This window comes from Xiphias gladius, chromosome 24 (genome assembly GCF_016859285.1).
Source record: "Xiphias gladius isolate SHS-SW01 ecotype Sanya breed wild chromosome 24, ASM1685928v1, whole genome shotgun sequence".
NCBI classification, from domain to species: domain Eukaryota; kingdom Metazoa; phylum Chordata; class Actinopteri; order Istiophoriformes; family Xiphiidae; genus Xiphias; species Xiphias gladius.
This window is the reverse complement of record NC_053423.1, coordinates 5,437,309-5,581,487: the sequence shown is the minus strand read 5'-3', so window position 1 is coordinate 5,581,487 and position 144,179 is coordinate 5,437,309. Positions and strand designations below refer to the sequence as shown.

The 144,179-nt window shown below is 39.3% G+C and overlaps 2 protein-coding genes across 2 annotated transcripts; one reads left to right on the top strand and one right to left on the bottom strand.

Moving 5' to 3' along the window:
* Nucleotides 1–58,662: 58,662 nt before the first annotated feature.
* On the bottom strand, nucleotides 58,663–100,828 carry fam135b (family with sequence similarity 135 member B). Its single transcript, XM_040121011.1, has 19 exons — nucleotides 100,752–100,828; nucleotides 95,899–95,978; nucleotides 86,650–86,789; nucleotides 82,276–82,346; nucleotides 81,316–81,489; nucleotides 79,724–79,850; nucleotides 76,162–76,321; nucleotides 75,084–75,133; nucleotides 74,307–74,462; nucleotides 71,966–72,039; nucleotides 71,726–71,880; nucleotides 69,644–71,615; nucleotides 67,950–68,116; nucleotides 67,609–67,700; nucleotides 67,387–67,484; nucleotides 66,300–66,451; nucleotides 65,946–66,056; nucleotides 65,309–65,422; nucleotides 58,663–62,599 (listed from the first exon to the last, which is right to left on the bottom strand). Exons 1-19 carry the CDS (start codon nucleotides 100,826–100,828, stop codon nucleotides 62,394–62,396), a joined length of 4,176 nt encoding a protein of 1,391 aa, XP_039976945.1. The 3' UTR covers nucleotides 58,663–62,393.
* Nucleotides 100,829–117,106: 16,278 nt separating this feature from the next.
* Nucleotides 117,107–141,118, top strand: LOC120786772 (collagen alpha-3(IX) chain). Its single transcript, XM_040122412.1, has 37 exons — nucleotides 117,107–117,170; nucleotides 118,739–118,810; nucleotides 119,370–119,499; nucleotides 122,661–123,057; nucleotides 123,451–123,531; nucleotides 125,661–125,678; nucleotides 126,117–126,206; nucleotides 126,336–126,371; nucleotides 127,657–127,728; nucleotides 128,119–128,163; nucleotides 128,259–128,294; nucleotides 128,413–128,436; nucleotides 128,540–128,593; nucleotides 130,145–130,216; nucleotides 130,870–130,908; nucleotides 131,098–131,154; nucleotides 133,166–133,219; nucleotides 133,454–133,507; nucleotides 133,671–133,724; nucleotides 133,885–133,938; nucleotides 134,066–134,119; nucleotides 134,217–134,270; nucleotides 134,365–134,418; nucleotides 135,319–135,372; nucleotides 137,013–137,057; nucleotides 137,218–137,271; nucleotides 137,383–137,436; nucleotides 137,624–137,677; nucleotides 137,876–137,947; nucleotides 138,042–138,077; nucleotides 138,178–138,222; nucleotides 138,327–138,359; nucleotides 138,638–138,784; nucleotides 139,391–139,445; nucleotides 139,575–139,769; nucleotides 140,338–140,424; nucleotides 140,916–141,118. The coding sequence occupies exons 1-37, from the start codon at nucleotides 117,107–117,109 to the stop codon at nucleotides 141,116–141,118; spliced, it is 2,799 nt and encodes a 932-aa protein (XP_039978346.1).
* The last annotated feature ends 3,061 nt before the right edge of the window (nucleotides 141,119–144,179 follow it).

The window sequence follows — 144,179 nt, the reverse complement described above, 5'->3', positions numbered from 1 at the left end:
ACTACTGGCATTGCGAGAAGTTTTGCTAATTTTTGATAGAACTCCTAATTCATAAAATTTAAATAAGAGTACTTCTTCAGATTTCTGCTCATCCCTGGTCATGACTAATGAAGGGGTTTTCAGATTTTACCCTATACTGTAAATGGTTATATATTATGGCACTTTAAAGCTCACAGAATGTAAAGCCCTCACCTGCACCTTTAGCCTCAGACAAGAATTCACAAATAGACACTTCACACCTCAGCCTGCTCAAAATGTCAACGTCTGACAACTTTAAGCAGCTTTCAGTATATTTTTTCTGAACTGAGCCGACACCTGTCGTCTTGATTAAAGAACTAAATCAGCCTCTCATATTCTAAAAATATGCCGAATAAACGTAACTGCTGCCTCCCAAGATCTATAATTAATGTGGTCACATCCAGTGTGGGAAGAAGAAATTTGATGTTCCCCTCTCCTCCCTCTCACCGGCACCCTCCTCAGCAACCCAATAATCCCTGAGAGAACAAAGCGAGCTGTGAAAGCATAAATATAACGATAGTATCAAAACTTTGAAATCTCTGCCATTACTGTTCTGACAGCTGCCTGCATTAATTAGCCATCAAAGGTCTCCCTCTTCCACCAACAGCTAACACCAGTTCAGTATTATCGCTGCTGTCACAGAGAGCTTGCATGTCTGCGTTTGTGTCTCTTTACCGTGGGCAAAATGTAGGTAAAGTGAAAAAAAAAATTCAATTAAAACATCAACAACAATTTTTTTTCAACTTTGATTTGACTGTACATCTAAAATCAAATGTAGGCTAAAGCCTTTGGACAAGCGAGTGGTATGACATGAACAAAGAGAGGATGATAAACTGAATGAAATTATTACAGGTTTATTGGGCTTTTGTTGCAATGATATGTGTAACCATTTTCTTTGTCATGGATTATTAAACTGCAAATGTGAATCACTGTCAGTCCAAACAAGACTAAAGCGTATTATTTGTTTGGAGTGACTTTATCAGTGTCTCCCGTTATGACAGGTGGACCATATCCCTTACATTTGTCACTGATGATAAATATGGCCCATTTAATTCCGGGTATCCCAAGGAAACTGAAAAGGAAGACAAACGACACCAGAGCTCTTTCACTCTGAGCCTGAAATCATCTTGTTTGATGGGGTACAGGTGGTGATTTACCTAACTCGATTTGCTCATTAAGACCTTCCGAGGGCCTCGTCGCCATCCAACTCGGGGGCCACGGGGGACAAAAAAATGGGTCGTAAATCAGCGGCGACTCAAATCCTTGGCTTCCTTAACCCACCACATCACCTTCCAAAACCTCTTATCTTAAGAACTGTCACTTTCTATTAGTACAGCCTGCAGACAATCTGATCAATTATGGAAATAGTGAATAATAGATTAAATTAAGTATGAATTTCTCCTAAGTACGTCACATTGACAGAGAGGTTCCTTAGTAATTCCTGTAGTCTGGTTTGCTACTATCAACAGCTAATAAAAGCATTAGATAGCAACCTTTGATTTCTCCTGGGTGATGCAATACAACTGTCAGAAGTCATACAATGAATTTCAAGTGCTTTCTAAGTCTCACACAGAATGTTATTGCCTTTCGTTTAAAGCTAATGCACTCTATTCAGCTTGTTTGTTGCTGTCTGACCATGCACCAGGTCTCTCTTTCATGTCAGGCTGCAGACAACAGTCAGTGCAATTAACAGACGGCTGAGTTAATATCCCCCTTGGCCCTCTATTATTCTCATACATGTCCTCCCAGGCTTCATGCTTTTGCACTTAGCACATTACAATGTGTTGACAAATCAACTTTTGAGAGCTTAATGGCACACAACAAGATAATGTCACACAACAATAATGTCAGGCACACTGAAAAATAGAAGTTCCAGGAAGGGTTCCTGGCTACATGGTGTAGAAGGCAGAATACAATATGATCCAGTAGTGAGGAAACTGGATACAATTTCAGGTGGTGATGATCAAGGTTAATTTCTATGGTTGTGTTATGCATATAACAATACAATTTACCCAGCCCGGGACACCAACAATTAACATAACCATATCCCGACTGCAGCACATACATCTCAAATGATACAACACAAAGTGAACACAGAGATTAAAGCAGCTATAATAAATATTTTTTTATAATATCAATGAAGTAAATGACTGTGTAATGTAAAAGGGATCGCTCATAGTGACAAACCCACAGAAAATGAAAACCCAACTCTACAGTTCCCCTCAGCTCAGCATGAGCTTTATAGTGTCTCTCAGCTCGTTGTTTTGGTTTTCTCCAAAAATTACTGTTTTGTTTCACTCTGATTGCTCTCACAGCGTTTTTGGCCTCAACAAGCGGCTGTAAAGTTAGCTGCTAGCTGATGTACACAGCGCTGCATAATTTTTTGGTTGAAATATCAATACGTGAACATAATAAGCATAAAGAATATTTCCATCACATTTTCCACATTGTTTTTGAGGTTTTGACACGCACTCTTCTAATGCTCTCTCTTCTTCTACAATAGTTTAATAGCACCACCAGCTGTTTATACCAATGCACCAACTCCTTATACTTAAATGATCATAGTGGATGGAAATAAACATCAGTTTGCATTTTCTTTTGCTGTTATTCGGTATATTCGGTTTAAATTGTGCAAAATTTAGATGGAAACCCGGCTAAAGGCAAAATTCCCAGCAGAAGGTGAAGTTACTGCTGAGTCACTGCCTTTGGTAAATAAAAACACAACGGATCAACTACAACAAATACACACTCCTATGGTCCCTCTGTGGACATAATAATTTTACTTTTTGCACCTTTAAATATCGAATACATTCTTGGAGATGTATCTGTAACGTTGTTTTAATGCTTGGTACTGAATGGTGTGCATGCATCAGTGAGAAATAGCTTCCAATCTTCCCTTAAGATACAATGGTGAAATGGGACTGTAAAATACGGTATTTTTGTTTTTTCCCATGGAATTACAATGTTATTGGCATATCATTTACAAATCCACAGCTAGAACAAATATAATAAAAGATCAAGGATAAATATATGACCTGTATATTCCTTTCCAGTTAGAAAAATGTTTTTGTTTATAGATACAGTATCTAGAGAATTAAGAGCTTGAATATTAGTTCGTCAACTGGCAGGCTGAAGTAAAAGAAATGTGTGTTCTGGTTATCAACTAGTAAGAAAAGGAAGAGGCACCTTTTCTTATTAAAATCTAAAGTAAACAAAGACCAAACAACATTCACCAACAAAATCCTAAGACACCCTGAACTACCATCAAATACGTTAATCCATTTTTATTTTCTTTGGCACGTACCCCTGTATCCATCAATCCTCCACCAGCTCCTGTAAAGGTGCAGGGATGAACTGCTTTACTCAGAGTGTGGATTCTGACAGCAGGAGAGAGCGTATGAGAAAATAAAAGCCATCACATCCCGATGTAAGATGACATGGTGCTCATTTGCTTCAGAGGTGAGAAATACTCAGGGCCATGGTGCTGAATGACCTTGGCAGTTGTGTCCCCGGGGAGAAGTGAATTAATAGCTGACCTTTAAATTATATCCCCTACTTCTCTCTCTTTGTTTTTCCAGGCAAGTATTCACTTTTACATATAGTAGTCTAATGTAAAGGGAAGATTTACACATTCAAATGGGCTTTCAAAGATGATCCATTCACTGCCAAGACATAATTTTTTCTTGCCTATTAGAGGTGTAAGGCAAAGCGATTATCAGTGTCTGTTTATGTCACAACGACATCTGTATTTGGATTCATTCTGGAACTCTTCTGGAGGTTGTTGAAAAAATATAGATTTTCTGTTTTCTAATGCCATTTACACTCTGTATAGTTATATGTTAACTTGCCAACAAAACATACCAAAATGTATTAATCTACATTAATCAAATAATCAAACATGATTTGTATTTTAACCCTACCTTCAAAAAGAGAAAAAGGTAAGTCAAATCTGAGTGTGAATAGAGGCTGTATAACTGTTAATAACCCCTGGGTGGAAATGAAATGAGGAAATAGTGCAAAGGTTTTTTTCCAGTGGTGGAAAAATACAAGTCAGAATAGTTGAAAGGGCCAAATTGCATGATTTTTTCTTGCAAAATTGGACGGTATGTATATAATGGGAGGAGGCCCAGATGAATGTAAAGTTGGTCTGAAATGTCTTCAGTAAAAAAAAAAAAGGAGCTATGGATAAAAAAAGAGTCATAATAGCTCATTGGGTCATACTGCATAATAAAAAAGAGGGTTTTTATGTGATCGGAGAAGGTCCACATGAAAATAGAATTGCTTTTAAATGTAAATGGAAAAATAAGACTTCTTGCATGGTGTTTATTAGCGTGCTAACATTTACTAGTTAGCTCTAAATACAAAATACAGTTAAGGCTGAGTTTTGCAAGTAGTATTGCTGCTAGCATGGCTAAAAATGAGAAAAAGCTAATTTCAGTTTATCTATTGTCAATTTATGAGGGTGTCAGGTTGAAATACTGGATCTTGAGTTAAAAATAACACTTCAAATAAAAAAACAATAATATTTAATATATAAAATAATTCAAGTTGAATTCTGATCTGCCAAACAAATCCAGTGAAGCTGATGAAATGTTTTCTTGTTTGGAACCTGAATGTCAGAATATTAAATTAAAAACTACAGTTACTACACCTCCATGACTAGTCTACAATCTTTTTGTTTTCTTTAAAAAAATCTGTATCATAAATCTGAATTCAGTCTGAATCGGATGATTGGAAGCCAACACCTGAAATTGGATTATAAGGAGCATCTTTTCTTGTATGTTTCTAAACGGATTTATGGATGTTTATCTCCGATGCATAACCCCCGTAAAGAGTGAATTACACAGATTGTAACGGTGTGTATGATATCTGCATGATGAGTTTTTGTGTCACATAATATAGGGAATTGTGTCAAAAACTAGATGCTGTTTGTATCCATTCAGAGTTCATTAACTTCTTATATCCAAATAATGTATTCATATTTGTTTACATCCCTACTACCTATGTACATTAACAGTTAAAAGCTACAAAGCCCCAGTGATTAATCTTTTTTCTCCCTTCCTGCTTGGAGTTTGGATCCTGACCAACTCTGGACCATAATGCTTCTGCCACTCACAATGCTGATTCAATTTACTCTCATTTCCCGGTGTCTGGATATCAAGGGCATAAAAAGGATCAGATCAGTCCAGTGGCATGTGTCTCAGAGCATTACAGAAGCACAGTTAACCAGCACAATATCAACTGGGAGTAAAGGACAGACCGAAACCGACGCTGTTAAAATGACATGACATTGTAATGCATGGCAAGGAGTGACATTTATGTATGTGCAATATCATGTCAAAGGTGATGAAAATCTTCCTTTGAAACACGTTTTCGAGCAGGAATGTCAGGATGTCTTGGCATTCACTGACCTCTCAAGTCTTCCTCAGCGCTCCCTGAGACAAAATTTAACATCACACCATGTCTACCAGTCAGCCGTTAAATATTCAACCATACAGTATTTCTATTACTGTCAATATTTTATTGATGTCTGGTGTGGTTAAAGGTGTGGCGCCGTTGATCTTAAAAAGGGGCACCCAGTGACACTCGGGTGAAACTGAGTTCACCGGCAGGGACAAATGGCAGTTTGTCCTCAAAATACATCCATTATTCAGCTGCTTCTAAGTCATACAGACATAGGCCTACCTTATTTCAAGAGATGTTTTTTTTTTTTTTTTCATTCCCACAGTTTGGGGTGATTCAACTTCTTTGTTTTCCACTCCACCTCTTTTGCCCTGATGGTATTTTTCTCTGCAGAAATCCATATCCACTTAGCTAAAGATGTTTCATAGGAAATACTTTGCCCTTTAAAAGTGCAGTAGTGGATGAGGGTTGTACTCCAATATGCTTACCCTCCTCTCCACTTTTCACATACCACAGGAACATTTGCATAACATTTCTGTAGCTGGCGTGGGGCTCTGATGAGTTGGAGGTCCTGCTCGGTGAAGAATATGGCAAGTGAAGTGTGAAATAAAGCAGCTGATGAGACCTTGTTCTCTTGCAGCGGTGGAGAAGGCGGCTGGAGATGGTGAACAAGGGGCACGGAGATCTTGCGATAAAATGAGCAAATATCCAGGCTTGAATTTCTGTCTTTAAAACTTAAAAAACAATATATTTCCCTGACTTTTAAAACACATTCCTCAGAAGATAGAAGTACATCATAGAAAAATATCAGGAATGTGCTGTGACCTATGGGGATAACAGCAAACAACAACTGGGAGGATTAAATTTAACAGGTGCTCACATTTTCACTATATGGAGTCTTTGTAATGAATGTAATTAATCAGTTTGCACATTTTGCATAAACATTAGCAGAGACAATGCTAGAAAAATAGTGGCAAGACTATTTTTATCCAACTATGAAATGAGTCATGAGGGAAACGTTGAAATATTAGTGTGGTTACATTGTGTAGTATCGTCGGCATGAGTCACACTTGAAGATCATATCTTAGTAAGTGATTAATCATATCAGCAACTACCTTCTAAACCCTTCAACTCCACTATACCTCTATAGAGCCCTGAAAAGGACAAAGTTTAGTTTATCATATGAGTCAAAGAAAATCTGTATTTCCTACAAAATTGGCTCAAATTACATGTAATAATAAGGAAGAGAGGTAGTGAGAATGAAAGGAAACTAAAAGTCTTACAGTGACTCAGGAGTCACTGTGTGATTAGACCACATGCGTACACCATAAATGAAAATTATGATCCCCTGTCACTTGTTCTTTGAGTCGAGAGGAAAAGGGCAGAGATTTTCCAACAATGCATAAGTGCAAGGGCCTTTCGGAAAGGCGCAGCGCTCTGTAATTAGAGAGCCATTGGTATCAATCACCCTGCAGTGCCAGGCTAATTTTTTTCATCATCAATTACCTTGAACATTTTGGACGCTGATCAGATGAGACACGTCTTAAACCCACTGCCGTGCTGTCATTTACACTAATGGAATTTTAAATCTTCCCTCACAGTGGAGTTCCACTTAAGTGCAGGTCCCAATTATTGGGGGGGTAATTTAGCTAATCTCCTTGAGAAGTGACAATAGGCTGCAATCTATATCAAAATATGTACGCTGCTTAGGAGCGAACAGTTTCCTTCCATTCTGACACACAAGGTTGCCACTTTAGAGCCCGACACAGACCACAAAAGGACAGCTTACCACTACCTGGGAGAAGATCAAATCAAATATATTTTCTGTTGCAGTGTCTTTGTGGTTGTTTTGGTTTGGTTAAGGAGCAAATAATATGAACACAGGTTTATATTCAATCACTACATGTCATGTGAAAGGAAAGATACTGGCAATCATGACACTGATTGCCGGGCCTTAGAACGCCCAGTAACAACTGGCCATAACATTTGGTAGGACATTTTATGGTCTCAAGGAGATTATTTCTAATCATTTAGGTGAGTCTCTGACCTTTCCTCTAGTGCCATCATCAAAATGTCCCCTTGTCCAAAACACTTGACCGTGACAAGGCACTGTATCCTAAACACGGTGGCTGGATTTTCATGAAATGTGCTCAATTATCACGGTCACAAAAATGAATCCTATTAATCCGATGTGTCCATCGGCGACCCTGTAAACTTTCCCTAGTGCTATCATCAGGTCAAAATCTTCCCCTGGACACAAAATGTACCATAAAGGCAGATTGCCATAAAACTACTGCACAAAGGGATAAATCCTTTCCATTCCAGTAACAGTGCGCTACCCTCAGGAAAATTTTTACTCACACTGCTGCCATGCTAATGCTGCACGCAGCGCAAGTCATTTTCCACACAACAGGAGAGTACAAGAAAGTTGGTTACCCTAGTGAGAAGTTGGAGGTGTGCAGACTGTAAAATAAAACTTGAAAACTAAAAGGTGAAAACTAGAACTGACTGTTCCATTACTCCCTTGCAAAAGGTTAAGAATGATCCACTGAGGGATCGGAAAAAAAAAAGGAAAAAAGAAATGCCCTCAGTGACTGAAGTTTTTAACTAATTAATGCTAGCTCTGAGCTGGGGTCACTTTAAGCCACACAGTAGCTGGCCAAAGAACATTAATGTTAGCCTCAACGTACTGTTCATCGTGCACACTGAGATTTGAAACAACTACATCTACATCTATGACTTTTGAGCTGCAAGGTGTGCATGTTGTCGATGACCTTTTCTGCTTCGAAACTGTATGTGATCTTGAATTAGCCCACAGTTCAAGAAAAATAAAATCATCAGCAACTAGTTCCTTCTGTTATCTACCTTTGTATTGACTTCAGTGTTGTACCATGTCATAAACACTGCAGCCTTTAAGGGCTGCTAGTAAGGATTTAGATCCTTAGTCTTGTTAAATTACATTTTATATCAGTGATATAAATGAATTACAACTTTTCGCATTGAAATTTTATAGGCTTCTCAGTTTAGTAGCTATTATAGTCTTTATTACTCAACATGACAAGCTACTGTAGAGCTTCCCTCTATGAATAGAAGCCATATCATCTCTCATCTCTATTTCTGTTCACCTCTTAAATTTAGCATTGGGCTCTTTTGATATGAATGTGTGGGTGAATCTGTTTTCTGTTGGATTTTGAGATTTGTAATCAATAACCTCAGATAATGTATTGAATTATGTTCTCAGCTTTTTCGAATGCTGAGCCTTAATGAGTTATTGCAGACTCATTTTGTTGCCCCGTGCCGTGTTATAATCCGCTTAAAGAGTTTAAACGTTGCCTGAAGTAGATGCAGGTTATTAGTAAAAATCCTTAAGAGTGACCTTGCAGGTACACAGACAAAGCCAAGGCTGGAAACAACTGGTCTGAATTGTGTGTGGAGGAGGCCACCGATAGAAAGGAAATATGTGTTTGTCTGTCATGTCGTTTGGGGAATCATCAGCTGTTTTTACACGCTCTGAGTAACTTAACAACCGGGTTCGCCCCAGTTAAGGTCTTACTCAGGTTAAACTGTTTATGTGAACTTTTGATACCCTGTTACTGAGTGTCTCTATTGCCATGAATAAACAGGTGAACACAATATTCCCATCTTATTGTCTGACTGAATGATATCTGACTCTTTATACAAGAGATCCTCACTAATGGGGGTTTCTTAGCATGACAGTGTAGCCTCAGTTTGTCTGCCTGGGTTTGTGCAGAAAGCAGAATTAAATGGATGTTTATATATATCCTAAAAAAATATTTATGTAGACAAAATAATGTCACCACAAGTTCCGTATAGTAGCTGTTTCGGAGCTTTCTCTCGTATCACATGAACTTGGGTAAAAGGCTATTCTCAGTGTTAAGAATTAACTTTTGAAGCTCAACTCGTCAGCCAACATGGATGAGAAATCTTAAAACTGCTCAGGAATAATGGAAATTTGACAACTCCATGCACTGGTAAAGATCATGTGATATGATATATGACTGTTATTTTAGGCCAAGAATGATATACAGTATAAATGCAGTCTCCCCAAGACCCAGTGTGTAGTAACACAGTTAATCTATTCGAACAGGAATTTACATAATACCATGGCTGAATTTGAACACATTCTCATTTTGTTAAAGAACCTATTATGTTTTTAAATGTTTTATTATCATTTAAACTAGATTACTTTTCAAATCGGAAATAAAGGTTACAGAAGCAGCTGAAAATTGCTTGACACAAAGGTGATTTAAAAAGGTGATGAAATGGTCCTCCACTGAGAGATTTCGAAACAATGTGGATGAAACAGTGGCTGAAGAGACAGTAGTCAGCTGGATGAGATACAGTAAACATTCTGGGTTCATTCACAGGGTAGAATGGTGATTGAGCGCTGGGTGGGGGAGGGTGAAAGCGGTGGGGATGGGGTGGGGGAAGTTGGGTCTGTCCCTGGGGTTCCTGCTGGGATAATCCAGCCTCGATAACAGGAATGAAATTTATTCTAATCTCTTCCTTATCTGCAATTACTCCATTTGGATATATGCATGACACATCTTCTCTTTTATGCACACGAGGTCCCATTCACAAAGTCAACATGAACATGTTTTAAATTGTTAATTAAAAACACACATGTGAGCAAACACACCAGCGCTAGACAATACTTGTACTTAGAAAATTGTCTTTCACCGTTTACCCTTCATGGAGCAGAATTGCACCTGATTCTCACTGTTTGTTTGTTTTTAGCTTTGGAGGAGACTTATTTATGTATTTAAAAACTGATTGAAAGCTACAACAGTTTTTACAGGATTTATTCTGCTTCAAGTAGGCAGTGATTCATGGAAGTGGGACAATGTCTGTCTCTCTCTGAGATACTCATACAGAGTGAGAGATCGAAATAAAAACGTCCCCCGTAAAGACTGCTTTTTGTATCTGTGAAAGGTGGATTATTGAATTACTGGACCTATCTCTGCAACACTCCTCCTTTGCAGCTCAAATGTATCTGTGTCATTTAGTGGATCCTTGGGCTATAAATTAAATGTTGCTGAAATGGCACTCACATCTGAGGGAGGTATTTCTCCAGCTGGGACAAGCAGAGTACGGAGAAAAATATCTCGTCAGTATCAGCAGAGCAGCGATCAGTGCTGGGATATCTCACACAGGTGGATTCCAGTGAGAGCAGAATCAGTGAAGAAACTCACTCCAAATGTGCTAAGGTATTATTACAGTGTCCGCTATCATAATCTCCATTATTCCATTAATGGAGACTTGGGTGGACTTCTGATTAAAATGTCAGTGCCACGAAGGCAAAACCTTGCCATGACCTCCCTGAATTTGAATTAATGAGACATTTAGACTGTGGTTTTCTTTCTCCCCTGCCCCAAGGGCTACGTGATTATCCTAAGCTGTGGAGTACATCTATGTCTATTAATTTTCATCTGACACTAAGTAGGCAGGCACATATTCAGCAGACATGCAGGTCGCACGTAGTGGAGCTTTCAACCCGCGCAGTCAGTTTGGTAAAGCTCAGGAGCTCCCGAACCGATGGCCACTTTGACATTTCTGCCCTCTGAGTACTGTAGCTTGTAGCTGAATAATTAAGAAAATGTTTCGTCACCTTTTGAGGATTGTGTTGTTTTCGAGGATTGTCATATGCTTCTTACTTATGTTCAAAAAACTGTAATAAATTAATGATATGAAAAATAAACTTCAAAGATGCTCCATACTGTACACCAAAGAAAAACTTTTTCACATACATAGGCCGATGCAGCACTAAAGGAATTCAGTGTGGAGGTGAAATCGAGGCCTTGTTGTGAATCCACATTAATTCCATTATAAGGCCCACCGCACGTCTGTCTCCTCCCTGGCACTTACCAAAATCACAAATCACCTGGAACAAACCCACCAAAAGAAATGTATCACAAGATGACATCATAAATCTCTTTCTTGGAAGGAATGACATCATTAACTCCTCCATTTGTCTTCCTGCTCTGCTCCTCCTGCATAATAAGACGGCAATACAGCCCTGAATTCAGGCTGTAATCAGTGTACAGTGCCGCTTAAAATTCCTTAAGCGTCTATGTGGTTCTGTAGCAAAATGCAGTTGTAAATATTTGTAAGTTATTAATGAAGGGGTTTTCGACTCTAACATAACGTCTGCAGCTGTAAATGTTTCCGGATGAGGATAAATAACGGCCACTGGTGAGAAACACAGTTGTGAGATGACCAGTGGAGAGTTGGGCAGGTGCTTTGTACTCACCATCTTTATAGCTCACAACACCTATCACTGTTTCGAAGAAAGACTCACTGACTATATTACAACAGCCAAGACTCACTACTATGATCAACGCAATGTAACCAAAAAGAAAGGAAAAAACTTTCATCTTAAATCTAAATCTAAAAACCTTAAACACTTGCTTTTTCTCTTAATTTTTCCTATTATAACTTGTAAAATATATGAACTCATACACTGACTTTTAAAAGCAAAATCTCCCTGAAACCCAAAGTATAAATTCAGTTTGGAATTCAAGTTGCTCTTTAAGCTGATAATACTGATTGCATTTATTATTGACATTCATGTCCATCTGGCGATGAATAGATGAATGGATGAATGGATGAATGGATGAATGAATGGGGATCCCACTTTGGCTCTTGCACCATTATGAGGTTGGGATGCAGTTTTGAGTGAAACGTTTTGACAGCTAGTGGATAGATTGCTGTGTTTCATCTAACACCGCCATCATCATTTTCCTTCAATATTTGCTGTGTGTTGCAACTAAAGCATGATATTTTTAGGGTTGGGAAAAAATTTTGATCATGGTTAAAGATTGAAACGGTCACATAAAACTTGACCACAATCTTTCCCTTAGCCAAAGTGTTTTTCATAGCCCAAATCTAACCACACAAGGGGTTCAGGACCACCATCCAGCCCACCTCCTTACAACTTCAGTGTGATTAAAGAACATTTGCACATAACAGCTGAAAAAAACATTGCTGGTTGACAGCAATTGTGTTTCCTCAGAAATGAATTACGAACAACATTTTTTTACTTTACACTGTATGATCATTTTTAGGAGATGTGGCTCAGACACCCAGAGGCCAATCTGATTTTTGCTGCAAACACATTTAATGTATCCAGTTTTACTCTCAGATCTCTGATGCTTTTCAATACTTAAGTCACTTTCTGAACTTCTTTTGCATTTCAGTCATATTCATTTTAAAACTTGTTCCTATGCCACAAAAGGTAATAGGATAAGATTTTTTTTTCTTTTGAATATCTATCCACCTCACTCCACTGCTCACATACTGTATCTTAGATTAGTATGACAAATTTTTCAAAGCCATTAAACTTATCTATGATGTAAAGCAGAGCAGTAAAACATGAGCATTATTGTCAATTAGATAAAAGGGCTACCATAAATCAGATCAGAAGTGAGCAATACCACAATGTAATTGCAAAGCTTCTCTCGCTGTATTTTGTGCAAAAGTAGATTCCTATATCATGCAGAAGGCAGCACTTCATTTATTTGTGATAGAGCTACAACAGTGCTGTGTGTTTGTGCTGACTTTGCTCGCACCTACCAAATCCCATGACATCTAAAACAATGACAACAAAACTATCTGTGTGTGCGAGTTTTTATTCTAAATTGATCTGGATTTGAGTGCCAACTAACTGTATGAAATGTAAGTGTGAGCTTGTGTGCTTGGTTTTTCAAGGTACCAGTGCATCTTTTTAGCTCTTATCCTCTTGTTAATTTCTTATCCATACCCAGGTACAACACTAAGTTCAATGATTTTAATTTGAACTATAAAGGAAAAAGAAATATTAAGAGGTAAAAAATCCATACAAGCAATGTAACTTTCTCCCGTTCAATCAAAAAAATACCTTTGAAACAGCAAAGTTATTCAATCCCAGCCCCTTTGTCTATTGATTTCCCTGTGGATGCCAACACAGTTAATTTAATACAGTTCGTTTTCTGAAGTGAGAGTCAAAGGAAGAGAGATAAAGAGCAGGAAAGAAATGGAGGGAGGGAGTAGGAGAGGTAAACACAAGCTAAAGTAATACTGAAGTTGGTTGCCATTGGTTTTCCAGTAACAAACTGAACCTTTGTTGGCAGTCGTTGTTAGTTTGATATAATACAGACTTCCTTTCAAACACATTGTTATTTTGCAGAGGCTGTGGCAAAGCCCTCAAATGTCACAGACAACATATTTGTTTTCCACCAAAAATATCCGATTTTGCAGTACAATATCCACTTGTAGTGACTCCAGCATTACTGCACCTTTTTATGGTTATGTTTAGACTCTCACAGGGCTCTTAAGGTTAAGGTTCAGGAAAGATCTGCTTTAATAGAGAAAAAGTTCACAGTGACTTCAGAAACAACATGTTCATTTATATTTAACCAAAACCACAATCTTTCCCCAACCTTAAATCAAAGTGCTTTTGTTGCCTAAACCACAGACAGGTCTGTGGATGGAAACCCCGGTCTCCGGTCTGACAGGCATGTGCTTTGTACCCCCACGAAACAAATGATTGGAGCATGAAATCAGAGAGGATCCCGAGGAAGGAGCAGCTCGATCTACTGACCTGACTGTCTGGCTCACAATCGGAGTGTGAAGAACTAGGTGGCAACAAATCCCTATTGAGTTGATGAAGAAAATTCAATCAGTCTTACATTGATTTATTCACTTCAGTCCTTACTAGCATTCTTTGTATGCAAGATACGTTGTATTTCTACCATAAAATGAAAGGAATGGGCAATATTTGAATGTGATCCAAATTTTAATGCATATATACTGTCAATGAGGCATTAAAGTTGAACTAGTCAATGTTTTTATATTAATAGTGTGTCAAATGACTAGGTGTAATTTGAAAGGGATCACTCACTTTGATGAACCCTCCCATTTCCATTTCCAACCCCCATTTCCAGACACAGCAGGCAGCTGAAAATAGAGTTAATATTGGACGCACATTCTTCTGGTCATGGTAAAAATAGGGTATATAACGCTAATATTTGTCTTTTATATGGCCAAGTACATAGGCGGTAACCTCTGAGCACATCTATTCTGTAATGTGTTAGTATGGCTGGTATATACCTGCTAGATTTTAGAAAGCAGTCGCTGTCCAAAGTCAAAACCCACTGCTAAAGTCTTTATACAAGCTTCAATCTATATTTTATGAAATATAATGATTTGGTGGGGTTTGAGCTGCAAAGTGTCAATAAATCGAGTGCAATCTCAATTTGCCTGAAAAATATTAAATGAGAAAAATAATTATGTGCATTATTATGCATTATTTTTAACCATTCTGTTCTGATTTGGTGAGTTTGGTTGGCAAACGTTTGGAGAATATGTACCTCTGTCTTCATATGTAACTGAAGTTGGAAAGGAGGAAACAAACATCCATACAGAGAGCAGACAACCAATCCGAGCGCTAAATAGAGCTGTGACAAATAGTTCTCACAATCCTGTCAGTGAGGAAAACATTGGGCCAGAGTATCTGAAACTGAATGAACCCGCTGGGCCCTGCATGACAAATCGTCTCAGACTGGCTATCTGTCTGCCCTGCCCACAAACTTTCAGCTGTCAAATAATGTGGAGTCAGAGCTCAGAGATTATGGAATAAATACCATATTTCTGCTTTTTCTTTTTTTCCCCCCTTCCCCTGTTTCCTTATAGGGAGTTTTTTTTTGCACAAGCAGGCAAGCTGAAGCAAATATTATTATTAACAGCGATGGAAAAGCACATGGTATTATTTGTACAAAAGAACTGCGGAACTGAAAACATGAAAATGACCTTTTACTCTTCTAGAACTTGTATTTCACCTGGTAAATTGAGAATTTTAATTTATAGAGGTAAAGGAATCTGATTTGCCAGAGAACTGGTCACAAAAACTGCAATTTTGTCAGAACTCAGAAAAACAGTGTTTATCTTAAAAAAGTGAGTGTGTGTCTGTGTGTGTGTGTGTGTGTGTCTGTGTGTGTATAATTATCAAGAATCTATGTACATTTGATAACAAATAATGTTTGGTGTTTTGGCTATTATTTTTGTCAATCTTACATATATATATATATATATATATATATATATATATATATATATATATATATATATATATATATATATATATACACATTTATATATGTTCAAATATATATGTATAAAAATATACACACATATATATGTAAATATGTGAATATTTATATGTGTGTGTATGTGTGTGTGTGTGTGTGTGTGTATATATATATATATATATATATATATACCATTCAGCTGATCACATAAAGGTGTTCAACAGATCTGAACAATAAACCATCCAATACCAGTCCCTCCACTCTGTACTGCGAGCTACAGCCAGTTTAATTTCTGCTCAGAGCAATGCATCTCACTTTAAACAAATAGTCACCTTATTGAAGCAGAATTATGCAAAAACCATTCAATTTTTTCACAGTAAAATGTGGGTATTTTACATTGCTGCTGTTTAACTGGAAATGCCAAGAAAATTAAGTGCATGCAATTTTTTGGAGACCAGAAAAAACCTGACTGTGCTTAGACACCTAAGTCTTTTACATTCAATTACATCAGTGCCAGAGAGACTGTCCTCCTGTAAAAAAATGACCCCATAGGTCATCTGTGAAAGCAGCTTATTACGATCCATAGTTACGTTTTATTGCTAAGGGTCCTCTAGTGGCAATAGTAGGAGGAAGCTAGTTGACGTTAAGTTACGTAGTACAGCACATAGAGGAACAAAGTCATTGTTAGGAGAAAGTGGGGGTTGGGGTGGATGGATGGCTCAAAAAAAGAGTCAAATTCAGTCTTTTCAAATTACCAACAGTACATTGAGGTGGGGAAATAAGAGCCCCATAACATCAAATGAAAGGATGATATTTAAAGGCAATAAGAACATGTTTGAATACATGGCACACAAGCATGCAAAACATACAGAATTAATTAAGGGTCAGTCCACCCAAATCACAGAAAAAGATACTTTTTAGTCACCTCCCATGATTTCTAGCAACGTAGGTAATTTTGGTAGCATTAGGCCAGGTATTGAGATATAAGGCTGAGATTTCTGCTGACACCCCAATACAGTGGTGGTGAATGAATTGGTGAATAATTTTGTAAGCCAAAATGTAATGGAGACACAACAACAAATTCAAGTAATCAACATCCTGAACTGAAGTATACTGTATGTGCACTATTAAACCGAAAACTGTCATTCTGCTGCAATACGGAATAAGCGTATTCCGGACAGACTGGTTTGTGGATTTAGCAGCGACAATATCAAACGTGTCCTGCAAGGAGTCTGATCTAAATCAGGGAAAGTCATACACATCTGCCAAATACTGTAGGTGAAATCACCGAACAACACAAAAATGTTTTCTCCGTACTTAAATATGTAACAAAGTTAAAGGTAAAACGCATGGTCTAACAAGAGCAACAATCACCATCAGCAGTGATGCAAGCTACAACACAAGATGCATCCCATTACCAGAACCAGGAACAGAACCCTGTAGGACTCCTGTGTTACTCTCTAAGAAAGATGATTTCTCAGTGTCAATAATCACACAATGTTCACAGTTAGAAAGGTAGTAATAGAACCACTGGAAAGTTTATAAATTAGAGTAGCATTTTTCAGTGTGTTGATGTCCTTGTTCGGTGATGAGGTTGTGGCTGTATATGCTATAAAATTATTCTGATCACCTTGTCTTTGGTAGCAATCCATAAGAAGTCATTTCACATGATCCGAGCATGTTTGCAGTGTACACTGTTGAGGCTACGGAAAGACTTCAGACTTTTTTTTTTACAAAGGAAGGTAAAGCACTCTGACACTTTTTTCCTGCACTGAAAGACAGAAAGAGGAACGAAATGAGTTTGAGGTGATGGCTGTCCAGCAGATGCCTGGAGGAAGTCTGCAAACACACAGCAGCGGATACCACTCAAAATCACTTAGATGCATCATTCAAAAAGGCCGGCCAACATGTGCCTGCAGCATCCCAGATGTGGTGAGACCATTCTTTGGTTTCCCTGATGACCTGACTGTTGAGAACAACAGTATACTAAAAGGGAACAGAGCATTTATACCTAAATCACTGCACTCAAAGTACTTGACAGTACTATACAAAGGGAACAGAGGAGTGGAAGCAACAATGGAAGGGCAGGAGAAAGTCTTCTGGCCATCAATAAGTGATGAAATTCTGCAGTTTGTAACAGCCAGAAGCTCCATCAACCAAAACAACCACTCAAAGTTAATCTTCTTCTTGATTCATACTTCTCAGCCCTAAAATTTGTGTTTTCAAAACAGCCTTCAATACATGAAACAATATAGGACCCTCCTCAAAGAGGTCCTTTACACAAAGGTTGTGGACTTTGTTGAACCAACATGTTTGAGCATGGTGCCTTCACCAACATGTTTGTGAAGTTTTGTGTTTACACTACAACATGGCAGACTCCTTGAAAGCTATCCAGTGAAGACTAGACGGCCATCCACTAAGGACCTCCAACACAGAAGCTTCAAATTAAAAGTATATAGACAAATACTGTAGAATTAATATATGCAACCAACAACATATGGTCACGGTAGATAGTCCATTTTACAGTCAGCCATAAACTGTTGACATTTCCTAAACAAATTTATATCACACTCCTGCTCCCTGTCTGACCTTAACGGTAATGAGAAGTCTAACAAATGTTTTTTTTTCTTGTAAAATTGCAACTGTATTCTCAAAATTACATCTTTGTTGTGATATTATTCTTTCAGTATTATGACTTTATTTTTGCAAAATCACAAATTTTATTCTCATGACATTATAATGTTTTTTTACAAACACCTTTATTTTAAATATCTTTTAAATCTTGTAAAATTACAATTTTGACTTTTGTCTTGATTTAAGAATTTGCATCTCATAACAATATGATGTTTTCCTCAAAATACCCAGACATTAATATTGTAAAACTACCACATTACTCTTGTGACATTATTTAATATTATTATTTAATAATTATTTTTTTAAATACATTTTTATAATTAGTAGTTTTTCTTGATATTACAGTTTTATTCTCATGATGTTATTATGTTTTTTTACAATGATGATATGATATTATGACTTCATTCTCGTAATGGTACAACTTTTTCATGTTATAACATACATTTTCCAAAATTGGAGCTTAATTCTCATTCTCATATATGGAATTTACTATTGAAAAGTAAATTTTCTTCCACCAAAAGTGACCCTAATACTCGTAACAGTTAGTTTCTTAAGCTTTAGGAAATCTCTTTGAGATCAAGTTTTCATTAGAGAGAGACAAAAAAGCTCTGTTTGTTACGAGAATCCAATTTGAACCTTTAATCCTTGAGCAAGATGTTCACACGCTGTACAAGGCGGTTGGGTCATCAGCATTAAAATGGACATTACAGTGCCAAGTTGGAGAATTAATATTATTTATGTACAGAGTAAGTAACAGTGGGCTTAATATTGATCCCTGAGGAACACCTTTATCAGCCATTTTGGGACCTCATTTAAATCTGATGTGTTGTAGTTTTAGAATGAAGAATAGAAGAATAGAAATTTAGTTCATGGATCGGTGTGATTTAAGTTCAAACGCAGATTGAAATTAGTTACAGTTACTCATGTTTTGAAAGATTAGTATGAATATTGAGGTTGTGAAAATACAGAATTTGTTCCTTTATATTTCCCATTGATGAGTTCAAATGAAGGGCTGTATTGATCATAATATTATACTGTATGTTCCATATTTGTGATTTTTTGTTCTTGCGATTTTTGAATCGACTAAGAGTAATGATATTTTGTTAATAATATTTTTGAAAAAAAGAATGATAATGTTTTTTTTAAATATGGTCCCTACAGTCATTTATCTTTCACATGACCGATCAATGCACAGTATTTAAGGAAATTATTATTATGTGAGGAATGGTTTCATTGTTGCCTCAGAAAAACATGATCTAATCATATAGTTACTTTGGATGACATTACATTGGCCTCCAGTTCTACTGCAAGGAACCTTTTTGTCATTTCTGAGCAATACATGTCCTTTGCCTCAAACTTAAAACAAGTCTTTAGGACAGCCTTCTTCCACCTTCACAATACTGAGAAAATTAGAAACATCCTGTCTCAAAAGGCTGCCCACTTCTGTCAGGGTATCAGCTGTTCCTCTCCCACGCCTAGTTTTTCTGTTGTTTTTGCCCCTCCCTTGTATTCTTGTTTGTCCCCAGTTTGTCCCTCTCTTTCTTACTGTGTGTGTGTTTGTCTGGGTGTGGCGATCCTTTCCCTCCTGCTGCCAATTCATCTGCGCACCTCGGATCCATCCAATAATCAGCTCTTGCAGTATATATACCCTGGCTCTACACTCCAGTCTTCGCAAGATTGGTCAGTTTGCCAACCTGATACTAACTAGAGGTCTTCACAGGTCCAAAATTTTGGTTCCAACCCAAAAATACCTGGAAATGTACTACACGAAACCAAACCAGACCAATCTATTACTAGAAAGCTGGGACCCAGAGCCATGCAGAACTGAGAAATGCCAGACCAGAACCCGGACCAGACTCATCTATTATTTGAAAGCTGGTCCCGGAGCCATGCAGAACTGAGAAATGTCGGACCTGAACCCAGCTGGGAGTCACAAACCCGATCAGCACCGATTTCAAAGCTGATTGCTATTAACAAGTTATTGTTAATTTTTTTTAATGTTAATTTGCCAAGAAAGTCCATCCAGATCCAGATCCAGATTCTCTTTTATTCCCTACTGCCAACTGAAACAGCATGGCTAATCCACTCGTTATTTCATATTTAAGTCTACTTGCTGTCATGGTGATGGATGACAAATGTGACTAATTTAGAATCAGCTTTGCTGCATCTAGCAGAATAAAGATAACTTTGATGGTTTGCCCTTTTGAACTATAATAACAATTTATCATTCGTTGCCACGGCTGCTCTCTGACCCTTCACCTCCTGAGCAAGGGCATTCCGTCAGGGGTACACACTCAGGTCATCTGATACCACCTCGTTGCCACATATGCACTCCCATCATGATCAGCGCTGTCTGATCATGGCCGGGTCTGCTCAGATCCACTCAGGTATTACATGCAATGTTAAACAGACCTGGGACCTGCAGCAATAGAACGGGACCTGACCTAGACCTGTTTGACCGTAGGAAATGTGGATCCAAACCCGTATAGATCCCAGGTCAGGTCTCACATCCTTGGGTTCAGGTGGACCTGTGAAGACCTCTAATGCTAACAATATCAATCCAGTTCTAGTTTGTACTTCTCTCATGTTGCCTGAACTTTCTTTGTTTGAACTTTGTTAAACTTTATTTATGTGTTTACCTGTGCCTCAGGTTAATTATACTCTGCTGTTCTTGTTATGCCTGCCTCACCCAGCAACTGGACAGTCTGCCTTCCCCGATGTTCCTGGTCAGCCTGCCTTCCAGCCAACATCCCAGCTCTCACTACCTGCCCTGCCTACCCTGCTACCAACTCTGGCCCAGCTTCCCCAGACCTCACCAAACCAACTCCTCAATGGATCTGCTTTGGAACTGGAACTGAGTACTGCGTTTGGGTCTGAATTTAACCAAACAACTTCATGGACTACTGTAAGTCCTTGTTATCAGGATGTCCCAATAACTCTGTGAAAAGCCCCCAGTTGATCCAAAATGTTGCAGTGCGAGTACTGACAGGAACTAGAAAAAGAGATCACATTTCTCCCATATGAGCTTCTCTGCATTGGCTCCCTGTAAAATCCATAATAGGATTCAAAATCCTTCTCCTTACGTACAAAGCCCTTAATGGTCAGGCACCGCCATATCTTAAGGAGCTCATAGTACCCTATTAGCCGACTAGGATACTGCGCTCCAGAACGCAGGCTTATATGTGGTTCCTAGAGTTTTCATGAGAAGAATGGGAGGCAGAGCCTTCAGCTTTTAGGCTCCTTTCCTGTGGAACCAGCTCCCATTTTGGGTTTGAAAGGCAGACACGTTCGCCACATTCAAGATTAGGTTTAAATCTTTCCTCTTTGATAAAGCATTAGTTAGGGCCGGCTCGAGTGAGCCCTGAACCATCCCTTAGTTATGCTGCTACAGGTCGAGGCTGCTGGGGGAACTCCCATGATGCACTGAGCACTTTTTCTTTCTCTCTCTCTCTCTCTCTTTTTCTGTCTCTCTCCCAATGCATTTATATCACACTACTGCATGTCAATAACCTTGTGTCTTCTCTCTCCCAGAGTTTGTGCTTTTCCTCTCTGCCCTCTCTCTACTTGTCCTCATTCTTCAAGTATCTCTGACTCTGGACCTGCAAGATCTGGATCTGCCACTAATCATCATAATTATTTACGTAACATTATTACACCTATAAGTATCACTATTATTATTATCATTATGACAACCAGTCTAACACTGCTTGAATACAACAGTACATTCAGGTGTTCCTCGTCTCTCTCTCTTCTCTCTTCCCCTCTCCCCCCTCTTTCTCCTCTCTCTCCCATTGCTCTCCTCTCAACCCAATCGATTAAGGCAGACGGACGCCCACCCTGAGTCCAGTTCTGTTGGAGGTTTTTTACTTTGAAAAGGGAGTTTTTCCTCTCCACTGTCACCAAGTCCTTGCTCATGGTGGGAACTGTTGGGTTTCTCTCTGTAATATTTATTTTACTCTGTAAAGTGCCTTGAGATAATGTATGTTGCGCTATATAAATAAAATTGAATTGAATTGAATTGAATTGAATTGAATATGAGTTCTCTTACAGCCATACCCAGAGGGTATAGCTTTTCTGTATATTGTAATGTTTTTAAAAAAAAAAAAAAACTTGTCTTGTCTATGTACACATTTGAGCTTATGAGATTCTCCCTCTAGTCCAGGAAGCAGAGCAATTGTTGAGTTACTTGAATAAAAATTGAACAAACTGTCCTAAATTGCAGAGAGATGGGGAATTTAACTGAAGGTCACATTTGCATACAATTTCCCTCTATTGACTTGTAACCTGAACAACGGTGGCCCGGAGAGGTGAGTATTCCCACTGACAGTGGCAACATGCTTGAGTGCCGGCGAGGAAGCCCTGGGCTGTGTAAAGACTCCAGTGAAAGTGTTTGTCACACATGCTGAAGCTCATTTTTCCCAGACAATGAGCTTTCCCTCTTCTTCAGAGCGCCGCAGGCACGCACATCAACACTGACAAAAAGTGCCTTTGGTGCAGGAATGTCATGCAAATTGTCTTTTCAGTGAGTGCAGAATAGCTGCTCAGGTAAAGTTTAAAAAGGAGCACAAATGCAAGCACATTTCCAGCATGTCTATACAGATGAAAATTGGGGCATTGATGGCCAGTGCCCTCCATCTTCTCTTAAGACAATTAGAACCCTGAAGTGAAACTCCTTAAGTGTCTTGACTTTTGAATAGTATGCCAAAATGGTTTAAATTTTCTAAAATTCTCTTTAATGCCCTGGGTGTTGATTTTTTTCCTTCACCCTAAAATGTATTTTTGGCTTTTTGCCCCACACAAGCAACATGTGACCGGCTCCCATTAATTTAATAATAAACTTCACCCATGGTGCTTATCATTGGGTCATGCCCCACTATAAATACAGTTTTCTCTATTCATGCACGCAGTGACTCCCAGTGGGGTTGAAGAGTAAGTTATTAATTTGATTGGCTTTCCCCTCCGGCAGTAAAGCCTCAGACTTGGTGATTTTTTTCATTGTGCTGAGCTGATGGGAACTGCTACTGTGCTCCTGATGAAATTAAATACAATCCCACCTCCAACAAACACCTTGTCTGCCATGTGTTTGATTTTTTTCTTCTTATGATGAAACTGAACACTGTAAAATTAACACTGTAATTTTTACAGTAACCAAATGCTTTAATTGCTTTAAATGAAGTTAAACGCTAGCATTTTATTTTACCCCTTATAAACAGTACCCAAAAAATCAGTAATAAACACCCTATATCATACTATAGTGTTGTTGTAAGTAGATATAATGACGATTTTAAAAGTTTATTAATGTATTTGTTCATAACTATAACTCATGCTATGAAGCAATCATAAATGCATAAATAGTTGATAACAGTGCTTGATAACAGAGTATAAAATAGCTGCAATCCCACAGTATATAATCATATACTGTATTTCAGGAGTTTTAAATACATAATTTAAGCGGTATTAAACATGGCTGATTAAACACATGATTTTTACATGTGTATAAATAGTTAACAAATGAGTTATAACACACTGTCTAATTGCTATCAGCTAATGTATAATGCTAATGTTATATCTTATAATTGCTTAAAAATGTTAAATCCATATCATATTTCAATTGATGATACTTTATTATTAAACATGTGTTAATGACTCGCAGCCACCACATCCAATGTGTGGCTTTAGCAACACTTGTGAATCCAATCTAGGATTTTTTTTTCCTCCTTCATTTTTGTACTTCATCTCTGCTTGAGGCTCGAGGCTTGAGGTTGCATTAGCAGCTACTAGCACAACACAACCGAATTTCCAACTGAACTGTCGGCGGTCCGATTGTATTGTGAGTAATGTAACTGCACATTTCTGGCTGCTGCGGCTTCACATTCAAATCATTTTACTGGTTAAATCGAATGGTTAATAAGTATGTTTGTGGATCATTAATAAGTTTTGCTTGGTGAATATGATAATATGATGAAAACACAGGAAATATTTCCATTATAATGCACAGAGCTTTGTATAAGAAGCACATTCATGTTAACAACTATGTTGACTCAACATTAATAAGTATTTATTAGTACATCAGATTTACTGAGTTATCTGGATAAATTGGCCATGTTATCCCAAGAACAAGAAATGGAATTATGTTCAAGTTTTGCAGAAGTTTCAGGCTTTATTCAGTAAACCTGCTTCTTGGAATAAGCCCCAGTTCTAAACATTACACGGTTATGCTCAGCAGAAAACACACACTGACTTTGATGTATAAATAATCAATGTCCAACATCACACTCCTGGAAAGTAATTTATATTCCTAGTGATTCCTTGAAGAACCTCTAAAAACAGAAAAATGAATGGATGGGTGGATACACATGCTTGATTAGGGTTTGAATTGTTCATTTTCATGAATATGTAATCGAAAGATATTATAAAATCTTACTGCAGCTCTGTAGTGTGTGATATGGTTATGCACATGCTCTAATCCTTTGTAGGTTGGGGTTTAGAATAGTTTATTATGAATCACAATTAAAAGATATTGATATATTGGCTGATAACAATTTAATAATGTATCACAAAGCATTTTTAACAGTTTTTATACATGTAAATCAGGTTAACAACTATTTATAGATAAAATAACTCAAGACACATGATTATATGATCACAGTTTTGATATCAAGCATTCATTTACTGTTTATACATCTGTTATGGATACTTTTTAGGAGAAATGATTGTTATTATTAGGATATAATAATGACTTAAAATGTCCTCATATCTTCTCACAACAGCAGTACAGAATGTTATAATTATTAATTAACTGTTTATGTTACTGCTTATAAATGCTTAATAATAAAGTGTTAGAGGTTAAACTAATAATTTTCATTAGGATTTAAGATTTGTCCCATTATAATTTGTCCTTTCTCATCCTGATGGCCAGTTTGCTTAACCCACAAAAATCACTGAGTTACTGCAAAGAGCTGCTTCATGTAACCTGACACCTTCAATGTTAACCTGAGGAGAGAGACACCTAAATCTTTGCATATCCCATTAATCTTGTTATAGTCACATCCTCTTTCTTACTGTTAAATATGCATTAAAAAAGAATGGAGTCATTGAGTATATTTGGCATATAAAAGATACGGGCTCATCATTAAAAATCCATGTAAGCCCTTTAAAACTGAAGAGAGGTGATTTCATGCTTGGCTGCATCATTTCGTAGATGCGACACTCCACCCCAACGACCGCCACCACAATACAAAACACACACACACGCACACAGAAGAACACACACAGCATCAGACGGTGACGTCCTTGGCTCTGCCTCCCCCGTGCAAGGCTTGGCGGGATGGATGTGGTGTCTGAACTAATGGAGCAGGGAGAACACAGGCTAGCTGTGAATAGAAGGAGGTGGAGGAGAGATCAGGGTGCTCTTGAAGCACCTCTTTGCATTTGCACAACAGCAGGTTACTGACTTCAGGTTTTTTTGGAGAGCAGAGTAATTGCCGAGAACTGCCTACCGTTTGGGCCGCAATTTAAAGGTCCCTTCCTTTTGTTTACATCCGACTTCACACTCATTCATCAGCCCGTTGCTGAAAACATGCTGCTAAATCAGACTAGTGCGCTAATGATACGAATGTGCCAAAAAGTCCCCTAAAGAACATCTGCGGTTCCATAACCATAAAAACATTTTGCCTCTGATTAATGTGGTATTCTTAGGCTCATGGCTCTCCTTAGCAGACCACCAGACGAGATGTTCAATCAACTATGCATGACTTGACCTTAATGGATTTTTCACTAGGAGGCTTGGGTTGGTTATTAGGGAATCAGCTCATGTGGAACAACCTTGTCCCCTTGGGAGGGGAATTACACCAGTTCAGAGGAAACCCACATTATAGCATGAGGAGAATAGAGGAAAGCACCATTTCCTCCTGGCTTGCATATATCTCTCAGTTTAAAATGTGCCAACTGTGTGATCTCAAAAGAAAATTTTCCATCTGCTGCTTGATTATGAATTCCCTGTCCTTTCTCTTTACACTACAGTTAGTGCTGCCAGCCCTCTGACTGTGGCACTCTTCATTTGTCCTTTGTGTTTAATGTCGTCTTACTTGCACACGCTTGGCACATCTTTTACTAGACACCAGACAATAAAATCCTCGCCTCATCAAATGTAATTATACAGATGTGCTAATGATTGGCTGCAATTTACCCACATGTTTACGAATGGATGTTTATTAGACCTTGTGCATTTTTAAAGCATTTTTAAAGAAATTAAATGGCTGTATTGTGTGTCTGGTTAAAACGATGACCGTCATTACGGTGCCAACCAGAAGCCTTGATCATCTAGCTCTGTTTACCCCATTCCAATTCGTACACATCAGTAAATAAACAAACAAAATGGCCTGGTGTTGAATTAATTTTCTCCTCCAGCTGTGTACTCTAATTGGGATAATAAGCTGAAAGGTTATCAACACTCCATGAGGCATTATTCAAGCACCTAGCTCAGTCTCTTCCTACAGCAGCGTTAGAGTCATCTGTGCTACAGAGTGAAATAACACATCTTCATCTGTGTGTAACTATATCTAATACAATACGACTCTACAATGAATTTTAAACAGGAGGTCAACTGCACTGATTTGAAAAGTATGAATTAAAATCAATTAAAATGCATCCACTTGTTTCTTTTTATTTAAAACTGATTCCACAGCTAAGAAGTATTTTAGAAGCCCTGGTTTTGACTGAAAATTGATGTGAGCTGTCAATTCCACAGTTGGAAAAAGCAGAAAAAAATATCCCCTTAAAACATGAATCAAAAATAAAGGAATCAAAAATAGATGACACTCAAGTAGTGCTTGGGTGTGAAGTTTACAAGTCAAGCTTTTCACATTTTCCTTCTGTAGAACAATTGCATCAGAAGAATCAAAATAAATGAAAGGAAACTGTTCTTTGACGAAAAAAACCTTAGCCAAAGGTATGCTCACTATTTTTTCCTGCGTCGCATGGTCCTCAGCAGATGGAGTTCAACCAAACGCTTTCTTTTAAATGAATCTTTCATCAGTGTTAACAGTGTAAACTTCATCCGATGTGGATTAACCACATCTAATGCTTAAGGCCATTATATGTGGTTTACAGCAGCAAAAACAAAAGCTTTGGGTTGGCCATAACATAAGATTTGATAACACATTGAATCTTTACTGAAACATTTGAAATGAATGGGGTACTCTGGCGATTTAATATTACACTAATAAATGTTGGAGGGCTTGTAAATAACTGATTAAAAAAAATAACGGTTTAAATTGAAGCAGCAGAGGCTGAGATTTCTTCACTTTTACACCCTAGAGTGAGTTATGCCCCCAAGAACCCTGAATCCTCCATTTCCCATAATGCAATATTGATAACAGCATCTGTCATTAGACCATTCCTGCCTGATAACCCTTTTTTAAACTTCACACCTTCGGTTTGTAACACTGTTTGCTATACTGGACTATACCAAAAAACTTGACAGGAACTGACTGGACTTAAATTTTAGTTGAAACTGTCTGTACAAAAATTGTATTGATAAGTGACTATTAAGTGGATGGGCACTTGATTTCTCAAGGTCATTAACATTCTTTTTTTTTTAGTGCAGGATAGCTGCATGTCATGTGACCTATTCATTTAAAAAAAATACAGTACACTTCTTTTCATTATATGTCATGACATTACATTTGTGAAACTCAGACATCAGTTGATGAATTGATTGAACCATTCTGAGGGGCTGCTACACCAGCCTCATCACTGCTCTCTTTGTGACCATCATCAACGGATAAGTAGTGTTTATAGGTTGAGCTTTTCCTGCTGAGCCAAGTCCAGGTTCACAGGAAAAAACATATTGCTAATGGGAGCATTGCAAGCCATCTAATTAGACCACGAGCTAAAGTAGCACACCAGATTTAATCAAATCAAAACTCTGTAGCCATTCTAGCTAAGGCTGTGAGGCTGTAATGCGCAGTACACACTACAAAACAAAGTCACTGCAGGGTAAGATTTTCAGAGTTCTCAGTTTTCATCTGTCTAATCTTTATTTTTTCAGACTCAGCTATACTTTGACTTTAATGGGGCTGCCCCTTTTGCACAATGCTGGGATTCAGTTCAGCCAGCACTGTGTTCACTCTGTCTTGTGAATAACTATTGACATCGCATCTGTTTGATGAAGCGATACTGGTATGATAATAGACCACCCAGAATGAGGTACATCACTTATGAAAGACTCTAAGCTCAGTTGCATTACATGATACAGATCAGAGGCATGCCATCCCCCTACCGCTATATTTATGCACAACAATGGTGCCAATGCATTTAAAGCAGCCACATTATTACAACTGACAGTAGAGCCATCTCTTCATCACTTATTCAGTGTGAGACAAATTTCCAAGACTTCCGCCAGATTGTTGTAAATTTTATGCAAAATGGAAAAGAGATTCAGTCCAGCCAAGCTCAAATTGATATGTCCAGGTCACGGGTTGGATAGTTATTTGAAAGCCTTGAAATAAAGTATGGGGTATTAGTCTTATTGTCTGACAAAAGTGACAAAGAAAAATATATGTTTCCCAGAGATATTTTTCAAGAAGGAGGACAAAACACCCTATCCAGCTTTTATGGAACACTTTATTCCACTTTAACATCACCCACACTTTCGTAGGTTGCCTGAAAAGTGGCCATTAGCACAGCTTTCAGAGAAAGGGACCTCTTGTATAAGGAGCACCACTTGATACAAAGAGCTTTCCTCCTCTGATTTTTCTGTCTAAATGCAGTGCTTCAGCCCCAAAACAAACATATCATGCAGGGTGAAATTAGAATGTGTCCAGATAAGAGATCTCAGCTTGTTTGTAATGCATTAACACCGCATGCATCAAGTTTATTCACTCTACTTGCCTTCAACAGCCTATTAAAATGAAATGGGACTTGCTCACACAATTTGGTGCTTCATTATTAGTACAAAAACGTGACACTGAGTCCTGCTGTGCCACATCTTGTAGATACCATATGACTGTGATTTGTTCTTTCTCTCATGTTTTTACTTTACTTGATGGGTTGTTTTTCGAGTCCCTTTATGTCAGCACCCTTTGGTTAAAAGCCCATGATGAATAAGTTGGACTTGACCTGACTGAACTACTGTTTCACAGTGTCATCTGACTGACATCCAAGGCTGTGAACTAAAATGCACTAAAGTAATATAATTGCTTTTCTCAATATAGTTTGTTGTACCATTTTAAATGGTGAAATTTTAATCCAAATATTCAACATCACACCAAGACTTGTCTCCTTAATTTATACTAATTCCATTTGTTATAGAGCAAGGCCATAGGTTAGAAATGGCAATTTCCAGCATACCAAGGTTTGAGTATTTAAACAATTTACACTGTTCATGCTGTGAAATAGCTCCCCTTGTCTTCCCGAGTTAAAGCTGATTGATTCTCATTTTACACCATAAGAAAAGTTAAAACTGTCAGTTTTGGAGCTCAAACAAAGATGGTAATATGTTGTGATTTACTAAGTAATAAAACAACCTGTGAGCACCAAACTCTATGTTGGGAAAATACCTGTGAATATAAAAAGTCTTTATAACCTGAAAAAAGTGTTAGCCAGCAGAAAATGAACAGTAAAAGTCCTGGTCATTCTCTGCATAGACAGTGTTATTGCTTGGATGGGCGTGAAACTCTCCTGGTTGAACTATCAGTATAAAAGATGAATGACTGTGTTGGAACAACAACTCCCATGGTGCTTTTTTGATAAGAAACATTTAATCACCAACATAAAATTCTGTTTCTTGCACTGCTAATAGTGAGCTGAAGCTGTATTAACCTTTGGACTCAGGGTCAATTTTAGATAAATTTATACTATTGATTATAACAGTGACCTTATCTATTTATCTTTCGGCCACTAGAGGCAGCATTGAGAGCTCTACTATGGAGTACCGCTCCAGTCAGTGAGTGAGCCATTAGCAACTGACATGGTTCTGTATTGCCTTTAAAGGTACCCAGTGGAGATTTATTACCAGAGGCACTATAAGGCTGTGTTTTTAGGAGTAAGTCCCCATCGTTTGTATTGTAGGAGCATACAAGGACAAACAAGGACACATATGCAAAAACGCAAGCATGCAGCTGATGTGACAGGCATCCTTCAATCGGTTTTATGCTATTCCACTGATTGACAGTTGGTGGCAGTAACATGCAAAGAAATATAGTAATGTTCCAATGAAGTCGGTGGAGAAGAAGCCTCTGCTAAGCGAGCAAACCTGGATGTAAACACTGAACAATATATATATTTTTTTTAAATCTGTTTGCAAAAATTGTAAAAAGAAGGAAACACACTCAAAATGTTTTTTAAGCATCAAGGATACACACAGTGTGTTTTGGTGAGGAGGAATGGATGTAAATAGACACTTTGTTTATGCGAAAACTTCACCGGACACCGTTATTAATATTTCCTACCAATCTGGTGATTTTGTATTTTCAACATTCTTCCCGTAACAATTTTTAGTAGTGAATCTATGGCCGAAATGTCCACGTTCAGGGAGATACATTTTATGCAGTCCTGGAATAGAACTACACATCACTGTATTGGAAGTACAGACTTTTCATTTTGGATTTTCCGTATTGGCCCGACTATAAGACGACCCCTTTTCCAACATCTATTTTTGAGATAAAGACTTTTTGAGGATAGGACACACTTTTACATTCATCCTCTTTGGGGAAGTGTCCCTGAGATCCCATTAATCCAAAGAGAAGAGTCCTCACCATTGGAGCCTTTTCTCCCAAGTAGTTGAAACATTATATATGGTAATACGTAAAACCCACATTTGTGTAGCTTCTCTAACAGTCACAGACTCACACTCTCTCCTGTCAGACTGTTGAATCGGTACAAATTATTTTCTCTGACAAAGGGCATTTTTCACAGTCTTTCTGAGCTCATTATCTGTGAGAGACGTAATTCTTGGCTGTTGGACAGATTTTCTCCTGGTTCATCTCTGTGGTAAAGACGTCAGGAGACGCTAAGAACTTATTTTTACTCATCAATTTTATTTTCCTCTGTGACAGCAAAACACGTTACCCAAGCCTTCATAATCTCCTGCAGGTTAAACTGGGCCAACCAAACACCTCCAGTGCTGACTAAGTCTGAAAGACTCAGAATACAAGGACTTGAAAACACTCGCTAGCCTAGCAACAATAAGGCTAAAGACAATCCATAATTCAACACTACATTGGTATTCTCTCCATTCAAAAAAGAATATCTGATGTTGTCAGCATGTAATTGTCTAGTCCTCAAGAACAAGATGACCCCCATTTTTTCAAACCTAAATTCCAGAAAAAAATGGTCTTAAACTCAGCCCATTTTAGACTGGCTAATGCTACTTTTCTTTAATGTATCAATACCATTAGCCAGAAGGAGGTGCAGGTCCACATGCCACAAATTTCCATAGTTTTGGTTCATGGCCATATGGATCCAGACGTGGATCTTCTCTGCTTGGAACCACAGAGGTTTATATTGATGTAGTGACTGCAAAGATGCGGTACCCTTTGCTTTGATTTATTAGATGCTGTTCAATGTAACCACTTTTGAAAGGTACATATTGGTCACAGCCCGCTATCGATTTTTCTACAGTTAAATGGATGGCTTTGTTTAGCAGTGAAAAAGTGAGCAATTTTACCCGCACTAGCGAGCTGTTTAATAGTCCCAAATCTATATTTCATTAAAATGATGACACATTGCACCCCTAGCCCTCTCCTAACTCCTGTTCTATTGATCTCCAACAGTTTGGGCCTTGTAGAGGCTAATAAATTGTCCTGGCATCAATTGCACTCTCCTCCTTTGTACATGTAATGAACAGGAATTACACACTGACATGAGGGAATTTGAGGTCACCATGCTAAGAATCTTTATGCTTCAAAATGTGTTATAGCACAGTTTTGTCCTCATGATTGCCATGCACAGCAGATGGACAGTGAATACCGTCTAAGAATGGTCTCATGTGATATACTCTATGTTCTCTGACAGAAGAGGAGAAACGGGTGAATCCATCTCACTTAGCTGCTCATAGTTGCTCAATTTTTTTGTGGATAACAGCAGGGAGAGCCACAATCAATTGTTTTTCTCTGTTTTTCTCTACTCACCCAAACCCTGGTTACATGCGCCTTCAGCGATCACAGGGAAAATCCCTGCTTTACGGGCTCGCAATATGTCATCATTCATGAAAGGATGTCCTCTACTGTCCCTAAACGCCACGCAGTGTTTAGCCGTAAAAGACAGCGCTGGGTTTTCCTGCATCTCCTTTCTTTCATTTTATTTTCACACAATTAAACCCGCGTAAAGGGCCAGAGCAGTTCAAAATGGGATGAGAGAACATTTCAGTAATGGAAACCTGTTGTGTTTATGATGAATATTGGCCAATCTGTCTGTCTCTGGAGGGTAAACATGTTTGACATTTGGTGTTGACCTTATTCCTTCCATTAGTCTGCTTGTTTTCCTGACAGAGATGGATAAGGGTGCTTTTCTCATTTCATCATATAGAATGATGCTGGTTAACAAGGTGTCCTTTTTAAGTCAAAACATATTCACATTTAAATGTTTCACTGGGACTGTCACATTTGAAGTGAGCTCATAATTAACACAAGCTGCTCTGACTGCTGGTGTACTGAAACAAGGAGGCCATAAGAAAATCATGTTAACTTCTATTTTTATTTTTGTGTCAGTGTACAATAATTTTAAGTAATATTATGTGCAATTTTTAAATAAGTAAATTTCTATTTATACTCACTATTATCCATTAACATAATAATGATTCAGTGTATAATAACTTAATAATAGCTTTTGCTATATTAAGGTTGGCTTTCATATAGAAAAATCCTCATATGCACAGGAAATAAATAAAAAGCCAGTTGAGAAGAAGTTACCATGGCTGAACAGTAAAAGAAAAGAGTGCTGCTACCGACACAAAGTCAAACAGTAAATCAAAGAGACATCACAATACTGAACACACTGCTTGACTGACAAGTGACCTCTGGGATGTGCGGTGCAGAAACGCCACAGCAAGATGCTAATCAGGATTAGCACCTGGGATCTGTGGCATGCGGTGGCAGACTGTGATAAAAGAATAAACGTGGATATATCACCCAGAGTGACCTAGATACACTCCACCCATCTTCGCAGCTCACAATATGGACTTAATTTGGAACAAAGTATCATAAAAGCTTATTATGATTATAAATTTTCATATATCAATAAAAAATAGAATACATTCAGGCAATTAAGTCATTTCTGACAATGCCTGAATTTTCAGTTAACACTCGACACAAACGGTCAGTCATTCTCATTTAAACATATGAAAGGTGGATTGTACCAAAATAAAGTTTGCAGGGAGGACTCAGGAAATGTGATTCATTTATGACCTTCCCTGCACACACCCAATTAACCGGTCAAATCCAGAATAAATTATCACCTATCAAAGAGAATGCGATTTATTTTTTTCTACTCTACTGTGTTTGTGTTGTTGGACTCCCTAGTGGATCATGGGTCAACCAGTAAACCAGTAAATCTTCAAATGCTCCATGTGGCTGCAGATTCATAGTCTTGTTAAATATTGGGCAACAGCAAACCCAGCAAATACACTGATCAGCCACAACATCAACATGGGTAAGTGGTTTTAGTTCAGGTTTTATTCTCGCCCTCTGTTTCTCTATCTCTCTCTTGCTCGATGTGTCAGACATTTAATTATTCCTCTGCCTCATTTAACGAGAACTGTATCTGTGTTAAAAGTAGTTTATTTGCCATGATGGAGGTGAGACTCAGTGAATTAGAAATATGGATCCGCGCCATGGAAAATACCTTTTTAGCTGTGGCAGCTAGCCAGGCCCCAGTAGCCCAGTACCCCAGTTGGCCGACCAAGTGTAGCTCCTGTTAGCCGTCCCCCGGCAGGTCCCAAGCAGCCGGGAAGCCAGGCTGGCTGGGTGACAGTATGTAGGAGGCATAACCCTAAACAGAAGCCCCCAGTTCACAACCAACCAGTTCACATATCTAATTCTCCCCACTCAGCAACACACCCTCTGATCAAACTCTGGTAACGGGCAACTCTATTTTGAGAAATGTGACATTTGCGACTCCAGCAAACCATATTTATTAATTTTTTACATCATTTTAAATATAGTAAGATTGTTAGTCAATTTGGAGGTAATGACACCTGATTACAGCAAAATTAATGTGGAATCAATGTCGAACTCCATAGTTTTCTCTGGACCCCTATATATAGGCAATTTAAACTCCTTCTGGAGAAGACCTGGTCTGATTAGGAGAGACGGCATTCATCGAACTTTGGATGGTGAGGCTGTCATCTATAAAAATATGAACGGGTTTATTAGAAAGCCAAAGCTGTGATATCCCAGAGTTGATCCAAGAGGCAGAGTTGCTGTCCTACACGCTTCTCTGCAGTTTCCTTAGAGCTGTCCCCCTCCCAAAACTCCCTAAATCCCATACAGACTGTGTCTAAACCCTGACCACCTAAATAAAATCAAAAATCAACAAAAGATGAGTAATTCATAAAAAAAGTAATATAAATTAATACAAGTACTATAACAGAACCAAAAAAAGGAAAATTTAAAGGTGCCCTATTATTAGATCGCTGTTATCTAAATCCCTGTTAGTCAAATATTTGATAACTGATCATCACATTGATTTATTATGTATTACTGAAATTTGGTTGCAGCAAGTGGAATAGCTTAATCTAAATGAATCAGCAGCCCCTACTCAAACTAATTCTCACATTCCTCAAAGCACAGGCCAAGGAAGAGGGGTTGCAGCGATTTTCCCCTCCAGCTTATTAATCAACCCTAGACCTAAACTTAGTTATAACTCATTTGAAAGCATTGCTTTTAGTCTTTCTCACCCAAGCTGGCTACTCATTACTGTATCTTGTCCACCTGCCCCTTACTCAGAATTTCTATCTGAATTCTTAGACTTTTTATCTGAGTTAGTTCCTAGTAAAGACAAAGTAATTATAGTGGGTCATTTAAACATTCACGTAGATGTTAACAGCGACAGCCTTAGTTGTGCATTTAATTCACTACTAGACTCAGTTTAATTTTTTTCAAAATTGAAATGAAACCACTCACACCCTTGATCTTGTTCTGACATTTGGCATAGAAATTCAATTTTTGTAATGTTTGAGTTCACATTAATGGACTGCATAGCATTTGGGAAAAAAATTCCTTTTCAGTATGTGTCTATCTGATAATGCTGTAACCACCTTTAAGGAAAGAATTCCATTGTTATGTGAAATGTGTCAATACAATGGATATACGTTATATATATGTTTGTGATCCTGGCTAATCCGTTGTTTACCTGGTCCCTTCACGTCCAGCGCTCCCTTACTTCCTGGTTTGCCTGCTACACCCAGTACCTCGTTTGTTTCCCCTGTCTGCTGAAGATCTCAACCTCCACCTTCTCCACTCCCTCGTTTACTCTGGCTCAGCTACCTGTACCATTGCCCGCCCTGCTCCACCAAAAAAGATCAGCTTCACTAACAAAAAAGCTGCAGCCTCATTGCGTACGATACTCGACACAGTTGCCCCTCTGAAAAAGAAGGTAGTGAATCAGACAAGGCTCGCTTCATGTTACATTTCACAAATATGTGCTTTAAAGCAGGCGTTGTGAAAGCTGGAAAGGAAGTGGCGTTCCATCAATTTAGAAGAATTTCGCCTACCCTGGAAAGATAGTCTAATAACATAAAAAAGCCCTCTGTAATGTCAAAACCACCTATTATTCATCATTAATGGAAGAAAATAAGAACAACCCCAGGTTTCTTGAGCCATGTATTCCTTTAACTCTCAGTAGTAATGACTTCATGTGCTTCTTTACATAAAAAGTTCTAACTACTGGAGAAAAAATTCGTCACCTCCTTTCCACAACTGGCACAGATGTATTGTCCAGTACATTAACCTTAGAATCAACTGTAACGCCTGATTTATATTTAGACTGCTTCTCTCCTACAGATCTCTCTGAGCTTCATTCTTCATCTAAACCATCAACTTGTCTTTTAAACCCTATTCCAACACAGCTGTTCATGGATGCTTTACCCTTATTTAGCACATCATATTAGGTCTGATAAATTTATCTTTATGAACAGGCCGTCTCCTGCAGGCTTTTAGGGTTGAGTAATTACATTTTTCTGGGAGATTGACAAGTGCTCTCTGCTCCTTCTCATTTCTCTTACTCTTCATTTTTCTAAATCCCTTGATTTATTTGTTACTCATCTTCTGCTACTCTTTGTGTGCTAGATTCATATTATTTTGAGTTGTTACTTATATCCCCACATTTTTTTGTTAGATAATAGCCTGTTGCTGCCCTGTTAGCCTAGCCTAGATGTTTGCTGCCCTGTTAGCCTAGCCTAGCTTATCAATTTAGCCTCTCATTCCTTACAACTAATGTTACCTCAATTACGCTGTTGGCTTGTGTTAGCTGTTTCACTCTTGTAGACACGGTGTCTCCGTGTCCATCAGCTAAAAAAGCTCCTTTATCCTAAAGTTACTTTTGATATTATGGGCGCTCCGGATAGCATTAGCAGCAGGCCCGACATTTAGCAGTAGCACAACCTCTTGAGTAGATAGTGAGGAGTTAATCCCTGTTACCTGGAATGGAAAGGCTTGTGAGAGCAAGCACCCAGTTTTGTGGTCTGGTCTGCAGTCACCTCTCCCGACTGCAAACTGGTTCTTGACCCTTGCCAGTCCTGTTGGTAGTCTTGTTGGCCTGCATGTGCCCTCTGCTTCCTCTGACAGGGTTAAACAATGCACGTTAGTTATAGGGGACTCCGTCACCCGCAATGTTGGATTAGCATCAACAGCCAATGTTTACTGCCCACCCAGGGACAGAGCTTCTGACATTGAGGATAATCTTAGGGTGCTGAAATCACAGAGGAAGAAACAGGGAACCTAGGCATGCTCAACCGGTGCGCTAGTTATAGCAACATAGTTGTCCATCTTGGCAACAATGACGTCCGTAGGAAGCAGTCAGAGATCACAAATGATAGCCTAGCCAGGACATTTGAGTTTGCCAGAAAGTAATGATGAGCTTTACAGTAGGCTTACTTCCCTGAGCCACTGGCTGGCTCGTCACTTTAGTGAGCAGGAATTTGGTTTTATGGATGACTGGACATCTTTCTGGGGGCACCCTGACCAGCTGAAAGTAGATGGCTCAATATAGTATAGTATAGTGTAGTTTATCTAAATATAACGACAGGTGTTTACATCAGGTTTGACATTAAGGATTTAGTGCTTGGCAGGTTGCAGGTGTTTAGAGAGCCTGCTAGGTTTGTAGGAAGTGTGGTTTTTGGGGTCCACTACTTTACAAAATAAATCCATCCAGGAAAATCCTCAGAGTGTAGACTATCTGACTGCCAGATTTACAACACTGAAACTGTCTCCCTCCTAGTTTCCTAAATGTGTAAATCACCATGAACTAATCACCAATCCCATCACTGGTGGCGGAGAAGTGTCCCACAAAGCATCTGATAAAATTATTCAAAACAGAATTTCCAAGGTAATCACAATTATATCTCCACATCGCCATGTGCACAGGTCACCAAAAACTCAAAATACAACATGTCTTATCCCCTATAAATCCTCCATTTACCAGTTGCTTTACAGCTCGATCTATTACTGACAACTCCGGGCCTCAAACAAGACCCTCAAATTTGGTTTTATAAATATCAGATCCCTATCTAAATCTTTACTGATAAATGACTTGATTTTTCAGCATAATCTGGATATGATTGGTCTATGTGAAACATGGTTCAAACCTAATATTTTCACATGCACATGTTGCTCAGGCTACTAAACAAGGCAGGGTTGTGGTATTAATCTGTAAGTATATTTTCAGGTTAACCCCTCAATTTTGATGTCATATTTAACTCTTTTGAGGCTATAGTATTAAAAGCATCTCCATCAGTCATGAATTGCCCTCTCCAGGACAACAGACTTCGACATTCCACCTTGTCGTACTCTATAGATCACCTGGCCCTCATTCACAATTTTTTAGAAGAATTTGGACAATTTATCTCAGGTCTTGATACATACACTGACAAGATTTTAATTATTGTTGACCTCAACATTCACCTGAATAAGGCCTGTGACCCTCTAAAGCCTTTCTGACACTTGTAGTTAATCGTACTCAAAAGCAGCCGTCTCTTAGCTACTCGCCGTTTACTGCTCATGCTTTTCTCCATTTTTTCTGTGGTAAAATATCTGGGATTAGATACAAAGAATGCTGTGGTGAAAATTTTAATTAAATCCAGAAAACTTAACTACATTACACAAATTTTAGCTTCCTTTCAATGGCTCCCTATCCATCTCAGATCGGACTTTAAGGTGCTTTTGATGACATACAAAATTCTAAATGGGCTTGCCCCCTCATACCTGTCTGATCTCTTCAAACCTTATATTCCATCCCGTCCTCTGCGTTCTCAGAATACACGGCTTTTGTCTGTCCCCAGAGTTAAAAAGAAGTCTGCTGGCTATATGGCCTTTTCCTGTTGTTCCCCCCTCTGCTGGAATAACCTCCCTACTGAGATCAGACCGTCTGACTCCGTTGAGGCCTTCAAATCTAAACTTAGAACTTAAACTAATGCCTTGACTTAAAAACTTTCAATTAGCCTTATTCCTTTATTATTTCAGGCTTTGTACCTGTTACCATTCTACCACCAGCGGATTGCTTTCAGTCTCAAATGAATCAGTTAAACCCAATTTATACAGTATAGGCTATGTTTTCCTGCCGACAAGATTAGCGTAAACTTTCTGAAAACAACTGCATCATTGTAACTCTGTTTGTTTGCTCCCTCAAGCACATGAGCATTCAGGCTGTGTGCCTCTCTCTCTCTCTCTCTTCTCCCTTTCTCTCTCTCCCTCTCTTTGTTCTTCCTGTCTTCTTTTTTCATCTCTCTCTCTCTCCCGCAGTTTATGCTTTCTGGTCTCTCTCCTCTCTCCTCCTGTTGCTCTCTGCAGGTATTTCTGCCTCCGGAGCTGTAGAGTCTGGATCTGTGTTTACAAACACCTGCTTCTAAGATTATTATTATTGTTGTTATTATTACCATTATTTCTATAATTATGATGATTATGATAATAATAATAATAATAATCATAATAATAATAATAATAATAATTGCTTTACATCTCAATGTGAAAGTGGCATCGTGCTATCTTCTGTTTCCCTCTGTTCTCTCTCTCCCCCTTGCTCTCTCTCTCTTTCTCTCTCAACCCAATCGGTCGAGGCAGATGGCCGCCCACCCTGAGCCTGGTGCTGCCCGAGGCTTCTGCCTCTTAGAAGGAGGTTTTTCCTCACCACTGTTGCCAGGTGCTTGCTCACGTTGAGAATTGTTGGGTCTGTAAATATCATTATGTATATTATAAATATTATATTAATATAATATAGAGTACGATCTAGACCTGCTAGATGAAAAGTGCCCTGAGATAACTTCTGTGGTGATTTGGCGCTATATGAATAAAATTGACTTGACTTGACTTAAAAACCTCTACTTAAAAAGCCCAGTCTTGATCCAGATGTTTTAGCCAACTATAGACCTATATCCAATAGGGCTGTCACTTTTTATTCAAAATTTGAACATTTATTCAGAAATGGGGGTGGAAAGTTAATATTTGAACTGTAATGACCTGACCTTCTATAAGCGCAACAGACCGTTTGTAGTAGTTTGCCTTGCGATAGGAGGCTCTAAAACCTCACTATAAGCTTGACCTTTTGACCTCGCTATCAGCCCTATTGACCTATCAGTAAACTAAGCTAGTATTGTAATGTTGTTTGCTACGAAAATGGAGGACTCAGGAGATACAGGGTGCAATAGATACCGGCAACTCTCAAAGCTAGCTCGTAAATACCTGTGTGTAACAGGAACCTCTGTGTGATCTGAATGGGTGTTCTTGTTGGCAGGGAATACTGTAAATCAAAAGAGAGCCACACTTGACCTCAATCAAGTTGAGAGACTTGTGTTTCTGGCTACTAATAATAGAATTTAAGTCGGGCTGTTGGGCTTGTCTATCAGTTCCATGTTTTACCTTGCTACATTTTTACTAAAAAGCTATCGGAATTCTCTTCTGTAGTCTGTGATTTGACATCTTCTGTTCAGGATGACTTTTTCATCCTAGTTCTACTATGTTCGTTATGTTGTGTTCTATGATATTAATACTGTAGCACTTTGAGACTTTGAGTTTCACTATGAAAAATTAACGAAAATAATGTTGTTTTGTGGTATGTATGGTGTGTGTGTGTGTGTGTGTGTGTGTGTGTGTGTGTGTGTGTGTGTGTGTGTGTGTGTGTGTGTGTGTGTGTGTGTGTGTGTGTGTGTGTGTGTGTGTGATTTGGCCGAGACACATATGTTATAAGGATCTGGGACCCAGGGTAATAGAATGGGACCCGACCTAGACCTGTTTGACCATAGGAAATGTGGATCCAAGCCTGTATGGGTCCCACATCGGGTCTCGAGTCCTAGGGTTCGGGTGGACCCATGAAGACCACTAATGCTAACAATATCAATCCAGTTCTAGTTTGTACTTCTCTCATGTTGCCTGAACTTTCTTTGTTTGAACTTTGTTAAACTTTATTTAAGTGTTTACCTGTGCCTCAGGTTAATTATACTCTGCTGTTCTTGTTATGCCTGCCTCACCCAGCAACTGGACAGTCTGCCTTCCCCGATGTTCCTGGTCAGCCTGCCTTCCAGCCAACATCCCAGCTCTCACTACCTGCCCTGCCTACCCTGCTACCAACTCTGGCCCAGCTTCCCCAGACCTCACCAAACCAACTCCTCAATGGATCTGCTTTGGAACTGGAACTGAGTACTGCGTTTGGGTCTGAATTTAACCAAACAACTTCATGGACTACTGTAAGTCCTTGTTATCAGGATGTCCCAATAACTCTGTGAAAAGCATCCAGTTGATCCAAAATGTTGCAGTGCGAGCAGTGACAGGAACTAGAAAAAGAGATCACATTTCTCCCATATGAGCTTCTCTGCATTGGCTCCCTGTAAAATCCATAATAGGATTCAAAATCCTTCTCCTTACGTACAAAGCCCTTAATGGTCAGGCACCACCATATCTTAAGGAGCTCATAGTACCCTATTAGCCCACTAGGACACTGCGCTCCAAGACGCAGGCTTATTTGTGGTTCCTAGAGTTTTCATGAGAAGAATGGGAGGCAGAGCCTTCAGCTTTTAGGCTCCTTTCCTGTGGAACCAGCTCCCAGTTTGGGTTTGAAAGGCAGACACCTTCGCCACATTCAAGATTAGGTTTAAATCTTTCCTCTTTGATAAAGCTTTAGTTAGGGCCGGCTCGAGTGAGCCCTGAACCATCCCTTAGTTATGCTGCTACATATAAACACAGAAAGGTTTCGGAACTAAAGTTCATATCAAGGGGAGCATTCTGTTTCTGTTTCTGAGATTATTCTGTCTGATGAAGTGTAGTTTGATGCTCTACAACCAACACTAATTAAATCATTTACTGACAAAATATTTTTAGTAGGACCAGTGGTATAAAGAACCCTGATCCCAGAATCATGGAGATGGTTACTTTCACATTGTTTTTGCCAAGGTTAACACTCATGAGTCTGTGGTACTTTCCCAGAATTGTGAGGCTTTCGGAATCATAAACATCTTTCTTTTGTCAGTTGACAGACTCTGGGCCCTGTGAGAACACATTACAAGTCCTGCGCTAGCACCTGAACCCTGGCTTTGATTACACAAAAGAGCAGGTGTGAATTAAGCGGGTGCAACAGGATAGCTTCCTGTGAATAAATGCATTTTGATTATGAGCAAACATTGCCCTCCTTTGGCCCTCATTATGCAAATGAGAAATTGTATTTTAGGGGAAGGGAAGCAAAGGGATGGAAGGCGAGAGTGATTTGTTTGTAAGAGGATTTTGTGCAGCCTGGCAGTCATATGCTGTTGATTAACGGACTAATGGACAGACAGCAGAGTGGGGTGCAGTAATTTCATACCAATCACTATTCATTACTTAATGAGAGATGATGACTCGGGGCACTCTCCGGCTCAAACGGCAGCAAAAGGCAAAGTGGATGAATCGTGATAAAAAAATCACATCATTATTTACCTCTTTAAATTCACCGGGCCCAAGGAACATAATTAAGAGGCACACAGGAAAAAGATGGGAGCAGTTTTTTCACAGAAAGACAATCATTTATCATGACCTAATAGGATTTTTGTTTACTGCTCAGTCTTTACCTGTTGAACCAAACTATAATCAAATCAAATAAACATCCACACTGTATTTCTCTTTTGTAATGCAGCTCTGTAATGCACGGCTTCCCATTGACTTTGCAGATAAATGAAACAGAAGGATTCATCTTATTTAATGATTTACTTAATTACATTTAAAATAAAATAAAATCCAAATGATTAGAATTTTATTTTAATGACATGTTATTTCTGTAGTTGATAATGAAGTTGTCATCTCAAAGCAGTAATGCAAGGAAAGATATTAATTTTAGCCACCGAAATGGCCAGTTTTGTCTTCGGTATGTAGATTGATAAATGGAGCGGAGCTAACCTTTAGGTCACACTGTGGTATATTAGTATAATGAAAACATTCTTTGTCATGCAGTGGTAGTTGACAAAGTTACGTATATACAGAACATTTCAAAACGTAAATTATAGACTGGCCGTATCTTTTCTATTTCCTCTTTTGCTCCAGCCCATGGTGCCAGATGCCTAAGGGTCAAGAAGCCCGAAAGTCCACTGCATATTATTTGATATGAGGTAATAGATGAATTGTGAATATGCACTTCTAAATTACAATACCATCTAAAATCAAAAACGGGACTTAAACTGGGTCCTACATTATTTCTCCGTCTTGATCCCCTCTCTTGTTTTGGGCCCCTGTAAGGTTTTACATATTACTACTGTAACATGATTATTTATTTTGCAGCTCAAAACAACACATATGAGCATCTGGCGCCCTGATAAGCAGTGCGACTTGATGCTGCCTTCCAAAACCTTCACAAAATAACTGATAGAAAAATGATTCATATGACCATTTACAGTTTTTTTTTTGTAGCTCTGACCATCATTTCTATCTGATCTGATCATGGGCGCAGGACGTAGGGGTGCTGAGGGGGCTGCAGAACCCCTGCAAGCAGCCAATATAAAAACGGTGATGTGTGAATAAAAACCTTTAAACTTATATAAAGTTTTCCCCTTTCTTGCTACAATATGGACTCTATGTGTAGTGTACCAGCATTTGTGGCAGGAAAGAGGACTTTCTTTGGCTTTCATCTGTTAATATAATATGTATTAGAACAATATTATATTTCTTGTGAGGCAGACTCAGAGCAGGTCAGCAGGTCAGGGAGACAGAAACACGTGGAAGAGCAAGAGATATGGACAAAAGTCTTTGGTCACGAAGCTTTACAATTCTCAGTTTTATTAGTGTGAAGTGAAGTTTATGAACTAGACTGCAGACTGGTGTAGCACGTCATACGACTGTATATTGGTGTTTAAGTTTCCTGTCTGTGAGACATTCCGAAATTGTGCTTAATTGTTGTAGATGACTATTAGATATAAATTTAAAATGTGAAAATGACGCCCAAGTTGTAATAAACGAGCAACTAAAACTACTTGGTTACGGCTAGAAAGAGACTGTATTCATTTTAAAACAAAGAAACTTGTTCACCCGGCAAGAGGATATAAAAAGAGGTACTGCACACTTCAACAAATTTTTTGAGCTGTAAACTAAATGATGGTACTGTGATGATACACATTAATGCTGGTGTTAATGTTGACATTCCTTCTTGAGCATTTCATGGGTTGAAAACGAGCCCACCTCCCCCAGCGTCCGCCCTTGAGCGAGAATCTTTGAATCCGTGCTCATTTTCAAATATATACTGATCAAGACTCGTCATTCAAAGGAGTTAATGTTTTTTTTAACCCTCGACTTAGTATTTTTCAGTTTTGGAGCAATGGTTCGGACTTGAAAGAGTGCTATTCCAACTACATGCTCGACTCCGAGAGCTTCGGCTTGGGGCATTACTGGGGCTGAAACCAACACCTTGAGTTGATACAGCTTGGGACCACCATGGTCCTCCACAAAACAAATGTCCGCTTCAGGGGATTCTGTTGGGGGAAAGGTCTTCCACCTCCAAAGAGCGCTTTGTGGTATAGGTGCCTTGTGGGTCTGTGTCGCTCTCCATTATCCTGTGGCCTGGGGATGTCACTGAACAACTCCTGCCTTGCAAATCCTGCGCAACCCCCTTTTTAATGAGATATGTGGTGGATTTTATGGGTTTTGAAGCAGCTTTTATTTCTTTTCTGCAAGTTTTCAATATTTTTTTTTTTTTTGGAGAGCTGTGTGTTACTTTAGGAACTAAGGTGCCCAGATGAACAGCTGAAGTACATATGGTCCAATAATCTAATCCATATGGTTGAAGTTATTCCTCATGTAAACATCCAATTAAATATGCTCTCTCATTCTCCTTGCAGTGTTGATCTATCATTACTGAACAGGTGCTGTAGGAATAGAGAACTGTGTAAATTTTGGAGCTTGCCGAATCTCTCCTCTCCCTTGACAGGTAGTGTGCATGTGTGTGTGCGTGCGCGCGCTTGTGTGTACAGAAAAGGAGAAAGAAAGAGAGGGAAGTAAGTGATATTTCAGGTCACTTACTCCAATGTGTAATATTCCCCTGTGGGAGGCAGAAGGTACGCTGACACTGGATTGATTTTGGTCATCGCAGTAGATCACATTGCAGCCTCGGTAAATCTGAATTATGTTGCCACATTATCAGCCTCAGAAGACTTCCAGCCGTGTGGCCACGGGCTCTGCACTGTTCAGAGGTCTTACAGTAACGATGATCCTGCTTTCACAACTGTATCCTTAGGTCTAGCAGCATCAGTAATGCTATGGATTACAGCCCGCAAATTACTTTGTAATTATTTAGTACGTATAAAGGTATCAATAAAATACTTCCTCTGTACCTAGACTGACATAAATATCTACGTATAAAGCTTACAGTATAAAGAATAGCAAAGCAGTTATTCATCCCTCAAAAAAAAGGTCACTTTTCTCTGGTTCTGCCCAATTTTTCCAGCTGAGGTGTTGGCCAGTTCTTTTTAGAGGTAGTACATGACCATCAGGACAAAGCACTGAAGATCTGAGATAAGGCTCCAGTTTATTACAGTTTAAGTACAGGGCATACAAGCTGTAAAATAAAGCAGCCCCGGTTGTTCACTGTCACACCAAAGTGAGTAGAATGTGCAGCTTTTGTTTGTCTAGTTGAAGATCTGTCACGCTGATACGAAGATGGAAGCCTACAGGTAAAACCGAACACGTTAGCCAGTTGGCAACTTTTGTCGGTTGCCCAGTTTAGCAATAAAGTCTTTCTTCACTTCATTAGCTTAAACTCACAGGCTATTCACTAACAAAAACATAATGTTCACCTCAAAGTTCAGTTCAGGGGACTTCAGTGGCCTCCCCAGTCACCAGATCTGAACCGGTAGAACACCTTCGGGATCTGGTAGAACGGGAGGTTTTGAATGTGCAGCCGACAAATCTGCAGATGATGTGATGCAATCATGTCAACGTGGACCAGAATCTCAAAGGAAGGTTTCCAACCTCTTGTAGAATTCATGCCACGAAGAACCGAGGCTGTTTTGAAAGCAAAGGGAGGAACTACCCATTATTAGCATGGTGTTTCTAGTAAAATGCTTGTTATGAATCATAATGCAAACATAACTTCTAGTTAATCTGAATTTGAACACCAAACTGAAGGATCCCTTAAAACGTTTATAATGTCTTGTTGTTATACTATATCAAATGTTTCCCAAAAATTCCTGGGTCTGACTTCCAGCAGCTCTGTTTAGGCTGAATGTCAGAAATATTAGATAATGAAGAGGAAACACACACCTCAGTGCCATCGTAATTATTGAAATGTGTCCATTCTACCTTTTTTTCTACACAAAAAAAACCCCCTATAAAACAGCATCGTCAAACCCACGGCCGGCATCTCTAAGATAACATCGTAACAGCTCACACAGCCCACAGGGGTCAGCCTGCAGTAAATATGCCAGCAGATTACCTCGCCAGCGGTCGTGCTAGCTTGGCTAACCTTGATGGCCAGGCGACTCTCGCCTTGCAGTTCGTTGCAGCCTGGGGAGTCTCCGTAGTTAGCAGCTATATCCAACAATAGTTACCCCGTGCAAGCTCTTCCTGTCATTTACCCAACACTCTTTGTCCCCTTTCAGGTGTGTTCACAATGGAAGTCAATGCATCATATTTTACATTACAAAGAAATTACAAAGTAATACTAATTATTTAATCATAAACAGGGACTTAAAATCTTTGTTCTTCCTCCCCACTTTCTACGATCAGTATTTTTTTTTCATACGAATGAACCTAATATTTATATTATAATACAATATGTAAAACATTTTTGTGAACTCTATCCCAGGATCCTGTAATTCAATACTTGTGCAGATAATACTTGATGGCAAACAAAAGAACCACGCAGAAAACATGGCATCATGTTTAATACTGTTTGAGTGTTGCTCTTAATATTACTGCTCTGTATTAACTGGCAGCAGCAGCTAGCAGCCTGGATGTGCTCAGCCATCTTCACCGAAGTCCAGCTCTGCAGCAGCACAGGCTTCTGACATTCTCCCACTGTTCGATAATGAAAAATGCATCACCATTGATCTCCTCTCTGTTACAAATGTTGTGCAACGTCGATTCTCCTGGACAAACCGTCCTCTTATATTTCTGTTATTCAACCTTTATCCTACCTGATCACCATTAAAATATAATCCTGACAGTTAGATACCTCAACATCAAAGCCGCCAGTGTCGCTTCGACCCAAATGAGATGAGGCCTCCTTTCAATTAAAACCGACTCCTGACTGATCTTTGTTGGGCTTCCTGTATTCATGAGTTCCCTGTAACCCTTTCATCACCTGCTCCTCATTAATTCACCTCACAGCATTTTCACCGTACTCCTAATTCCCCTGCTCTCCTGTTTACTGACTCTGCGTTACCTCACGTCAACGGCACCGTAGGTTTGAAATGATAACGAAATGGAGAGTGGTCATAACCGTTGTCCCCTCCTCATGCAAGAGCACGTAATGTGGGCTCAGCCTCATACAATATGCACAACAAAACCAGTTGCATCAGCAATTCCAGCAGGTTGCTTTGCTCTGCAGTGGGTTAGCATGCAGGTACAGTGAAGCCGACACAGCTTTCCGCTGACAATATTTTTTCCTTCCTTCCAAATAAAGTGGTCTATCCCTCTCTCGCTGCTAGAATCCCTGCTTGGTGACTGAGCGCACTGAAGCTTCATGTTTAAAAATCATCAGCTTCTGAGCCAGTATCTCCATTTGATTCCTCTTGCAAGCATTTCTGCCAACAATGTAAACTGTTTCATCTCAACTTCATACAACTACCAAAGATGACAATTAAAAGTAACCCCTGGTAAAATCTTTTGTCTCAACTAGAATCCACATCTGCTGATGATTTAATGGCTCAGTAACTTTAAAAATTAGCTCAGAATCATATTACTTTTTATTAATAGACTGCTCCCTCCCTCAGTCTGGAGAGAGAAAAGTATATCTCTGTAAAATGAAAAGGATGAATAGCCAACTTCTCAATTCAGTTCTGAAATGTAATCAAATTGCCAATTAACTGTATTAGAGGATGACCTTCGTCTACTAATCTGCTAATTAACTTTGAATTAGACTTTGATGCTAATTCTTTACCTGCATATGTACAGCAAAATATTCACAGATTATGGGGGGGGGGGCAATAAATAAAGATGAGCAAATTTGTGTACCGTGACTTATTATGAGGTCCTGCAGACATGACTACCCCGGCACAGCAACAGAAACAGGGAGCTATTACGCCAATCCTCCCCCATCTGTCCCTCCATCCATCTCAATCCTTCCCTCACTTATTGCTGTCGAAGCCTCCGCGTCAAAAAGGAGGTGGAAAAAAAAGCATTTAGGAAAAACTGAAGAAATGGTAAGTCAAGAGGACCATGAAGTTTGTGAACCTGCACTATGCAGTATTTTATGCATTAATACAGATCTAATCAGCCTAAATCACAAAGACTGAGAAGAGAAACCCATCCAGAGCCCCATTTACAGTATATATATATATATATATATTTAAAAACATTAAAACCAGTTAGTGGTTTTAATGTTTTGGCTGAATGGTCAAAACATTAAAACCAAAAGGATGACGCCACTACAAATCTGTCCGGTTAGTATGAAGTTAGAGCCAGAAAAAGGTCATCCTAGCATAAAGGAACCCTTAAAGTGTTAAAATTATTTGGCCAACCAGTATATACTGTATGTTCCCCTGTTTGTCGTTTTTTTTGCAATGTTTTGCCTTCAGCGCAATTTGGTTGACTTCTCTTTAAGGCCCCGTTTAGTTCATATTTACTTTTGATATGTATTTTCTAATCTTTCAGTTAAAGAAAACCTACCTTTTTTGAAATCTAAAACCTTCATCCTTGTGTTTACATCCACACTGACTGAGATGTCGAGTATAGTTTCTTCTCTAATTCCCAGGCAGTGTCAAATCAAAATTCAGCGAAAGATCTATATCTAGATCTATTGTCTCTTTCAACCCTTTGTCATCCTCTATGTATGAAATATAAAATATTAAGAAAACAAGATGAGCCAGAATCTTGTTTTGATGTGCTTTGAAGTTCAAACTTCTCACTCGTCTCTCTCTCTGCTTTCTCTGCATGAATGACTCTCCTGAAGGGTGTAATACAGATGACTTGCTTATATTGTTATGTAATTATCAGTTCCTCATCTTAAATCTACACTTCAGGCTTGACTTTCCCCCGTATCGCTTCACCAGTGTCTAAAGCCTAAGGCCGGCCTACAAAGCTCAGGCTGTCCAGCACTGCTGCAGCTGCATGCAAGGTGAGTTAAAGGAGTTTACACCTTTGCAGCTTCTGTATTACCAGAGAAGATACAGGTTTAGACTGCAACAAGAAAAACACAAGCTAGCAAGGATGCAGCTGGAGGACAAATGTTGGGTGAGAAAAGCATCTGATTCTGCCCCGGAGGAGTTGTGTGATGTTCAGAGGGGGATCATAGCAGTGCCTGACATCTAAAGACGGCGTTGTCGATTCAACAGTCCTCGCACTGCTCCAGATCAGGAGACAGATCCTGATGTGGGGGAAAAAAATGAATGCGTATGAATACATGTGGCTGTGATGTTGGATTTGGATGCATTTCAGAAACGCACACCATATGCACTTGTCACTGAGTGGATAATCCCCAGATATGCGGGATCAAGGTTAATCTGTCGTTAAAAATGAAATGGATTCAGAACATATCAAGACACAATATCTCTGGCTCAGCATGTTGTGGTTTTGCCAATGCAGCAAATTTAGTTGGAGGGTGAAAGTCATGATGACTTACTTGAGAGTCCAGGCGTAAAGCCCATATGGATATCTTTTCCCGCACAGTATATCCTCTTTCACCTTTCTTTCACAGCATTTCTTTTTGCATGTTAGAGTGGACCTATGTAAGGATCATCTATCATTACATGGGATTACCATTTCTTTGCATGCTGGGATCTTTTAGGATTACAGGGAGATTACTTCATATTTCTAAAAACCCCTGTGCCAGATCTGCCTTTATCTTTTCCATCTGGCAGTTTTTGGTAAGATGCTGGATGTTCACCATACTGAATGCTTCTCGGAGAATTAATTTCCAAATTCTCTGCATTAGTAAAACTTTTGATTTATGTGCATGTCTCTTCATTCCAGTGATTTCAGAGAACCTCCAGCTACTTTCCAGAGACCAAAGGAATATTATATGTTTTAGTCTTTACATTTTTTATACCAATTAATGAAACAAGCTTTAAAATTCCCCCAACACTCATTGTGCTGCTTGCTCCATGTCCCTACGGCTTTGAAGGAGATACAGTAACTGTGCCGTTTAGGATAAAACATATATCTCACAATGAAGCGAGATGGGTAAATGTGAAGGTCTTGTTCTGATGATATTATCAACATAGAATTGGTATTATCAGAATTTGGTGACAAATCTTGGCAGGACTAGAGTCAGAGGAAAACAAGTAGCCTGGCTCTGTACAAAGTGAGAAAAAAAAAAAACACCAACACAACCTGGCAACCAACAATGCTGGCAATTTTCAACCAGGGTGTTAGTCTCTTAACTGTTGCCATTTTGATTTGCGGTCATGCTAAATTTTGAAAAAAAACTACAACTTTTCCAAATGTGAACATTCTCACATTACTGTTCATATACATATTTTAAAACGTCGCCACATGTTCATTAGTGAGCTTCAGAGGTGTTGGTAGGCAATGTTTTTTCCCTTTGTACATAGCCCAGCTAGCTGTTCCCCACTGCCTCCAGTCTTTATGCTAAGCTAAGCTAAAAAATACCCTGAGCTGGAGTCTGGAGGTATTCAGACTGATAACCTGTTGTTTGTTAGGAAATTGTAAATCCTGTAACTGCATATAGTATTACATAGTATTAAACATCTCCTCTTCCTCTCTCTTCCTCTTAGCATCTCCCTCTCCCTCTCCCTTTCTTCACAGTCATCCACATGACACAGTGTCTGGTTTCAGGATTCCCTGACCTCTACAGTTACAGCCCACCCCAGCTGAGAAATGATAAGGATGTGACTGGTGAAGTGTATTCACCAGCAGTGCCACAAAATTGCTGGATATTGTCAACTTTTAGAAGTTGACTCGCTATTTTCCAGCACCAGAAAAAATTGGTCACCTTGAGGAAAGCTGAAATAAAAAGTCACTAAAACAGTCTCTTGCTGGCTTTCTTTAGGGCCAGATGAATGGATTTGATGTGCTTTAGCCTTTTATTCTTACTTTTGATAATCACAGGTTTTTCCCCTGTTCTCTAACCGCTTACTGGAGAGATGGGGAGGCAGCTTGACACTCTATTGCCAGTACGGATGCTACAGTAAATGTTAAATGTCTCTGGATCAATATTGTTACCCATAGCTCTGCACTGTACCGAGTCTCTCACATTGCTCTGCTCATTACAGATGTATCTGACCTATAGGCTGACATCACTGGCAGCAGATGGACATACCTATAAGCCTGCTTTCACAGTACACACACACACACACGCACGTTACTCTGCAGCTAATCAGTCCAGCTCAAAAAAACTGCTCCATCTACATAAAAAGAATGTAATAAGACAATCTATCAACATTTAAAGGGCAAAGAGTGATTTTTTGTGTCTCATATTACTGACAAAATGGCTTTGATGTTGAACCTTTTAATAACTGGAGCCTGTCACCTAACAGACAGGAGCAGAGAGTAGCAACACCATCTGCTGGAGAGATTCATTATAACAGAAAATAGCCTTGGCAAGTGAAGAAATAGTAGAAATAATGGGAATTGGGAGAATATTTATGTCTGAACATATTTGTTTTAATACATTAACTTACATATATGAAAGATGTCACAATCTGTTGCTGAGTCACATAGAATTTAAATTGAGTGATTCTTGTTTCAATGAGGAAAAACTACAGTAAATGACTTTTCTTGAAATTACAGAAATGTCTCTGGCAATCAGAGCCACTAATGAAATTTTGCTCCTCTGTGAAAACAGCACTGATATTTCCTGATGGGGACGAGACACTAATTGTGGAGGAGATGTGGGCTTCTGTCTGAAAACGAAACTTTCATTTTAAGGAGATAAGTGTGCTCGACTCCACAAAAGGCTGGAGGTGAGCTGCATGCAAATGACAGCTGAAGTAAGGACAAGCAGTGTTTCAAAATTCTGTGAGCAGCAGGATACATTTCTCTCAGAACAGGAAGTATGAGATAACAGCATTTTTATACAAAATTAGAGGGCTGGAGAAAACGTTGCTTCTAACCATGAGCGTTGACTTTTTTATTTGAGGGCAATTACGCTAAGTTTACATAGGAGGCTCAATCAAAAGTTCAGAGACTGCACCTATAACGAGCAAAAACAGTACCTGATTTAAATTTAGCCGCCGTACCCTTCAAAGCAGTCACCTTGTGCAGCGATACACTGCTCCCTGTGCTCCTGCCACACTTGGAATGCTCCCTGGAAGTCCAGTTCTGTAAGCGTGTCAAGCACCATCTGTCACCTGCGCTGGATCTCCTCCACTTTGTCAAAAAGGCGACCCCTCAGCTTGACTTTCATTTTGAGGGAGAGGTAGGAGTCATGGGGAGCCAAATGCAGCAAGTAGGGCGGGTGGGGAGCAAAGATTGTGTTGGTGCGGCCAAAAAAAAACCTGCGCATTGCCAACTTGCTGTAAGTGGGTGTGCTGTAATGATGGAGAACCCAATTGCCAACGCGCCACAGATCAGGTCTCTTGCGCCAAATGTTCACCCTCAGACGCCTAAGAATGCTGCATTATGACTCGGTGTTGACAGTCTGACCCTGGTGGACAAATTCACAGTGCACAACCCCTCAAATGCTGAGGGAAACAACAAGCATGCTCTCGGTCATGCTAATGACCTGAGGTGCCTTCTTCGGTCTTGGAGACTGCGGGTTCTTCCAACGTAAAGACTGCTGTTTGGTTTCTGGGTCGTAACGGTAGACTCAACTCTCGTCAGCCGTGATGATCCTTGACATGAGGGTTGCGTCATCCTGGGCCTGATCACGGAGATCCGCGCAGACTTCGACATGGTGCTACTTCTGCTCAGGAGTCAGGAGCCTGAACTGTTCTAAATGACACGTTGACAATGTCAGCAGTTTCCTAGATGGTGATCCAACAATCCTGACGCACTATTTGTTCAATTTCCTGGACATTTTCGGGAGTTGTGCTCATGGAGGGTTGCCCTGACCTCTTTTTGTCACCCAGTGATGTTCTGCCCCTCCTCACCCAGCTCATTTCTTCATTGCTGTTGGCTTTTTAAGCATTTTAAGGGCCCTAAGTTTGACGCAAAATTTGATGTTTGCTCTCTGCTCAAGTTTGAGGTCCATGGTGAAACTGCAACTGCACTACTGCAAATGGTCACAAAAACACGTTTAGCACAGGTCCCGCTGTGGATTGCATGACTTAATACTGACTAATGAAAGTTATTGCTTGCACCTATTGCATGCGCATTACTATGCCACGCACTGTTCGTTCGCAACAGGAACAGTCTCTGAACTTTTTGATTGCACCTCATAGAGATCAGTTAAAAAAGCCACGGAGAGTGCTCAGTCTGTCAAAACAGCCTTATAAAATATTCTGTGGCTCCTAAGGAGCTTTGTCAATTGTGAGAAAAATAACCTCTGATGATGTAATCATGTTAATCTTAGCTGTGTTTTGTTTTTGTTTCGGAGATTTTTGTGACAATGGTTCTATTTTTTAAAGAACACCTCCAGTACCTGGGGGTTTGAAAGACGTGGGCATTGAATATGCAGGGAGGGTATAAGGAAAAGATGATGTCAAGTTACATTAGCTGCATTGAGTGATTTTGGAGCTTGACCCATACTAGGGAATAAAAGTCAGGGTATCTAAGGCTGTGCTTCTACAATTTTGATCATTTATTTGATTAGTCTCCCTTAGGTCCCACAACTTTAATTAAGTATAATACCTAACTGCTGGACTAAATGTTTACAAGACTTACTATCTGAATAACCAACTTAAACTTAAACATTGCAAGTTCTTGGACAGTTCAGTGACTGTATTGTGGTCATAGCCAAAACTGAAAGGTGTGGGGACTAAAGGTTCCATACCAAAATGTAGGCCCAGTTTGTGCATCTCCTGATTACCATTACATTCGGGTCACAGAATTAGGCATCCAGCCCTCTGAAAAATAAACACCCAGCCATCTTTAAAAAACCCAGACAGCCATTTAACATCACTTACCATTGTTCCTGAAGGTACAGTATATCAAGCATCCTAGCAGACTGTTCTAACCATCTGGATGAAAAAATATTGTCTCCTGCACAATAAAAAAGATTTTTTAAATATATTTTATTGTATTTATTTTCTACTTTCTATCCAGGTAGAAATATGTCCTTGCTGCTTTTGTAAAACACCGGGAAAACACTAACAAATTATTTGGTTTAAAAAATATAATAAAATATATTATAAAATATTGGGATGTTACATCAATATATATCAATATAACCGATAATTTCTAGTCATGTTAGCAGCATGGATTTAGAGAAATGTAATGTCAGTCCAACTATTCATGTTCCCCAGACGATGAATCCTACTGACTCTGGTGATCCTCTGCTTTTCATCTAGTGCCACCATCAGGCCAAAATTCCAATTCATCTAATACTTTGGTTTATAACTAAAATCGGCAAAACTAATGTTACTGGATAGATTGGCATGAAATTTAGCATGACATTTATGGTCCGCAGATCACGAATTCTACTGACTTTAGTGATCTCTTAACTTTTCATCTAGCGCCATCATCAGGTATAAATTTCAATTTGCCCAATACAACTTCAACGTCACAAAATTTGGAAAATTGGTATGCACGCAGGCACTAACACACCGATCAAAGGCATTCACAATTACTTGTGGAATTATTGTCATTCCCATCAGCCTCAGCTGTACTTTGTATATAGTGCTAATTAGCAAATGTTAGCATGATAACATGCCATACCAATTTAAACCTGCTTAGCATCAGCATGTTAGCATTGTTAATGTGAGCATGTTAGCAAGCCCTCATTAGTATTTAGCTCTAACTACTCCTGTGCCCACACACAAATATGTCATTTCCTGCTACCATCTTAGAAAACTGATTAAAAATCATTTTTATTGTGTAGCACACAGAATGTCTTTCATGTTAACGGTAGAATAACGGCCAAAAAAACATTATCAAAGCCAAATTGGTGGAGTTTTGGGCAAAAAGTGTCCAACTCTCAGTCTACTGACATTATCAAAACCAAAATTTCTGTCATTAGCATCTTTGCAGTATTAGGTTTTTAGTTTGAAAATACACTCTTTGAAATATACTATGATATCCCAAGACAAGACAGCAGGACAGAGTCTAGAAAGCCAAAAATCTGTTACTGGTATTGATTTACCACCTTGTTAGGCCTCATTATGGTCACTTTGTGTTGTGGAGCGCTACACTACACTTGTTTTTGAAAGCATGTACTTTGTGCCAGGGTGTTATTGCTCTCAGTTGGAACATGCTTTCAAAGAAAAATTCTCCAAACAAACCACATGAACATGATTGTGCAGAAAGATGCCCAACAATTCGGTTTCCCCTGTAGCAAGTTGTACACTTCCAGACTTTAAGAAAACATTAAAAATAGACAGACATCACTCTAGGAAGTCCTGAAAGTCCAGTTCTGCCGCATTTGTTCTGCCTGAGGTTCCAGATATTTGGGTGTGAAATCCTCATCAGTTTCATGGGAGATAATGAGACCATGTGAGATCTTATTACCTTCCAACACTGACAGTTTCATGCAGCAATAATTACTCCCACTGGCGGCCTGCTTACAGACGAAGCCTGCCCAAAGTATCACTCTGGGACTAATGGTTTCCCTACCTCACAAGGCAAACAATGGAATGAACACCGCTTCAATCAACTGTGAGTGATGGATTTAATGACAATATTCATTTTTCCTCCACTTTATGACCGAGTAGGAGCGACACATGCGGAATAAGATAGGTCTCAGAGGGGATGTGTTTGTGCGAGAGCTGAGTTGTAAACAAGAGCATGCCTTTCATTTACTGGGATTTCATTGCATTTGATGATAACTGAATGTGACCAACCAACTGCTGTTAACTTGCAGCAAATAAATTGCATTACTATGTGTGAGCTTGGCTCCCTCATCAGTTTTCGGTGACGCAGAGATGTCTTTAGGGTCAGGGTGGAAAAATGAGCTCTATTGATTTCAGGGAGGGAAGAAAGAGGGGGGAAAAGGCAAGTAGAGGGACCCCAAGTAGCCTCAGTTGGATCATGAGTTCAACATGCATTGACAAATGGACAGTGGAATGAGAGAGAACACCCTGAAATCAAATTGAGTATGGATTGTTGTGGCCTGGATTTATAGCTCTGGGGTATCTCGAACCTGGAAGTCATAAATTCATGCAGTTGGAATGGGGCATCAATGGGGGATTGCTGCTATGATTCGTTTACAGCGCGTGTCACCGACGGACAGTACAAATGGCGAGTCATTGTTGTCCCACAACAGGACTCGTTAATAGAATATACACAGACAGAAGTTAAAGGCTGTGACAAATCTGCCTCCGTGGACCGAGGCAGGAAACATTCACGTATCAACACAGAACACAAGCACCCCTCAGGGACCCTGACAGGGTGACAGCCAGGGTGAGACCAGTATATTGGTCTGCGGGTAGAGTATGTTGGTCTTTATTGGTCTTTTAGGAAAAATCAGGTAACAGTCTCATATGATGGAGCCGATAAAGTTTGAGTAATTACATACAGTGTCTGGTGCAGAACTGATTAATCCAATACACTGGCTCTTTGTAAAAGATATTAGATCAAAGCATACGACAGAAAATGTACGTTTTTATTTTTCTGGTTTTGATTCAGTTATTTTAATGGATAAGAATGGTGATATTCTATATTTCCCCTTATTGTCAAGATATCCAATGAAAAGACAAAACCAACATTTATTCAATGAATGAATGAAAACATGTCACACTGTTGCACTGACTGACATGGTGCTTGATTGAGTTTGACATGAGCACTGTAGTTTATTTTGAGTTGATTCCACATACAGTGTCCCGCAGCAATATGTAATATTCAAATGTTCACCAGGAGATCCTCACTAGAGCGCTCAATGTGTATTAATCATATCTTAAAATAGTCCCACTATTTCATTCTGCACTATTTCCTCTTATCTGAATAACATTTGCTCAAACATACAGTGCTCAGCTGTTTTAGGAAACTACTGAGCCTTTTTAGAAAATTAAAGTATATATTTATGTGTGTTTTCAAAGATTTACGTCTTCAATAAGAACTAATGGGCTTGGGCGCATTAGCCACAGACAGTTTCGGTCTTTATAAAATAAAATCGCCATCCTTCTCGTTTAAATGTGTTTTTTTTAATCAGAAACTTTTCTACACTGACAGAAAAACTTGGAATAACTTGAATATTTCAACCCAACCACATTTTCCATTTGTTCTGTATAACACAAAATATGTATGTGTCTTCATATGTCAGTATATGCCTTTAAAATGTCCATCATTCTACTTCTTTTTCCAGCTGAGTTTTGTAGTAGTGTCTGGCCATAAACCCTTATTGAATGTGATAAAATCATAACTGCTGTTCAGTGCTGAAGCACTGGTTGCTCAGACAAGCTGTTAACGAATGATTTGGTATCACCAAATTATCTGGGAAGAAGTGAATGCACCTTAATGGTCTATTGTATTTCAAAACCGCGTGTGGACAAAGTTGAACTATAGGGTAGCTCTGTAATATTTAATGGATATTTAAATCTAAAACACTGGGTAATAAGGTCACTTTTCAGTTGTGACATCCCTCCTGCTGTGTGTGGTAGGCTGTCCTTGTCAGGCTAAGGAGATAATTGGCCGACAGTGGAGTGGAGGGTTGGGAGCTGATCTAGTTCATAAGACTACTTGAGAACTTGGTATATGTTGGTTATGTCTCCGAAACTATCTAACATTTAAAGTGGCACAAGACATAATACTCGTGGTTTCAGAGGTTGAGAGTCTGAGTGACTATATAAGTGCAACTATAAATAGCCATTGACAATTACCAATAACCTCTCTAGCTGTATACTGTTAAAGTAAAATATTAAAGGAGCACTCCACTGATTTTACACAGTTCAGTTTACTTCCAGAGGAGTACTACTCAACCTGTGCAAGCAGGTGTCTAATGTCCTCTGTAGCTCTGGAGGGAGCTTTCTAAAGTTTGAAAAAAATAACCCTGATGATGTAATAAGGGTTAGGACTGTATCTGTAAATGTCTTAACAGAAAGCCTGCATTACTAACTGGAGGTGTGGGGGGTTGAAAGAAGTGGGCATTTATGAGGGCGGTTCTAATGGAAGACGCTGCTGAGTTGCAATGTGGGAAATGCAGGGTTCAGTTTTTGGAGCTACTACTGCAAGAGACAAACATTTTGACCAATCTTAAAAGTGGCAATTGGCACCCCCCCCCAACGCTTTCCGCTTTCCTCAGAGGCTAGCCACTAGCAACAACACAAGACACAAAACGATCAACACTGGGTCTGAAGAGGTTAAACTAGATTGAAATTGGAGAGGGAAATGTCATAATTAATAGGCATACTTGGCAAATATTACAAAATAAAAACAAGTTGAAAAAACTGAATTTTCCTTTAAGCATAATTTGAAGTTGACAGGTGCTGAAAGCAAGCTTAGCAAACACAAACAGGAAACAAAAAAAAATATGCAAAAGGAACATTTTTATTGTAACATCATATCTGTTATAATAATGCTATGCTATATATGTATATACATGTGTGTGATATATATATATATATATATATATACACATATATATATACATATATATTTGTATTTATATTTTTACATAGAACACAAGCTACTAAGGAGTAAATACAGTACAGTCAGCAACATAGAAAAATATTACAGTAGTATTGGCACAGATGAAGTAGTATTTACTCTACTTTACATGTTATACATTCAGCAAAAGAACTGTAGAATGAAATAAATACAGGTTCTTCACAGTGAAGTCAAACATTTTTTACATTCAGTTCAAACACATGAAGGATGCTCCAGTGGCGAGCAGAAAATAACACATCTCCTTTCATACACATCTTACACACCATCCTCCACCAACCACACACACACACACACACACACACACACACACACCACAAATGAACATGACTCTCAGTAAAGGGCAATCAAATACGAAAAGGTTCAAGTCAGCTAGTTTTGAAGGTTGACAGCACTTGCAAAGATCTAATGGATTTATGGATCACGTCGGAATTCACTCTCAGTTATGACAGCAGCATTAATGTACAATTAACACTGTCAGAGACATATTTAGTCGTAAAAAGCAAAAAAAACCAACCAATTTACGTGAATGGAGTTGAGCATAATTTAAATACAATTTATTCTCATCTAATACCGCATCTTCAAGTGCAACCTTTTAACAATCATCCATCTCATTAAACAATTTCCTAACCTGTATTTGCCCTTGAAGGGAACGATCTCAATACACTTTTTCCATCCATCGATTCCAACTGACCCCTTTGGGTAAACACACATTGCCTTAAACGCGCATTCGGAGGAAAAGCAAACAAACCAAAGCCTCATCCATATACAGTATGTGTGTGTGTTTGTGTGTGTTGAGGTGGGGGGGGGTTGAGAAATGATGCATGATGCATGGCAGCTCCTACAGACTGCTAACGCAGCCTTACTCAGTGGCTTTTTGAGAGCGATCTCTGTCTCCTAAAGGGGCCCATTTGATTTGAGTCAATCACGGTGACACTCCGCTTACCGTGCAGGGCCAACAACAGCCTCCGCACAGAAAAGAGCACTTTGTGATGTCATCGGTTGTTCTGCGAGACAGCACACTTTGAAGACGATACAATGCTTGAATGGCTGAGACAGACAGCCAAGGTCAACTCTTTCAACAAATGCGCGACACAACCTTCAGATGTAAAGAAGCAGCGCATGTATAAACAAGAAAACACAAGAACAAACAGCTGTTTGGAGTTTGTAAAGCTAGTGGAGGTTGATTCAAGGTTTTCAATAAAGTGCACTTGCCATCAAACCAGTGCAAAGGTTAAATATAGCTCTCTCTATGTACATAACTACATATGCAGCAGATGCACAGCCACTGCTGGATATCAGACATTTATGATAACAGTTCTCTGTTGCCAGAATGTAAACATCAATTGATGGACAGCACAGTGATGAGAAAATGGTCCTCACCGGTATGCTGGAAAACTACACCTTCCCTGTCACGCTTGAATGTGACAGCAAAGGCTGTAAAAAATGAAAATAATTTACACAACAGATGTCTGGTTTAGCTGATGAGATGATCAAAATATGGCATCATACATGAGACAGAGTCTGCTACGACGGTGCTTCCCTGCTATCATCATGCATCATATTGAACTACGTTTGTAAAAAATGACACTGTGTGAGGGTGAATCTTGGCAGTGGGTCCATATCATGCAAAATAATCCAGTTTTCTAGAAGGCGTTGACACCCTGATGCATGCCATTTAAAAAATAAGAAATTTCAAAGTGCCTTATAAAATCCATCCTTGTGTAGAGGATTTTAATCTACAATTTAAAACGGTTCATTAAGAAATTGATGGTCATTAGACCATGAGATTGCAATATATAGTCATGGACAATGTGTTTCTTTTTCACATTATATGTACAGTATAATTGCTGTTGATTACATGAGTAAGCCTGTTTTCTGCCTCCCTGCCTCCCCGTCACATGATTCAAGGACCAAAATGGGAATAAGTCATGTATCTTCATTGGGTTATCCTGGTAGTTATCATGCTGTAGATTTACTTCAATACTGTTAGGTAGTTTATCAAAAGTACTGACCATTAGCTCAATCCCTCCCCCTGTGTAAGGAATTAATTCAACTTTATGTTTACCTGCTCTAACATGAGCTGCATTCGCTACCATGTCTACCTACAGTGGCTTACTACCTTGCTAGCTCACTGCCTACAGTAATAACTGAGCATTACTTCCGAGAGCAAGGAACAATTCATTAACTAACTAGGTTACATTATTTTTGCGGGTTAAGTGTAACCCAGCGTAACCTGGGATGGCGTTACATTTGCCAAAAACATCAGTTGGCTCTTATCCTAAAAGCTTTTCTTTTGTAACGTTTAAGTGTAAATATACTGCTCGAAAATATGAGCCTGTATTTATGCTAAGCAATGGAAACTGGGCTATTATAGAACATATAACAGTCTGAACAGTCTGATCTTATTTTTTTCCATAATGTAATTTAGTCAGCCGCAGTCAGCGGTTTCAACCAACTACCGTAGCTAACATTAGCTTAATTAGCTATCTAGCTAGTTTTCACACCTTTTTTTGTTCCTTTGATGTGCGGGTACTATTTAAATTACATCACCTCATTGCTCCCTCTACCTCTGACATGGTTTAATGCAAACTGGAGAATTAGCCACCAACTGTTTATCTCAATGCCATCATCTCCTAATACTGGCATAACAGTAGCAGATGGAAATGTGTATTAATTTGCATTTTCTTTTGCTGATTATCTGGAATTTCATTTAAAATATGCGCTAAATTTGAATGGAAACTTGGCTACTGTAAACTGTATTTGTGCCACGCAAGTCTGCAAAGCCTGACAGGTGTAGCAATGGAGGGTGGGGCTTGGGGAATGACAACTTCATAAATTTAGTCAATCAACCTTTTCAATCAATCAGTTTAAACAATCAATTAAAAATTGAAATCTTACATAGCAGGTAGATTCATTTGGCATCAAAGATACTGTGCTGTAGCCTCATGATTAGCTAATCAGGGTCAGTGAGTTGAGTTACTGAGGTGCAGTTCAAAATTAATAATTTGATAAAGTAAATCTATGAAGAATCTGACTGTTTAAATATCCACTATACGGAATTATAGGCTACATATTGTAACACTTCCACCTGCATTGTATTATAAACACTTTGATTTTCATTCGATAGATTTGGTGATATAACACAAAAAAGATCACATTTAAATGGAACACTTACACTGTAGATACATAAGAAGATAAAAAATAAATAATTTTGAACAATATACTCATTTCTGTATAAAGGAAAATCTACATGTATGTTTGTACAACAAAATACGTCATGTACAATCAAGGGGATAAATGCTGCGCATCTGTTGCCTCGTTTCTAAGCATAGAGTAAGACTATCATTGGTGTAACTCTTAAAGAAGAATTCAGTCAACCGATGATACTAAAGGCTCTAAACCAACTCTGAAGGGAAAGTAGTTAAATGCTTTAGACCACAACTAGCATCTGTTAGTGTTCTGGCTTAGAGGTTATTCATAAGGCCAACAAAACATCAACAGTCAGTCCTGTGATAGATGTCAGATGTCTTGTTTTGCATGGCTACGCGTCAAACTCAGACGCCTGAGTTAGCAATTTAAACAGTCACAATACACTGATCTTTTTTAACAGCTGCTAACAATCCTAACCAATTGGATATACAGGTCTTTCCTCTTGGATACCAGGGATTATACACACTACATACCGTATATTGTACAACATGAAAGTTAGGACCTTTTCCTCCAAATCAGCTCTGCCAGCCACCCAAATGTTCTGTCCTGTCAGCCTGTAGCACCTTTATTTGAAGTAGTTAAGCCCTGCCACTAAGAAGAACTTCTCCAGGAAAAGCTCAGAGTCCAAGACAGCGATGTGGGCGGCACGGCCAATCAAAGTGTTGGCTGTGTTGGGCAGAGCATGGAACACATTCTGACGGATCAGCCGGCACTCTTTAGTCTCGACAAGGGGCTGCAGGAGGTTGTTGATCATCTCAGTGTACACGGGACCTTCAGAGCAAAAATGAGGAAAGTTAGAGTGAGTCCCAGTATGTACATTATACATAATTCGTATTCAAATGTAGAGAAAGGTTAATATATCAGATATATGATGCTAAATTGGGCTTTTATTATTTTTAGCTATTTTTTTGCATCAGGTTAAGCGCGACAGCAAATTTGTTCCCATTTTTTTCTACTTCACACGACTGACCACACAAACTGTTAGTACTTAAAGGAATACTTTGACATTTTGGGAAATGTCAGTGTCTGACGTGACATTTCTTCTCCAGGGGCCCACTTGGTCACAAGTTTTACTGGGCCCTAGTATATTTTCAATGGCCCAGCATCCAAAAAAATGAAAAAAACTCTTTTTTCCCCCACAATTTAATAATTATAGGGGCCCTTATGGTAAAAAGACATTTCAATTATTCCCTTACACCAAAAGATATTAGTTAAATACTTACATGGTCAAAGAGTACAGTACAGTATATTCTAGGGATGCCATTGTTATTATTATTTTTATTATTGTTGTTTTTATCTGTCCTTGTCGGAGACGAACGACAGCTTGAATAGCGAGGCAGTCCGCACATGGGGGAAGGATGTGTACAGTGAATCGAACGCACCCTTCCAGGCAACACTGTGCGCTTAGGTAGTAGCTAACAACACATCGACCGACGCAAGTCACGGCCCATGGAACTCGCTTGTTTAGACTGCTGTCTGTGTGGTTGGAATAAAACAACAACAACAGCACAACAACAACAACAACAACAGCAGCCCAGCACTAGACATTGGACAGTCAGCTACAGCAAAGGTTGACGTTAGCTAGCGTTAGCGTCGGTGTTGGCTAAATACAGTCACGGAGCAGAGAGCAGCTGAAACAGAAAAGTCATGACCACACTGGAACCCGTGATAAGCAATTTATAGGCAGCCTGTCTATTGTGTTGACCTAAAATGAACGGATATGTTTTTTTTTCTTGCTGAAAACAAATCTTATAGTGGGTTATTGTAAAAAAAAAACAACAAAAACAGCTGAGCGCCAAAGGGGAACACTGGCTACGAGGAGAAAGGGCACGGGTGTAATCATGTCAGTCTTGTCAGATTTTTATATGAACGGTAGTGCCGGCGTCTGAATTTTAAACAGCCGAACACCCCTTGCTAGCATACCCGCGAGCGAGAGAACTCTAGAGGATGGAGCGTGGACAGTTGTCCAGGTGTACCACGAGCGACGAGGGGATGACACCACAGCCACGACCAAGCGTCCGGCCCCTTTCACTCTCTACCGTCTCGTTTCATCCGCCAAGATATCTTCACCAGCGTGCGCACACGTGTACTGTACTACATACACAAACTGTGTAAAAAAACAAATAATAATAATTAATTTAAAAAAGTGTATACGGACACGTATACTGCATGTGCAGCCTGTTTGCTGACGCACGGGGCAGGTTAGGACTTCTTCATTGGAAAACGCCGACGCCATCTGGCGTCCGCTCGCCCGTCCACGTCGCGCCCCGCCGGGAGTCGTGAGAGAGGTTGCCGTCCCGTAGCGGTCTCCCTCGCGGCTAGCTGCATCGCCGCCTCCAGACAAGAAAAACTGTGGTCCAGCAACATGGCCGCCCAGAAAAGCTCAACGTATGGGCCGTACACTTCGTTTTCTTGCGAGAGATTAAACAAACGGGATATGATGTTTCAGTTCGGAAAGTTGAGCGCCGCTGGTAGGTCGATTTTTTTCCGACAGAGTCAGGCTAGCTGGTACCCCCGGTTTCTAGGCTTAATGCTAGGCAAAGATAAGCTGCTGGCTGTAGCTTCATATTTACCGTACAGGCATGAGAGTGGTATCAATTATCGAAACTAACTCTGCCAGAAAGCGTCTTCCCCAAAAAGCCAAACCATTCATTTTACACAGTCCATTAATTAATTGAATTCAGCTTCAAGGACGCGATGAAGACATAGTCACATATGCCCCTAATTGGCGACTGTTCTTCACCTTTTACAAGCAAGCTGCTTTACTGACCTACTAACTGTGATCAGTGCTCGCCTTACAGATTCGTCACCATTTTTCTCACTCAAAAATGAGAGGAAAAAGAGATGCACAGATGCATGTCACAGATGGATGACTTGGTGTATGTTCTCATCACTTAACCGGCGAGTGGATCGAGAGAACAGCCTCCAAAAAAATGCCCAGTCCAGCCAAAGGGACACCGTCATTTGCTCGGGTGTCAGTGCTGAGTTCCAGTGTCCAATGATGTGCTTTGCCAAGAACAAATTGTAGTGAAAACACTAACCGTTATATTTAAAACACAATATTGTCAAAGTGTGAGAAAATTGTGTAAGTGTTCCTCCAGGTACTGACCTTATTAAGGGGATTGAGTATTGTCCAGACTATACTAATCCATTTTAATTACTGTTTCTTAGTCACTGCCCTTACAAAATTGTGACAACACAACTTGATAAACCTTGGAAACAACCTAATTAAAAAAAATTTTAGAAGTCCAAACATAATGTTGATGTACCTACCTTTAGTGTAGATAAGAAAAGTGATGTGTAGCTACAGTCTCATATTACACTTAAAGCAAGCATATGTAACTTTTGTTGAATAATGGCCTCAGTAATGGCATAGGTATTGGGAGAGAAAAAATGGGATTGTCATTCTAAAATATTGAAAGATACTGTAAATATTGAAACTACAGGTGAGAGTATTAATACAGAGTATGCACTCCTGACCTGTGGTTCTGTCCTTGAGAGCAGTTTTGCACATCTCTATTCTCGCGGAGTGGAAAGGAACATAACGGTCCTGTGGAGATGCCACCAACACCACGTTCTTGAAGAACTGGAGCCCTAAAAGGACACAAAGCAAACGAGAAAATCATATTGCAGAGCGTGTGAGTGTGTGTGTGTGTGTGCGAAAGCGGGGAAGACGGAGGAAAGGAGTGAATTGGCTGTAAAAGGCAAAGTACAGTCACAAAGTACAATGACAGGCTTGATATGATAAAACTGATTTTTCTCTAGTCTCCTGTCAGTGTGCTTTTAAGAGTGCACTGGTGGGTTTCCAATGACAGGTTTTGGATCATTTTGTCAGCCTGCCACAGCTCTGGAGGGGGAAAAAAACGTTTTAAGCCTTATCTTCCTCAAGCCTGTTTGACAAACGACTGCTTTGTTCCACTCACACAGTGGGGAGGCCTCTCATAGGCCCCTCGCAGCTCGTTGGCAGGGGTTTGAGTGTTAGCGAGCTGACATACACAGAAATTTGACAAAAAAGACAGGATGACAACATTTTTATGAATATTTGAATAGACTGTCTGTAAAATGAGGCAGTCAATATACTGGCTCTTTGTCAGATTTGGCTACTTTCATAATGTACCTGGTTTCTGACTCAGAAGATAGAGGAATGTTTTCCGTGGATCAACATGATCTCTGAAGGTGAGCTGCAGCAAGGATCCTGATTTCTTCAGCTTCTGCATTAACCACAGACCTAAGCAACACACAACCACCCACCCACCCACACACACACACACACACACACACACACACAAACACACTATCAGGACTTGCTTTTTAAGCACCCAATATAGACACTGAGCAGTATGGATGGTATTCTTAGATAAAAGTGTAAGGAGCTGAGGAGCACAAAACACTGAAATGCAGCGCTGTACAACACTGTAAATAAAGTACATCTGCAGTGTGCATTCTACCCAGAGCTGAGCAGCGTTCTCACCTGTGCTGACCAGTGTGCTGTTGTTGTAGAGCGTTCCCAAGTGTGGGCCTGACAGCGAGAGGAAAGTGTGCAGTTTGGGCAAATAACAGCGGAAGCGAGGCCTCGTCAGCACAGAGCGGATGATGATGTTCCCCAGAGAGTGGCCGATGAAGCTGTTGGCCGAAGACAAGCAACTTTCAGAGAGATAAACTTGTAACTTGAGTGGGTGGCTGGAAAAACAGTTCCTCCAACGCTGCTGACCTCTGACGCTGTGCAATATCTTATTATAGACTCTTTTGTAAGTGGGAACTGGTTTCAGCGGATGCTATTTGGAGATGTTAGCTAAGACACAGGTAATTACAGAAAATTCATTAACTTGCTAATTGTTAAAACATTCTCCAAGGCAATGACAACTTAATGATGCTAACATAGAGGACATACCATATGAATTAATAGTGTCTCCCCAGCAGTGGGAAATATTAGATTCATGAAGCTATGTCTGTCACTTAGTTTAATTACTGTACTGCTACAGATCTACCCAAAATCCCTCATCGCCATGTCTGCTCCTTCTCCTCTGTCTCCTACCAAACTAAATATAGAGGTAATGTGGAGAGAGCCAGATGCTGCTGTGGCAGTCCATTGCGTTTGTCATTGATACATACTCTCTAGAGAATATGCCACAATAAAGAAAGTTAACAAATTTGTGTAAAAACTCTTACAAAAAATAAATTGGCACAATGAGGGCAATTAAGCGGGAAGACGAATAGCTTAATTTGATGGGAACGAGGCAACACAGTGCTGCGGAAAGGAGCATAGTCAATCAAGTGAAAATCAGAAACTTATTGGCACTGTATGATAAGACCTTTTCATCAATTTTGTGCCACTTATCCATGTTGAGTTTGTACACTATATATTATCTTGAAACAGTTAAGACGATCATGCTGAGCACATGTATCAATGTACAGACTCTGCTGCCATCTACTGACCAAAGTAAATATCGCTTAAGTTTATGTTTGTCCCTGCTCAGACTTTGCTTCAAATAATCAGTCAAAAGGAGAGTTGTCAGTAATGTGTATGTTGCGCGATATTTAAAAGTTGAGCAACCAACCTTATCCTGCCTATGGTGAGATTGTACAGCTGGATATGCTGAATGATCTCATCCAGCAACCTGTCCGTCATGGTGTCGAAATCTGCAAATGTATCAGTCTGCAGGGAAACAGCAAAACAAAAGCACAGCCGTCAGCGCTTTACAAATTGCCTTACAGCACTTACACAGAATGTAACTGTACATGTATCAATTTGCTCCCGTCGCAGGCATCTACAAATGTACCTGGTTCCTCTCAGACATGAGGAAGTCGAGCCTGGATCCTGGCAGCCCTAACTCAATAAAAGTCTTCACCAGCCGAAGGTCTGCACTGTTTCCTGGAAGCAAAGAGGAAATTATACACACAATTTCTGGCTCAGCTCTTATGAGAATGCCCATTAATCATTTAAGAGACACCTGGAATATGTTTTTAAAAAATAGTTTTCAAAGGCTATACAATGTGATGTGATATATTAAGAGATTATATTACATTTACACTAAAATCTAAAAAAGTATGTACAGTACACTGCGGATGCGTCATTTTATTAGCTATTACATTCTTGCAGTTATGCTGTATGCAGACTCACCATCAAGCCCGTGGACACACACTACAAGGTGTATACCGTCATCAAACTCCTCGTCGTCCTCCTCAGGGGGGAAGTAGGGCAGATCTGATGCCAGGAGAGGAAGGTCACTGTACAAGCTGGCCTGAAAGCTCAAATCTTTGAACAGCTCCTCTTTGGCTTTGTAGAAACTGGAGAAAAGGGAAATGACATTCAGAAAAGAACAAGATAGGTTATATTCTGTGTTTTATCAATTAATTGAAAAAGAACTTGCCAGTAATTTGCAAAGACAAGAAATAATGTAAACCTTATTGACACACAAACAAAATGCTGATCTAAGATTTCATTTTACAAAGATGTTGCACTAAAACTCCATCTCTTCAAGGTGAAACCCTCCTACAGATTTCTCCCTTTGGTCCAAAACATAATGGAAGACATACCTTTCATTTTTGTATTTGATTAATTTCAGTTCAGTTCCATGCAAACCAAGGCTTATGACCAAAAGTCTCACAGACTTACAAGTAGCTTCTCAAAGTTTTATTACCCTGTCATCCAGCCAGGTTACAGATTTTAGCCGTGCAGGAGTCAAAACAAATCCGATTCCAGTTCCTGTACTTTCAGCTAATCATGATGGATTTGTTTGCACACTCTTTGATGTGATTTAATACACTCAGGAGGCATTTCACCTCATCTCGACTTCCTCACTTCAAATTTTTCCCTCACTTAATTTTGTTATGCTAGGCTTTCCAGCATGAGTAACTGCCAGCTACTGCACCAGATGTCAACAGTTGTCTCTGTATACCCATAAAACCTTGTACTTTGGCCTTGTTTCCAGTAAGTTGGTGTGGATTATAATGTCAATCCTACAAAGTTTTCCTTGGAAGGGGGCCCTGCATTTTCAGAAACATTATTTGTTGACACACAGGCCAGAAAGTCATTGCTCTCACCTGCCTGCACAAAAATAACACATTTGAACATGGTTGAGACTTGGAAAAAAAAAACTTCTCAACTGAAATCACATAAGCCATTCCTTTTTTAGGTCAAAAATCTTGTCAAATAAACTTTCAAATATAGTGTTAATACCTTTTTCTTACTGAAAGGAAGAGAAAAAGGTCTCAAAAATGCTCTTTTAGCCTCCAAGTCTGAGTGGGCAGGCTGTTGTGTTTGATTGACAGTTGAGTGGACAGGACCCTGAGACACAGTGTAAACAAAGTTGTGCTGCTAAGTGTAGTATATTAAGCTATAGTTATTTGCTTAATTAACTAGTAACTGGATAGGCAGTGTTTTGATGGCAGCATTAGTGGTACAGAAGTATATGGACCACAAAATTTGGCATCTAAACTGACCATCTTGAAATTTGCAGGTAAGTTTTCAACCTGCTCAAAGTGCTATTGACAACAGTACTTTTGCTCTGGTAGATGTTTGTTTGGCAGCTTGTTCAGCAAACTAAGGTTCAACAAAAGACATGGATCCTGGATCCTACTGTAGAAAGCTAATGCCAATGTGGTTTCAGTTCACAGACTGTGGCTCTTTTTTGTGTAGCTGGCTGCTATCTGGCTGTTAGTCAGTCACAGTGTTTGTGTATGTAGACAAATACAGTGGCATTCTGCCTGTTAGGAAGCCAGTGCTTGCTATAAACATACTACAGTATTTAAATCCACTTAGTGTTGAAAACAGATTTACAGCAGAATTTGTCCTTTGCTAAAACATAAACTCACTTTAGCATTCGTTCATTGGTCTCATCATCCATGTTAAGGGGGTTGAGTGAAGATGAGGAGATGATACCAAAGGAGCCAAGGGGTTGATGGGTGATAGGTGAGGTAGCCTGGCGAGTGGACATTCCACTGATGGACGGAGAGTCTCTCAAAACAGAGGAAAATGGCAGACACGTTGGGGCACAAGACACCGACATGTTCACTACCTCGACCATCTTCTTATTCACAAAGGCCAGCCCCGAGTTGGGGATCTTAGAGGACTTTGTCTGGGAGTCTAAAGGCTCTTTCTCACTGGATGATATCCCACTGAGCTCAAAAGATGATATGAAATCACTGGCTGTCACCCCTGTAAGGTCATTGGGCCTCTGTGTGGCGGTGGTACTGTTGGGAAGGTCGTTGGGATCCAGATCCTCCTGGTCCTCAGCACCAAGCAGTTCAGTCTGATGGAAACGGTGGCACTCATCTCCAGCGTCAATTCTCTCCTGATTTGCTGCACTTTTATGCACACATGGTTTGTTTCCGCAGCTGCAGGGCACAGTTTCCGATTCAGTGAGATGCACATCCTCCACTGAGGCGTTTACTCCGCTGATGTGTGTTTGATGGTTAATATTCTCCCCGTAGCTGCCAACAACAGCGCTTTCCTTCACATTAGATCTTTCTACAGACTCTTGTAGAAGCAACACTTCAGACACACCACTTAACACTGTCTTGGATATGTATGTCTCTGACAGGTTCTGTGGAGGATTTGACTTTTCAGAGCTAATACTCTCCTTGGGAATATGGCCAAGATTTGTAATTGAACTCGTGTCTAATAGAGATGATTCAGATTGCTCTGAATTCAGGTTGCTGATCAAAGAAGAGCAGTTGATCTTACATGAATCCTGGTGTCGCACTAAGCTCTTAGTATCTGCTTCCTGGTTGAGCAGCACATGGTCCTCCTCAGTGTCTTCTGGGCTACTTATCTGTGGCGCTGAGACTGACTTGGTCAGTTTGCTGAGCTGCCTCTGCTGCTGGTCCTCCTCATAGGGCAGGGAGCTAATAGAGGTGAGTGAGGCCTGTATACCTCCACTTGGAAGGCTGCCGTTACTCTCCATCTGCAAGCCTTCCAGAGAGCTGAGGTGGACCGGGTGGCGACACACTATTTGCTGTTGGAACTCTCGTTCACTGGAGAAGTCTAGAGGAGGTCTACCACGCGGTGCAGCCTCCACAGGCCATGCTACCGAGCTGGGCTCACTCTCAATACCTGAGTCGGAAATAACAGAGGAAGAGCGCTTCATGATTTTGGAGCCAACCAGGCCTCCACGGTGAGTCATCTCTTTTCTGAGATCAGCAGGAAAGGGAGATATAACTGGATGCGCATAAGCTGTGGGTAGGCTGATGAGAGGAACATCCTCACTCTCATCATCCATGGAGTGATTTAATGGCATTGCAATGTCAGACTCCTCTTCGTTGTTTGCACCCTCTCTTGCATTGCTCTCGTTTGTGGCATCACAAATGTGGATGGCATTTTCTGTTAAATGATGAGCAGGAGACTCATCACTGCTGTTAGTAGAGTCAGTGAGGGGATTGTGGTTTGAGGTGTGAACCAGGAGTGCTTCGCTTCTATATGGATCCACATCACAAGACTTAACTGTGATGTAGCTCAGGCCTGAACTACAGGATTCCTCAATCTGGCCCTGTTTTTCCACTGGTTCTTTCAAGCTTTCTACTTCTGCTTGAGAGAATTCAGCTCTGTCCTCACGAGGAATGGGAGTCTGGATACTTCTGATGTTGGTGCGGGTCTTACTCTGCTCTGCTATGAAGGAAACATATGTGGGCAGGTCCATGCAGTCCTCACTGTCCAAGGGATCCAGGGGTATTGCTGGTGATCTGGCTCTCTGGCTGCTTTCAAAGATCCTGTTGGAAGGAGTGATGGCAGGATCCGATTTGATTTGCCCTTCAGTAGTTGCAGGCATTGGCACATGTGATACCCACTCTGGAATGAAAAGCGACATTACAGATGTAGTGAAGCTTTTGCTTTGAAAAGCAAAAAAAAAAGTGATTAGGTGTAAATAACACAACAGTTTCCTTAACCTTTTGTATTACCTGTTTGAGGAGACTCCACGTATCTATCCTCAAAGATGATGGGCAGGCTGTTCCAGTCTCCATCGATGTCCAGGCACTCAACTGGTAAAGGAGGCATCTTGGTCAGGTAGTCTGAGCTCCGCACTTCTGCAGCTATCTGGCCATGTCTGTTGATTCTGGATATGGAGAATAATATCATACATAATACACTTCTCTCCATTCATGGAATTTACTCTTCTCTGTCAGATAAGACATACTTACAGTTCCTCTTGAAAGGTGAGAGATATCTCTTTGGGGTGTTCGGTGAAGAAGTATGCCTCTGAAAACCTCCTGACCTGGTGTTTCCAAAAACAGACAAAGTAGTTTTCACCTTAGTGGAGTCTCAATCACATATTTAATGCCATTAAAAGATGGGATGATCACACCAGTCAGTCTCGTTGAGTCAAGCATTCAACATTTACACACAAAGGAAGATTCAAATCACCTCCAAAGCTTTCTCCTTCTCCAGCTCCAATTAGAAATGCATCATCCTTGAAAGTCAGCCACTGTGACAGGCAAACCACCACAAACACTCTTTCTGGTGTATTTTCACCCCACAATAATTACAAAGTAAGTGTTAATTGAAATCCTAACTCTACTGGTGGGTGGCGGCATGACAGTATCCCCTCGGGGCAATCTAATACCAAAGCAAACATGTTCATTATTTTCAGACAACTGAGACGAAAGAGTGCCGTGTAAGAGAGCCTTGAGAGCTACTCCACTGTGAAGCACATATTCATATTAAACAGCCCAGTGATTAGATAGAAATTGAAGTGAACATTATATTAGCCTGCTCAGATTGGTTTAAGATATCAAGGTCTAGAATGGCATATTATTATTACACTAATTCCCTTTGTAGCATTCACAGATCCCTCTGACTCTCCAGAGTTCGGTCAATTTAAGTCAGAGGTGGATATTAAAAAGTTACATTTACTCCACTACATGTACTTAAGTAACTTTTTGGAGTGAATTGTTGGAGTAGTTTTAATGAAACTCTTACTCTTACTTGAGGGAGACTTTTAAAGAAAAATCATTACTTTTACTTCGTTACATTTGGATAGTTTCATCATGCTACTTTTGTCATTTATTACTTCATGCATACACATTCTGTTAAGAGGCTGGCGGTCTGCTGATCCCAGGTCTGCTCGCCCTATCTATACTGTCCAGATGAGACAAAGCATCCTTGCCCATACATTTTTCTTCTTCCACTGTCAGAGTATGGCTTTCAGACAGTGCTAGTAGCTAATATTAACAGACCAGAGGTGCAGCGAGCTGCGGCTGTGAATGCTGATCTGAGGTCAGTACATCAGAGAACCGTGCTGACACCGAACTGACAGAGCAGTAAGTGTGCTTGTTGTTCTAATGCTAGTCAGTTTAATACTATATACAACAGTGTATCATGCCTCAAAACTACTACTACTCCTGCTTTCTGTTGTAATGTAAATATTTGAGCTAGCAGTGTGCGTCTTTGCTACAGTATTAACCATTAACTAGTCATGGACATTCATGTAGCCTGATGAAGGCAGAAAAGTAGAGAGACCCCCTTTATTTTTTGAGGAAATGACCGATGTAACATTTCGAACACAAATGGTCTGCTTAAGGTAAAAGTGAAGAAGTGAACACCCATGTATTTAATGGGATTGTTGTCATCATGTCATTGGAGATACTGGCTCTATGGAAGGACACGTTACACAAGGGAACATGTTGACACGATTTGTTTTTGACATAATAGACATGGCCCATGCATACCGGATTTTCTGATTTATTTGCTGAATCATAAAATACTGTTATATAGGATATAACCAGCAAAGAATTAAATTTTAAAAAATGTCTTTATACATACTCAACAGAGTATAATATTTATGTAATATTTCGTGGTCACACTTGTGATATACTGTCTGGGAATATTGTCCTGGTGTATACAGTATGTATACACTATATGTATATGATGAAGACCATCTGTGGTTGAAATGAAGTTGGTCATATCTACATATATAAAAGAAGTGGAATGTATATTTTTGTATGTGTATGTGTAATGTGTATTTATATATATACCTGCTACTCAAGTGTTTTTTTTCAGTAGATACTTTTAGTTACTTGTAAAGTAACAATATAACTACTTTCACTTGAGTGCAGTTTTTGGCTACTCTACCCACCTCCAGTCATACAGTAATTCTGAACTTTTTTCTGGTCCAATGCGGAGGTTCCGTCCTGATCACAACTGGTTTGAGGTTATTTTTACTTTATATGTCTGCCCAGAGAGATCATTTCCGTGTGGTATGAGAGAATTTTATTCAATAACTTCAACAAAATTGGTCACAATATGCCTTAAAGAACTGCTGACAGAGCTAAAAATGTCAACGGTTATGAAACCATTTTGATTGTTCTGTAGTATTTTTGTATTTTTGTGTGGGTGCTGAGGACAGAAAAGGCTAATTTTAAAAAAATCATTATCAATGCACTCTGATGTGGAGACTATCTGGACTGTGGCTCAGAGAATAGACAGTAAATGATGACGTTTGAGCATTGTGTAAGTCTGCCTTTGATGGAGTGTGATTCTCACCCTGAGCGTGTGGTGCTCCTGGGCCAGATAGGAGAGGATGTGGGGGTTGAGCACAGCAGCCTCCAGGAAGCAGCTCCACAGAGCAGCCAGCTGGGAGCAGAGCTGGCTCACGTCCCTGCTGATCTGCTCTGCTACCTTTTCATGGCCATCCTGCAGCTGATGGGGACAGAAAAACATATAATCAAATATTATCAAAGTGAATGCATTAGCTGTCAAAGATTTCCCAAAATATGTCTTGCATAATTGCACTTGATTTTCTTGCTAACATATTTATACCTAACGCCAATATAACGTTTCCAATCTGCCTTATTGGCAGGTATTCGAATCATTGCACGAAACTCATGTTAAACATGTAAATCAATCAACTCATGCTGTTCTCTATGTGGTAACAGCTGGTATTTTTAACCGCTAGCATTCATGTAGATGGGTGGAATCAAGTTTTGCTGTGAAAAAGAGGTTGACGCATGAAAGCACTTGACTTATTTTCTAAAATAACCAAATTGCACTTGTGTCTGTGAGCATGCCAACGAAAGTCAACAAACTGTCAGGCAGCTGCCACTGACTGCACAGAATTAACTATTCGCCACCATACAATACCTTTGCAATTTTGCATATATACTCTTACAATTTTACACATATTGTAGGCCAAAATTGAATATCAAATCACAATAACAGAAAAATCAAAAACTATTTAGCCACAATCAGAATTAGATTCTAAAAAGTTTATTGTCCATCACTAGGCAGTAGAAATTTGTCTTTGAAGTGGCTGTAACATACCTGTAACTCTATTGTGAGCTGATTTAGAGTTTCTTCCACAGGCTTCACCTCTGTTGAAAGAAAGGTGATTTGCAGAGCTTAGTGCAAAGGATTTCATTACATTGTTTGAACCAAGCGAGAAGACGGTGTAACTACAAATGTAGTGACACAAAGTAATATATTTGAATCTTTGCAATACTAATTAGGGCCAAACATGAGACCCATTTAAAATCTTGCATAAAAACACAAAGCTGTAAAAAGATCACTTCGGGAGTGAAGACTAAAACTATAAAAGTAAATTAGGTGAATGAGGACACAAAATTAATTCAAATTAATTGTTAAAGGCCATAAAATCTAACTGTGTACTATTAACCACTAATGGAATTTAAATCAGCACATTGAGGCAAGTGCAATACTGTTAGTAGTCCAATTCTAAGGTACTTGAATATTTCCTTTTTTAACTACTTGACACAAGTATTCAACTGCATTTCAGAGGTAAATATTGTATTTTTTACTGCACTACATATATTTGAGAATCAGTAGTTACATTTTGGATTACAGTTTTCAACCAAAACATCTGATGAGCTCATAAAATATGATGCAGTATTACAGATTTACAGTAAACTACCCAACAGTATATAAGGTGGTAAAAATCAGCTTCACCTAAACTAGAAACAACAGTAAAATATTGCTTACACGTGAATGTGTCAGAGGTCAGTATGTCAGTATGCATAATGAGTACTTCTGCTTTTGATTTTGCATATAAAGTTGTTAAAACATCTGTACTTGTACTGACTGCAAGTAAACTGTTGAAAGCAGAACTTGTATTTTTACAATGTTTGTTGGTATTTTTACTTTGCCAGTGTGAATATTTCTTCCACCACTGCCACTGTACTAACTATGTCCTGTATTAACCTATGTGAAAATGAAGAACAAGGTATGGGTTGTTTGATTATTAAAATCATAGTGTCCCAATAATGGGATTCCAGACATTTTAATTCTCAATAGACTTTATATTTCAATCATTTATTGAAATACCTTCCCAGATATTTTAAAGACCAGAAAACATAAATGAATATAGAGCTTTTCATATGCTCACCTGAGTCTAGTGGAGTCTGCTGGAGCTGTGGGATTTCCTTCATCAGCGCGGTGTAGTAGGTGTGCAGGCCTCTATGTGCCACCAACAGGAGGCGACAGAGCCTCCGGTGCCACGTATGAGCTCTCTGCAGGCAGTTTTCACTGGGCACATAAAAGCTCCCCTGTGGGGAGAAGCAGACCCAGAGGAAATGTCAGCGGTTTTGTAGGTCAGTAGTCACCTCTCAGAAAAATGGCCTGCCTTAATAACGGACATGAGCACATACTCGAACTTTATAGCCTCCACTGCAACAGTTGTGTAGGCTTGGCTCTGACCTTGTGCTAAAAGAAGCTTGTTTCTGAACGGCAAAGTAATTACTTGGAAGATCAAATACAGGGTTAGAAACAAATGGGTCCTAAACACAGCTTCCTGTGAGCTGTAAAGGCAGATCAATACGTGTATGTGGCACAGAAGGATGTAACGCATCCCTGTTATGACCTTTAAAATTTAACATGGGAAGTTGCCCCAGAATCCACGGCATCACTGTTTGTCTATGGCCAGAAAGGTAAGACAATTAAGAAATAGTGAATATATAATTCTGTGCATAGAAAATGAAGGTAAGTGAGATAAGTGAGATACAGAGATAAAGATGCCAAGTAGATTGATGAGGGAGCAGCATATAACAAGAGAGAAAATAAAAATAATTTCTGTAGCTCAAGTACAGTCTCAACTGCTTTTGAATGAATTAGCTAAATATGAGCTGTAAGTAGGACCACGCTTCCAGTAGATGGCTCTCTAACAGTATAGTAGAAATATTAACTGTATTTCATCATTACAATTTACAGTAAGTGTTGAGTGCAAAACAAGTGTACGTCCACAAAGCTACAAATCATCTCAGCCTTGATGCTTTAATCATGTCTCTCATTGATCTTCCTCAAGAGCTAATGGCCTTCTACTCAAACAACTATCACTCTACACCTCAGCCGTCATAATTTGAGAGCCTTGAATGTGACAACTGACTGCCCTCGTCCGCTGGTCCTTGACCTGAAACAGTCTGCTACCCATAGAGTTCTTCCCAAGGCTTGGATGTTTTGGCAGCGCCAGTGGGGCGCAACGCTTTGAAAGACATGCACCGCCTGAGTATCAGGGGATGTACTGTAATTTGCCCCAAGCAGCTCAAGTCTCCGGCCCTATCATCATACCTGTGTGCGCTCTGTAATTGCAGCAGTGCAGTATAACCAAACCAGGAAGGAACATCTGTATGTTTACTTTCATAATTCTCTTTAGCTTTATAGAGGCCTGCCAGGATCAGTCTGTGAGCGAGGGGCAAAGAAAAATAGCTATTTTTCTGTATGAACTAGTCATTATTCTAAAATTGTAGTTTCTCTCTGTGCTTACAATGCTTCGGATGTGCCTCAGTTCTAAATCACCTGACATGAGAATTTCTGTTTTTGTTTGTTGCTGTGGAGGCCTTTTTTCAGTTCAACATCACAGTGTGTTGTGATATCCAAGCATCCAGTCAAAGAAGGTTTCTACAGGTAGAGAAGAACTTTTTCTGGCATGATCTCTGAGTTCTTCTCCTCAGAGCCGTCTTTCATTTCCACCAAAGACACCAAAGATTCCCAGGTGTCACCAATTCTAACAACATAATTTTCCACTCAAATTGTCTTTTCATACCGCTGAGGGAACTTTTCTTTCCTTTTGAGATGTCACAGCTAAAGTCTCTGAATCTATAAAATGCTATTCTTTTCTTTTCTTTTTTTTTTCCAGAAATAACAACATAACACTTAGAGCACATGACGTGGTGTTAAGTGAAAGTGCTGAAAACGAAGTGTAGCCACAGGTAAAAAGCTCTAAATAAATAAAGGTGAAGGAAGAGGTGGCGTTGTGTGCAGATTTCACCTGCAGCTATGTGGTACGTGGCGCTTGTGAGCAGAACTCATTACTGTGATCAAACGAAACCCCCCTGCTTGGCTAAACGCAGAGCTTATTAAAGTGCCCAGCCAGGGGTGGGAGTAAAAACCAGGAGGAGGGGGGAAGGGGGCAACCGGGGCGCTCATTAAGATTTACAGTGTAGACAGTGACGTCCACAGGGACCTGAGAGTTGCATGTTATAAAAGGGTGGAAAAAATGGAACCTACAGCTTTACAACTGTACATACAGTAAGCAGGAAAAATTGGCAAATACAAAAGAAATCTACAGATAAGAGATGATTTGATTAAAGATAACTGCTATATCAAGAACCAGTTACTTGGTAAGGTGTGGAAAAAATATCGTTGAACTTGGCTACTAATACTGACTTTTGCATTGAAGATAGTGTAAAGTGGCATGTAGTGATAGTCCAGAAAACATAGACCATAGTGTCCCCAAGGCCATACTACATAATAATTCTGAGCACGTTTTAAATCCATACTGCATACTAAGCTGCATAATAATTCTATACAGTATATACTACAAACTAATCGTCATAGTATACTGTTTTGGCAGTTAGTAATATTAACTATACAAATAACTGTTAGGGTCCACTTACAAACTTTATTCCTGAGGGTTTCAACTGGAAAATACAGTTTACTGTGAAGACTAGTATATGGTACAATCTGTATACTATTACAACTGTATGTAGGATGGAGTCAGTAGTATGGCTACATCTCACTTCTGTAGAAAAGAATTTTGGCCAAATGTTAGACACAAAGTCTGATCACAATGTATAATTTCACCTCACAAAACTGGATCATCATTTGTCTCGCGGGAAAACTTTGGTTTCACAACAGTCAATACAAAAAAGAAATGACCATGTGCCAAGGTCGTTTAGGAGCTTCCAAAAATGGCTAAAGTTGTTAACCCTTCATGTTAACAATAAGTGACAAGATTTTCCACCTGCTGCTATCTGACAAACACTGCACTAAAAGACGTGCACTGACTGAGTAATAAAGTGTAATAAAATAATTAAGTTCCTGAAAAGTAAACCATCTATAATCCTGATTAATAATTATGATAACAGTAATTGGATTATCATTCCTGTCATCATGCAATTCTGAAATTTAACTATAGCATAAATGAGCACAGTGGCATGAGAGGGAGGTGATAAGACTACGCCATCATCCAGTGAGAGCTGCGATCACTTCCAGATGCTAAGCCTGGAGCCTACCTGCCTAGGCAGGTGGGTTAATCAGATATTATGAAAAGCCATGGTGCAGCACAGTAATAATCTCTGTGTTGGTCTCTGGTCTTTAAGCCTCCTAGACTCCACAGAGCCCAGACAAATGACCGATTTTGAGGGACAGACAGGCCCAGGATCTGTAATCCAAACCAGAATGACTCTCTGCTCAGCTCTTGGACTGAATACTGTTGCTTCTGGATGACATTCCAAAACAAATCACAGCTAAATCCATCGGCCGCTAAACTGAGATCATGTTTACGTCATTGCTTGGCATTTAAATGCTTGCTTACAAAAAAAGGGAACAACCAGCTAAACGGGGACAAGGCCCGGCTCATTTTGAGACGTTTTAAGCTGTGAAACAAAATGGGCTTTGACTCTCTGTGACTTTCTATTTGAATGCCGCTGAACAGCTAAAGGTTAACATACCTCAGAGATGACAGGCTTGCAGTAGCCAGCCCCGAACACAAGGTTCTCTACAGACATGGCAGATGGGTCGCTCGCACTCTCTGGCGAGCCCTTCCCCAGCCAGGAGCCCTTCCCTGTACGTGCAAAGCTGGAGAGAGAACAGGGAGGACACAAACCATGAGTGTGTGTATGTGTGTATGTATATGTGTGTGTGTGTGTGTGTGTGTGTGTGTGTGTGTGTGTGTGTGTGTGTGTGTGTGTGTGTGTGTGTGTGTGTGTGTGTGTGTGTGTGTGTGAAGGAAGGCAGATAAGCTGGGAGACAGGAGCTGCTACTCTTCCAATCAATCAAGTGCTGTGGTAATCTATGTAATGCATGGCTAAAGACTGAGTTTATGACATTGACAGCTGAACTCATCAGATAAGTGTTTGGGAAACTATCCATTAAAGCAGCTAACTGATATACTCTTAAATTGCACCTGCTGAAACAAATACAAGAAGGAAAAAGCTGTGCCAACAGTTCATTTTCTTGAGTTCTTCTCGGTTCTCGACATTCATACAACTGCAAGTATATTGTAGTTTTCACTCAAAAACTTTAAATCTCTCCAGTGTAAACAGTTCTACAATTAAATAACCAACAAGAAAGATTTATTCCCTAATGGTTAAACCCTTTCCCCAAATGATGGTCTAATCATAATATAGCAAACGTAGCTTAGCACAGCAGGCCTGTAAAGCTTTGGAATCCTCTACATACCAAAGTGGTGCGCATGGTGCTGTAGTAAGACTAATATTATACATTTAAAGAGTGGTATCTTTTTTAGTCTTTCAAAAACCAAAAACACGAGCAAAACTGTAAGCAATTTATTAAACTGTGTTATCTGCTCTGACATGCACTGCCTAGCATGTTTAACTAACTAACTTACTACCTGCAAGTCTAAACGACTGCCTGCCTTGTCTAACTTGCATAGTCTGGTCATACATTTTTGCTTATCATACTTATAATACTAGGACTAATTAGCCCTACACTGAAATACATGGACAATGTTGTTTCGTTATTTCCATGTCTTCTACATGGATCATCGACTTGAGAGGATACTGATTTTTTGCCCAGGACATGTAGCTTTAGTGTTAGACTTTTAGCAGATAGATGTAGCCAACAAGAGCATAATCAAAACCCCTTGTACAAACTTCTTATTTTAAAATTAGTCTGCAAAATGCAAAAACTTGTTTTCAAGTAACTCATGGAGCTAACGTTAGCTTAATTAGTTAGCTAACAGCTGATAAAATCTGCCAATAGTCATTTCAGCTGGTAAAATCAATGGTCGCCAGTTAGAAATGAGAAACCTGCTTTTGTCTACCTCTGTCTGAAATCATTAACCCATTTTTGCAGATATTACTACGAACTTCAAGTGGTAAATTGGCTGCTGTTATTGTAAACATTATGTGCTGTCTAAGATTGAAAGGCTTGGCAGGCTTAGCAACACTAACGGTAGGGCTTAGCGAACAGTCAATTGGGTCCCTGGGATTACGTATAACATATCAAATAGCTAATCAGGCTTTGTGTGAATTAAAAATCTGTCAAACGCAAATGATTGTAAATCCTCTCTCAACTGTACCTGATTAGTGGCTGATGTAAGGCAACCAGTGAGGCATGTATGGAGACAGAAATGACGGACAGGTGGAAGTAGTCGAACATGACAGGGACATGGTGGTGGAGACCTCTCCGCGGGTGGAAGTGGAGGCTGAGGGTACGACTGCTGATCAACGGAACAGTCACTATCTCTGCCAACCTAAGAAATGGTAGGAGAGGCAGATGTTTCACTAGTACACAAATGAAAAAATATGTTTATACAGCACTTAAAGAGGTAATCTGCAGAATACTTGTTTTTTGCTTTTTTCCCCATATTTGGTGCTTATTTCAGTTGAACATTTAAACAGACACATCTGAAAATGAGCAGAATAAAATCAGCCAACAAATTATTAATTTGCAAAAAGTAAACATAAAACAAAATAAAGCCAATAGATTAAAAGAACAATTAAAAATAGACTGGGATTTTATTACAGTGTTAAAGTACAGATGCAAAACTACAGAGAATGCAGATTAATTAAAGAAGTGCAAATTAAGTGATATATTGCACATAATGAAAAGGAATATTTGCATATTGTATATGTACCAACAAAAGCAAAAACAGCCCATGCTATGATATAGAGAAAGTTTTCCATAATTCAGTCCTGTGTAGTGTTGACAGGTACTATAATTACGCAGGTATGACACAAACACAACCATAACTACACTTCAGTCATGCACAGCTGCTGGTCAATACAAGAGCAGAGCTTCAACAAAAAAATCTGCCTTTTGCAGTGTATGCTAATGTCCATTTCTTCTTCTATCTGTACCAAGCAAACAAATACATCACTGTAATCATGTATTACCACCACAATAGTTGTGATCATGTGCTCAAAGAGATAGATATGTGTCAAAGAACATAATAGCCCCTTATTTATGCCTAGTTGGTACTGGAAAGCCAGATACATACACACAAAAAAACACATTTCCAAACTGCTCAAAAACCTACTGTTGCTCATTGTCGGTGAAATGAAGATCCAGCTTCAACTGAAAGTCCACTTCACTCAAGGTTTCCTCCACCTGCAAAACATTGGTACACTGGTGTTGTTAATGCATGAACAATATAGGAAACAGGAAACTGTCAAGTAACCTCATCAAACTGAGACCAGCACTGCTAAAACAGTGTGTCCTGTTTTAGTTGGAATTCCAGTTTGTGCATTCGTTATTTATGAATTTTCGACATGAGATAACCAATAGAGCTGCAAAGAGGCCGAGTCATTTTCACAGGAAATCTGTGAAATGTTTAATGCCGTGTGAAACAGCGACAACAGGACTAAGAGTCTACAGCCTCAATACTTGCTCTATACTCATGTTTCCCTCAAATTTTAGGACAAATTTTTTAATGAATTTCCAGAAAATTGGCAAAAGAATATGCAAATCAATACACATTCCCATCAACAAGGGGTTCATGAATATTAGGAGTTATAAAGATAAACAGTTGGTGGTGCTAATTATCCATTTAGGTGCCATTAAATCATCGCAGAAGAAGAGAACATAATGAGATGAGGTCTATCAAAGCACACCAGTCAGTCCTCAAATGGTCCAAAAACATGTGAAAATGATGGTGGAAATATGGCATTTCTGTTTGAGGAAGGTTACAGTCTCCTCATCACTCCACATAGATCTCAACTATTGTTAGTCTCTTGAGTGTACCAGAAGCTTGAGGGAATGTTAGAGTCACACACTTGATGTACATCATGATTTATTTGCTAAGTCCATTGCACTTTGTGTAATTTTGCTTTTATCGATACACCAACTTTTCCACCTCAACTAAGCATAAAAAGAGTTATTCTTTCAAATTTCCAGTGTTTCTACTCAGGTTTTTTTATGTGGAAACTGAAAAGGCGCATAAAAACAAGTGCTTACGTTCAGCCCGCCTAACATGCTGATGTTTTGCTGGTAATATTTACCAGCTATGTTTGCCACCTTAGTTTAGTCTACATGCTAACACTTCCTAGTGTATACACAGCTAGCGTGTAACAAGTGACAACAAGATTGCCACTTGTTTTGCAGGAAACTGGTCATAAACCAAAGTACTGGGTAAACTGAAATTTTGACCAGACCTTAGAACGGATCATCTAGGGACTTCGACTATCTGTGGCAAATTTCACAGCAATCCATCCGACATTTATTAAGCTATTTAAGTCTAGGCCAATGTGATCGGAAAAAAAAAACAGCCGTTCTTAGAATCATGGCAAAAAAATCATGACTAAATACAGATGTCAGATTAAATGTGTTTCTTAATAACGTGCTTGGCTACCACGAGTTTCAATGCTCCTTGACAGAAGGTCCTCCAAATATCAATAACTCTTCTGGAGGGATAAACACCATTCTTCCAGAAGACTCAGTAACTCTCATTTGGGGCTTTGATGGTAGTGGTGGAGAGTGCTCACACCAAATATCGCAGAGGTGTTCGGTTGAGTTGATGACCGTGAACAACATATGACTCACATCATTTTAATACTCATGAAACCATTTGGTGACCCCTCACGCCCTGTATGCAAGCATATGCATCCATTGTGGTCCTCCACTCATTTATTCAGGTTTTTCTTTTGTCACTCATCAGCATTTCAAACATGAAATCAGTGTAGACGAAAAGTGATCACAAGTAATCAACAAGAATATGGTGGATATATAGTATATACAGTTGGGTGTAGATGATTACTGCTGTTTTTCATGCAACCTACTGTGACCAACCTTCTTTGCAATGCTGATTTCGTCACTTTAAAGTTCTTTTTAACAAAGTCTTATGTGTGTATCTGTGTGGGCTACAAACCATATTCCTGTATTTCTTTTAATCCAGTGTGGGTCAAACAGAATTGAATTATCTCATGTTCAGAGTGCCATAGAATCATGGTACATTGAACAAATTTGAACAACAAAGTGTAAAAATAAAAGGTATGCGTAAACAAAGGTGGTGCCGACAGTGGATGTAATGGAGTCTTTTGAAAACTGAGATACAGTGTTGCTGGTTATAATAAAGGTTATACACAGTTCTTCCTCTCTCTCTCATGATATTACAAAACACACTCACACACACACACACAGTAAACAGACAGTTCTGAAGCTTTGTCCAATACTGATGTTCTGATTGATTAAGCATATATGTGGGTGTACACAGGGGAAATGAGGGGCTATTTTTGTCTGTGCTATCTGTAGCTGTCAGCAGCAGATAACCTCCGGAAGGTTAATGAGCGGAGAGCCTTTGGGAAAGCTTATACTGTGGGTGAAATCTGATATGCCATTTTGCTTTTTTGTCTCCATACCTCCACATGAAAGTCTAAATTTAGGGGTCATGCGAAGTCATGTCAGACAGAATATCCACATTCTGACTGAAGCAGGGATCCCTCAACAGCAATCCTGGCATCTATACTGTAGACATATGTCAGAGAGCAGATGAGGGATGCTGCAGTGTAACGTTAATGTGTGAGCTATGGCTATCATATGGATGATTAGCTTTGAGAGGGGCCATCTTAACTTCCCCACATCCCAGACTCAAGCCTCTCTGATCGCTGTCACCGCTGATCAATTTGAGGTCTGGTGGCTCCCAACTAAAAAAACAGGCAGAGTGGATTTTCGGGGTCATGCCCACACTTAAACCATAAAAGACAGTACATCAATAACTGTCCGACAGGTTTACACGCCTGGTCATTTGAGCTGAACGTGGGCAGTCTGGGGCACAGGCCATTTTCATTTGTCTGTCAGTAAAACATACTCATTCTGAGAGACACATCGTTTATCTCAGTAATCCTCATTGTTATTCTGTGTCTATAATGGTTAACACAGAGGAAATAACTTTGTCATTCTGTAGAACTTGGGGGCTCAAACTCCAGCCAATCATTTCATCCCTTTTTCAAAACCTGGTATCACTGCTTTCACCCCAGAAAAGGATGGGACAGGTGTCTGTGTCTGGCACAGGTGGCTTCAATCATTACTAGTGACTGTGTCAAATGCTTAGAGTTCTTACCTTCATAAGTCTCTTTAAAGCCTGTGTTCTTCACTGTTGTGAACCGCTTACAAGGAAAGTGACTACTGGCTAAAAGTGGAATTACACCAGGTGATCATCAGTTAGTTTATGCCTATATATACTACAGTTTCTGCAGTTTCTTTGCTGAGGGAGGGGCTGTGTTGTGTCTGTGAAGCACTGCAATCAATTGTTCCCAGGTTGGGGATCTGACTCCATACCTCCTCCAGCATCTTTAAAGATAACTCTGAGAGGGTGCAAAATGATTATCAGGATAGAAAAGAGGGAAAAAACATCGATTTTACTTTTACATCGATTTTCTTTTCTCTAATCAGTTTGATAATGTTCACCATAATGTGAATTCACCCTAAGAGTCTAAAGCCATGCAAGCAGGTCTGTGAGGCCGTACTTAGGCACAGATGTCCTTTGAGCTAAATTCTAACATCAGCATGCTAATGTGCTCACTATGACAACCCTAGCAGGCTGATGTTCCACGGGTGTAATGTTTACCACGTTCACTGTCTTAGCTTAGCATTTTGGCACACTAACATTTGCTATTTAGCACTAAAAACAATGTACAGCATCCATTCTTTCTGAGCTATCTCACCCTCACTTGACAGATTGAGATTGCCACCCCTAGTGCTACACTGCTAGCATGGCAAAAAAGTTTAGGAATCACTGCCTCAGATCACTCGAGCATGACACGCATCAGCATCGAGCGTGTACATCAAGCACATCAATGTTACACCAAAAAGGCCACTGAATTTATTGCTAGCTGCTTTGAGAAACAAAGTTACTAGGTAGGTCTGTAAAACCAGCAACAGTTTAAGTCTATTGACAACATGACAGAGCAGTGTTCCTATTTCTATTTCAGCATAATGAATATACTTCTTCACTACATAGTTATGTTAGACACAGTATCTGCTCTAATTAACTGGCTTAAATATCTATGTTATGAGAAGACAGTACTGTTTGTGTTGGATGGTAGGAGTGGGTACATGTGTGTAGGAGGGATCAGAAGATGATAAAACGCATTAATTAATGGCCTTTTAATATGTTGTAAAGACACAAGCTGTAGCTATGGAACAAAACTCTTATACAGCTGTTTTCACTGTAATTATCCTTCATGCATTTTACAGCGAGGCTACTGATTAGATGCAAGCAGCCAAATGGCATTCCCTATACTCACTTTTTCTGTTTTGCTTCAACAGGATGAGTGTGTGTGTGTGTGTGTGTGTGTGTGTGTGTGTGTGTGTGTGTGTGTGTGTGTGTGTGTGTGTGTGTGTGTGTGTGTGTGTGTGTGTGTGTGTGTGTGTGTGTGTGTGTGTGCGTATAGAAAATGTCACCAGCATGACTCACCCTTTCTCCATCCAATAGCAGGTGGACTTTGAAGATCATACAGTCATTCACCGCAATCTCCTCATTTCTGTAAAGGATCTGAAATATCCGGCTGAAAACGGTGCCATCGTAAACCCCCGCAGAGCTGAAGCTGCATTCTCCTGATATAGGACACAACAGCATGCACAATAACTATCAACTCAAGGCTACAGTAGTATCACTTATGAACTGAATTGCAACAGTCAGCATGTAGTCACAATGTCACATAAATGTTCCATAATGTTACATAAATCTCACAGGATGCTGAGATTTTACACTATAAAACACTACTACACATGAATATTTAACTGATGAAACATGAGGTTGTCTTAGAAATACACTGATCATCATAGCCAGAAATAAATCTAGACCTTTCATTTGCCAAATGCATCACTGGATATTTGCAGTACGTGCTCAGATTTTTAAATAGGTATCCATATTTGAAAAATACAAAGGTCTTGTGAATGCCTGACTTGACATTTGCAAATGTCGACCCAGATTTGTGAGGGATTTCAGTATTTAAATTCAGATCTAGAAACGTGCTAAAATTTGTGAAAATGGTTTCGAGATTTGAAAATGTATGTAACGTGTGTAACAGTAGTAGTTTATGTTTCCTCCGATTTATGTTTCATGTCCCTACACTATCAAGTCAGCTTCTAGCTTTGTATTTGTCCAATTTTGAAAATCAACAGGTACGATTAAGACAGGCCAATATCCGTTACAGCTGAGAACATTAAATGAACTATTTAAACACCATAGCATGCATAGAACAAGTAATAGATTAGATATGGTCAATGATATCCCTTTTAAAGTCCTAGGAGCCTTGAGGAAATAGTTCAACATTTTGGAAAATGTGTTTACTTTCTTTCTGGGAGAAGAAAGAAGATCAGTATCACTCTTTTACGTAGATTTTCAATATCTCATCTTTACTCGTTTTTATATTTCTTTTCTGTATGGATTAAACAAACAAAATGTAAAATGACAGTTAGTAAGCTTTAGAGTTGCTGCTAGCCATTTTTGTTACCTTTAAACAGAGCCAGACTAGCTGTCTCCCTGCTTCCAGTATTTATGCTAAGCTAGGATGGTATCGATGTTCTCTTGTAAAGGCCTGGTCAAACCAGGATCTGAAATGCCAAAATTCTGCTGTTTGATTTCAATCCATTCCAATGGAATCGTCACAGTTAGTGAAATCACTCCTGGGGGCAAAACGTTTGAGTTGAGTTCAGCTTTGCTGAACTTTGACCCATTAGCGCCATTGACCGATAGCAAGCATTCTTGACAGTGCTGACCTCTAAGTGGGCAAAGTGTCCAAAATGGAGGAAGCTATCACAACAAGAGCTTTTTTTGTATACATGGTCATGGGTGCTTTTAAATGTACACAAATTTTAAAGCTCAGGAAGAAGTTGATTAATGGGATTTTATGTGCAGAACACATTTATGCATAAAACAATGTGTAACCACAATTGATAAATGAGTCCCCTGGTGTTTTGATTAGCCATTTCCCAAGTTCCAGCTCCTTTGTGTGCAATGTTTACTCTCTGTCTCCATCTCCGACGGCGTGCTGTGAGAGGTCTTTGAAATCCCCAGCTGAGGTTGTGCTCTTGAGGTTGTCTCATTCCTACTCTCCCTCTCTCTGCAGGCCTTCCTCCTGATAATGCTGTGACTACTTGCAGCATCAAGCAGCTCCAGTTAGGATGACAGATGTATGGAAGCACGACTGTTGTCACAGCCTTGGTGGATATGTGACAGGGACGGCGTAATCCCTCTGGGGATGTACTGTGTACGGATGGAGTTGTAGCGCTTGTGTTAGCACTGTCTCCTCACGAATGTGACTTAGGTTTTTTGTTTTTGACATTTTTTACTTGTGTTCATCTGGATTTCTGCCCACTGTCTAAAGAAAAGTTAGATGGATTAAGACTCTACACTTTTCAGAGGAGTTATGATAAATTATTTTCTGTGTGTTTGCCTTGTGAAGGAGTCGAGAACTCCCCCGGGTGTTTCCATGCCCTCTGTCCTGTGCTGGGTGGCCTTTTAGTGTGGCCAAAGTCACAAAATCAGTGAACTGTAGCTGCTGCAGTTGCCTTAGCTATTTTCACACACTCACACTTCCTGTACTTCTTTTGAATGCCAGTTTGTTTTACTGGAGTGACTAAAGGGAAAGAGAAGTGATAAGACCATGATAACAAAGCTGATTTGCCTAGATCTCTGCTTTGACATTGATAGCAGCACAGTTTGCATACAAGGGGAGAGCAAAGAAAAGAAAGCAGCACTTCTACAAACTTCAGTGTAATGCAATCCAATAGAAAAGCCATGCACAAGTACTAGTTTTGTAAAACTTTTAATGTTAGAGTTTAGTTGAGACAGAAATGTGTTAATTGTTATTGTTGAGCCTGTCTAGTCACCATAAGCTACAGGTCACATCAGACCAAGTAAGACTACAGCAGCAAAACCACTGAGTGCACTGAAATGAGGATAGGTGTGTTTTATTACTTATGAATTTCACCTTTCATTCATATAAGGAGGAATGTGTTATTTCGTCACTCAAAAATTACATAGTGTAACTTTAATACCTATGGAAGCCCATATCTGCCAGTTAAACAAAAATTAATAGTATCTGTTGAAAAATGAGAGATCATGAAAATAAAAATACTCATGGTCAAAAAGTTTAAATTATGAGATGCTGAGTCAAGACTGTGACTTTTTAAGTAGAAGTCATAGGATAATAAGTCAAAAATATGCATAAAAATATGAGAAACGTCAAAAGACAAAACTTAGTATCTCATCAGTTTGATTTAATAAATTAAGTATAACTTATTATGCCATAATGCTGATAATGTCACTTGCTTTAGAGAGCTCTCAAGAAGTTCAAGCAAGTCCAGTTGCCCTTGATTTAGCACTCCCAGATATATAACAAATATTATAAATGACACCAATAAAAATACTCACAGTAAGCTATAATTACAAGATACAGTAAGTTAAAAAAAAAGGCTATTTACTTCAAATTTACTTTTAAAATTGTTATTTTTGTTATTTTGTCAAAAATTATGATACTAAGTCAAAATTATGACTTTTAAAGTCACCATTATTTCATACTAAGAAGAATTTCAAGAATTTAAAGCATGTCCAGTTGCCTGTAACTTCACTATCATGACTTGGATGATTGAAAATCTCCACAGATAGATTTCATCTATCTCTTTTCTTTTCTTCCATGGTTCATTCCATAAATGTCTGAGTAAACTACAATTCGTTTACCTCATTTACCTGACACTAACGTATGAAAAACCTTGCCATGTTCAACAGTATTTCCATGTTGTTCTTGTTGGATATACATTTAATGGGATTAAAATAGATTTTACTGTTCCCACTCATGTCTATAGTGAGTTAGACCAGCAGAAACACAACAAACCCACCCTGTTCTGACATTTTGCTATACCGCAGTCCTCACAGGTGTTGGGGCGTTTTCACATTCTGCACACTAAAACCTACTGAAATGCCCTTAAGCTTAAGCCACAGTGACTCTGTGCTGGAAATAATCTGCTTTCAGCCGCTGTTGCTCTACATCTGCTGTGTGTGAGAGTGCGTGTATGCTAGTCACTCCCTATCAGTAAAACACACAAAGCTCTCTACGCAGAACTGCTCCTCCTGATACTAATACGAGGGTGTATCTTAGTTTGTGAAGTAGGACTAGCTGCTAAACAGCAATCCTGCTCCCGCAGTTAACGTTCTAACTTGCAAATTACCGTTTCATTGTGCGTGAATCACAGTCATTAAATGCTTCGGTTGAGTGTGTGGCACGATCCTTCACACACAATTCATTTGTCTGAAGGGCTCATTCAATTGAAATGTCAAGCATACACTATTACAGAGAACGCAGTAAGGGATTATTTCCTGTGTCTGTGTATGATGAATGTATTTCCTGTCGCTGGTTAGAGCGCTGGCTGGTGCAATTATTCTCAGGATTCCGCCTGTGAGGTGTTCGGGCTTAATACACGACCTTGTGGAAGGAGCTGCAAAGGGAAGAGGAGGGCCGCAGCATTCCAATTACAATATGGATATTATCCTCACTGTAATGTACATTGCTGCAGCGTTCCTTGTTCGCCACATATACGGAGTAAACTACAGGACTGCTGTCAGTGGATTATATGCAGGGCTGCAGTGCTTTAGAGCAGCTATGGAATATCTGACTTTAGAGTTCACAAACGGTAGAATATAGGATCGTATTATCTGCATGAAGGATTATAGGAAAAATCATTAACGCTGGCAAGCAGTGCAATGTGAATCTAATTAAGCTACAATTTACCCAACATGATATGCGCAAATCTTTAAGGAATAGTTCCTTCCATTCGTGGCATTATAATCAATATATAACTCATTACAGTTTGGAGTACAGGCATGTTTAGCCTAGCTTAGCATAAACACTTGAAACAGGAGGAAACAGGTAGACTTGCTCTGTCTAATGTGAAAAAAATACACCTACCAGCACCTCAAAAGCTGACTTATTTTAGATGGTTTTTTGGGGTTTTTTTAACCTGTAAATACCAAATATTAAAAATTATTTCCAGCTATCGTGTGAGGTGCCATACAGAGTATGTTGCCAATGTGACAACAAGACTTTGGTATACTGACTCACTCAATCCTGCTGTTGTTCACCAAGAAGTAGTTGCCGCTCATAACACATCAGGGCTCTTCCGCAGCTAAATGCTCCACTATGTTTGAAAGCTAGTCGCTAGCTCTACTGCCGCCTGTGTCTGAAAACAATGCAGATGAGACCAGTAAGTGTGAACCGGGCGGGTGTGGCTCAGGAGGTAGAGCCCCAGGTAGACCCCCAGGAGGTAAAGCGCTTTGAGTGTTTGATACGACTAGAAAACCGCTATGCAAGTGCAGTCCATTTACCATTTACAGTTGCTGGCCAGAAAAACAAAACAATGAGCTGATGCTAAGATACTCCATAGAGCTGAGGGGAACAGCAGAGTTCATCACTACGATTGACCCCTTTCACATTCAAGTAGTCGTGTGATGCATGTGTATTATAACATTATTGATTATAGCCACTTCAGTGCATAGACATGTTACTGATTTCAATCTTCTGAACTCAGTCTTAAAGAGCGAAAATAAGCCTATTTAACAAGAGATTTAATGACTTCAGCAGTATGTTATATCTCCTCATACTGGATGTTTGTTTGTGCTGCTGACTCACTCTGGGCCAGTTTCCTTACCATCACAGGCTGGATAATTCTAAATATGATGATTCTAAAATTACTAAGACAGCCTCTGAGTGTACTATGTAAGAGTTGTCTGTATTTTCACATGCTGGACTGAGGCGATGTACAACAAAACTCTTTTTGTTTTACACTGAAACCTCCTCCAGCTGGACGATGCTCTACCTTCTGTTTCTCACCTGACATCATGTAAAACTGCACTTCCAGGGTTTAGCGGCCTAAAAATGAGACTACTGAGAACAAGACTACTGAACTGATATTTTTTATCATTTCCATTGCAGTCTGTTAATATTCTGGCCATTTAGGATTTCTCTCCATCCATAATGACGTGAGGAAATAGTATTTCCTGCTGATAGTCCTGGCACTGTTTTTCCAGAGAGAAACTTGAAATGACATGAATCACTGTCACAGCTCAGACTAAGATACATTGCCTTCACAATAAACCACATCCTTGCCACCACACATATACACACACACACACAGCTTTTGGCTCTGGGATACCTGTGAAACTGACAAATCATTCCCCTCATAGATTTTACCTTAACCGTAGGAGCTACATGCCTAGAACTATAGTCTTGGTCTTATCATAACCTGAAACTGAACTGAACTGAACACACACACACACACACACACAAGGTGCTCCAGTCAAGGCAAGCTAAAAATAGCAATTATTACTGTGAATCAGTATTGCCAGTGAAAGGGCTTCCTGCATTGCCAGAGATCCAGATTTTAACGCTTGGGTATGTTCAAAAACACTTTGTCGCAACCTCTGAATACAAAAGAGGACGAGGCATGAGAAATCTTTTATGATAGAAACTATCTGCATGTTATTGTATTTAGAAATTAAAAGATGTAAAATGCACAGTGCATGAGGTGCTGGTTTTATTACCTTTAAACTAGTTGGTTGCTGGTTATCTACAGTAGTATTAATTAGGAAAGGAAAACCGTCGATGAAATTACTTGAGTTTTACAGAAAATTATCAAAACTTAAATGTTCTGGCCAAAAATGAACCCCTTAAGCTTTGAAATACAATAAGCCTCCCTGTCCCTATAACCAGTCCAGAGTGACATCTGAAAAACTCCAAAACTAAAACAAAATGTTTTACTTTTGCCTCAACGATACTCGAAATTAGATAGTGAATAACACCCTTATAACAATGAGTCAGTTGACACTGATGTTACTGAACCTGTTCTAAAAATTCTGAACTGCAACTCTACCAAATGTGCTGCACAAAAATGAAGCACAGCAATGCTACATCCATTTTAGTCATAGCAGCACCAGGCAGCCTCTCCATTTTAGCCATTTGTAGAGCCAAGTGTGTCGAAGAGCTCTTCTGCCTCCTGACAGGTAATCTAACTGTAAAATCTCTTTATTTCCGTTACTAAAAGCTCTCTGCACACAATACACCAACCAGATATTTAACTTTTACTTCCAAATGGACTATTTTTTATTCCACAACAGCCAAAGAAACAGTCGACTTGGCCGCTACACAAAAATCACTTGGCAATTCTACAGTTTCAAACATGACTGTTCCTTACGTTTAGAAAATTTATATTTTAGGACACTTAAATTCAAACCCATTTTTAATCAGGCATACTTTACACTACACATGTTCTGTTTACATATTCTGAAGAGCCAAGGTCCGACCTTCTCAAAATGGCAGTAGTGGGTTTTGTTTTGATAACAGATGCAGCCCGAAACCATGACCGCTTCGGTGGAAAGGGTAACACAGTCTTCTTTGAAGTAAGACATTTTAAGATTAGCTGTTCTATCTACGCCGCACTGCGAAAACATGTAATGTCCAGCTTTAAGCCTATTTTGCCATATTCAGTCTTAAATCCTTCATTATAAGAGAAGAGGAAATGTTCCTCCTGGAACACAGAAATTCCAATAGAGTTTTATTTGATTCACAGATATCTTGACATAGCACAGAAAAAAGGTCACCCAAAACCAAGAAAACTGAAACTGAAACTGATTTACATTTCAAACAAGTGAAACCCCCTTGCTCCCATTTGGTGTTGGAAGACCATACTATTATAAATGCAAGCTATTTTCTGCAATGTGAGTCAGGCAGTCTTCAATCCAAAGACAGGCAAATGTCCTAAATCACTGAGACTAGGTGGAGCCATAAAATGCCCAGACACCACTCTCAGTCACTGATGCATAACTCTGGAAGCTGGGACAATGGCAGGAACACACATATGTAGATTCAACAGTAGGAATAAAATAATTTGTTTCATTTTATTCTCTGCTTTTTATCCACAAGAAATAATAAAGAATCTGGTGCCTTCTGAGGTAAATCTACTACACCTCAATAAGCAGATGGCACGGTGCCCTGTTAGCCTAATAGTCAAGGCACAAACCACAGAGCCACAACGTCCATGGTTTGGCTCCCAGCCAGGGGACCTTTGATGCATCTCATCTCCCTCTCTCTCTAAGTTTCCTGCCTCTCTCTGTACTGACTATCAAATAAAGCCAAAGAAAATAATAAATGTCAAAATATTGACATATGCTTTATTTTCATCTGTGGATAGCTCTATTTTAAGAAAGTCATGCCTCTAATTGAAGCTCTTCTGAATCCACAGATGTCAGGAATACAGCCGAGACATGGCGGAATGAATCTGTGAGACCACTAGAATCCCGAGAACACTGTTGAACATGTTCATATTCAATATCCACATTACACTGTAAAATTATGCTCATTTCTTTCCAGGACAGGAACAGAATAAGAGCACTCCCTGCAGTACCGTGCACTTTAATACAAAACATCGTGACAGCTTGCTGTTTTCACACAGACTTCAAAGACAGCCATGACCAAGACATTGTGTGTAATTTAGACACAGACTGCGTGATCATGAAACGCTTCCCTGTGTGAAGTGAGATTTTCTCACACTCAGTCCCCCTTGGACATGGCCCACAGTGAATGAAGCCCAACCTGTTCAAACATGATTTAAACTATAGGGACTACAGTCAAGCCCAAGACATAATTTGACAATATTTGAGGTCCGTTGATTAATATTCGACTGTTGGCCAGACAGTGTTAATAGTACAGATACTGTATGATGGGAAGTATTTATTTGATGTGTGTAATCAAATGAAACTACAGTGATAATAGAAGATGTCTTTAACCTAAACTGATGATTAAAATTTATTTCATGTATATTGTCTCTGATATATTAGTCTTCTTGTTTTTGTCCAAACAGCAATTTATCTTTATTACATACACATAACAGACTACACGGATGGGTTGCTAAACCAGGCACATACTGAGGTTTGTTTGACTTTCAAACAAGAAATGTGGACCCCCTGACCACTTGGGTCACTGGGCTGGAGCCTCAGTTTTAAGTGCATGTTAAAGTGTCAACGGTTTTCTTTTTTGAAAGTCAAACAAACAACAACAGAGAGACACAAAATGACCACAAAGAGATTCCAAACCAACACAAAGAGATGCAAAATAACTACAAAGAGACACAAAACAACTGAGAGTTACCGCAAGGAGAAGCAAAATGACCACACAAAAAAAAACAAAATTGCTACAGAGACAAAACATGACTGCACAAAGAGATACAAAATAACCAGAAAATAACCGCACTGAAATATAAAATGATGACACATAAAGCTAGCAGAAAGATACAAAATACCCACAAAGAGATGTAAAATGACAACAAACATGCAGTGAATGACTACAAGGAGACACAAACCACAGAAAACATTGCGGCCTCATATTAATGAGTATGCGCTTTGGTCTGTAAAAACTGAAACCCTCAGTCCCCGCACATGCTTCAGTACAGTAGGTGATTGCTGAACAAATGCATCAGCCCACGGGTTCATCTAGCAAAAGTGCAAAAACAGCTTACGAATACTGAGAACCAATACAGCAAATTGGGAGCTTATCCACAATCAAGAATGAGGATAGTGTTGCCAGACTAGTAAAGTCTATGTGATGTCTAAAAATATCATGTGTTAATGTATGTATTTGTGTGTGAGGACGTAAACATCCATTCTCCTTACCTGTATTGTCTTGTGTTGTCGCTATCAACCTGTGGGGCACTCGAGGTGAGACCTTCAACCCTGCTCGTACCTGGTAGAACCTGAAGGGGAGGGTAAAAACATTACAGTCGCACCTTAAACGGCATGAAATAAATTTAAATATTGATATCTCCAAATAATATGAATAGTAAAATATACTGTATGTGCTAGTCTGGCAATAGGTTGTTTGAATCCAGTTTTCTATAATACATGGGTATTCACACTATCTGCTGTTTCACAGATATTTGTTATTTCACTCTTTCCTTTTACTGGGTCCCCTGCTTTGGGTGGACATTTTTCACTGATGACCAGAGCTGACACTAGAAATGGGACAAATCTGTCATATCAAGTATCATATCAAGTAAAAATAATTCCTACTGTATTTTAAATCCTCAGGGTCAGAGCTTGCTTACTTAGAAAAAGTTTTCACTCCGTTGTTTAAAAAAGGGACTATTTTGGCATTAAATCACATTTTGCCTATAGTTGCATATTTGCCAGCCTTAGTGTGATCTAACTTCAAATTGTGGTGATGCATCTAGGTGGAATATCGGATGCTTTTACCACTGTAGCATCGACAATACAGGTTTTACATAATAATCTTGACAAGTGCAGCTTCAAAGCTTCAGAAGTGCTCTTCATGACATGGATGACAAGTTAACAATGTCATGTTAAACAAAATCAGCCATGAATTGTAAAAATGTAGCTAAATTATTAAAGGATAAATGGAAAATGGTTATTAATAATGAAAAAGACCTAATAATGCACCTCTATTCAAAGGCTGTTGAGTCTACTGTATATGGTATCAGATGAGTACTAGGTGCTAGAATTCTACAGTGCTGGCAAACATTTCAAGATGAAAATGTATTGATCTAAATTGGGAAATTAGATTATTATAGCTTGAAAAGTAATGGGATTTATGAGAAAGAAAACAGAATATTAGCACAGTGCTATAAAACAGGTGGATTTATGGTCGTACGGGTTATTTACATGACATTCCAGGCTATAAGCAGCGAAGGAAATACGTCTTTGAAAAGGTCACTTTGACAGTTCAAGTCAATGCAGCTTTGTGTAAAAGCATGCCTCAGCTCTCTGGGGACACATTGGCAATCTAAGAGACCAAAGCATGGCTGTGAACACGGTCGTCTCATCAGTGTGTTAGCAACAGCGTTCCTAAAGATGAAGGCTTGACAGAGAAGAGCACAGAAAAAGGTTTTGAAGGTTGATAAATAAATAAGAGCTGTTTATGGAGGTTAACTCTGTGACCAGTAACTGATCAGAAGCTAATCTACTACCTCTTACAGCAGAGATATATAGACCTGTGTGCTCAATGTTTATTTTTTAATAAACTACATTATTATTTACTTTAACTATTAGGGGTAAAAGGCTGTAAGGCACACATTTAAAATATTTCTTGGTAAATAGATGATGGAAAACAATAGAACTTACCTGTAGTTTACATTTTTGCACAGTTAAACTGGAATAAATCACATTAAGAAAATGCAGCTGGGTTCCTAGTTCGAGTATCTGAAGCAATCTAAGACTCTGACTTTGCCTCCATTAGTGGAAACTAAAAGTGCTGTGCTTATTGCCATCGCCCTCTTTCCAAATCAAATGCAGATTTAATCACTATTTTTAATGCAATCAGTTTCCAACCAGGCCCTTAAGTGTACAGCTGCGTGGCCCCCAAGTCTGGTGCTGGGTTTAGTATCAATTTCAGCTATTACATTTCAGCGTGGGGAGATGTGCAGGTCCTGGTAACTATTTCCACAGTCCTTCCTCTTTACAATTCTGTTTAGTGTTCACATTAAACCTCTGCTGCTAACTGAAGCAACATGGGAACTGGTAAAAACAAACATATTAGTGCACTCAGCTGAAGGGATTACCACGATAAAGATTTAGCCCAGCCCATTTGGAGATGGAAAATCATTTTGATAAAGCTGGCGTTTCAGCGAGCCGGAGGCCGACCAGATGAGAGGATTTAATCTTCCTGCAGACGCATCATGGCAGGATAAACATGGCCCTTTTTATGTCATGGAATATCCTGGAAAACTAAAAATGGAAAAGTAAAAAAATTGATGTTAACCCTTACATTTAACACTACTTATTAATCTGCTTATTGGTATAGCCCATTCTGTTTAAATGTGTTGTTTCTGTGTTGTAATCTATATGTTTGTATACATCAGGTCACTTCTGCCTTACAAGGTCAGCTTGGAGAGGTTGTAATGCCTCAATTTCACCTCTACCTCCCTTTTTACCTTTTGAGGCTTATTAATTTGGCCCAAAGACAACTGTAATAGAAGGTAAATAATGAAAAAAAAAATGCCGATTCTGCAGTCTCCCCCTGGATAATGTTCAGGTTAAATGAAGAAAACAAAAACAAAACAGAAAACAGTATCTACAAACAAAGGGTGTGCCTTCAGCTTTCTTGTGCATTTTAACTAGCTAGTGCATAAAAATATACTTTCATTCTGATTATTTGTAGTTCATAGTTCACAGGGATTAAATGTACCTGTTTTTCTAGGTGTCTGTCCATCTGCAATTAATATTTATACTGAAATCAGTTTAATAAATTAAAATACATTACATTTAAATATATGATTTAATGTATCTTAGCGACAATAGAGTCAAAAGCAGAGTTAGCAGCTACTAAGATGAGCTAGCTAGTTACCTTTCCGTTTAGCTGGTGTTTTGTTTTGTTTTTTGCTTTGTTTTTTTGACTCCAACATGCTTGGGTTCAACTTCTGCCTTGGTTCTGATGAATAACAAACTGAATTATCAAAGTCTCAGTTTATCAGAATGGATAGTTTTCAATTAACCTACTGATAGCACCTAGCTGCGTCTGTCTACCCAGCTAGCTTTAACTTGATACTAGCTTTCTCTTGCTTTAGTTGTTTCTCTGTGTCAGAGTGTGGATTAAGAGTGACAATTTGCTTTGTTAAAGTATCTTGTATACAACTATGACATGAATATGCAAATTCTTGCATATTTCTTATATATTATCTTTACATACTTGTTCTTTATATATGATATCTATGAACATTATATAGCAGTATTATACAGTATAAATGTGCCATGTAACATTATGTAATTATGAGTGCTCTTCTCTCATTTTTTATCCATGCTAGGAATTTATTCTATAGAATATGGAGGAATTTGATTTTTCTATTAGGAATTTATAACATCTGCAGTGTTTTTGTATTGGTTTCATATTATTACTAGTTATAATATTCCTGTATTTTCAGGTTTTTTGCGGTATGTGTTAGTGTGTTCTTTCCAGCATGGCGGTATTCCATAAGTCTGATATATGTGAGTCTGAGTGCTTCCAGATATTGGTTTTAAATATTGGCTGTATACTATCAGCTAAACTGACAAGACAGGGGTTTCTTTGTTCTCTTGAATGGTATAAAAGGGGAGTTTCACTGTTGCTCTGGGAAATCTCCACTGGCACTCTGCTTGTGTAAGTGAACATTACTCTTTATAGTAAAATATACATTTCTATACTCATCTACTACAGTGTTTTGTGTGTTTATTACGGATGATAGTCACGCAATTACCACAACAGCTTTTTGAGCCTATAGTTGGTTTTGTCCATTTCCTGGTTACAATAAATTGTACATGCTGTTTTCACAGAAGTCACACATTTCCGTTGTATAATATTTTCTTATTAGGTAAGGCAAACGTCAAAAATTGTCACAGTTCAGTCATGCATTTATTCATTCTCTGCCTGCCTCTGCCATTATCACTAACTCTCTTGTCATTTCAGAGCCTGCCACTCCCTTCTGCCCTGCAGTAACCCCAGACCTTCCAACCTTTCAGCCGCCTGACTCCTCTCCACCCATCTACTCACCTGTTCCTCATTCCCGAATGTCTTCATAGTATATTTACCAAACCATTTCCACCTATTCTCTGCCACATGGACTCTTTGTCGTTTCCCTGCTGTAGCTTTCCAGTCTGACTTGCCTGTTTTGGCTGCCTGTTTTTTTGCCTTTTGACGGTTCCCTTTTTTTACTTTTCTCTGCCTTTTCTCTGTTGTCGTTGAGTCCTGCCAATGCCAAAAATTCTGATTCTGGTGTTAGAGTAGTTACTGCGTTTTGCCTTTTTAGGGCAGAATAATCTGTTGATGTTGATGACAGGTGTAGTGTACAAATGCAGCAATGGAAAGAGGGTACATCAATTTTATTTACCAAATAAATAAAACTGTGCCTCCATCATTCCAGGATGAGCCATATCTTAATTAGTATTTACCCATTTGTTTTCTGTTTACCCATGTTATAATTGGTTTGAAGGAAAACGTATCTTATACCAAGGTCAGAGCAACCTCTCTTTAATTTTCAATTCCTCAGTCAATTAGCAAAGATGATCTGAATTGCAGGGATATATTGCCATGGCAAACTGAAAACAGCTAAATTCAAGAAATCATTTTGATTTGTCCACCAGTCATGGCTGAGTAACACATTCTCACTCCCAAGTCGTCACATGGACACTTGGTCAGGGCCCCTTTGGCATCACTTTTTAACGCGCAGGGTACCCCTTTACCCTCATTTTTCAACGGGCTGAAAGAACAACAATTTAAGCATAGTCAGTTTCAGTTTGAAACCACCGTGCTCCATTGTACTGCTTTTACTTGCGTTATAGGTTTTACAAATGTAAGTTTTGAATTCAGTCCTGTCTTTTCTATTCAGTCAAGGTACATTTTTAGTAGAAAGAAAGTCAAAAGAATAAAAAAAAGCTGTGTATATGTTCCCTGAGTTTGCTGACTTACCAGTTGTGAAGCCATGTACTAAACAAAAGTCATGACTCCCAAAATGTGATCTATGCAGAGATGAATAGCTTACCCCCTTTGAAAGAGATCCACATTGTGAAACTTGTGCAACTCTACAGAAAACTCCAGTGTTCCCTGTACTTCAGACATGATATAATCCCACTCATCACCTGTCAAAAGAGAAGACAACCAGTAAATATGACATATGAGACAAATGAGCAACAATAAGACAGAATCCACAGAGAAAAAATAAGGCCAACAATGACATTTCTAAAACTAGCTCACACTGTTATTACTTCTGTCTGCTGAGATGATGTGACTCATACAGCCCAGTGTGGAGAACTGAAGTAGAGACCAACTCAGACATTTTGGCATGAATAGAATTTTCATCATCACTGTTCAGGTAAATGTCAGAAAATGAAAAGCACCCCATGATGATTATTTCAGAATAAAAGCACTGATGTGTGCAGTTGGAAAATGCTCTCTTTGCTGTATATCTGTTAATAAAGGATTATAAGAGCTGATTTGAGTTCAGCACCTATCACTATAAATGTCAGCCCTTTGATATATTATTATTATTACCTGTATAATTAGTAGGGTTAGATCTATGTATATGAACTATAGATTTCTGCTGCTTTACAATATTGCCCTTTAATCAAATTTCAAACACCTGCAAAACTGCCAAATACTTGCAAAAATTGTCTGCCTTGTTCATTTAAATTATATTTTTATTACACAATTATGTGAAATATTTTTATTTAAAGGCTTAATGTATCCCCGAGCTTACTCTTTGTTTCAGGGAAAGTTTTAGTGTACCGTGATTTTCTAAATGCTGTTTCAGAGACTTCTGTTTTGATGTGTTTAAATTTCTGAGAAAATGAAGGTCTCCTTCTCCTGTTTGATGTGAAGATGGGAAAATGTAAGTTTATTTGGCACACATTCCCATTAACACAAGAGAAAGGATTATTGTTTGAGATTTCGTGAGATCAGCTTTGCTCATAATAACACATGAACCGGTCAAAGGAAACTCACTGTTACATAGGTACCTACTGTACATCTAAACACGTGACGACAAACTAAACTGCTAAAGAAATGTACACATTCATTTTCTCTTAGCCCTTAAGACAAGGGATTTAGCAATGAATGAAATCAAAATTATCTTTAGGGCTTAAGAGGTACAATCCCAGTTAAACATTACCGCTGCTCATTAAGACAAATGCAGGCAAACAGCCTAGTCTGTGTGCCTGAATGCATCAGACCACTGAAATGTGATGTCTCTAAAAGAACCTGTGACTAACATATGCCAGGCTTGCTGATGCTCAATTCACATCCATGGTTTCCATTAACAACAATTAAAGCTCAGTGTATCCCCAGCACTTGCAAACATGAACCATCTACTTCCACTTTAAATCTTCAATGTCTGAAAACATAGGGGGAAAACATACTGTAGACCTGGACTTTATACTCTGCAGCATTCAGAGAAAGTGTCTTGAGTGCTGAAACGCAGTAAAACTGAGCTGCCGCCAACCACAAGCTGATGAAATACTTACAGTGTTTACAGTAAAGTGTATCAAATAACCCCTCATTGAATGCTTTGAAACATAATCCTTGCATGTGTGTGGTATTTGGTTAATGTTCCCGTAAGTGCTGTAAAAACTGACATGGGAAGTGATCACTAGAGAGGAAAATGTACTCACAAGTGTACAGTAAAGAAACATTGCTGTCAAACACCTTCCAGACTAGCAGCTGCACTTGTGCATTACAACCAGTCCTGAGGTTAGCTGGCTTAGAAGCAGAATACCATTTTTAGTCCACTCTCTTTAACCACTGAAGTTTTATCCAGACAGGCTGGTTTTATAAAACCAGATCTTAGACAATAGCTATTGTGAGAGGTTAATTTGCTGCTACTAAAATCTAAAACTTACTGCTACAGTTAACTCCATCTTGCATATATCCTTTGAATACAACTAATCCGCCCATCATGGGCTTAAGAAATTGAGAGCAGTCAACTTTTTGCTAAGCCAAGCCCCTTTAATTCTCGTTGATACACCTGTCAAGTTTCCATTCTCGCATGGTGGCAGATTTACCATCACAATTCATAGTTATTTTCATAGTATACTTCTCTTTGGAGGCACACAGAAGCAGGCATCTCATTCCTAGCTAGTTTCCAGCTAAAATAACAACTGTCACTGTCTGTTTTATCAGCTGCTAGCTAGCTAGCTAATTAAGCTAAAATTGACTCCATTCATTGTTTGAAAACAAAGTCTGACTTTCTAATGTTTCCAACTGACTCACTTAAAAATGAGAATCCTTTCAAATAAATTGCACTTAATGGCAATATGAAATACTGCTAAAAGACTGATGCTAAAGCTATATGTCTCGAGTCAGCATCTTCACCAACTGACGATCCTTTCATGAGTCACCGAAATAGAGAAATATCATTGTTCTTGTATTACGCAAAAGTAATATAAAGAAAAAAATAAGATTAGACACTTATTTTTGTTAGCATAATTGTTCCTATTGTCAAGCAGTATGTTTTAACTTTTAACGTTACAAGTAGAAAGTCTTTTAGGATGAAGTCTAAACAACATGTTCGACAAGCTTAATGCTATCTTGGGTGACTGCTGAACTTGGTTGATGAAGCTGGAATGTAATCTTCCCTAAATTCAATAAAAAGCAGGTTAACGTTGGCCTAACTGTGTTTGCACCCAGGATCAGCTTCCACATGGAGAGGAAATACTACACAGTGGAAGTGCGATAGTCGCGTACATTTTTTACCCCACAAACTAATGTAGTTAGTTTAGGATGAGCTCCTTGGCCTTGAAAGCCATGTCCAGTTACTACCGTAGGTTGAAAGTAAGTTAGTTGGACATGCTAACGTTTGTATCTTACATAAGAGTGGATAAAAAGCAGGTTACTGTTTAATCCAGTCATTGTATTTGGATTTTGGATTTTTGGGAGGCTAAAACACACTCCAAACTCTATAAATGCCAAGTATCATTCTTTCTACTGCCCCATGCACACCACTTCAATGTGTAGAGAAATCCAAAGCTCAATAAGCCTGCTCCTAGTTACGAGTGCTAAGCTACAGTTGTTGTTTGGTAGGGCGATTTCGCAAAACGCCTAAAATGTCCAATGTTTCAACCAAGGCATTTTTTTTTCTCAAAAAGTTACCTGGAGTGAAGAATTAGGTTGAGGATGTTGGAAAGGTTTTTTTGTGGGATCATTTCATGTAAAATATGTTTAAAAAAAAATGTCCTGATTAAGCCCAAGGTCGGTTTTGATTTGTCACTTCCTATGAGCAGAGAAATCTAATCCAGTGTCCTTGCCCAACACCAGAATTTCATTTGCGCAAATTGGGTGAGTCTAAGATGTCTCCTTACTTGGCAGGGAATTACACTCCTCCACCTTACTTATGATGTTAAGATGTATTATAAGAATCTTGCCAAGAGGGGCCAGTAAATCTGCAAAAAAAACCTGCACCTGAGTCTTTCACCACCAGCAGTGTATAGAACCACATCCATTTTAAAGCATAGGAACATAATAGCAGGCAGTACAGTCCAACAATCCTGACAAACATAGTAACCTTCTCTATTATAGTACATTGGCTGGCCCCTGCTGCAGATGGCCAGAAGAGGCAAGAAATGACACTGTGAATCTGTTTTTCCTCTTCTTGCTGACTCTGCATGTTGTGTCACATTGACACATACTCACCACACAGCTCCATAAGAGTGAAGATTGTATCAGGGTGACCACAGATGACAGCAGTCATGACAATGTCATGAGCCAATTATAGGTCATTACATGCAAGACTGTGAGAGAGCGGACTATATACAGCTTGTGATTTCTTCAAGCTGGCCAAGACTGCCTCATTGCTTCCCTAATTCACTTGGTTAAAAGCTAACATCCTAGTTATCTTTTACCTGCTGTCTCACAGATTCATAACAAGGAGCTGCTCACCTGTCAAGCCATGTGTTAGGTAGGCAGTAAGGAGGAGCATGAACGCTGTGTCCTAGATTAAATGGAGGCTCCCAGTCCAGGGACTTGGGACATAATGTGCTTTACTTTCCCACCAAAATAATCTCTACCTACAGAATATGGCTAGATCACACAGGCACGACATGCATGTGTCATCAGCCTGATCTGAAAATTCATAATTAAGTTAATCAAATCAGCAAAGTACCGACCACAGAACGTTTGACAAGCTTCTAACATTTTCTGACTTGCAAGGCCCGTCTGTGACCCTCCCGTCTGTGACACTCGTCTAGGACACTCACGGCTGTGGCCCTAAAACTAACACAGACAGATCTCAAATCTATAGTTTGTGTTGTTTAAAGAAAAGTGCTCAAGGCGACACAGACATACTTGTTAGTGCGATAAATCCTTTATTGGTTTTGGACTTTTCATTGGATTTGCTGACAGACAAAGAAAAATATAGAATTTTGGCAGCCTTATCCTAGAAGCATCTCACAAATAAAAACTTTTATAAGGCTGATTCCAGTAGGCCCTATTTTTAGACTTTTTCAACCAGAATCCAGTATTTCCCCTTCAGAATTTTACAGGACCTCAAAACACAAATTATTTGAAGTTTGACACATTATATATAATATATATATATATATATATATATATATATATATATATAATATATATAACACATTATATTAAGTGTCAGTAATTTCCTAACACTTTTCTGAGAACTTTGCTAGAAAGAGCTACTTAATCAGTTATAGGGGGGAAAAAAATTCTTCATTACAGTTTAGTTAGTTCGTTAGTGTTCATTTTATAATAAGCTGCTCAAATGTATATAAATCTTGCAGAAAATAGAACAGAAGAATAGAAGAAGAATAGAATAATAGAACAGAAGAGTTTCTTTTTCTGTTTCCTTCTTTTTAAAGTTATAATCCATAAGATTTTCATTCATGGAAACACATTTTTGATACTATAGTTGGCGTTTTTTCAGCAATACCATTTTTGTATATTTACATTCTGTAATCCCTTTTTATACACAACAGTAGATTTCATTGTTAGTGGCAGAGTCTGCCATTCCCCGCCTTGGATTCAAATTGCTCACATATGATATTTGCTTGACTACAATGTGAGTTTGTTTGTCTGTACTATAAACGGATACATCAGTTATTCTTCTGTTGTACTTCTGACAAAATAGCTGCTCAATGAATGTTCACTGCCTCCAGAATTCTGGGACCTGTAGTAATAAACCGCATTTTAAGATACTACCAGTAACCACAAATGCCGCCAAATGAACTTCAACTATAACTATTTCATGATAGCTGTAAGTAGCTTGTTTCTGATCTACCTCTGAGCTATGCGCCTCGGTTTGTAAGGTTGTAGTTGGCATTTAAGACTGCAGAGCAATGAGGTTAAATAGAAAACAAACTAAAAATGTAGCTGTTTGCAAACTAACCTATTAAAGCTTTACACAAAAATCACGATGTTGGTCGGTACAAAATCATTCTTCTTCAATATCCATGTCACCTTACACAGTTCACCTTCTTTTTGGTGAACAAATCCCAGATAAGATGCATGCGTTGCTCTGAGAGTTGTACAACGCTACCCCCTACACATATCTGCACAACCCATAGCCTAGCCAAATCTTATAATTTGCTGTTTGTGCACTTTTACAAACCATCTCATTTTCAACTCGCTGCAAATCATTAAACACTAATCATTACAAAACAGCCAGCTGCTGTCTGATTACTATTTAATGCAGGCCTCACACACACCCAAACACGCTGGCCTTCTTGGATGAGTAGAGTTTGCAGCTCCACTAATTCTTCCACCTAAAGGAAAAACTAAAACTCTGGCCGCCCTTAAGCTGCCCTCCTCCTCTCACAGCCGCCCCTGTTGGTGTCAGCTCATCTGGGAACGCTGACTGACATCTCTAATCTCAATCTGGGGAGGACGAAGAGGCAACATGTTCATAGCGACTGAGTGTGAAATGAGCAGATCTCGCAGGTAAGCATAGGTGTCGTTTGTAGCCCAGAGTCATTGTGTGCCACGACCGGAAGCTCCTGGATGCGTGCACACCTCAAAAAGGGCCGGAAATTAGTCTCAGACATTATTTCATTCATTAACAGCCAACTCCCACTGCAGAACACAATAACTGACAAAGGGCTGTCATCAAATATAGTGATAAGTGGCAAAAGACCAGTGGGTATAGCACCTCCTTCAAGCAAGAACATCAAGATCTGTCAAATCAAAGTTAATATAACTGTACTCCTCCCTGACTATTTCGAGGAGAAAATATGAATATGTGGAGACAGAGTGTCCTTAACAGGAATCCACCGAGCCAGCCCAGCAATCATGTGATGGAATAATCTAGCATTTGCTCCAACTCTTCATGATGCTGTATTAGGCTCTTTGTTAGAATTACAATGCCAAATCCCTACAAATGCAAAAAAAAAAAAAAAAAAAATGAGGCTGAGTGGCCTGAGTTATCAAGTTAAATGAGTCAGAGTATGACTTTGAGAGGATGTGACTGGCATCCTCAGTATCCCTAAATGAGATTCTCTAATAATCAAAGGCCTTTTTCTGCTCATAACCTAGCCATAACCATCTGGAAAATCCATCTTTCACTACCTCAAAAGTCTTTTGGGGTGTTTGGGGAGCTGCTAGATTGATTCACTATTTATTCTCAACTCAGAAACACCATTAACTTGTTTACGTGAAAACCAAGTACTGGTTGCTGTGTGTCTCTGTGTGCATGTGTGTCTGTGTTCTTGGAAGAACTGGTCATGGATTGAATTGCTTTATTTCAGTTAACTAATGAAAGGACATAGTATTCTAACATGGTCTTGTGGTTTTCTGCTCTAATGAAATGTTTACATCAGTCACGAGTGCCTGAATGACCTTATTAACTGTAATCTATTTAACCTTGCATCATTTTTCACTTCTGTTTTTATCTTTTTGCAGGCTGGACTGACAAAGACAACAATTCTGCATTGGTTCATTTTGGAGTGGGAGCTTTGCTTTGTTCATTTTAGACACGCTGTAGGACTATTTCAGACTCCAGCATCCGTGCAAAACTGATAATAAACAGCACACACTGTACTGCACAGCAGCTTTGATAAACATCCTCCTATAAATTTAGTTATACTGTATTTCATTTAGATCATTCCGAGCATGAGAGTGCTTGGATACATTTTATCAGTACCTTTATTTTGAAAGGCTAATTTGATTTAAACGGTCCCTTTTGTTTTGTTAACTTATCAGCGTGGAGTGTCCTTAAGTCTTTTTACAGAAGGACACATGCCCAATGTTGAGGACACATGCAATAGGTCAAATGCCTACATGCCTGAGCTTCCATGTAGCAGTAGCAAATATGATGTATAAATCAGACTCTGTGTTTCCCATGAAACCCATCCTCATTCAGCCTGGCAGCGCTCTAAGCACGCAGCAGACTACAGTAGCTGCCTCCTCTGCTGTAATGTACAACAGCGAGCATCCTCCAGTCCTCGCATGAATCCTCTCACGTTCCCCACACATGCAGACGGCAACCATCTCACTAAAGCAGGGTGGCTGTCACGGGAAGAATAAAGCAGCCTCACCTTCGCAGTGATGAAGTCTAATATCCACAGAGGGTGCGGGTCCAGCCTTTACTGAGTAAATCGCTGTTTGCGGATGGATGCGCGGTTTGCAATGTTTATATCACTGCTTCTCCTGCTGCTGCTGCTGTTGCCATGGTTATTCATCCAGACCCTGTATGTTCTGCAGTCCCCGCTCTCTCTCCCTCCCTCTCCCTCTCTCTCTCTCTCTCTCTCCTGACGGGGATTTCAGTTTGGGAAAGTGCAGCAGCGTCTGTTCCGGGATCTGGCTGTGTGTTTATCCTCCGGGTCCGCCCTGCGTTTTGCACACAATACATACAGACAGTGGATAGTTACGGGGGAATATTAATAGTCAGCACCCAGTCAGTGTGTGTGTCTTGCTGCTGCTGCTGCTGCTGCTGCACTATAGTGTGTGCGTCCAGCGGGCGAGCTGACGTCAGAGCCTGCCCCCTAAAAGCTGATCTGAACCGTGCAGTCGGAAATTACCGTGCAAAGAAACAAAGCATGGATGTTATGCAAACAAAACATAAATGCAATAAGAAGCACGCGGGTGTCACGTGACTTGGGAGGCCATGGCAGATTAAGAGGCAAAAAAAAAAAAAAAAAAAATTCTGTGAGTATGCAGTCTTCATATGGTCACCAGAAAAGTACAGGGAGCAACACAATTTGTGATGAGCCACGAAATAACCAGTGTTTTTAACATACAAGCAATCGCACTATCTCCGGTTGACAATTGACGAGGTCATTGCTTGTCCATTGTTGAGTTACCAGCTTCAAATTTCAACTGTAGTCGATATAAAACCTTTAGGTTTTTGTCCACGGGACCTCCGTCTGAAAAGATTCATGCTGTAAATTAAGATTTAATTTACAATCGAGTCATGAAATGCAACTGGTTACTATAACTCTTCCACAGATACTCCCGAAGTGATCGGAATCAGTGTCGATCAACTTCAAAACCAAAATGGATTCTTGTCACATGATACAAGGGCGAAGCTGGACTACCACCATGGCAAATTAGGCACTTCCCTGGTGCCCTAGAGCACCAGGGGCACTGAAACCTCCAGGCTCACGGTGTGTCGACGGGCAGGTGCTAATTTACTTCAGAATTTATGTGCTAATAAGCACCACTCAAGCACAATATCAGCTGGCATGACAAGGAGCTTCAACCTGCGTTCATTGATTTTTGGTGGCAGCTGTGAACACAACGTTATCACCTAATAAAATTGATTTTTACACGTTTATCAGACGCTGAGCAACTCCAATTAGCATTTATTTGGAGGCACGTTTCTATCCACCTATTGAATGTAAAACATTCACTTGCCTTTTTGATCTGTTTTAGTCGCCACCAACTTTTGAGGGAAATATTTGGCTATTTAGCAGATAAAGAGCTTGCTGTGTCCACCAGCTAGTTGCTAAGTTTGTCTGGTTTTTTGTCTCTTTTGGTGCTGGGCAGGCAGTGTAGAGTGGGTTTATCTGACCTTTCTCCCTGAAAATAGCTGCCTGCTGCTAGAAACAAGGTCAGTAAGAACAGGGAGATTGAATAAAAACTGTAAAGCTGCAGGCCGCAAAACCAAAACAGTGGGCTGAAAGACGCTCAACTGCTCTATAAAGCTGAGGGGAACCAGTTTTTTGTTTGCTAAAATTACAGCAAATGTAGGTCTCTGTGCTATTCCTGTGCTGAGAAATTAGACATATTGCACAGGGAGTGGGAAGAACAGGGAGGTAATCCAGCCATGTGCTGGGTGCAATGAAACAGATTTTTTATATGTATTTCTAGTCAAATAAGGTGAGGTCACATTTTTTATTATTTTTTTCTTGAGACATTTAAAGATAAATCCGCATGAAGGAGCTAGAAGAGTAGCATGAAGATGATAGTTCTGAGAATGTGACACTTAAAGAGCATTAAACATTACACATAAAGCATTGGGGTCCACCCAATGGAAACAGTACTTGAAAAAACAAGGTTTTAATTTAAAAAAAAAATATTATCTTTTTGTTGCACCATTCTAAGATTCTGAGGAATAAAATGGGTCATATGTGTTATATAAATTGTATTATTGAACAAACAGTGAATCAGCAAAGTAAGAATGGAGAGACAACCACTAACCAACAAGGTCTCCTTTGTTCCTGGCGTTCAGGTACTGAAATAACAATGCCATCTGTCCTGGTTAAACAACTCCTCACAGACTAATCACTTGTCAGATAAGCGAGAGGGGAGGATTATGTAACAAATGAATAAAAATGTCCATGACCCATAAGCTGTTGTCTATGGTGACAGTGGGTTTAACAGTTATCAGCAGTGGGAAATTAGTTTCCTCTTTCAGGCTGTTTGCGACTTTTGTGTCTCTGACTGACCAAGTGAGCCCAGGATGACTGTTTTCCTCCTTTGTTCCCAGCTTCACCTTCCGCTCGAAAAACCCAAAGTCAATTGCTGCTTTCTCTCATGGCATTCTGCCATAAGCTCCAAGCACTCTTGATTAAGAGAGGAGTGCTATTGATTTTTTTTTTTTCGTACGATTGCCAGAGCCCAGGTGACTATATGGTCTGAAAAAAACCAAAAAAACAAAACGGGCAGAATTTTCAGAGAGGTTACACAGCAAGGACACCAATTTTCACATAGTCCAATATCAAACTTAGATGATGATTTCTAGTCTGTGAAAGTAAAGATAATAATAATTGCTGTGGTTATGCCCTATTAGCTGTATTTTGCTTGTAATTCTAGTTGGAAGATGTCTCTGGTGTTATGTATATAATGTACACAAGGGATGATCACAGACACAAACCTTATCCTCAGCTCAGTGTTTCATAGGTCTTATTGACAATAGTCTACAGACAGACAACAAATACAAGAAAAACCTGGATAAATGAATGCTAATGTTTCCATACAGGGCAAAACAAATCAGCGAATGGTTTGATGAGTATGAAAATGGGAGATTTTTGGATAGCATTCTCCACTACTATCATGAAAACAATCAAATTAGGGAATATCTTAGAAAAAATTATGTTCCAGAAGAGCTCCACACATTTGGAAAATCTATAGTGTAAAGGCCGGAAAGAAAAGAAGTTTTTACACTTGGCTGAGGTGGAAAAGACATTTCTAAACCAGAAATTTAATCCCTCAGAAATGAATGCAGTAAACCGTTATTTTGATGGATGTGTTGCTCTGTTTTGTGTGAAGATAATGTTACCGTGAAAACAAACCATCACTGTCTTGTCATGTCTACTCTGCTCGCTAATCTACTGTATCTTCTAGAAGCCAGCATTAGTGCAAACAGAATCCACCACAGATTCTGGTCTGTGTTTAATTTGTAATGAATAAATTGCCTTTTAATTAAATAAACTCTGGTATGTATGACGATGGCTAATGTTAGCTAGTATTAGCAAACTCTTGACACAGTTGGGTATTGCTGTGTAAGAAAAAGTCAGTTTGCTAACTTAAGACTGTTTTCTACCTGAGCTACTGTTACACACGGTTTAGAGAGTATCCATACACAGTTGTCAAATGTACCATTATCCTACTATTGTCACCTGTGGGTCACAGTGTCCGCTGTTCAGCTAAAGTTAAACAAGCTAACTTTAAAGAGAGGTATGTTCGGAAGGGTGCTGACAGCACATGCTGTCAAACTGCAGTGGTGGTTGCTGGTTGCTTGTTCTCTTTAAAATCCAACCAGGCTGCTGCCCAAATACGGATATCTAGTTCAAATAACATGAGTAATAAACCCAAATGCAATCTTTAAAGCAGACGCTTTGCACCCAATCAATGGTTAATAGTTAGTTAATGTATAGATTGCATGCTTTCTTTTACTAGCTCGCTGCGTAGCCGGTCAGCTAACAACACAGCCTGTTTGTTCAGGTGAACTGAACTGACTCTTTTAAAACCGCTGCGTATGAGAACAGAGATTAGAGCTAAAGACGGTTCATTATGCCACATTAACCTCAATGTAGAAACAAATTATCCTCATTGGACCACAAACATTTATTTATAACTTCTCATAAAATACACTGCAATGTCTTTACTGCAACCAATCAGTGTGCAACGGTGCCACTTCCGCACAGCCCAAATTTTGGTGGAGCAAAGCTTGTTATTGTAGCTTTGTGACCACAACACTCCTGTTTTTACATTTCTACAGCAGTTGCAAAATGTACCCTCACCGGAGGACCTTGGTGTATGTGACTCCAGGTCACAAGCATGCTAGTCATGGGGTGTGCCGCATGAACAAATAGTCACAGACTGTTTTCTCTTTCCCTCTGCCCACACTGTTTGTGTTTGCTCTCTCATTGAGAGCATGAGCTCTCAGTTACCATGGCTAGACACATGATCTCTCTGCCAGATCTCAGAGGAGGCCCAGTCACTGTATCATGTTTCTCGTATAGCTCTCCCAGACGTGGTGCAGCTACAAAAACGATTCATGTAATATGATACAGAAACAAATACTTTATCCATGACCTTTTTATTATTGGTTATAGTAAATTGCAGAGTATCAGCTGACTGTGACGTTATTGATTGCTAATGTCATATCATATAGCAGGTACAGTAACTGCCAGGATCAATAAACCAATAATCGGAGATTTACACACAGTCTTTTAAACAAAAATATCAAAGAAATATTCAAGGTCTATGCTGTGGCATGCACGCTTGTGAAAATATGTTCAAGTCAAAACTGTCATTATTGTCCTGGACAGCAGTGGTTATCAGTATTTCACATTAAAATTGCCTTTCCTTTAAAGCAGGTGTTGCAAAACCTTGCAGCGGATTCATGCATTTCAAACACACATGATACTGGCTTCAGAGAGATCTGCATCCACCTGTCACTTCAAAATGGTTGTGTGCCATTTGACATATTCTTTTTGGGAATGAGAAATTCGTACGTGTGAGAAATGTCAAAATGTCTGTGCAGGCTAAATTTACTCAGAGTAATGAAGAATGTCACCAAGTGATTTCTGATTTGGTTTAATGTGGTACTCCTGCAAGAAATCATCAGCACATTTTAGGCTCTCAGAGCTTCTAAGGTGCAGCAAAAATCACAGATCAAACACCATAAAATCAATGACATAACATGCAGGATGCATAAACAACACGTCTGCCTGAGGCCCTTCAGGTAATAACAAGGCTAAATTCATGTCAACAATACAGGCTAACACGCATTCTTCAGCTACACTCAGGATTATGAAATCCACATTTCATCACTCACTGGCTGCTTCTTCCTTATCCTGACAATAATTATTAAGAGAATTACATACAGGCGGCACATGTCATTAGGAGGCACTCTAAAAAAAAAAAGAAAGAAGAAGAAGCAGAGAGGGGGTTACACATAGAGGCCCGTGGGCTTCTGCATCTTTTTAAGTGTTGGTAATAAAAAGTAGTCACCACCTCCTGAAGAACTCCTGGCCAATGGGAATTCATTGAACAAACTTTTATGTGTCCGCAGAAAATGCTTGAGCATCCCCTGTGCTACTTCCCTCGCTCAGTCTCCAACATGCGCAGGTAGGACTGACTTCAGGGAGGGAATTTCACGTCCGTGGCTCCTTCTGCTCGTGCATCTCACCACTGTGCCTCGTCGCTGAGCCTGTCTGTCTCCTGTCGCGGAGGGGAGTGAAACATGGCCTTCCACAGCTCTGGTTTGACGAGGTAAATATCTCATGTTGAATTTCTCTCAGGGCTCTTCATCAGCAACCTGTCTCTGAGCTTTTTGTGTTATTTCCATGGCAACGAAGATGCATTCCTGGCAGGGTGTTCAATAATAATTTAGATCTAATCTTCATTTAAGGAGAGGAAACACCTACATTTCTCTCCTTCTGATAATTCTACGACTCTACTGACTCAACGGGTGCAATAAGATCTTTAGTTTTAACATTGATTAAAGAGGCTGCCCATTTGCCTTTTAATCTGGCCCGCACACGCACAAATGCAGCCTATAAATTTCCACTGAATGACATTTTAACAAAGTAAAAGGGAAAAAAGCTGTTAAGTGATAAACACCAAGCTTCCGGCCTTTAGCTCTTCAATGCTGTCATTGTGATTGTCGGGAAAAAGCAAATGATGAACGAATGAATTCATATTTGATTACAGCATCATCATCTCTTTATTAGTCAAAACCTTTGTTGGCCCTTTTTTTTTTTGTGCTCAACAGTGATCCATTTTACTTTTATATTTACATTACATTTACTCATTTGGCAGACGCTTTTATCCAAAGCGACTGACAAGTGAGGGACAACACTAATGCTTCAGTACAGTAGGAGAGAAAAGTACTAGATCTTTCAAAGGCAAAGTGCAAGGAGATCAGGTAAAGAAGTGCACCAAAAGTGCAGAGTAAGTAATTTTGGGGTAATTAGGACAAATGAGAGAGCAGAAATCAAGCCAGGAGTGTTGGCTCACGCTCAGGAATCTGGGAGCACCTTAGGAACATCACTACATGGGTGGCAGCAAAGGGAAAGTCCCATCAAATGGTGATGAATGTTAGGAAGAAAAGTGGATGACATTGTCATTACCTAATTGACTTGACTGATTCATTACATGACGGGATAATTACAGGAATATATGGGGATTTTTGTGTCCTATGATGTTTCATTTGCAAGTGTTTTTGACACTTTTAAACTGTGATGGCACTAAATATAGTGCAGTATCTCTCTGTGTGTAACCACCGCTCTAAAACACCTTTAATCTGAGAGGATGCACAGTCATATTTACAGTAAATGTAATATTGGTGCATGTTTGATGACATTTCATGTCAGTATAGGGGCAAATAAATATTTTGCAAGCCCTGCCTGCTGCTCAAGAGCCTACATTAAGACAGCTGCCTACTTTCCAAATCCTTGAGATGGCTTTCATGTCTCTACTTACAGCGACAACTAACTTACTAATACACAAAGGACTTGAAGCAGCAATTCTCTGCAACCTGAAAAGCTCCACAATCAAACGAACATTCAAGACCTGTGTTGATTTTTAATCCTTCTGTCTCCTGCTGCGCTTTCCTCCGCAATTGTTGTGTGCAGAATTATAAGAGCGACTAAATATTGTAACATGTGAGAAATGTATTGTACAACTTTGTGAGGAGATCCTTTAAGGAAATCAGAGTACAGCATCAATTGTATCCACTATATTGTCATAGTTACTTGTCTTAAAGGAATAGTTTGACGTACTGGGAAATATAAATGCTTGCCTTCTTGCCAAAAGTTATATGAGAACATCGATTCCAATCTCATATCTGTGTGTGTGGGACAGTTAGCTTATATAAAGACTGTAGGCAGGGGGAGAAATGCTAGCCTGGCTCTGCTCTGTCCAAAGGTAAAACAAATGCCTACCATCACTTCTAAAACTCACTCATTAACATGTTAAATCTTGTTTAATCTGTACAAAAGCTAATGTGAAAGAGCATCAATTTGTAAATTCACAGGTAAGCTAAGGATGCGAGAATGTCATCAGTCCTCTCATCTAACTATGAAAGAGAGCAAATTAGTGTTTTTCCCAAAACATGAAACTCTTCATAAATAACCATTGGGTTTGTAAATGTGAAGGGTTAAATGGTGAAGGCTTCTCTCAGGTCACATTTCATCAGTGACAGGTGGTTACATCAGTCCGGACCATAGATGGATCAGTGTGGAAAGCAGACAGACAGTCCCTCTGGGGCTCTGAAGATGCTCCTTTAAGAGAAGGGCATAATGTTGGAGCCCAACGCCTCCTCTGAAGAGACCTTGCTGATTTAGCCATTAGTCATTTCTCTGACAGTACACTCACACACACTTGTACGTGCTCCTCAAGCAAATGCGCACGTTTGCAAGAGAGTTCACACACTGGAGATGGGCTACGTCCTCAGCAACACCATCCTACCTCATTTATTTCTCGGATTGATGAGCTGCAACCTTTGCCTTTGGAGAAGAGTCCTTACTATCGCCATCAGTCATGTTGATGATAGGTTTGGGATTGCTGTGCAAACCTGTCACTACTCAGGACACAAAAAGGAAGTTAAAGAAGGATAGCTGATTCAAGTTAAAGTGTGGATACACTGTACCACTGCTTAGACACATGTACTGCTGTGTAAGGTCAATTGGAAAAGCTGCATGGCTTTGTTGTCATTTATCATCCACCTTCTCTGGTATTTAAAAGTACAAATACAGATATTAGGCTGCTTGAGTGGAGCAGACACTCAAATCTCAACTTCTAATGCAGGCAGTGGTAAATAATATGTCCGTTATCTATTTATGTATTCAGTAAATGTTGATGTCAATGAGTCAGAAGGCATATTTTAAAACAAAACCCAAGGCAGGGCCACTTATTAGCTTTTCCAGGGCTCAGCTGCTGTGCAAAGACTTGGTTGAAATCGATACACACATATGCAGTATGTTGTAAGCTCAATATTTTAATCATAGTTCATTGTAAGCTATATTAGATGAACAGATTAGCAAACTAGCACTACTACCATGGCTCGATTTCCTCCAAAAATAACTGGAGCTTAACTTAATCTTGTACATGATACACCATGTTGGACTGCACTGACACGCATCAGAAACACAGCAGAAATAGTTGGGTCGTTTGTGACTGTATCACTTGATTTCTAAAATTGTATGTCAAGCAATTGTTCCACCTCCACTTGGCATTTACTGTCATATCGTATTCACAGTAATCTTTTTTTAAAATCTTGACTGGAATGCAAAGCAAGCACCTTTTGGAGGAACGGTGTAAACTTTTTCTTTCTCTTCATGTGCTCAGGATGAGCGCAGAGGTCACCAGCAAAGTACTAAATATCATCCCTGTGGTGTTTTATTGATTTGGACACACAAGAAGCTGTCAAAGAGAATTAAATGCATGACTGAATACTGATTTTCTCCATCATTCCTGAACAGAAAGCAGCCGTGGCATCTATCGATGTCGGCGTGCTCCCCTGTCTGTATGGCTCTACTGTCCTTCCTCCTCGCTCCAGCACTTGGACGTAAGTCACCTGCAGCGCAAAGCACAATCAACAATACATCACAAAATCAGTGTGGCGTTGACGCATGAAAACCACCATTACTGCGAATCTGTTTGTCCTGTAAACACAGACAAAGAGGACCTGGGTTAATGTTAACGCCCACATGTTGACTGTTGCCAGGTCATTGTCTTTACCGGAACTCCCAAAGCAAGGGCCAGAAATAGCAGACACACTGTTCTAGTCTGTGTCGTAGGATTAAATCAGATTAAATGTCACTTCTGATAATCACTACAAGCCCATTCTCTGCTGTTGTTTGGGGACACAATAAATCTAACATGAATGCGCAGTGAGTGCCAGATACATAAGGTGTACTGCTTTGTGAAATTCGCCACAGCACACATGCAACTGTGACATCTTAATTGTGGTTCACCTCCCGCTCATTGCACTAATGACTAGCTTTCTGAGCGTAATGCCGCGGCAGGCAGTAACTTTAACAACTTGGCCCACATGCACAGTCAGATAAGTGTTTAGTGGTAGTAAATATGGGATTATAAATGCCGTCTCACCACTTTATCTCATTTCTCAGCAGTTATGTGGGATGTGGGAACAGCTTCCAGATGTGCTGTGTTCACACTGCTCACTGTAAATGAGCTGACTCAGGTTATAGACTGTGGAGCCCCTCTGGCTGTCATTATGCTCGTTTCATGGACTTTTTCGAGCGGCTATTCCCCTTCGCAACTCAAGTGTTGGGACTCAAGAGTAGCACCCTCTTCTGACCGGCCAAGGAATTGATTCTCCACTGCATGAAAAATCCCATTGACGGGGAAACCTGTCGGTTTGTTTTTTAAAAACATGTCTTGGGACCAGCAAATTGTGTATCTAACGCTACAGTCCAAAGTATAATCTTCTCTGAAGTCACATATAATTTACATATATTTAATGTCAGTTTGTTAATGGGAATGAAAAAGTCAGCTAGTCATTTATTTTGTAGATTAGAGTCAAAAAGCACAGCAACATAACATTGTAGATTTTTGTAGATTCAACAACTGAGAAATATTAATGATGAAAGCAGAAATCTAATAGAGGTGTGATATATTGCAGGCGGCAGTTTCCACCAAAGGAGACTTCCATCTTGATAAATCATACGCATACAGTAAATAACAAGGGAAGTAGTTCACCTTTCATATTGGCCTTCTAAAATTTTTCTAATGACATATGGCTGTGACCACAGTCGTGCAACACTAGCAGCTGTATTTATCAACATTATGTTTCCATTTCTGATGATATATATGGATCACAAGGGATTGTCTGAGTGCTCTGCACCATAAATTCCCAAAGACTGTATTTATTAGTCTGTGTTCACAATTTGGAATGTGTGAATATGTAAAAGTAAGAAAAACTTACATTAAAAAGGCCCCACAGTGCATTGTGATGTTAATCCACTCTGACATTAAAGACCTCGCTTTTCCCTTGTGTCTGTCCCCTGCAATTCGCCAACTGAATTGAACTGACCAGTGATATATTGCATTCGTCAAAATCAGCAAAGAACAAGTGTAAAGGGATCGTTTGTTTTTGTTTCGTCCTATCAGAACTAGACCTCAACCGACTGGACGGTGATACCGTCTGCCCACCAATGAGAAGCGGACAAGATGACCTTCCAGGTGAAAGACTCTTCAGTGAAACTGGGATACTTGGGGATGAACATTTATAGCTGGGCTGTATTCAATCAGAAGTGAAAGCAGCAGTTGGAGACCAACAAGCCTACGCATTGAAAATAACTGAAAGCGAAAATAGACGATCTGAAGGAAGGTGGGGAGTTTAGTTAGTTGAACACGGTGGGCTGCCTAATGCCTCAACACACCTTGAGATTTCAAATGAGGCAAATAAAATGTTCCACAGAATTTTACTTGGAACAATTTTTAACTCAGCTAGATTGTAAAAACTCATCATTGCCCTATTTGAAACACAACTGTACACATTCTGCTCTGTGGTTTAATGGAGTTTCATCCATTTAATTAGACTTCAAATGATACATTTTTTGTGATTAAGTAAACTTAAAAGTTATATTTAGTAGTATTTTGTAGTTGCAAAATTGTATATGTGTTAACACTATAGTTTTTGCTACTACTACACAATATGAATAATGATTAGTACAATATTATTTTTATTATAATAATGATTATTACAAGCATCATGTGCATCATACATTATCCCTCTTAGGGTTTGATCTGATCACCCAGTTCCAGCTGGATGTGATCCCTCTGAAAGGTGTGAGGAAGGTGGACGGCTCCACTCCCCTCCAGGTGGCCTACCGCCTCGACAGGGAGGCCAACTTCCAAATTCCAACCATGTAAGTACAGTAAAAAGGGCTTGAAAGAAACCAGATAAAAAACACACAAATGTTGTAGAACAGCAGTGGTCCCCTAATGCAGGTGTTGCATTATTACAGGTCTGGCACAGATGTTACTGCATGGCGAGCAGCATATAATTGGTAGAGAAAAACATGTCTGAACCTATTTGGCATCTCTTAGACACAAAACCAGAGTAGAGGTATTTCTTTGAGTGAGTGAGTGAGTGAGTGATTGAGTGAGTGAGTGAGTGAGTGAGTGAGTGAGTGAGTGAGTAAGCATGTTTTTGGCCGCACTTGAAGCGTTTTGTATCTCCACAAAATGTGAAGAGACATATTTCACGATGCCTTTTTGGTAATGATTCAGTTTGAGGTTTATGGGTTAAAAAGTTTAGAATGACAATAAAATCACAGGTGCTGACATCAGTGGCTTCCTGTGCAGATTTTCCCCAGTTTGTAATTAAAGGTAGGTTGTAGCAATATGGCTCCATTAACCTGCTGAGGAGCCCTTGGGCAAAATAAGCCATGGATCCCAGGTGGGACACCGCACCCCCTTTGAAAAAACGGGATGTTGTTCTGAAACAGTGAGTCACTTAATCCAATAGTCCAGTAGACCAAACAGAAAACTGACAACCATTTTAATTATCGAGTATGGGTCAAGCTCCAAAAACACTGGATCCTACATTTCCCACAATGCAACCACATGCATCTTTTTGTTAGACCCTCACTGCCTGGTAAAAGCCCATGTCTTATAAATTCCACACCCCCAAATTTTAATGCACATTTTCAGTTAAAAATGTGTAGTCTAATCTGAGATAACCCTAATGACATCATCAGGGCTAGTTTTGGCTGGACTACAACAGCGGTGCCAACCCAAACTCAAATGTCTGTGACTGACAGACCAGTGGGCCGTTAACACTCAGTTTTGCCAAGTTAGTGCCTTTGTCACTGCCAACTTTTCTCACCCCTTTAGCGAGTTTTCTTCACCCAGGCACCTAGCGACAAATCTAGCAACATTTGGACAAACCTTAGCTGCTTTCTGTAGAGGATAGTCGCCAGTATTGCCCCCCAAGCATGAGGTCAGACCTTCCCTCCGCAGGTTCTCCTCTCTATGCGTCTCATTCAGTTAACTGCAAGGCATCTGACACAGACATGGATGAGCCTCTAACTTTCTCTGTGAGTTATCATTTTACAAGGAAATATAGCCGAATCACAGCACAGCCGTTGTCTTTAACAACTGGTATGGTGATTTTGTCAGACCATGTTACAGTTATAAAATCAGGTTTTGAGCAGTGCAGAGCAGCAGCTTGGAAGTGACTGCTGGTTAACATGTCGTCTTAATGGGCCGCGTTTCAGTCACTATTTCATACTTTTTGCATTGTCTGGCAACAGAAGCAGAAAAACATGTAAGTGAGAACAGCTTTATTGGGACTTCAACTGTATTAAGTTACTGTGTACGTGAGCACAGAGAGTAGGAGAGAAACAAACAGATAAAGGGCTGTCCAGCCATATACTAGGTTTTGACCTATTCTTGTTTCAAACTTTGAACCCCCCCCCCCCAGAATGACAGCAGACATTCTGTAACTAATTTCACAGTCTGAGTCATACTCCTCATGCAACCCTGTCTCCTAGAAATTAGGTTTATATATTACCAAATTGTTTTCCCAATTACACTGGGGTGACAAACATAATCGCTGGCTGGATTATGTTCAGAGGTGAAATTTTATTTGAATGAATGAAGCACCCAAGTGTCACACCAGAGACCAGGGTTCACAACCAGAGTCCTGTCTGTGATTAGGTTTGGGCAACAAAAGCACTTGGGTTAAGTTTAGAGAAAGATCATGGGTTTGGTGAAATGTAATATTATAAACAGAATGAGATAGTTTGGTGGATAACAAATTCGTTGTCTGTGAACAGTTCACTGATGCACTCAGTATCAACATTTTTGTGACTCAACAAATATGTAAATTGGAAACATTTCCTCATCATATTAATACAAAACTTAATCCAGTCTGCATTATGTTTCCTTCAAAACTTCTTCAATTAATTGAATTGCTACAAATAAAATCACACATAGTGAACCTTGGGGTTTGAGGGCAATTGGAAGTCCAGGGTCCAGGGGCAGCTGCACCCTTTACCCAGTTGATAATTCAGCTCAGCGTAGCAACCTCAGTAACAAAACAGAGACATTTCTGTTTTAGTGTTTTGCGCTTTATTTAACACAAGTGAAAGGAATGCTCTTTAAGACATAATTGCAAAACACTGGTTTCAGGACAGAGTAATGGCTTTACCACTTTACATAACCAAAGTATCTCTGGTGTTTCCCCCTGTGTCTGCTCCAGTCTGTTTTGGCTAATCATTTTCTGCAGGCCAGCTTTCCTTAGAAGCTGTTATGTAACTCGCTGGCACCCTGCATCTACACCACTCGGGCCTGTCACACTGAATGTAAATACGTTTATTTCCCCTTTGAGTCCAGTGGCACAGACGATGCTTTGAAGTCCATCTTTGCTTAAGCTGCACTCCCTCTTCTTTCTTCTGCAGGGCAAAAGCAGCACATACTTTACACTTTCTCACCTCAGGCAAAGCTAGAGAGTGGTCTCCACATTTGTTTTACTGGGTTACAGGAAACTCTGTCTTTATTGCCTCACCTTGATCGTAAAAATCCGGCTGCAGCGTCCATCTATGCATGTACCACCTACTGAGAATCTGGCCTGTTAAAAACACAGAAAGCACCAGACTGCATGCTGTAATTGAACCAATGATTTATGTACTGAGGCAGCCTCTTTCACAGTATCTCATTTGGGATACAATAGCATGCCTTAAAACCGACAGTATCTTTGTTTCTTTGAAGCCTGTAGCTGTAATTTATGTTTTATTTGAAACTCAAAGACATTGATGCCAAGGCTTTGTGTTATTTTTATCCACACCTCACTCTTCCTTTGATAATAGTTTTACTGAGCGGTGTTTAATTTGTAATCATGAATTAACTTTGACATAAAATATATTTTGAGTTGTAACCTTGCTGGGTGAGAGATGTCTTTGAGCTTTTCCTTTTACTGTTGTTCAATTACAGCATGTTCAAATATCACTGGTTTTGATGAATTTGAACATTGTGCCCTGATACCTTGGCTGATTTGAGCCCCTGTGCTCCATTCTGCTCTCAGGCTGAACTTTCCTCGTGGCTTCCCAGACGAGTACTCCTTCATGGCGACCTTCCGCATGATCAAGAACACGGTGAACAAGGTGTGGAATGTCTGGCAAATAGTGGACGAAGACGGCAACAAACAAGCCGGGCTGAGGCTAAATGGCGACCAGCAGGCTCTGGAGTACTTCCTGATGGGTGCCGACGGCAACCTGCAGACCGCCACCTTCCCCGGTCTTTCTGTGCTCTTCAACACCAAGTGGCACAAGGTGATGATCGGCGTGGAGCGCGACCAGGTCACTCTATATGTGGACTGCCAGCCCGTGGATCAGAAACCCATCAAGGGCAAGGGCCCCATCAACACAGAGGGAGACACTCTTATTGGCAGGCTGGATGCTGATCCTGACGCCTCTGTAGTGGTAAGTGAGGATGGAAAATTGCCTACTGCATTTAATTATGTTCACTGACTCTCCTTACAAGCTCTATTAGTGAAATGGTGCTCTCTGTGAAGAAACACATTCAGGTTTATACTGTATGTGTGCTGAGCTCTGCTATAATTCTAAAGTGCTGCTGTCACAGCAAAGCTGCTCAGCTGGGTTCCAGTGGGGAAAAAAAGGAAAAACTTAATCCCTGCAGAAAATCGCATTGGTGGAAAATCAAGCTCAACAACCCATATACGGGGAATTGATTCAAAACTACAAAGAAGAATCTGCACCATGACGAAGCATTTCAAGATTCTTTTCAGTGTTACATATGAATATGAATGCATAGCCTAGTATTGTATTTGCAATAACATTAACATCTCTCTTCAGTTTGAGCTCCAGTGGATGTTGATTCACTGCGACCCAAAGAGAGCCCAGAGAGAGAGCTGCAATGAACTGCCTGCTACTGAGGTACAGTAACACGGACTGGGATCCGTTCAGCATTTGCTATGGTTTGTGGTTTGATTCAGGTTGATAGGGCTTGCAGCATGCTGAAAGGAAAACAGGAGAGAGATGCTGAGATGGAGCTGCAGAAGTGTAAACAACTTCTCTACCAAGCAGTTTCCTTTAGTACATCCAGAAATTGCAATACATCCACAATTTGCAAATTAATTTTTTTTTTTCTTTTTTTTTTTTTTTTGGTCAAATTGCAGATTGGATTTCTAGTTCTACAAAGATTTCTTTGAGGCAGAGTGGTTTAGATCCAGGCAGACATGATCTCATTGGCTGTGCTAAACCTCAATACATGGAGCCAAAAACACAACCGCTAGTTAGCTAACTGCAAACTTTAATAACAAAGAGGAAGTGTGATCAAATTAAAAGGGTGAGATCAGAAACCCAACCTGCATAGTCTGCAAAGTGCCAGATTTTTGTGGTTACCGTTTTATTTAAATTCAGCAGGGAATACAGCATGTACCCCTTGTGTCGACAGCAGTTGGCCACCAAGTACACAAGTACCACATTCAGCCTACCAACAAGAACATGGTTTTGCACGGCTACATCTACACTGAAGAGTTATTGCACTGACTTTGCCACACAAAAACTGAGATGAGATGATTTAAAAGTCTCAGTGATGGCTACATTCTGTATAATGTAGTTTAATAGACAATGATTCAACAGGTTACATATGTTGCCCTACCTGAAATAACTTTCCCTTATGCAAGCAGGCTACCTGCTGCTACTTGATTATCAGCTGACGGGAATGCACTATAATAACTGCCGCCTGCTGTTTACGACCATTAAAAGTGGTTTTCTCAAGCTCTGTTGCTAAGGGGCGTACAGCAAACTGGACAGAGTGTAGTCTAAGGAAAAACTATGGATGGAAATAACTTTTTTTCATGCCTTCCATCATTTGCACAAATTTGATTTCTTGACCATTTGTTGTGTTAATTTGCCTCAAACAGCCAATACACTATACAGACTTTAGCTGTAAGCTAGCTAGAAATCGATGCTTACGGATCTCCAGTTCTTTCTGTTATTTCCATCCAGTCTTTCTCCCTTTTCCTCTTGTCTCTGGCCTCGCATTCTGTCTTAACACACAGAAAATCTAACCCTTGTAAAGTGGTTTCATTATTACACAAGATTATGAGATTATGATTATGAGATTATGATTATGAGATAATGAGTATGTAATTTATTATTGTAGTTACCAGTTTCTGTCTTGCCAGTATCTTCCAACAACCAATTTCTAACTATGATTACTGTACGAAGGTCAATCTGACTTTCTTGCAGTAATAATTTGCCCCTTAGTTGCATGGAAGTGCCGCAAAAGGGAAACAAATATGGACGCCTCACATCAGCCGTAGTCTATTGTTCAAAGTAATCATGCTATATTGTCAGAGCAGAGTATTTTTACCTTCACGCGGCTAATTCTGCAGTCATACAACCATCTTGTCTGTAGGGAATCTTTCAGCTTTAAGGCTGATAGGAATCATTCAACAGTGTAAACTAATTGGAAATCAGTGAAAAAGTATTTGATGGTAGAGAGATTGATTTACATATTTAAATACAATTGAACATGAAGCATGAGGTAATCATTACAAATTCTGTTTTCAGAAAAGTTGGGATAATGTTATCCTGACATGAAAACACACACAAACAATGTGTTATGTAGTTTGAGGCTTACGACATCTGTGACTAAATATTATCCATCAATCGTGTGGCTTTAGCGCAATCAATGGGATTTCTGCCTCTGTGAAATACTTTTCGCCCATAATGAAAATGCCACTCTACTGTCTCACATCTCATTGTCCAGTGCGATGAAGTAGAATTAGCGGCGGAGTGTTTTTATTCAGTCACTTGTATCAAGATGAAAATGTTTCTACCCACTGTAGACGGTAACATTTCCTGGGCTGGTGCATTCTATTAGATTCAGGCAAACATGTAGTGGTGGTGGTACTATGGGCTGTATATTCAAACGACAGCATGATATACTCACTGCTATGATTACGAACAGTTGCGCTTCTGCTGACACTTTTGGTGAGGGTGGTGTGACTACTTTCACTAACTCTCCCTTTATCTGATTTCTCTTGCTTCTTCAGATGTATGCCAATGCGGAGGTATTTATTTTTCTACTCTACCTTCTTTATGCTCTGTGATTTTAGGCCAGTAATGTACTTCAGTGCTTTGGTTGTCTAATTGCCTCATTGCTTTGTTTCTATAGCTAAGTTATGGTGGCGGTTTTGTTCTTTTTTTCAGGTTCACGTAGGTAGACATTCATGCATGTATGCACATTTTCACATGTCCAACAATAACTAAAGGCTATAAATCACTTCAGAACAGAGATATATGGAATATAACCGAAATGCCCCCAGTTAGAAGCACACCTGCAGGCTGTAACAGGGCATATGTACTTTAAGAGGCTTGATCTATAATTATAACCGTATAACTGTTTTGGTTACTTACGTCTCTTCTTAAAACCTATATTTGTAGTTTGTTTTTTTCAGCGGAGTCTTCAGTATATATCCCATTTGCTGACTGGTTGTCTTCTTTCTCAGCCTGACAAATCAGTCCAAGGCCCCCCAGGAGCCCCTGGCCCAGAGGGCCCCCGTGGGCCCCAAGGAGAAAATGGCAGAGATGGAAGAGATGTAAGTATTTCCTCCTTAATAACAGCCATTCTTCCTTCAAATGTCTTTGTCTGACCCATTTCTGTCGACATGCAACTTCTTTCTCCATCTTTACTTTCTTTGACTGCGTTGTTTTACTCGTCTCTACAGGGTCTTCCAGGGTCTACTGGCAGTCCAGGTGCTCCTGTAAGTATAAAACGCGAATTGTTGATTCACTGACAAAATACTTGCTGTTGGTGCATTCTTCTTCTTTTTGTGCATTTACTGTTGTTTACAGGTTGTTTGCCATCTGAAACCTCAGGGCAAAGATTCACTTTACCCTTGTGTTCCAGCATTCACCCAATTTCAAAAAAAATTTGTCCAAGACAATATAACTCAATATTACGTACTTTTCTAGTGATGACATATTTTTGTAGGCCAGCCAAGAAGTTTTTTCTTCCATGGGTCCCCAGTGCTAGAATTCCAATTAATGTTTACTCTGAAATTCCAATGAAGTTGTTTTGTGTTTTGTTTTTTTTAGGGAAAATTACAAAGATGCGGTCTGTAGCTATCAATGGCATGCAATATTCAGACAGCTGGTAACTAAATCTTAACAAATAAACATACAATTTACAAATGTTTAAACCACACTACAGCTTTACACAGGCCTTTAACCCAGCCTCGAACCTACCCCATAACCCAAAAACTAAAACTAAAACTAAAAACCATCCATCCGGCAGTCCATTTTCACAGGCCCAGGTGAAGAGCCAGCAGACAAGTTACTTTCCCTATTAATTTTCAATGGGACTTCACAAAGCATTTTGGAAAAACAGGCAAAGCAGGGCTGATGAGAGACGCAAAAAAGGGAGGGAAATGTAGCAAAAAAATTGCAGAAAAGTTAAGAAAAATATAAACTTTGCCTGTAAGCTCTGTATTGGTTTGCAGAAATCTGGACAGGTCTTAACCTGCTGTGAATAAATGTCTGGAGATCATTCATGTATTTTTTAGAGCCTTCTTTTTGCTTAAAAATGGGTGGTCACCATTAGCAAGGTAGCCCAGAAACAAGTATTATCTTTCACTCTGTAACCTCTCCACAAATTTGCCTCTAGGATAATCTTTGTACTGGACTGTATGTTGAATTTTTCTTCTTCTTATCACAGACAACACAACAAACAGTCTGACACAGTGTATTTTCACAGATACGTAACAGACCTGAAACAGCTATTACTGATTGAAACTGAGGCTTAACTGGAGGCAACATGTTTACTGGTGTCTCTGTCATTTAGCGTAGCTCTGTTTGTGTCTGGCCCGTTTGTTATCTGCATAGTCGTACACAAGTGTGGCTAGTCACTGATTGAAGAAACAACGAGATCAGCCCGCCTTCCATTGATTAAATGATGACTGTCACTGCCTCTTGTGTATCTTAGCAACAGTGCGGAGAGATTCAGGAAGAAGATAAAGCTGTTTTATTCTTGTTGTGTTTGTTTCCTAGGGTAGCAAAGGGGAGCAGGGGGAGATCGGTCTTCCTGGACAGAGAGGCCTTCCTGGTCTTCCAGGAGTTGCTGTAGGAAACATCATCTCATCCACTTACATACACTCTTTATAATATCAGCCCATATTGTCAGTGTGTGGGACTGTGTGTGTGTGTGTGTGTGTGTGTGTGTGTGTGTGTGTGTGTGTGTGTGTGTGTGTGTGTGTGTGTGTGTGTGTGTGTGTGTGTGAGTTCTTCCAGGCCCTATTTCTATTCTAAAAACATAGAAATATGAGCAAAATCCAAAACAGTGAGGAAGCTGTTTCAGGACCAAGGATTGCCTTTATGAATAAATGTAGGCAGTGTCAGTGAGAGTTATCACAAAGTTGTGTGCGCAGTGAGTACGACTGGGTGAGTTAAACGGTGTGGTGAGTGTTGGGAAAATGGGATGCCGTGTTGATTTGACTTAATGGTTGTCTGCAGGGTTCTCCTGGCCTAATGGGACCCAGAGGCCCAGTGGGAGAGAGAGTGAGTAAACATTTAGATCACTTCACTAGTTGTAGAAATTATGTTGTTTTTTTGCATATAGTGACAATGTTACTGATTTACCTCTCTCCTTGCAGGGTCTTCCTGGCTTTCCGGGACCTGCAGGTCCTCGTGTAAGTGGAAAAATCTCTTATTAAAACAATTTGCATGGAGATGACACTGTGTGTGATTATGAAAAAACTAGAACTACTTACACTAAATATATATCCTGCTCTGTCTTTTGTTTCACAGGGCCCAGCGAGCGAAGGACCTGCTGTATGTGTTTGCTACATCTTCTGTGTCCTATTTTATTCTCAGACTTTCACATGGCTTACCAGCAAACCTTCTGTATTCACTGGTGTGTGTCTGTGACCAACAGGGACCACCAGGGAAACCAGGAATCCCAGGGGATGAAGGAAACATCGGGCCTGAGGTCAGAGTCTAAATATAGACACACAAAAAGATTTTTAATTTCAACAGATGTACCAATAAGAGAGTAGTGAGTGGTGGAAATTAGAGTAAAGTACTTTTACTCATGTGTTGCACTTAAGTACAGTTTTGACATCCTTGTATTTTACTTGAGTACTTCCATATTCTGCTATTTTATACTTCTATTCGACTACATTTCAGAGAGAAATATTCTTCTTTACACTCCGTTACATATATTTTACAGCTATAATTACTATACACTTTCCAAATATGATGAGATTTTAAAGATTTTAAAATGTGATACATAATTAAAGATCAAAACTAAACTAACTAAATTAAACTGGTGATTCCCAACGTCTGTGGATCGTGCCTGGACTTCGTCATGTTTCAGATGTCTGGGAGTTGTTAGCAGTTCCACCAAAGAGACTTTCCCCCTCTAAACTTTAGTTAGAGTACTCCTGTGCACATCCACAGAACCTCAGCTGGATAGGTCCTGGATACAAAAAAAAAAACCAAAACCTAGAGACTGCACTGGAATCACAGCCCCCTTTGATTTGATTGAACGACAGGTCCTCCTCAGGCAAGACCTGTAGTTTTTGTTTTATCTGTGACCTTTAGGTTGGGAAATACTTCTAAACTACATAGAATAATGAATACTAGCTCTGACTTTAGCAGCTACAACAGCAAAATACAGCTTACACACAAATGAATCAGACACAAAACTAATAATTACATTTATATAATAATTCGGTAATAATAATAATAATTTTTCTGATAGCACTTTCATACTTTTGCTTAAGTAGGATTTGAATGGTGAACTTGTGATACTAGTGATACTGCCTTTAATGGAGTATTCTTACTTTGTTGTATTGCCACTTTCATTAAAGTAAAAGACCTGAGTACTTCTTCCACCACTGAAAATAGTTGTAAATATAGTGACAAGTTAAGATGGCTGCACGCATCAACTTTTAGAATCTGGACCAAATATACACTCCACAACCTCTTTAGTCGGTCCACCTGTTCAATCTAATTACATCCTATACAACAGATGTGCCCATAAATTCCTGTATTTAGGAGGTTTACAATGTTCAGGTTTTGCTGACAACGTCAGACAGATGCTAATTCTCTGTGTAGTATATTGTACTAGTGTATTGTATATTGAGTGTGTTAATAATAATAATAATAATAATATTCCTCCCCACTCTTGTTTGTAAATGCGGTGGACAGATAATTAGAAACACCTTTCAGTATAATATAGAGTAGGTGAACACCAATAGAGATCGTTGTCAAACATTGTTAAATTAACACCTCTCTGACTCAGTCCAAATGATTATATTTGTAGAATTCATGACTGAGCTGTTGTATTGGATTGCATTAGATTTTACGGGTGTGCCTCATAAAATAGGTGGGCGTTAAGGCTATCAGCCCAAAAACAGGTTCTAAACAATCTCTGAATAGATTTTTACAGCATCATAAAACTATTTGATATTTTGAGGAGTTTGTGTTTGGCCAGGTTTGATATCAAATGTGCTGATAATATTTCTTGTACTGGCAGGGTCCACCTGGACCTAGAGGGGGACCCGGCACCGCAGGGCCTCCTGGCCCTCCTGGTCCACCAGGGCCTGCGGTAAGAACCAGATCGAACCCATTTACTGTTGACATCTATTAATTTTATCCCTAACTTTCCACCTCTCATGTTTTCATACATAGGGTTTTGAGAGCTTCATGCAGATACAGATATTTTGGATTTTCAATATTTGCTGATATCAGTGTGTTTGAATTAGACACGTTTCATGCAAAAAAAATGACAAGTACTCTATAGTGTAACCAGACATTTGGAAAAAGCCCCTTAAACAAAGTTTAGACATTAGAATGCTAAATTACTCCCTACATCCTATTGCAGAGCATCATCAGATGCCTCTATAGGCGTACTATAGGCCTGGTCCGAAAAAAACCCCACAGTCTACCGCTGATGCAAATTTGACAAAACTGAATGATCAGTATCTGCATGCTTTTTAATTAAAGCAGCCACAATCTGTATTTTGATCATCTGTTGTAGAAGTATAAGCCTAGTGGCCCTCACACTAATTTATCATCTTTACCTTGATACTCTTGAACTTATTCTAAAGCCCAGATTTCCATGTGAAATCATGATTTTATGATGATGTTGCATGTTGCAGTCTCTTCACATTACCTTTCTGGGAAACTCTGCTGTGGTGGACTTATGTGGTCATCTAAACCCCCTGCGGCTGTTTTAGATATCACTCTGCTGTGTTTTAGGGACCACCTGGTGCCAGCAGTGAGGGAAGTGGGGAAGCTGTGAGTGTTTGACTCTCTTACACACTGCCAAATGTTTCCTGGATGCATGGCAATTGGATTGTTGACAGTGAATTTCGTATCAGAATGAGTCATTGAAGTTAAAGAGCATGCAGCAGCCATGCTGGTTGAGGATCTGGCTGTCTGTCTTGTCCCATGTCTCACTTCTGTCCTGTCTGTGTATGTTTGTAGTGTCCTGCTGCCTGCCCTGCTGGACCTCGGGGAATGGCTGGACTACCAGGGATGAAGGTAAGGAAGGTCAATGAAGGATGTCCAGTAATTTAGCACTATGAAAGCCAAAACTTTGACCAAAATTTAAAATAATTTTTTTAAATTTAGCAACTTTATCTTGAAAGCTTCAGATGATCAAATACTAGGCTTCTTGTCTAGACTATCATGAGGCAGTAAAAAACAATATCTACACTAATTTCATTGTTTCAGGTTTGGAAAAAAGCAAAGTAGTACTTTGCCATGTTTTAGTCCATTATCTATAAATGCACTATACAACTGCTGCTGCAGTTAATGTACACATAATATGAGGATCAACTTGGTTTGCTTGAAATGGTTTATCCATCACGGTGACCACTTTATTGCCTTTGCATTTTTGTCAAAGTTGCATTATTTTTATGTGTTACTGCAGCTGTAATAATAAGCTATTAATCATGTTAATAACTGTTCCTATTGTAGCCTTCACAAGGCTCAGATGACAGCAAGCAGTAAGCAAACATGGACATCATTAAGAAGATGATGTTAATTTGGTGGCTTCCTGAATGAAAATGGCTGCTGTGTATTAGTTGACACAACAAGGTTATTTCTGAACAGCCCCTTAGCACTCTATTTTACTGCAAAATGCAAACTTGACAAAACATTTTAATGAAATTGAAGATGACCAAATATTAACAGTAGAAAGAAAATAGATTTTTAGCCACACTTGTGGCAGTACTGGTTGCTCAGTCGAACTGCTTTGGTCCAGACTGAAATATCTGGGCGAATACTTGATGGATTACCACTGACTTCTGTACAGACATTCATCATCGCCAGAAGATGAATGCTAATGACTTAGGTGATCCCCTGATTTTTTTATTTAGCGCCACTAACAGGTTAAATATTTCAGTAATTGAGTGACAACTTCAGTATCTCAACATGTACTTAATGAACTGGCACAAAATTTTGTACAATGACATTGATGCTTCCCAGAAGATGTATCTTGATGATTTCGGTGATCCCCTGACTTTTCCTCTAGTGCCACCATTGGGCTAACATTTGTGGTTCAGAGTAATGGCCTCGACAACCGTTGGATCTAGCGCCACCATCAGGTCCAAATTTCACTTTGTTCAATACTTTGACCAAATACCTGCAAAACTAATGACATTCCCATTAACCCGGTCCTTGTTTATAATGCTAATTGGTGAATGTTAACATGCTAACATGCTAACCTAAGACAGTGAACTTGGTAAACATTATACCACTTTGCCATGTTAACATTGTCATTGTGAGCGTGTCAGCATGCTAATGCTAGCGTTTAAATGAAATTATTTTTATTAAGAGAGCCGGTTGTGGTGCTGCCACTCAGCCTTGATCCTTATTTGTCTCAGTGGTCACTGCTGGTATTGCAACAAAAAAACTTCTGAGGCCCAAAAAGCATTTTCCCCAAAGATGACCATTATAAAAGATACATCTGTATTACTGTCAACAAGATACCTCAATTTCAAACAAGACTGGTTATTACTCTTTCTATTATAAATTCTTAATCAATGGAGGTTTAATATTTTATATGTTAACACGCTGGCAGGGCCAGCAGGGGAAACCCTAATGCACAAGTGAAGTGGGGTGCACAACTCAGAAGCAAACCTGGAAGTTAGAAAACTCTTTCGAGCAATATTCATTCAAGTGAGTTGATGCCATCTCTGAGTCAGATATCCAGTTACATCCATGGCCTCAGTACAGCCTCATACAACTGCTAGTATAACTGTTGACTCTTAGTCAGGTTTTATATTGTTGTTTTTGTTACATTTATTTTATGATAAAGAGTAGCCGCCTAGAAGGTACGAAACTCACAAAAAAATTGCTTTGGAAAAATAATTTTTCAAATGTATCTGTTTCTGTATGAGGGAAACCTTTGGTATATATGTAGGCTTTTTGATTTACAATTACTTTTAAAAAAAATGAACCAAAGGTTGTGAATGTAATAAGATAAATTCCAATAAATCTGTTGCTAAAGTTATTCAAAATTGTTGATTAAATTCATTGTTGCCTTAAGGGTCACAAAGGTGTGTCTGGTGAGCCTGGCAAAGATGGACTGGCTGGAGAGAAGGTATGTGAGACAGTGAAAACAGAAACATATCTTGTCAACCAAAGGAGGTTTATTTCTATGAACAGTTCATTTAATTTCATTTACCAGTTCCTCTATACCACCAAATCATGGTGAGAAACATATGTCATATGTATAGAAAGAGATTGATTCCTAGGGCAACTTGCACATATAGTAATTGATTTGACTGCAACCTACAAACAGAGTATGATTTGTTCTTGTTTGTTTTTTCCACAGGGAGAAGCTGGAGCACAAGGTCCTCAGGGGCCACCAGGTCGCATGGGAGATGATGTAGGGGAACATTCCTTACAGTACATTGTATTATTATTGTATTAATACAGTACACTATGTCTTTTTATGAGAAGTGATATCTATCTATCTATCTATCTATCTATCTATCTATCTATCTATCTATCTATCTATATTCATTTTAAATGCTCTTTTTTCAATTTAGGGTCAAAGAGGGCCCATCGGATTCCCTGGAACCACCGGAGAGAAGGGAGACAGAGTAAGTTAAACAAGGATTCATCACATCATATGTTTTTCACAAACTTTTTGGTGTCTGCAATAAAAAAATGTAACATGACTGTGATAGCACTTTCTAACAGTGATAATTCAAACATCCATAACATTGTGTTTGTGGATAAATACTGACTCCCTGTTCGTAGGGTCCTCCTGGTTTCAATGGCGTCCCAGGACCCACCGGCCCGCCTGGGGCCCCTGTAAGCAATCTTAGTTTGATCAGTTCTATGTCCTCTGCTCTTTGGCATTTACTGTAATAACAAAAGGGCAAGAGGTAATTGATAACTAACTCTCCTGATGTACTTTTGACTGAATCTCCTCTCTCAGGGTGTGGAGGGAATCCGTGGGCGTCAGGGTTTGGAGGGGCCAAAGGGTGATGATGTGAGTTCTGCACTTCAATTTAGATTCTGGATTATATTGCAACATATTTCCTAAAATACTGTTTCAGTTTTAAGAACTATGCTATGATTTTGATTAGGGAGTTGTGGGACCTCAAGGAGAGCAGGGACCCCAAGGGGAAAAAGGAGACGTTGTAAGTATGCTGACGGCACTGTGGCTCATTCATTCTTTAGCCCAACATTTTTTATAGTGTGGCTGGGTTATAATCACATAGTGTGACATTACAGGGAGAGCCTGGCGCAGATGGCTTGGATGGACTTTCCGGAGCTGATGGTGCTAAGGTGACATCTGAATATAAATAGCCTCTATTTTTTTTCCCAATATTCAATAACTTAACATATGAAAAAATCCATATATGGAGGATTTTTTGTCTTTATTTATTTATTTTTTTAACTTTTAAGCTATTGTGATACAATGTTTAGACCGTCATGGCACACTAAAACTCACTCAATGCACTTATTGCAGCCACATGGGTGACTGAAAGTTATGTCGGTTACACAGCAATGTCTGTTTAGTTTGCTAACATTAACCACCATAAGCTAGTGGAACGAGAAAGATTGTATCAACAACACCCATGTGCATACTGAACTGAAATTATTGCTTAAGTACTGAGGTTTTCATTTGTAACAAGAAGGTTGTGTTATCTATCCTGTCAAAAGATACTTTAACACTTAGAGTGTAACTTTAATTCACAAAATTGAAAAATAATTAATGAACAATGAAATGAAATGTGATACAAACCTAAAATGTCCAAAGATCAAATTATATTTCCGAGTATTTCCCATTGTGTCAGTTGTAGCCCATAAGACAGCAACTATTTAATTTTTAGTTTACAGTGACACTGTGTAACCTTTGAAAAATAATAATAAAACCATGAAACACACTAAATTCAATACACTCAGGCCAGTCAACACTGACGGCTGTTCAACAACATTTATGTAGACTCACTTTAAGTCAATTGACTGCTTATATATACAGCATACAGTATATAATATATAATACATAATTTAAAGTAATTATACTGTATACAGAAACACGCGCACACACACACACACACATATATATATATATATATATATATATATAAATAATTACAACGAGTTACTGGTTTTAAAGTGGCTGAATGATATATAATGTTCATTATTATACTTGTATGCATAAACTGTGAATCTACTTAACAGGGAGAACCTGGTACACCTGGAGCTGTTGGTATCAGGGGGATTGTGGGTATTCCAGTAAGTCCAATATCATTTATATTCATTGCGTTTATATATCAATAACAGGCTGCTACAGTTTATCATCAATATATGTCATATTACTAATTACGAATTTGGACCATTTCATTTTTATTGAAAAGTCAGTGAAAGCAATGAAAATGTAGATTTCTGAGCTCCTCTTTGAGGCTTCAGAGGCTGGTCAGATAAATTAAATATGAGCAACCAGCAGGTAGGAAAATCTGGTGCTATCTACCTTTGCCTGTAAAGCTGTGAGGTGGGAGGCTACAGATATGGCTTGAATGTTAAAACTGACTCTAGAAACGGACATAGTATAGAAAGTACATTATATTTTATACTTTCATCTCACATTTTTTCCTCAAAGAAGCTATGCAGCTTTCTCTTTTATTTCCAGGAGGCAAACTTTTTAGATGATTGGTCAGTGCTTATATAAACTGCACACTGTGAACTTGTGTATTTGGAAGTAAGAATACATATTTGCCTTTCATAATATCTTTAAAAGTAATGGAGAGAACCATTGCACATAAGTTAGCAGAGGTTTGTGTTCTACCTTTTGAGCAGCATGGCTTCAGGGCTGGAAATGTTGGTCTGTTGGTTTGTCAACCATTTTTGTCCAGACTGAAATAGATGACTTGCCATGGAATTTTATACAGATGTCCATGGTTCTCTAGTAATGAATCATAATGACTTTGGTGATCTCTTGACATTTCCCCTAGCACCACCAACAGGTTGACTTGTGTGGCTTCTAGTGAAATATCTCAACACTAAACTAAGATGGTGAACAAGGGTAAACATTGCACCTGCTCAGTATGTTAGCATGCTGTTAGCATTTAGCTCAAAGCATCGCTCTGCCTAATGCCGCATTCACGTCATACGGGGTGGATGGTAAAGATGGGAAACAGTTTGTTAGTGAAACAGTTTGTTAGTGTTCATGTCATAAAGACAGTTATATGATTACACACTTGGTCATTTGAGGATTAAAATAATGTGCATCAACAATATAAAATCACATCCATTAAAGTTTGGTTTAATTATACTGAACAGTGGTCTTTGGCTAATGTGAGGTATCCATATTTTTCTTGTATTCAGGCACTCCTGTATTAGAAAGTGCCAAGTCAGATATGTTGGATCTTTCTGAAAAATGTTCACAGTTTCCCAGCTTGGAAGATGTGAATACTATTTACAAGTCGGAAATGTGTAGTTATGATAACTCTGATATAACAATACTTTTCATAATTGATTAATTTAATCGATTAGTTTACAAAACTGAAAAAATGCCATTCCCAATTTCTCAGATCTGATGGTGATACCTTCAAGTTGCTTGTTTTCTCTGAATAGTCCAAAACCAGAAGATATTCAATTTAATTTTTTAAGGAACAAAGAAAGGCAGCCTATCCTCTAATTTGAGAAGCCAAAACAATCAAGATAGTTGCAGATTTATTTTCTATCGTTCTAATTGAATAATCGATTAACCAACTAATCATTGCGGCCTCACTTGTTGTCATGTTTACAAGCATTCGAAAAATGTTACCTAATTTACCTTTTTCTTGTAAATAAAACCCACATACACAGGACTGAATGGTGTAGGAGCAATGACACAATAATTCCCGGCTTCTTTTCATATGATGTATTGTTCCTAGGGCCTGCCAGGGAAACAGGGAGTAGTTGGACCCTCTGGTGCAAAGGTAATTGGAATCATCTCCCATTTAATGTAGCATGTCCACATAGTATAGCCAAAATGTTATTGCTGCAGTCAACTTCAGTAGAACTCTCAAGCAGAGTGCTTGAGCTGATAGAAATAATAATTTGAGAACCAATCCAGTGCCATTCCTTATGTGGATTTAGGGTGATACTGGTGCTGAGGGACCCATTGGGCCAGTTGGACTCCCTGGAAAGACTGTAAGATTACCCCACTAAGCCTCCTATCATACTCTAATTATATTCATCTCTTGAGCTATTTTGATTCAAGTCATATTATCAAACCCATCAAGACTTATTTGTTCCAAATAGGGTGAGCCTGGAAAAGATGGAGCAGATGGAAAGCCAGGAGATAAAGGAGCAACAGTGAGTTCACATTTACTCTCCATTTATGTGTAGGTGATTTTAAGTTTTCAGATCATGTTTTTCTGTTGATTCCTGTACTTAATGGATGTTAGTTGCCCCTTTTCCCATAGAGGTTTCAGGTATGTATTACTAAGTCAATCTGTAAACTGTAGTTGATGTGTTAACTGTATCTTTAATCAATGTCCAGGGTGAAACAGGAAAACAAGGGCCAGTGGGGCCTGCCGGTTCTTCAGGAATCCAGGTGAGACATTATTTATATTAAGTTTCATAAACTGATATTTAAATCAAATCAGAAGAAATGTTATTTACAGAGCACGGATGCTTAACAATGATAGTGGTGAAGAGAAATTATAGAAGCATTATTACCAATATTTGGAAAAACATAATGTGTAAATATGTGTAGAATAGATGCATACAATATAAAATGCTATATTTTCAGGGTGACAAAGGAGATAAAGGTGACACTGGTGCCAAAGGAATCAAGGGTCATACTGGACACAAAGGCGATCAGGTTAGAAAAATCTCTGTTACTTTAACACAGCGATTATGATGAGAGTCTGCAAGTGCAGTGAAGTACATAATGGTTTTTTTTCTTTCTTTTCTAGGGACCTTTGGGACCAATGGGACCAAAGGGAAGTCAGGTAAGAACAGTTATAAACTACGTATTTTTTTTAAATGTATTTGTGAATGATCTTTCACAGCCAATTCAACAGTCACTCACCATGTTACTTATATGAACAGGGGGACACAGGACTACAAGGAGATCCCGGGGTGAAGGGTGACCAGGTTTGTGGAGCCAAGTTTTGTTTGAGAACTCATATCTGTTGAAAATGCAACAACCTGTCTGTCAGTAGATTGGAAAGAAGTCAACTGATCTTTGTATGTTGCAGGGTCCGCCTGGTGTTCCTGGAATCAAAGGCGAGGTATTAAAAATCTGCTGTCTGTACTTGAACCCGTACTTTTGTTTCTAAACTGTTGCATAAGGTTCTTTTCACATAGAAATAGATAATTCCACTATTGTACTGTAACACCTGCTATTTTGGCTTGGATTGTATATGAATTTACTAATGTAAACTAGCTGAGCTTGTGCCCCACGTGTCTTGAAGAAACCCCTACACATGTAAAAGAAAAATGAATAGCTATAGCTGTAGTCCTGCCAGTGTCAGAGTGGGGTGGTAATGATTTCTTTTTTCAATATAAGCGTGGCGAGAAGGGCCAAAGAGGATCCACAGGGATTGATGGCAGACCAGGCCAGCCAGGCCACGAGGGTTTGGCTGGTCCAATGGGATCTCGAGGGCTGGAGGGAGAACCAGGCCTTCCTGGAGCACCAGGTCCCAGAGGTCTACCTGTAAGTGTTACAATTGCCAATATATGGTATGTACACACCATCCGCTCCAACAGCGCACTTTCTAGGAATCTCAATCTTCTAAAATCAGACACCTCAGTCAAAAGTGGAGATGAACGGCTGACCAACTTGGGAACTCTAATTAAGAGAGTGGTCTATATTATGATCTATCCATGTAATTAATAAAAAAATTTATTTGTGCATTGTGGTGTTGTATAAAATCCTTACTTTTTACCATGCTATTGACATAGCTCAAGGAATGGTAATGCTGGTCTCTCAGCCAGTCTCTCTGTTTGTTGGTCAGTCCACTTTGGTCCAGACCAAAGAAATATCTCAACAGCTATTGGATGAACTGAGGTAAAGCTTCATGAAGACATTTATGATCCCCTGATGATGTAACCTAATGATGTTAACCATCTTCTGACTTTTCCTCCAGCCCCACCATGAGGTTGACATTTGTGGTTTTGAGTTATTCAGTTTGTATATTCTGCTAATGCAGGGTCAATGTGTGATAAATCATATATACATTGACTGAAATTGTAAAAATCTATAGTCTTGGCTGAAACAACTGTCAGTAACTTTTCAGTGTTAATGTTCATGAATTCACAGGGCCCAAAAGTGAGTGATGAGAAGCTTCGGGAAATGTGCTCAGCCGTTGTAGAAGGTGAAGCTTGTTCACTTTAATTTGATATGATCAAATCTTGTCATATTTAACCTATAATAAAACTGTTATTACAGGTAAATACTTTAAAACGCTTATTGTTTTAATTGAATTTGTTTTTTGTCAATTTAGAACAATTAGCAGAGTTTAAGAAAGAGCTTCTGAAGAAGCCAGCAGCCATTGGTGCCCCTGGTATCCCTGGACCAGCAGGACCTCCTGGCCCCCCTGGATCAGCTGGAGCAGCAGGAGCAGCAGGAGCTCCAGGGCTGATGGGTCCCAAAGGCCCTCCAGGCTTCTTTGGACTTCGAGGCGCACCAGGCAAGAAAGGTCAGTAAACATTTTCAAACCCATTCTCCACTATTCAATACTGAACTCCAACAAAGTAAGAAAGAATAAGAATAACCGTAACCGTAACCGTAAGAATAACCTAGTCCCTAGATAACCAAAGCTGCTGGCTTCAGCAATCTTTAGAATAGCCTTAAGTGGTTTGTAAATACTGTATGCATTTCATCAGTATAGTGACAAATAGGATGTGTTGCTGTGATAGCTCTTGCTTTTCCTTTATTTTCTTGGAAAGCATCCAGAGCTACAGTGGATTTAGTGGCAAGAAATTAAATGAAGCTTTTAGAGAAAACAAGGCTGTGGGCTCAAGCACGTACGCCTTTGTCTTCACACTGCCACAGCACACTGAAAGAAGTCATCTACAGTGCTCTGCGGGTAGAAGGGATTCAACCATGCATAACACTATACAATCAACGATTCACTGAACAATGCTGAATTAGAGCGGAGTCATTAAGTTTCCTAATTAAATCCCCATAACTGTGAAAACAATATGCCTCTCCATTTCATTTCAGCATTAATTTGTGCGTCCTCTATGTGATCTTCTCTTCTGCAGGTGATACTGGGGAAAAGGGAGACAAGGGAGACAAGGGAGAGGATGGCCTAGGAATCAAAGGAAGCCCAGGCGTACCTGGTGCACCAGGTAAGGCTGGATTCTTGTCATCACTTGAGCCTGTCTGCCCAGAGGAAACCTTGGGTCTTCAAAATGTCTAGACACCTATTTCTTTTTTGATAATAGTCAAACTTATATTTAAATTCTCCTCACTTTTTGTCTGATGAAATATAAACTATAATGGCACAGCTATTGTGCATATTTTCTATTTCTCCAAAGAGGAGGAAACTGTCTTTGGACATGATTTTGAAAATGTGTTGTTAATGTCCATGGTATGCTACTGACAGGAGCATGTCTTATCCTACAAACGTTGATATGATACATTTTCCCCTGATTTGAAAAAGCCCATGTTGGCATGGATATCTGTACCATAATTTAAGACATCTGTCCGTTTACAACATTTAGCACTTGGGAGGACCCATCATGCTGTGAAGTTTTCATTCCACTCAAAAAGTGGAAGCGAGAAAGTTAGGCTAACCAGCCTTTAATAATTTTTAACTTGTTTTGTGTCTCCACCTCAGGTGCACCAGGTGCCCCTGGCATTGGCAAGGATGGCAAAAATGGACAACGTGGTGAGGCAGGAAGTCCCGGTGTCCCAGGGTCACCCGGTTCAAGGGGACCCTCAGGACCACCTGGCCTTTGTGATCCATCGACCTGTATAAGCCGACTTCCACCTCTCTATATGGTCAGCGGAAAGAAATCTGACAGCTACAAAAACCCATGAGACATCACAGCCCATTGACACATTCCAGATCTCATCCCGTCATGACCAAGTTTAAGGGCTTCCCAGAAGTCAGGCCATGGTGATCTTTGGGAATCCTCAGATGGATCTAAGAGACACAAAGGAAAACAGAGACAAGACACAACTGTAGAATACTGTATAGATGTTTTAACTTGTTTGTGATTTTAGTGAAAGCTTATCTGATGGTGTATATTCAAAGATAGCTGCTACTGATGCCAAAGCCACATCTTCCAACTGACAACGGGCCTGCAGGCCCATGAAATGTCCGATTACACCTGCTGACCACTGGCCTTCCTTAAGTACATTCTTCGAAACCAATATGAGCAGGTTGTGAAGTATAAAAAAGGTACATCTCTCTGATTTCCACTTATGTATGTACTTTTTAATTTCTTGAATAAGCTCACAGAAGGCATTTCTTCTAGCCCCACGTAACAGCATATCAGGTACAGTTTTTGACCCACTTATTCTCATTGAAATCGTGAGCCAGTTAAGAAAAAAATTTGGTGAAATGGAACTATGTTTTGGCTACAAAAAATGTTCCCATTTTAAGATTTCAAAAGTGCAGACCGGAGCTGACATCTGCAATAATGTGCTTTATAATTTACGAGTCATAAATTGGTTTTGCCTGATTTTGTCATATTAATGTTCTTTTTCAAACATTGTAATAAAGTGATATGTTTTGGGTAGTACTGAATTAAAACTGTTATTTACTGAGACACACAATCTACTGTATCTTGGAGCTGCCACAGCTGTGTTTTATTAGAGAGTACTGAAGTTCAAAGATGTCCAAGTGGCAGGTGGTCACATTATTACACAGCACGATTAAGAGAATTAAGCAGATTGGTATTCACATGGCAAGATGGTCGATCAAAGAAATTCCAAAGCTGCTCTACAGTAAAATGGTTTTGTATTGAAAATAAGTCCCCTGGGTTGTTATGGATATAATGTGGATTCAAGAAGACATTTCACCATTGCTCGGTTACAAAGGAGAGTCAACATCATCCCTACAGCTGTCTGCGACAGCACGAATACATTCACAGATCAACTAGGACCTTTACCAAGCTACAGGAAAGATTTAGCTTAGCAGCCATCCCAAAGACATCCCTTTGATTTAATGGCTCATATCATGGCTTACAGCCAATGGATTTTAAGTTGTGTGCACAAGTGGAGGGATGCACAAGGTTCATAAAATTTGATTCAGAAAAAAGATTATTGATTGATTTACAAATTCAGCTTATAGATATTAAACATGATGGATAGCAGAAGAACAGAGTATACTTCAAAGGCACCTTAATTTAAATCTATTAGTGGTAGAACTGAGCCGGATCTCTCAAGTAGTCTGAATAAACATTATCACTACAAAAATGTATATTTAACATTCCTGTTATGATAACTAATGGTTAAAGTCAAGCTTTATTGCACACTTACCGTTGCCAGTAGTACAACAATAGACAAGTCACAACAGCCTTGCTGTCACATTTAAGCAAGGTATAGAGGGGTTGCATAAAGTTTTAGTATCATGTCAAAAGTGAAACAAGCACTTATTCAAAAAAACATAGCAAAGCCTGTATTATAAAATGAATCAGTTCCGTTCTTTATTATACAGTACATGTGTCTTTCCAATACTTACAATATGCTACTAATTTTAAATATCTTAGCACCAATTTATCAGGAAAAAAAAGGGAAAAACACGTTAATAAAAATTTACTTAATGCATTAAAACACATTTGTATTGGTTCAAATTGTGAATAATTTATCAATATAACTTAAATCAATCAGCAAAAATAGCTAATTTGAATAATGAAAGACGTATGGCCTATATGCATTACAAAATAAGCTTTGTGCAGCAACTTACAATCCCACCCTGTAACACATAGTCTATTGGTAACTGTAACGAGCATTTACAAATCTAAGAAATAGCAATACTGATACGATTGGATTGTGCAATAGTAAACCGTTGACAGAGAAGCAGCTAACAGGCATTTTAAATGGCATTGCTGAAAGAGCAGGACTTTCATTCAAATCCCGCGTTTACCAAATTTGATTATGAACATACCACACATTTGAACTTCACTGCATTTAAAGCTGCTCTCTTCCACTTAGTTGAAAGGAGCCATAATGCACTGTAGCTAAAAACAACATTTGCCAATGTAGTTTTAGTGATATGAGCATATCTCAAGAACACAGCTGCTCTGAAGGCCAAGAGAATCTCATTGGTTGAGTTAAATCTCGGAGGTAACAACTACAGTTTTGTTGGCTAAGTAATGTTAGATTGAAAAATGAAGAAGTCAGTTAGTAAAAGTGAAAATACTCAATATTGTGATCTGCTGTGAGTTTGACTTGTCTTAGCTAGCTAGTTAGCCAGGCTGACCAGCCAATTTTAAACTGGCTTTTTTAGGTATTAACACAAGCTAGTAGGTCCAGCCTGCTGGATGTTTTGCATTCAGTCAGCCGTAGCCATGAAATAAGGAAAAGTGTTTCTTTTTCAATTACTGAGTTTTCTATTTTGAGACCCCAAAATATACTGCTGGTATATTGCATTAGGCATATACCAGTTATCAAACTTTATTTAAAAAACAAAACAAAAACACTCAGTTACTGTAGTTTAAAATGAGTCCATGTAGCTTTGTAACTACGTAATTTTTGCTGAACAGAAGCCACTGTCCATATGTGGCCAAAACCTGGCCAAAATAAAAAAATTTTGCTAACATTACCTAATATCAGCCACTATAAGCAAAAAGTCATCCCAGACCAAGTAAGGCTGTAGCAACAAAATCAGCCAAAATGTGTATTGAATTTAGTCAGGGGGCATTTTATTGCTTATGAATTCAACATTTCCTATTTAAAATGAAGAATATGTTATTATATCTTTTATAAAGCTAAGCGGGCTTGACTTATCTTAACAAATTAAATTACCCCTGCCTCTAGAGCAGCTGAGAAATTAAGTTGGGATGTGGCAACAACTTGACATTCATAATGAATGACCCACCATTAGATAACCTGAACAAGAGATGTTAAATATGACTGGCCCATATAGTGATAA

Bases quoted from the DNA above. Each gene is read 5' to 3' on its own strand.
- LOC120786772 (XM_040122412.1), top strand. From the start codon at position 117,107: ATGTCGGCGTGCTCCCCTGTCTGTATGGCTCTACTGTCCTTCCTCCTC. The intron at 128,295-128,412 runs GTAAGTGGAAAA...TTTGTTTCACAG, and splicing joins CGGGACCTGCAGGTCCTCGT to GGCCCAGCGAGCGAAGGACC. The intron at 138,785-139,390 runs GTAAGTGTTACA...ATGAATTCACAG, and splicing joins CAGGTCCCAGAGGTCTACCT to GGCCCAAAAGTGAGTGATGA.
- fam135b (XM_040121011.1), bottom strand. From the start codon at position 100,828: ATGTCTGAAGTACAGGGAACACTGGAGTTTTCTGTAGAGTTGCACAAG. The intron at 95,979-100,751 runs GTAAGCTATTCA...CCTCCCCTTCAG, and splicing joins GTGGATCTCTTTCAAAGGGG to GTTCTACCAGGTACGAGCAG. The intron at 76,322-79,723 runs GTATGTTAACCT...TTCTCCCCACAG, and splicing joins GCAAGCCTGTCATCTCTGAG to GGGAGCTTTTATGTGCCCAG.